General features: G+C 38.2%; 1 protein-coding gene across 1 annotated transcript; it reads right to left on the reverse strand.

The window, feature by feature from the left end:
• Positions 1 to 1,971: 1,971 nt before the first annotated feature.
• Positions 1,972 to 104,556, reverse strand: LOC141402675 (uncharacterized). The gene is made up of 2 exons (XM_073984390.1): positions 103,518 to 104,556; positions 1,972 to 2,975 (listed from the first exon to the last, which is right to left on the reverse strand). The coding sequence occupies exons 1-2, from the start codon at positions 104,193 to 104,195 to the stop codon at positions 2,949 to 2,951; spliced, it is 705 nt and encodes a 234-aa protein (XP_073840491.1). The 5' UTR covers positions 104,196 to 104,556; the 3' UTR covers positions 1,972 to 2,948.
• Positions 104,557 to 144,179: the final 39,623 nt, after the last annotated feature.

The raw sequence follows: 144,179 nt of genomic DNA on the forward strand, positions 1-144,179 counted from the left end.
ATATAAGAGATGTATATGCTGCTATTAAACAGCTGAGCGGCAAACAATCACGTACCACAGACATACTCAAAGATGGAAATGGCAATGATCTCACCAACACAAAGGAGCAACTGCTACGCTGGCGTGATTTCTTCTCCGCACCGAGCTCTGTCGCAGTCTCCACCGATGCGCAGGGTTACGTCTGGAATGAAAATAGGCGCATGCCTAGAAGAGAAATCTCCACTGCCACACCTAATTTTGCAGAAGTAATTCAAACATTATCCAAACTGAAGAACTCTAAAGCGCCGAGCCTAGATGGTATACCTGCAGAATTACTGAAATACGGTGGCGAACCCATCGCAGAAGCTCTAACGCCGATAATAAAAAGTATCTGGGAGCATGAGACTATTCCAAGTTGCTGGAAGGAGGGAGTCGTCGTAACAATGCCAAAAAGGGGAGATCTGAGACTATGCTGTAATTGGAGAGGCATCACCTCATTAAATGCGGTCAATAAAATTCTTGCGTCGATAATTCTACAACGCATTTCCCCTGCCTTGGATAACATACTAAGGAAAGAGTAAGCAGGCTTCAGACCAGGGAGATCTTGTACTGACCACATCAACATAGAACGCATAATCATCGAGCAGTCTATCGAATTTAACAGCAGTTTATACCTTCTTTTTGTGGACTTTGAGCGCGTTTTCGACAGTATCCAGACCAGCACTATGGGATGCACTGAGCTCCAAGGGAATGCCAGATAAAATTATAAGCCTCATTCGCGAATTATAGACAGATGCGAAATCCAGAGTACGTTTTAAAGGCGAAGAAAGCCTGTCCTTCGAACTACACTCAGGGGTGAAGCAAGGATGTGTCCTTTCGCCCACACTGTTTCTCCTAGTACTGGATTGTGTACTCCAACAAACCAACATCGAGGCTCCACTGGGAATACGTTGGTCCGTAAACGACTTTCTCCATGACGTCGACTACGCTGACGACATCTGCCTTTTTGCACATCGCTTCTCCGATATCGAACAAAAGTTAGAGCGACTGTCAGCTATTGCAAATTATGTTGGCCTGAAGATAAATGCGAAGAAACCCAAACTAATGCGAATCGGTCCTAATAACACAGCTCAGTTATCGTTCCATGGGCAGCTCATTACCTAGGAAGCACAATCTGCAAAGACGGAGGTTCAAATGCCGATATTACCGACAGAATCAACAAAGCCCCGACAGCTTTCCACTCTCTACACAAAATGTGGAGAGCAAACAACATATCAACAAAAACAAAGCTCAACATTTTCAATAGCTGTGTAAAATCTGTCCTTTTGTATGGTTGCAGTACCTGGAGTTCATCACAGCTCTCTCTTAGGAAGATTCAAGCCTTTTACAATAGATCCCTGAAACAAATCCTACGAATTTTTTGGCCCAACTGGGTAACTAATGAGCAACTTTACGTGATGGCGAACTGCAATCCAATAGAACATGAAATCCGCATACGTAAATGGACATGGATTGGGCACAATTTGAGGAAACCTCCTAGTGAAATCTCAAGACAAGCTCTAGATTGGAACCCACAACGCCATCGAAATCTTGGCAGGCCTCGATCCGTGGATCCGTGTTGTGAAGAAGGAATGTCTCTCTTGCAATCTTCCCTGGAACCAAGCAAAAATTCTAGCTAATGTTCGACAAAGATGGAGAGAATTTGTAGACGCCCTATGTTCCTCGTGAACTTTTATATAATTTACAAGTTTATTTTAAAATCTCTAACTTTTTATAAATAAAGGAAATATGTATACAAACATTTTAGGAGGATGCCGCATAAAAAATCCGACATCGATTTTTTAACACCACTCTAATATACATACGTTTTTTCATTACAACATTTTTGTATAAGTGCCTCACATAGTCGACCACTCCAACTTTTTATAATCTCCATTTACTTGCCTTATTTAACAATTTTCTTCATTTGTATTTTCCTCTTTCTATGTGGGATTTTTTCTTTTTTTTTGGTTATGCAAGTTTGACTTTTGACATTGACATGTTAAGTCAATGTTTGTTAAATATCATAGGAAAAGTATGGATTTGTGTTGTTTCCTCTACTTGTCTTGTACAAACAACCCACACGCCCTTCCATACCTTTCTTTCTAGCCAACAAGTAAGTGAAGCCAACTAATCATTCAATTCAATCACCATCATCACACATCTTTTTTGTTTCTTGGGATGACTTGTTTAGATGATGATCACTTAATTCTATGGAAACCCTTCAGATGTTCATTGACATTGTTTTCCTATTTATATTTGTTCGCTTGCATTTTGCCTCTTCTACGAACTTGAATCAAACTGTCAAAAATCTCGCTTATTTAAATTTATTTAAGAATGGATTTCTATGAAGATTTTTCTTATCTCATTAATAAAATTTTTACCTAAACCATTTCCGTTTTGTACCCAAACAAATCACAACAAAAAACTGCCACCTACGTTCCTGAAAATCATTGACATCGTCACAATTGTGATGCCTTGTTAAATCTCGAATGAAAAGAAATTCATAAAACCATATTTAGATTGAAAATATTTGTCGCCATTTTTACAACAAAATTTATGGCTTTGATTATTGGGTTGGATGTATTTTAATTGACAAAAGCAGACAACAGAACGGCAGATGACAAAACGCCCTTTGTAAAAATTTAAGAGCTATCAAAATTGACACTTGTATTGCTTTGACTAACTAATTTAACGCCAAACGTTTAAGGAAAATCAACTTTTTGCTTTTTATATTGCAAATGGAAGAGGTAGGCGTTTATAACCGAAAAATCGATCGGTAGCTAAAGTAATATTTATTAACAACCTATTTGGAATTCATTCATAAAGTTATACTGGACAAGTTTTTTATTGTAGTTAACAATATTTAGCGTTTACCAACATTTGAATTTTATAAGATTTTTTAAATACCATCCTTTCCGTATGACACTTTATTCGCTATATATTTGAAAGCTTACCTGAAAAGAATAAAAAAAGGATTTATTAGCAAACAATCAACAACAAAATATATTCGGTACTATTCAAAAAATAATTAAGAAAGAATCAGCCGCATTTGCCGACAGCTACCCAGCAAAATAAGTTGGAAGTATTGCAATGTAGACTAATGATTTTCAGGCATAATTTGCGCTGCGAACACTTTCGCGGTTACTCACGTGAAGAAAATTTCCTAACGGATTGCTGTTGGAGTCCATGTCGAAATCTGAATCTCTAGCAGATGAAGTCAGTTCGGCATGGATTAAATGGAAAGCGGAGGAAGCAAACTCAATTGCTATTAAATTTATTAGAGAATTTTTGTTAATATAAACAATTCTTAATATTCTTGTTTTAAAAATAATAAATTAATTTTATTTATTCTGGGATATGTTGAAAATAACACATTCCGAAGTAAGTATTAAAGTTCTGTTCAATGCACACAGGAAAAATACGTGCTGTGGAAGCAAATTTGACTCCATCCTATCCTAAATGTTTCGTGAAAATGCAAGGGCTATGGAACTGTGGGACTCCACTGACATATACAATCAACACAGTCTACCCACAGGGCTTTGGAACAATCGGGCCATTATCGAGAGGACTATGGAGAACAAAAATGATAACAACAAAGACCACAAAGACTTCTAAGAATTTTATTGAAAGAAATCTATGAAGGACTGAAAAGTTTCGCCCCTTTTGGGTGGTAAATTTACAAGGGAACTATCACTTAAGTTGGAGCTATCATGATAATTTTTGGTAAGATGATTTATTGTCCTTCGAAACTTCTAAATGTCAAAATACAGCACATTAGGTCGGAAAATGTAATGGAAAATGGCAAAATACTTCAATTTATAGGGGGGTTATACCAAAACATGGACTGATCGCATCCATTTTTTTATATAGTCATTGTTACGCCCATATGGTGTTACGACCAAACTTTCAAATTGATATATGCACTGGAAGTATTTTTGGCCGCTGTTTCCATACAGCATCGTCCTGCACCTAAAGTAGTGGACCGATTAGATGTAGCCCATCATCGAATTATTTATACAAAATCTACGACTTGGCAAGTATGAAACAAATCGCTTGATCCGTTCCAGGATTATGGTGCGCACCAAAAATTCAAAACTTTTTGCTATAATGGTATGCACGAAAACTCTCGAAGTCAGCAACCGATTTGTTCCATACTTTGTATATCGTAAAATTTCTACCAGACATAGAAGAGGAAAAGTGAAGTTAAAGAGCTGTTCTCGAATCCCTTTGGCCCTATTATGTCGGTATATGTTTTTTCAGGGGCAAGTCCATACTTCTTGAGAAAATGGGCCGAAAGCTGTAAAAATCCCCATGCTACCATATACAGTGACTGGCCAAAATGTGGTCTTTGTAATATTTTGTCCAAACTTAGTTTAAGTTCGAAGACGGCAATATTGGTTCACACATCCGGTACGTCCCAAAAAAAGTTAAAAAAATTCACATATGTTGAACGGAGCACTAGTCTTCCACTTATTTACTCCATCGAAGCCTTGGCCTTCCAGTTCTGCGCCTTTTTAGTGGGCTCATCATCGCTCATTCTTATGACTTGGCCTAGCCAACGCAATCGCTGTATCTCGATACGTTTAACTATACTGATGTTGTATAGCACATACAGCTCAGGGTTCATTTGACGTGGATATTCACCGTCAACGCATATTGAGAGGATGCTCAGATTCCAATCGTCGTTCCAATCCTGCCAAATAGTGCTACTAACTAACTGATGCATACACCTTATGAGCGTTTCGCAGCCGGTTTTCAAGTACTCGGCTGGTAAACCATCGGCTCCGGTTGCCTTATTATTCTTCAGTCAGTTTATTGCTGTCTTTACCTCATCTTGGATGGGCGGTACACATTCTTCTTCTGGTATTGGATCTGTAATATCTTTGTTATCTTCGCTACTATTTCATACCAGTTTGTCATACAGTTTTAAAAAATGTTATTTCCACGTCTTGAGAACACAATCTTTATCAATTACCAAATTACCTAGCTGGTCTCTACAGGAGGATGTGCCTGTTCCTGTACCAAAATCAACGATTTATTTCACACTCCTGCTTTTCCATTTCTCTCATTATCCTGCGGAAAATACGTTTCTTCCGTCTCCTTTTCTTACGATACCTCTTTTGTGTGCTACACGTTGATATTGATTGCAGATTTGCCCTGCATGCCACATTCTTCTCGTTGATATCAGCACGACACACCAGGTCATAACATGGGTTCTTTGGAGGAGGTCTCTGGTATCCAAGTATGGTTTTGCGGCTGTTTTCATGGAGTGGACAATATTTTGCCATTGTGCTGATATGTTATCGGAACGGAAGTGCTTTCATTTAGCAATTGGGCAGTTGAGTGGAATCTGTTGTGATTGCAGCTTAACGATGTACAACGTTCGTGTGGTGTCTGTTCGTACTGTATTTGCTACGTTTAATCGTACGTAGCCGATTAATCATCATGATGCAATAAAGTGGTGATCCGAGTCGATGTTTACTCCTCGAAACGATCGTTCATCGAGCATGAGCGAAAATTAAACTGAATTTTAAAAATTTAGTTTTTATCCGAATTGTAACAAGTCTTTCATTCACCAGGGTGAAGTTGGAGACCAGATTTTCGAACCTCCAGATGTTCGAACCTATGACGCCTTTTCCAGTCCATCATATTTCCTCTATGGTAGTAATATCAGCCTTGTACTTTGCAAGTACATATACCAGTGCGTAAACTTTGCATAAAGTGTCCAAACATTCCAGGTGCAGATTGACAGATCATGGTCCTAAAAACGTTTGCGGGGGTCGCAAACATTAGAGGAGTTTGTTTTTTGTTTTCCTTGTTTTTATACGCTCCATCATAGTAGGGCGGGTATATTAAGTTTGTTTATTTGTTTGTAACGCACTGAATAAAGTATATATGTTCTTGATCAGGATAAAATTCGATTCAGTCATGAGTTAGGATAAAATGTTGAGCCTTGTCCGTCTGTTGTAATCACAATAGCGTTAGCAAAAATTAAGCTAGAGCGCTATATATTTGCACCCGAGTATCGGGTACCCTGAATTTGACATTTGAGGTTCCCTGCAGTCACGAAACTTCTCCACCAACAATTTTCGACATAGGTCCATGTTTCGGTATAGCACCCATATAACAATCCCTGCCGATTTGAGGTAATTTCAATATTTGAGCTACATTTGTTGGCCTAACTAGTAGAGTTGGGTAATCTAGTTCCTAGTTCCTTGTACTAGTTCCAAAACGTATGAGTAACATCATGAAATATAACGTGTGATAGTAAGTATACGCAGTTCGTTCAAAGAAAAAATGTGGGCCATTGGAACTGCGAAGTGAACTAGATAGTTCCATATAGTTCCTTTGGCACAACTTTACTAACTAGCTTTACCAACAACATTTGTCAACATAGGTCACGTTTTGGTATGGCCCTATAAAACGGTATCACTGTTTTAAAGTTGTTAGGTTTTATCGACATGTCCTTTGGTATACATATATGGTTTCCAGTGAGTAACAATTTGTCTATCAAAAATTTTGAATATTGGCGCATGTTGTAATATAGCCCCCATTGTGTAACACTAAGTTATACTACCTGCTTAAACAATGCAACTTGGAGTTTTTATACCCTCCGCATTTATGCTAAAGAGGGTATATACACTTTCATACTCATCGAAATAATGGTTTTAGACCCCATGTATGTTTGGACGAAATCCATTTCAGACAATTTAGAGTTGATTTAGCCATGTCCGTCCGTCTGTCTGTCTGCCTGTCTGGCTTGAGCGCACGATAAATCTCGAACGGATCAACCGATCCGGTCCAAACTTTGGAAAACTTAGTTTAAGTTCGAATATGGGTTATATCGGTCCACTCCTTCCGGTACCTCCCCTACAAAAGTGCGAAAATGTTCGGAAAATTTGTGCGCACGATAACCCTTGAAGGGAGTAACCGATTGATCCATACTTTGCACATCGTGAAATTTCCACCAAACTTAAATGAGGTTCTAATATGGACTCAATCGGTCCACTCCTTCGGGTACATCCCACACAAAATTTCGGAAAAGTTCAGTTTAGGAGCTGCTCTCGAATCGCTTTGATTTTTGTTGTAGCAACTAGTATTCACTCCCCTCCATACGACGGTACAAGCTTCATCAGGGGCAAATCCACACTTCCTGAGAAAATATCCTGAAAGATGCAAAAAAAAACCCTTATGACAACGTGTAGTGAGTGGTTGGAGCGTATGATAATTCTTGAACGGATCTGCCGATTTGCTCCCAAATTTGGCCTTCGTAATATTTTGTTTAAACTTAGTTTAAGTTCAAAGATAAGCCATATCGGCCCCCTCCTTCAGGTACCTCCCGTAGAAAAGTTCAGAAATGTTCGGAAAAATTATTCGCAGAATAAATCTTGAAGGGAGTAACCGATTCATACTTTATACATCCTAATATATCTACCAGATATAGATCAGGTTCGAATATGAACTATGTTTGTCCACTCCTTCGGGTAGCTATCACACAAAATTACGGATAAGTTCACTTTACGACCTGCTCTCGAATCACTTTAATTATACCCTCAGCCTTTAGGCTAAGGAGGGTATATACACTTTGATACGATGAAAATGTGCATCATCGAAATAATGGTTTTAGACCCCAAGTATGTTTGGACGAAATGTGTTTTAGACAATTTGAAGTCGATCTAGCCATGTCCGTCCGTCTGTCTGTCTGTCTGTCTGTCCTGCTGGCTGGAGCGCACGATAACTCTCGAACCGATGAACCGATTCGGTTCAAATTTTGGCTTTCGTAATATTTTGCCCAAACTTAGTTTAAGTTCGAAGATGGGCTATATCAGTCCACTCCTTCCGGTACCTCCCCCACAAAAGTTCGAAAAAGTTCGGAAAATTTATGCGCACGATAACTCTTTAAGGGGGTAACCGATTTGGTCCATACATTGCCCATGGTGAAATGTGTACCAGACTTAGATAAAGTTTCAATATGGACTCAATCGGTCTACTTCTTCGGGTACCTCCCACACAAAATTTCGGAAAAGTTCAGTTTAGGGCCATCTCTCGAATCGCTTTGATTTTTGTTTTATCAACTTGTATTCACTGCCCTCCATACGACGGTACAAGTTTCATCAGGGGCAAGTCCATACTTCCTGAGAAAATAGCCTGAAAGTTGCAAAAAACTCCTATGACACCGTGTGAGGTGGTTGGAGCGCAAGATAACTCTAGAACGGATCTGCCGATTCGGTCCAAATTTTGGCCTTAGTAATATTTTGTCCAAACATAGTTTAAGTTTGAAGATAAGCCATATCGGTCCACTCCTTCAGGTACCTCCCCCACAAAAGTTCCAAAATTTTCGGAAAAATTTTTCGTAAGGTAACTCTTGAAGGGAGTGGCCGAGTTGGTCTATACTTTACACATCCTAATATATCTATCAGATATAGATCAGGTTCAAATATGGACTATATTTGTCCACTCCATCCGGTACTTCCCACATAAAATTTCGGATAAGTTCACTTTAAGATCTGATATCGGATCACTTTGATTTTTGTTGAAGCAACTTGCATTCGCTGCCTCAATTACGATGGGAAAAGTTTTTTCAGGGGCAAGTCCATACTTCATGTGCAAACAGCCCGAAGAGTGTAAAAACCCCTTATGGCACCATGTGTTGTGGCTGGAGATCCACTTTCATAACGGTCAATGTCGATCCATTCCTTTAAGTATTTCCTCTGCAAAACGTTTGCTCTTTTATCCTAATCAACATTTTTGTCGGTTCAAACGACCAAAATTTTTACGTAAATACATACGTTTTTTGGGAACAAATTGTTTCAATATACACAGGCTGAGGGTATATCTCTGTCGGCAAAGCCGACTGATACATTTTCACTTATTTTCTTTAGCGTAAGCAAAGCCTTTTTGCGTTCTTGCCTATTTGGTGTTATCATATCTTTTTCTATGGATATGTTTGACCCCGATAATTTTTGTATGTTTCGAAAAACATCTTGTATTGCCTGCTCGATTTCTAGCTCCACTATTACCGCCATTTTGCCTTTACGGTAGGGTTTTGGGTTTTCCCGGTTTTTATCATTCCCGGGAAACGGGCATCACAAAATCGTCATTCCCGGGAATCCGGGATTTCCCGGGAAATTTTAAAATACGAGGATGGATCAATGTTTCCATGATTATTCTATCTTCCTATAGTTACATACATATGTATATGAAATACAATACCGGTTCCATTTCTTAAGAGTCCCAGAGCATATTTTCAGAGAGTTCCGTTCCTAAAATTGCTGACAAGTTTTCGTTACACCGAGTAAAAACGAAAAAATATGGAACAATTCATGGATTGGATTACGAATTTGCGCCTCTGCCACCATGTTCACTGAACATTTCCATTTTTTAAGCTACGAAAATCGCTCAATGGAAAGAGATTTGTCTCAAACAATCAAGTTATTTAACAGAAATGCCTATTTTATGGACCTCGGAAATCTTATGTTTTCAAAAATATGTTCTTTATGCTTAATATTGTTTAAAAAAATCTGACTTTAAAATATGAAATATTCTTTCGCACTTATTTGGACAAAAATGTGCTGTTATAGTCCAAGTTCGTGAGGCTCTTAAAGCCTGGGTACTAACTTTTTCCCTGAAAAACAAACTTTTGTGTATTACAGTTATTTCCAAATCTTTTGTCATTTCCAGATTCAGTCAAATCTTATCGAACTCTGATTTTATGTTATAAAAGTTTATAGTTTATTCATTCATTCCATTCATTCCGGGGAAATATGATTTTGTCTCCCGGGAAAATCCAGTAGCAAAAAAACCGAGAATTTCCGGGAACTCCTGGTGCGGGATTTCCCTACCCAAAACCCTACTTTACGGTCAAATATTATATGAGCGTTTTTTTATGATAACCGTAATCAATAGCTTGTCTTTAAACAGCTTCTGCACTTTCTCCATTATGTTTTTGTTGCTTTAATTTGACTTTGAAGCCAATTAATGTCTTTTTTGAATTGTGCGTTTTCCTTCTGGACTTTGGTCAATTCTTCTATATAGTAATTTTTTATTTTGGTGCACTTTCTTGTAATTGCAAAAATCAACTCTAGCCATCTCCACACAGCGTTTTTTGTCCCATTTTTCGTTCAGCAAAACTCTCAAGTACGCACAGGGCTAAATCGACTCCAAATTGTCTAAAATACTAGTATGGTGGCGAAAACCATTTATTGTTATTTTGGTGCATATTTAAAATAACATTTCCCTTTGAAATCATTGTTATTTCATTAGTCCCGGAATATGCATGTTGTGATGTCAAACAGATGGCAATACCAACAGATTCGCACACATTTCATTACTGTGATTTATTAATTCAATCCACAAGAAGCAATTTTCAAATTTGTACAAAATACTAATGATGGTTTTGATTTTCTTGCAATAACGTGATTTGAAAAAAAAAACAGTGAAGTCATTCGCAATACTCCTCTCACTTGTATTCCATTCAAAGTGTGCAGGGTGCAAATTAGAAAACTGGTGGCCATGTGCGGCGGTGATGCCAGGCGGCGCCAACACACCGTCCTTATAAACAAATAATCACAGAATTTGAACAAAAAAGTTCTGCAACATTGTATCTCCCCCATCTTCTTTAATGAAATAAAACATCAAATATTTCTATTTGGAGTTCAAAGTTGGTTGGTTGGTGGGTGAATTGTTGTTGTTGGTGTTTTTTTCTCTATTGTTGATTTCGTCTTCTTCTTCTGTTAGCAAGAAACTGATGCTGGTCACGTGACTTTGCAAAATTTTGAATAAAAACTGCCGCTGTTTACCAGTTTTAATGGTTGATGGGTGGGTGTTGTTATTTTTATTCCTTCATTTTATTGTTGCTGTTGCTTTGTTCTTGGTGAAGTAAGGAGGAACAATACTTTGTGCCACTGGATGTCATGTTGGCAATGTTCTGGATGGTAATGATGATTATGTTGATGGTGGTGTCAGAATACTGACTACTCTGGGGTTCATTTCACATGAGGGTGGTGGTGATACATCCTAGCAGCAGCAGCATGCTTTATTAACCAACCCAAGGGGGGGGCAAACTTATTAGGAAATGACATCTGTATTTGAACGCACGAAAAAAAAAATTAATGGTAATTGGGATTTTAATGTGTGTGCGTAAAGGAGCGTGTGTATTAAAAAAACAATAACAAATCAAGCGGGAAAAACTAATTTACATAAAAATTCAATTATTTGAATTTGGACGATTAACACAAAGACGAATTAAACAACAACCATCGTGTTGGAAATAAATTTGTAATAAAGTCACATTATGAAAATAGAAAAGAGGCAGTCCTGGCGTATGTTCTTTGATTTCAATGCAATTTATGGATATAATAAAGATGGGGTTATACCATAAAGGCCAATGGGCAAACCTTTTATGACCGAAGTGATCTCCAATATTTTTTAATATAATGCCATTCGAAAAAATAAATAAAATTGTTAAAATTGATGAACAACGAAAAAATGCAGGCATTCTATAACCAATCCCCGCCTTTTTCTGCATTTCCTAATTATTGCACATTTCCATTTCCAAATTCCATTGATATTTCGTAAAAACCATTGCATTTTTTCTCTTATTTACTTTAACGAATCAATAATTCTGAGCCAACAAACAAACAAATTTGTATAACAATATTATATGCATTTCAGTTTATTTTTTGTTTAAACAAAAAAGGTGAAAAAGCTGAAATATTCACACGCACTTAACTTTATGTTTCAGCTTGCCAGGCAGACAGGCTAACTGATTAAAAGTGTTAAAATGTGAAATGTTATCGATGCGGGGCGGCATGCCCATTTCGTTTTAAACAACAAGACAACAAAAAACTGAAACTTGTAGCATTTTCACACATAAATTTCAAAGGTGGTACCACCACACCACCACCTTGTTGATATGACATGCCTTTTCTATGGGGGTACCATCAACCAGCCAACCAACCATCCCATCAACCATGATGGGCCGGAACATGACATGACAACATGATATCAATGTTTTGGGGAATTAAATGTTGTTGTTTTAATTTGAACAACATCATCAAATTATATACGAATATTATTTTTAAACTAAAAGTTGCATGAGTGCTTTTGTTAAATTATGAGGGAAATAAAGGCAGCGAGACAAAGACAATCAATATTCAATGGTAATTTGAACTTTAATGGAAATCGTCAATTTATGTATTTCCTTTATAATTCAATTGTCCATGGTGTCACAGTGTGAGGTATGCCACAATATGAGTGAGTTCTGGATATAATATACTTATAAAATTCTAACAGTTCTAGGTAATAGATATTCTATTAGAGTAGATCTTTTTGTGTATAATGATCGCATATAAAGTTCAAAGGAGGATTATGGAGTCATTGAAATAAGATACCACCTCTTCATCAAAAGACAAAATTAAGCACTAATTGAGCCACATGCGAATCGATACGATTCATTATCTTCATCTGAAATTAAATATCAACAAGTAAGAACGGCGTTAACTTCGGCCGAGCCCAAAATTTGTATACCTTACACCACCACTGTATTAAAATATATATGATCAATTAGTAACTACTTAGCTTTTTCTCTACTATAAGTATACTTCCTTGGAGCAGAATAATATTTTAATTGATGATAATCAGTTTATAGCAGCGCCGACCTTAGGAATAAAAACAAAACAAATGCATGTGTGAATGCATGAGTGAAAAAAGCAACAATCAAACGATATTTATACCCTACACCACTATGTGGTAAGGGGTATTATGTGTTAGTGCATTTGTATGTAACATACAAAAGGAAGCGAGATAGACCCATAGTTCCTTCTAGGGATATAAATAGAATCACTTTCTGAGTCGATTTATGCATGTCCGTCCGTTCGTCCGTCCGTCCGTTCGCAACATACAGGTCGCATTTGTTGACCGATTTCGCTGAAAATTGGGGAATACCATTTTTTTAGCCTTCGGAAGATCAACTTCAAAGATGGGCTATATCGGTCCAAGTTTTGGTATAGCCCCCATATATATTTTCGGCCGATTTCACGTATTTTCTGTAACACACACGCTATATATGTCCGATTTCGATGAAATTTGGAATGTGTGACTGAATTTGGTCTAGAAATAAATGTGCCAAATTATATCGAAATCGGTTCAGATTTGGATATAGCACCCATATATATTTTCGGCCGATTTCGCGTATTTGCTGCTCCAAACACGCTATATAAGTCGGATTTCAATGATATTTAGAATGTGTGACTGAATTCGGTCTGGAAATAAATGTGCCAAATTATATCGAAATCGGTTCAGATTTGGATATAGCACCCATATATATTTTCGGCCGATTTCACGTATTTTCTGTACCAAACACGCTATATATTTCCGATTTCGATGAAATTTGGAATGTGTGACTGAATTCAGTCTAGAAATAAATGTGCCAAATTATATCGAAATCGGTTCAGATTTGGATATAGCACCCATATATATTTTCGGCCGATTTCGCGTATTTGCTGCTCCAAACACGCTATATAAGTCGGATTTCAATGATATTTGGAATGTGTGACTGAATTCGGTCTGGAAATAAATGTGCCAAATTATATCGAAATCGGTTCAGATTTGGATATAGCTCCCATATATATGTTCGCCCGATTTCACGTATGCGATGTACCAATCACGCTATATACGTCCGATTTTAATGAAATTTGGAATGTTTGACTGAATTTGGTATAGAAATAAGTGTGCCAAATTATATAGAAATCGGTTCAGATTTGGATATAGCACCCATATATATTTTCGGCCGATTTCACGTATTTTCTGTACCAAACACGCTATATATTTCCGATTTCGATGAAATTTGGAATGTGTGACTGAATTCAGTCTAGAAATAAATGTGCCAAATTATATCGAAATCGGTTCAGATTTGAATATAGCACCCATATATATTTTCGGCCGATTTCGCGTATTTGTTGCTCCAAACCCGCTATATAAGTCGGATTTCAATGATATTTGGAATGTGTGACTGAATTCGGTCTGGAAATAAATGTGCCAAATTATATCAAAATCGGTTTAGATCTGGATATAGCTCCGATTTATATTTTACATATTCACAGTGGTGTAGGGTATCATATAGTCGGCCCCGCCCGACTTTGATCCTTTCCTTACTGGTTTTTGTTTGTTTTTGTTCACGCATAGTGTACGTGGGGGAGAAAAAACAAATGCAAAGACAACTCAGTGGGATCGCTGAGATATACCCTCAGCCCGTTCAAGAGATATGGTGCATAGCATTTTAGTGACATTTTTTCAAATATTGGGAGGAAGTACCGGAAGTTGTGAACCGATATTGCCTATCTCCGAACTGAAACTAAGTTTGGACAAAATATGACGAAGGTCAAAATTTGGACCAAATCGGTTGATCAGTTCGTGCTCTCCACCCATAGGGTTTTTTACACCTTTCGGGCTGTTTTCCCAAGAAGCATGTCCCTAAAAAAATTTTACTGTCGTAATGGGGGGTGGCGAATACAAGTTGCTGCAACAGAAATCGAAGTGATTCGAGAGCAGGTCTTAAAGTGAACTTATCCGAAGTTTTGTGTGGGAGGTACCCGAAGGAGTGTACAAATATAGTCCCTATTCGAACCTGATCTATATCTGGTAGATATATTAGACGTGTAAAGTATGGACCTAATCGGTTAGTTATCGTGCGCACAATGTTTCCGGACATTTTTGAACTTTTGTGGGGGAGGTACCTGAAGGAGTGGACCGATATGGCTTATCTCCGAACTTAATCTAAGTTTGGACAAAATATTACAAAGGCCAAATTTTGGACCGAATCGACAGATCCGTTCGAGAGTTATCTTGCGCTCCAACCACTACTCACGGTGTCATAGGGGATTTTTTACCTTTCAGGCTATTTTCGCAGGAAGTATGGACTTGCCCCTGATGAAACTTGTACCGTCGTACAGGGGGCAGTGAATACAAAAATCTAAGCAATTCGATAGCAGGTCCTTAACTGAACTTTTCCGAAATTTTGTGTGGGAGGTACCCGAAGGCGTGGACCGATTGAGTCCATATTGGAACCTCATCTAAGTTTAGTAGAAATTTCACGATGTGCAAACTTTGGACCAAATCGGTTATTTCCTTCAAGAGTTATCGTGCGCACAAACTTTTCGAACATTTTCGAACTTTTGTGGGAGAGCTACCGGAAGGAGTGGAACACAAAATTCTAATAAACAACCAATTCGGTAGAAAAATGTGACTAAAATCTAAAAAAAAATATCGGGTGGTACACTTACATGGGGTGAATTTGAATTTTTGCAAGGGATGCCTTGTACCGGTTATAATGTTTTGCACCCCTGTCAAAAACTTTCATAATATCGAAAATACCGATTTAGGGGGGCTATATTATATGCCGACCTATGCCGACCAATTTCTGGTGAAAAGTTTTATACTCCAAACGAAGTCTAAGAACGAACTTTCAGCCATTTCGGTCAAACCCTTCATAATACCGAAAATCGGTGCCGTTCTGTAGAGGCTATATGAAGACGTGGACCTATTTCGACAAATTTCAGGTGGAAAGTTTTATACCCCCAACGAAGACTAAATACAAAATTTCAGTCATTTCTGTGGAATATTGAGGCCACAATCTTCAAACTAACGAAAATATGGATGTACCGTTGTGTGGGGACTTTATGAAGACGTGGACCTATTCCGACAAATTTCAGGTGGAAAGTTTCATACCCCCAACGAAGACTAAATACAAAATTTCAGTCATTTCTGTGGAATATTGAGGCCACAATCTTCAAAGTAACGAAAATACGGATGTACCGTTGTGTGGGGGCTTTATGAAGACGTGGACCTATTCCGACAAATTTCAGGTGGAAAGTTTTATACCTCCAACAAAGCCTAAGAACCAAATTTCAGCAATGTCGGTGTAATATTGAGGGTAAAACGTTCCAAATACCAAAAATCAGTAATTACCGTTCTATGGGAGCTATATCAAATATCAAATTTCAGACATTTCGGTAAGATAGTGTGACTGAAACCTTTAAGATATCGAAAGTCGGGAGGTACCGTTCTATGGGCGCTATATCAAAACGTGGGCCGATATAACCTATTTTCAATACCAAATATTCTGGGAGTAATAGAACCTTGTATCTTGATTTCAATAGCCGGGCGAACGGACGGACGTGGATATATAGACATAGGATTTGGTGCTGATCAAGACTATTTTCATGTGATGCAAAAGGAATGACCAAGTTAATTATGCCCTTCATACGAGTATTACGTTGGAGGGTATAAAAAGCATCAGTTCAATTTGCGGCCAGAGCCGAAAGAGGTCAGCCTGTGCAATAAATCTTTCATCAATGGCCAGATCGAATACCAGCTGTATAACCGAAGTTCTTTCCCCCCAAAATTATGTTTCTAGGGGGTTTTCATAATTTTTTGTGTTTTTTTTTTTTGGCGCATGAACTTGGTAACGATAATGTACAAACTTTTGCGGTATTTAACGTGACGACTGTTGGTGTTCCGGATAAAAGCGGACATTTTGCTGATAAATTGATTTGGATTAAATCTCAAAAGTACTCAGGAGGAGATATCTGAAGAATAGACCGACATAGTACATCTTAAAAGTAGATCTAATTTTGAGAACTATTCCTTTCGATAGCTATCGTTCCAACGAACTTTGGAAGAAGCTGATTGGCAAGGATTCAGAGAATTTGCGGTTCAGTGAGGTGTCCAGTCCCTTAAATCCTTGGTTAGCTAAGATTATTTTCCTTGACAACATCATGGCTGCAGTCTCTAGCTACATACCTCCTGGCCAAACACGCGAAATTAGGCCAAATTTTCCATCTTAGGCGAAGGGACTAGCAAATGAGCGTGATAAGAATCCAGAGGCCCAAGAAATAGGGAACGTACTCTTAGAGTCAAGAGACTAGCAGGCGAGCATAGGCGAAATAGTGGCTAGACCACCAGAAGTAATGTTGCATTCGTAAGTTGTAGCCAACTGTTAAATCAGTTCTCAAATCCGGAAAGGAAGGACATCAACGACATACATATCCAAAGAATTTCGCGTGTTATTTTAACTAGCAGTTTATAGAGCACCCTCAGAGGAGTATGCTATGCAGTAAAAGAGCCACGATTTACCATTAACAATGTTGTAGATTTATGATGAGCGATGTTGCAGGTGTCTTCAGAAACGTGAAATCGTCCAAAGCGTTGGGCCCAAATGAAATTTCAATGGTAATGCCTCAGCAACTGGATGAATCTGGAGTTGAGTCATTGACAAGTGACCTGAAGTCAGCCATGAATGACCGCGGAGGCGAATCTTACAGGCCGATTTCCCTCCTGTCACCAGTAGCAAAAATTCTAGGGCCACTACTCCTCCCCATGATGAGAACCTATTACCCAGTTACTCAACATCAACAGTCATGGTGGCTAAAAGGCCTTCGATACCGTCAACCATGCCAAGCTGTTTGAGGACATAGAAAAGACGTTCCTCCAGAAGTTTTTGAAAGGAATTCAGAAACTAGAAGCTGAATAGCCATACAATGAATCAGAGAGTTCCGTAAGGCGAGGTGATATCTCCGGAACTGTTTAACCTCTTCCTTTCTCAAATTCCACACTCTCCAGATTGCACGATGTTGACGCCAGGTACTATTGTCGATGACATATGGACTATAAGGTGGTTTTAACTCAAAGGGGAAAAATCGATGTCGGATTTTTTAGGCGGCAACCCCCTAAAGTGTTTAGTTTTGTTATACCCTCCACCATATGGAGGGTATAATTAAATTTGTCATTCCGTTTGTAACACATCGAAATATTCGTCGGAGACCCTATAAAGTATATATATTATTGATCAGCATAAAATTCTATGTCGATTTGACCATGTCCGTCTGTCCGTCCGTCCGTCAGTCCGTCCGTCTGTCTGTCTGTTGAAATCAAGATACAGCTCGCAATTTTAAAGATAGAGAGTCAAAATTTGGTACAGAAGTTTTTATTACTTGCAGGATGGTTGGTATTGAAAATGGGATATATCGGTCCACGTTTTGATATAGCCCCCATAGAACGGTACCTCCCGATTTTCGGTATTTTTAAGGTTTTAGCTTCATTATCCTGCCAAAATGGCTAAAATTTGGTACGTAGTCTTCTTTAGGGGTATAAAACTTTCCCCCAGAATTTTGTCGGTATCGGTCTACACCTTCATATAGCCCCCATAGAACGGTACCTCCCGATTTTCGGTATTTTTAAGGTTTTAGCTTCATTATCCTACCAAAATGTATGAAATTTGGTACGTAGTCTTCTTTAGGGGTATAAAACTTTCCCCCAGAATTTTGTCGGTATCGGTCCACACCTTTATATAGCCCCCATAGAACGGTACCTCCCGATTTTCGGTATTTTTAAGGTTTTAGCTTCATTATCCTACCAAAATGGCTGAAATTTGGTACGTAGTCTTCTTTAGGGGTATAAAACTTTCCCCCAGAATTTTGTCGGTATCGGTCCACACCTTTATATAGCCCCCATAGAACGGTACCTCCCGATTTTCGGTATTTTTAAGGTTTTAGCTTCATTATCCTACCAAAATGGCTGAAATTTGGTACGTAGTCTTCTTTAGGGGTATAAAACTTTCCCCCAGAATTTTGTTGGTTTGGTTCCACACCTTTATATAGCCCCCATAGAACGGTACCTCACGATTTTCGGTATTTTCAAGGTTTTAGCTTCATTATCACACCGAAATGACTGAAATTTAGTACTTAGTATACGTTGGTGGTATAAAACTTCCCCCTTAAATTTGTCGGTATAGGTCCACGCCTTCATATAGCCCCCATAGAACGGTACCTCCCGATTTTTGTAATACTGAAGATTGTGACGTCAATATCCAACCGAAATGGCTGAAATTCGTTATTTCGTCTTCCAAGAGTTATAAAATATTCCAGAAGAGTATTATCAGTATAGGTCCACATCTTCCTATATTCCCATAGAAGCGTACTTCTTGACTTTTGGTATTTTTTAAGTTTTAGTCACATTCTCTTACCGAAATATAGGAAATTTGGTATTTAGTCTTCTTTGAGCCTAAAAACTTTCCGTCAGAAATTTGTCGGTATAGATCGATATTTTGAAATAGCCCCCGTAGAATGGTGCCTCACATTGTTTTACCAAAATTGCTGAAATTTAGTATTAAGTCTTCTTCATACACGAAAGGAAACTAATTATTCCATTTTAATTCAATACAACTTGTGGTGGAGGGTATAACAAGTTCGGCCCGGCCGAACTTAACGCCGTTCTTACTTGTTAGATTTTAAGATTGTTAAAGTTTGAGTACAATCGGAATATATTAACACGTGCCATGAGGCCTCGAAGTTCCTCACGACCTTCCTTTTTTTGACAGGTGTCGGCCACGATTCAATTCATTAAACCAGTTTTTCCATTTTTTGTTTTTTGCAAAGTGATTTTTTCAATTCACTGTAAACAGCACAATACATGATCGTATGTCAAACTGTCCAGAGTACGCTTAGGCTAAAAACTGCCAAGCTTTGCAAAAAAATGTCAAATGACGCCTGGCGACACTGCGTGTTACCTAGGCCGCAAACTTTTCTAGTGTCCCTCGTACAGACAACATTTATTGTCCAATCGATGAAAACATTTCACCAGTTTTTTGTTGTGGCTAAAAAACAAATCCTACAAAAATGTTTGAAAATCGGTTCGGATTTTAATATTATCCGTATATAGGGTCCATGGAAAGTTTGAGGCCCCAGGAGAACGTCTTAATATACTCCGATTGTGCTTAAACTTTGGTAATCTTAAAATCGCACAAAACTAAACATCTAAGGGGCCGCCGCCAAAAAAAAACAAATTTCTTTTAAAACCACTCTAATGAACTAGCTCAAATATCCACATTGCTGACTTAGTATAAGAATATTCAAATTTGGCAGAAATCGCCTCCAGTTCAAGGAACCAATAGGCAAGCTTGGAAGAATTCACACTGATCCGGTTTCACCGGCAGTTTGAAGAGGTAGTATAAAGGTTGTCCTTGACGCCCATATATGTTATATTTTTATATTTTTCGGGCACAACTCCATACTTCCCGAGATAATTGTCCATAAGATCGAAAAACCATACCGGCTCCAACTCAAATGGCTGATGATCCACCGTAAGGGTCTTCTATAGAATAGAAAACCACAGTAGGGGTCTTCTATAGAATAGAAGACCACCGTAGGGGTCTTCTATAGAATAAAAGACCACCGTAGGTGTCTTCTATAGAATAAAAGACCACCGTAGGTGTCTTCTATAGAATAGAAGATCACCGTAGGGGTATTCAATAGAATAGAAGACCACCGTAGGGGTCTTCTATAGAATTAAATACCACCGTAGGGGTCTTATATAGAATAGAAGGCCACCATAGGGGTCTTCTATAGTATAGAAGGCCACCGTTGGGGTCTTCTATAAATTAGAAGGCCACCTTTGGGGTCTTCTGTAGAATAAAATACCACCGTAGGTGTCTTCTATAGAATAGAAGACCACCGTAAGGGTCTTTTATATAATACTAGACCACCGTAGGGGTCTTCTATAGAATAGAAGACCACCGTAGGGGTCTTCTATAGAATAGAAAACCACAGTAGGGGTATCCTATAGAATAAAAAAACTACGTAGGGGCCTTCTATGGAATAGAAGTCCACCGTAGTGGCCTTCTATAGAATAAAAGACCACCGTAGGGGTTTTCTATAGAATAGAAGTCCACCGTAGTGGGCTTCTATAGAATAAAAGACAACCGTAGGGGTCTTCTATAGAATAGAAGGCCACCTTGGGTGTCTTTTATAGAATAGTAGACCACATTAGGGGTCTTCTATAGAATAGAAAACTACAGTAGGGGTCTCCTATAGAATAAAAAACAACGTAGGGGTCTTCTATAGAATAGAAGACCACCGTAGGGTTATTCTATAGAATAGGGGTCTTCTAAAGAATAAAAAAAACAACGTAGGGGTCTTCTGTAGAAAGAAGACCACGGTAGGGGTATCCTATAGAATAAAAAAACAAGGTAGGGTTCTTCTATAGAATAGAAAACCATAGTTGGGGTATCCTATAGAATAAACAAGTAAAAAAGTATCAGTCGGCTTTGCCGACAGAGATATACCCTCAGCCTGTGTATATTCAAGCAAATTTTTCCCAAAATACTTATTTTTGGCGTTTGAACCGACAAAACTGTTGATCAGGATTAAAGATCAAAAGTTTTGAGGAGGAGATACTAAAAGGAATGGTCTGCCATTGACCGTTATGGAAGTGGATCTCCAGCCACAACATATGGTGCCATAGGGGGTTTTTACACTCTTCGGGCTGTTTGCTCAAGAAGTATGGACTTGCCCCTAAAACAACTTTCACCATCGTAATTGAGGCAGCAAATGCAAGTTGCTTCAACAAAAATTAAAGTGATTCGATATCAGGTCTGAAGTGAACTTATCCGAAATTTTGTGTGGTAGGTACCGGATGGAGTGGACAAATATAGTCCATATTTGAACCTGATCTATATCTGGTAGATATATTAGGATGTGTAAAGATAGACCAACTCGGCCACTCCCCTCAAGAGTTACCGTACGAACATTTTTGAACTTTTTTGGGAGGTACCTGAAGGAGTGGACCGATATGGTTTATCTTCAAACCTAAACTATATTTGGACAAATATTATTAAGGCCAAATTTTGGACCGAATCGGCAGTTCCGTTCGAGAGTTATCTTGCGCTCCAACCACCTCACACGGTGTCATAGGGGTTTTTTGCAACTTTCAGGCTATTTTCTCAGGAAGTATGGACTTGCCCCTGATGAAACTTGTACCGTCGTATGGAGGGCAGTGAATACAAGTTGCTTAATCAAAAATCAAAGCGATTCGAGAAATGACCCTAAACTGAACTTTTCCGAAATTTTTTGTGGGAGGTACCCAAAGGAGTGGACCGATTGAGTCCATATGGAAACCTTATTTAAATCTGGTACACGTTTCACGATGGGCAAAATATGGACCAAATCGGTTACTCCCTTCAAGAGTTATCGTGCGCACAAATTTTCCGAACATTTTCGAACTTTTGTGGGGGAGGTACCGGAAGGAGTGGACCGATATAGCCCATGTTCGAACTTAAACTAAGTTTGGGTAAAATATTACGAAAGCCAAAATTTGAACCGAATCGGTTTATCCGTTCGAGAGTTATCGTGCGTTCCAGCCAGACAGACAAACAGACGGACGGACATTGCTCAATCGACTCCAAATTGTCTGAAACACATTTCGTCCAAACATACTTGGGGTCTAAAACTATTATTTCGATGAGGCACATTTTGCCCGTATGAAAGTGTTATACCCTCGTTAGCATAAATGCTGAGGGTATAAAAAACAATGTAGGGGTCTTCTATAGAATAGAAGGCCACCGTAGGTGTCTTCTATAGAATAGAAGACCACCGTAGGTGTATTCTATAGAATAGAAGACCACCGTAGGTGTCTTCTATAGAATAGAAGACCACCGTAGGTGTCTTCTATAGAATAGAAGACCACCGTAGGTGTCTTCTATAGAATAGAAGACCACCGTAGGTGTCTTATATAGAAGACCACCGTAGGTGTCTTATATAGAAGACCACCGTAAGTGTCTTCTATAGAAAAGAATGCCACCGCTGGGGTCTTCTATAGAATAGAAGGCCACCTTTGTGGTCTTCTATAGAATAGAAGACCATCGTAGGGGTCTTCCATACATTAGAAGACACCGTAGGAGTCTTCTATAGAATAGGACACCATCGTAGGGATCTTCTATAGAATAGAAGACCACCGTAGGAGTCTCTTATAGAATTGAAGACCACCGTAGGGGCCTTCTTTAAAATGGAATACCACCGTAGGGGCCTTCTATAAAATGGAAGACCACCGTAGGGGCCTTCTATAAAATGGAAGACCACCGTAGGAGTCTTCTATAGAATGCAGAACCAATTTGGGGGTCTTCTATAGAACTAAAATGACTACCAAACTTTTCACATCGTCATATTTTTCTCCGACTTGAATTAAGTTCGGAAGTGTATTATCGCTTAGGCACTATTTAATTACTGTTCGAGTATTGGGTTTTAGATTTTTACGAAGGTAGTCCCTGAGATTCTGACATTATGAAAGAAATGACTCCCAAAATCAATATTAAGGAACACTCCTTCAAACATTCTCCATACTTCTCTCGTTAATGGCGCGGTACAAGGTAATTCTTGTTTTGTTACCTAGGAAAATCCAATCTATCTTTTACATTAGGGATTTGTTCGGAGTACATGCAGGCAAATCCCACTGATTCTCTTATACATATATGCTTATTCCCAGTGTCTTCAAAGACACTTCCACTTAAAACCAGACCACTTAAAGTCTTTCAGAAAATAATTGATTATATCAAAATTGTGTAGAAATTTGATTTTATTGCCATTGAGAAGAGATATTTTATTATGTGCGAAGTAACTAAATTTGTATCCATTTAGAATATTCATGACCATCACTAAGCACACAAATACATACATATGTACATACAAATGCGTGTGTCTATTATATATTCTGTAACTAATTGCAAACATTATTACAATTTTTATAACATTTATATGATGCCTCAAACTATGAACAAAGCAAATGGATTATTTTTGTTCAGAGTACAGAGAGGACCATTAAGGATTAGGAATTTTTGTTAGATAGTTCGTTATTTGAGTAAGGAAAAACTAAATAAAAACACATTGCTACAAATCAATAAATACTACCCACAACATACAGACAGCCTTAGGCGAACATATTGAAGGGATTAAATACATATGTATGTACATTACACACTAATGTTTTTATTTGTAGCCCAACAAGTAGGATGTCGTACCCCCCTCAAAGGCATTCAAATTTCTGAGAAAATATTGTTTATGTCCTCACAAAGCCCTCTTGGCATTCAAAGAAACCGCCCTGACAAGCCCTACTTTGTAAACAAAGAAATGCCTTATTCTGCTTCTTTGTGCCTTTAATGAGAGGTGGTTTGGTGGTGATGGTGCTTGCAGTGTTCGAATCAATGTGCGAATAGATTTAAACGAATTCATCAATGAATGGTAAATGGAGTAGCTCAGCCATGTTTAGAATAGAATAGTGAATGGTATTTATGTCTATTTTAGTTGTTGTTGCTGCATTGAAGGGCACAAAGAAAATTAGTAATGCATGTGCACCTTTAAGTGGTATAAGGATCAGCATACTTGTTACATTTCTCAAGTTGAGGCATAACAGGGCTGGAGAAGATTTTCTTCATTGATGAATGAACAGCAGTTTGAATACCAAGTGTCATTGTTCTATACGCATAGAACAACAACAACACAAACTATAATCACTGCAAACCACCACAAAGAATTGAATTGCTTCATTAACATCCAGCCAAGCCTTCGAAAACAAAAATTTAAGAAAAAGTCACGCTTTTGCCACATCTCAGTAATTTCTTGGCACTGAATCCCCCCAACAAAAAGGCAAACAGATGGATTTCCATGCAATGCCAGAGTAAAAGTAGTGGAAAATTCCCCTCCAACACATAGCAGCGGACGAAGTGTTTACTTTAGAGAAAGTGGTGGGCAAACAAATAACAATCTCCACTTTGTTCGACACATCGTTGCCACTAATTGACGATGGAAATTCATTAAAGATTAAAGAAGACGAAGAATCCAATAACCACCACACATGGTCACATTCATTACTTGAAGGAAAAGAGCAAACGAACATCAAGGGAGGGGGGTGGAGTACTCACTACCATATATTGAACGATTGATTGTTGATATTTTCACAGGGCATACTTAAGATTCAAATGAGCTATGGTTTCTTCCTCTTTTCCAAACAAAAACCCGCACTCACTCAAGGGAGGTTCAATACAAACATTGAAACAACAATGCCTAGAATATCAAATTATGGATATCAATTTCTTGGAAATTCAACTTCAAATATGAACTCTCATAACCCTTTAGGAAATATTTATACACAAATTTTGAAATAAAGTATCTTGGGAATTGTTACTTTTCACTTTTGAGAACAACGACAAGAAGAAAAAATCTTAAATTACACATAGCGCCGTCTTGTATTATTTGTAGGAGAAGGGAGGGGGTATTCTTTGGGAAATTCTTAATGTTAATGATAATCGTTAAGATTTCCATATTTCTTACAAGAAACATTTTCATTTATTCAAATTAATAACAATGATTTCTTTATTTGTTGGGACATGGGAATATTGAAAGAAATCTTTGATGGAATTATTATAATTCGAAACGGAAATAACAAATCTGATATTTTTTTCTTCATAAATCAGAATTTAATTAATATATAGAATTTGTATAATTGAGAATTTTATGTTTCATTTAATCTGATACCACTACTAAAGCCGCTTATTTTAATGGATTCTTGTTTCCATTTCCCAGCTAAAATAGTGTAGCCAGATCACAGAGTAATTGTGCAGAGGAGTAAATTCCTAAAGGAAATGTTTAAAAATAATCACTCCTCAGAACAGTGCATCATTTGTCGTTATAGCCTGAACCTTATGGTTAAATTTAGCCATGTCTGCCGGTTCGTCTATCTGATCAAACAGATCAACTGATTTGATCCAAAATGTAGTCCTCGTATTAATATTTGCAAATCTCGGGTGTCTAAAATTTTATTTAAATTATCCCCGCCTCCTTAAATGGATTCTGAAAAAATATTTTTGAAATTGTCCCAACCTCGTCAAATCGATTCTGAAAAAAATTCTTTGGAGTTTTAAATTTTTTGAAATTATCTTCGCCCCTTCAAATGAACTCGGAAAATTTTCTCAGAGATTGATTTTTTTTCTGAAATTATCCACGTCTCCTTAAATGCACTCTGAAAAAATCTCGGGTGTCTGAAATTTGTTTGAAATTAAATGGACTCTAAAAAATTTTTTCGATGTCTGAAATATTTTTGAAATTGTCCACACCTTGTGAAATGGTCTCTGGAAAAAGTACTCGGTGTTTGAAATTCCACGCCTCTTTAAATGGGCTCTGAAAAAATTCTTGGGGCCTGACTTTTTTTTTAAATTGTACTCTCTTCCTAAGACTCTGAAAAAATCTCGGATGTCTGATTTTTTTTAAATTATCCACGCCTCCTTAAATGAACTTTGAAATAATTGTTGTCTGAAATGATTTTGAATTTTCTCCGCCTCGTCATATGTAAAAAAATTCTCGGGTATTTGCAATTTTTTGAAATTATCCAAGCCTCCTTAAATGTCAGAGCCCAAAAAATCTTGGGAAACAGATTTTTTTAGAAATTGTACTCCCCGCCTTAGGCTCTGAAAAAATTCTGGGGTTTCTGAAATTATCCACGCCTCTTTAAATGGACTGTATCTAAAATTTTTTGAAATTATACACTTCGTTAAATGGATTCGGAAAAATTTTTTGGGTGTCTGAATTTTGCTGCAATTATTCACGCTTCCTTAAACGGACCCTAAAAAAATTCTTTGGTGTCTGAAATGTTTTAAGGAAGTGACCGATTTGGTCCATACTTTGCACATCGTGGCATGTCTACCAGACTTAAATGAGGTTCCAATATGGACTCATTCGGTCCACTCCTTCGGGTACCTCCCACACAAATTTTCGGATAAGTTCACTTTAGGACCTGCTCTCGAATCGCTTTGATTTTTGTTAAAGCAACTTTTATTCACTGCCCTCCATAAGTTTCTTCAGGGGCAAGTCCATACTTCCTAAGTAAATAACCTGAAAGTTGCAAAAAACCCTTATGGTGCCGTGCGTAGTGGTTGGAGAGCAAAATAACTTTCCAACGGATCTGCCGATTCGGTCTAATATTTGGTCTTCGTACTATTTTGTCCAAACTTAGTTTAAGTTCGAAGATAATCCACATCCACATCGGTCCACTCCTTCAGGTACCTCCTCCACAAAAGTTCAAATATGTTCGGAAAAATTATGCTCACTATAACTCTTGAAGGGAGTGACCGATTTGGTCCATACTTTACACATTCTAATATATCTACCAGATACAGGATAGGTTCGAATATGGACTATATTTGTCCTCTCCTGCTTGTACCACCCACATAAAATTTCGGATAAGTTCACTTTAAGGCCTGTAGTGCGATTCTCTAACTCATTTTTTATAATTTCGGTAATTAACGAAATTTTTCGGTAAGTTAACAACCAAACCAAAGCTGTTGATAAATCCTACCGATAGCAACAGGGTTGTCAGCTTTTATTGATACTTTTTATTTATAATTTTGCGTTTTAATTTTACCGACATTTGTCGGTAACTCAAAAAAATGAGTTAGAGAATCGCACTTTGGTTTTTGTTGAAGCAACTTGCATTCGCTGCCTAAATTGCGACGGTAAAAGTTTTTTCAGGGGCAAGTCCATACTTGTTGACAAAACAACCCGAAAGGTTTAAAAAACCCCTATGGCACCATATGTAGTGGCTGGAGAGCACGATAACTCCCGAACTGATCAACCGATTTGGTCCAAATTTGAGCTTCGTCATACTATGTCCAAACTTAGTTTCAGTTCGAAGATGGGCATCACTGGTCCACAACTTAAGGTACATTTGCCACTAAAATGGTATGCACAATATCATTTGAACGGGGCAATCAATTTGGTCCAAATATTTCTCTTAATATTTTGTCCAAAGTTAGTTTAACTGCTAAAATGGCCCATATCGGTCCTCTCCTTAGAGTACCACCCCCCAAATGTTCAACATTAGTGTCTAAGTGCAGTTTAGGGTCTGCTCGAAGATCCTTTAGAAATGTATACCGATGCTGTTCGTTGTGGTCCTGCTTACAGCAATATTATGTTTTCCGTGGCCAAGTCCATGCTTCGTGGCATATTGGTCCAAAAGTTATACGATGGCCCATTGAAATGACTAGTGGGCACGATACATATCGAAAAGATATGACTCCCAAAATATGGTCCACTTACATAATGGACTATGTCGGTCCATTACTTTAAGTACTTCCTCCGCAACACTTTTGAACTTTAATCGTAATCCACATTTGTGTCGGCAAGTTCAAATGTCCAAAAATGGCTACGAAATTCCGAAAAGATCCTTAATACACTCGATCTGTCCGTAGATGAAAACTTCAATTCACATAGGCTGAGGGTATATCTCTGTCGGCAAAGCCGACAAAAAAATTCTAAATGGACTCTGAAAAATCTTGGGTGTCTGAAATTTAAATTGTTCGATGTGTAAAATGTTTTTGAAATTGCCCTCACCTCGTCAAATGGGCTCTGAAAAAAATTCTCGGGTGTCTGAAATTTTGAAATTATCCACGCCTCCTTAAATGAACTCTGAAAAAAATATTGGGTGTGCATTTTTTTAATTGTACTCCCCTCCTCAGAATCTGAAAAAGTTCTCGGGTGTTAGCAAATGGATTCTGAAAAAAATTGTGGGAAGTCGGATTTCTATTAAAATAACCCACGTCTCGTCAAATGGACTCTGCACAAATTCTTGGGTGCCTGATTTTTTTTCCTTTAAAACGTGAATATTTGGATTCTAGGGTTTCTGGGGTGTATACTCTGAAAAAATTCTCGGGTGTCTGAATTTTGTTTTAAATTATCCACGACTCCTTAATGGACAATGAAACAATTATTGAGTGTCTGAAATGTTTTTGAAAACGCCCACGCCTCATCAAATGGACTCTGAAAAAAATTCTAGGATGTCTAATTTTTTTTTTTGAAATTATCCACGCCTTGTCTAATTGACTCTGAACAAATTCTTGGGTGTCTGGAATTTTTTATTTTTTTTCCTGGCTGTATGATTTTTCTAAATTATTCATACCTCCTTAGATTCTGAAAAACTCTCGGTTGTCTGAAATTTTAATTCTCTCCTCTTTAGACTTTGAAAAAATGTCGGGAGTCTGAAATTGCTTGAAATAATCTACGCCTCGACAAATGGACTCTGACAATTTTCTTACGTGCCTGATTTTTTTTTTTTTTTGAAATTATTAATCCTACTTAAATTCTCGAGTGTTTGAACATTTTTGAAATTATCTACGCCTCGTCAAATGGACTCTGAAAAAATTCTCGGCATCTGATTTTTTGTACCCTGGGGAGGGTATTATAAGTTCGTTTTGGCCAAAAAGTTCGAAATAATGGTCGTAGACCCATACTTATATATACCAAAATGAATGTCGCCACGAACTGAGTCGATCTGGCTATGTGTGTCCGTCCGTCCGTCTGTCCATCTAAATTTTGGGGGTTGATGGGGGTCCCGGAGGGGAAGAAGCGTATTGATTTTGGTGATGGTCGGATAATATTTAGGGCTCGGAATGGGCAAAAAACGTATGTGGATAAAAATACAACGTTTTTTTCCAAAGCGAATATCTCAGCTTCTGTATGGGGTATACCAAAACCAAAACCTAACGATAAAAGTAGAAAATATAACCTTTCTAATGATGTAAAATAGTTTCTCGTAGGTGATCAAACAACGAAGATATCACAATAGTCGCAAATAAAACCCAACTTTTCATTTTTTCGATTTTAATTTAATGACGAATATCACAGCTTTGGTTGGGGACTTTCCAAAAGCAATGCCTGACTATAAAAGTAGAAGATCCCATCTTTACAATGATGCAAACTAAGTCGGCGTATGTGAACAACTAACGGAGATATCGCAATAGTCGGTAATACATCCCATTTTTTCATTTTTTTTTTTTTGGAAATCACGCTACAGGTCGCAATTTTGATCGGATCGTCACGAAATTTCGAGGGTTAATGGAGGTCTCACAGAGGAAGAAGCCTATTGATTTTGGTGACGGTCGGATAATATTTAGAAGTCGGAATGAGCAAACGGTCGGATAATATTTAGAAGTCGGAATGAGCAAAAAATTTATTTGGAGAAAAAGTCAACATTTTATTCCAAAGCAAATATCTCAGCGTCTATAAGGGGTATGTAAAAAGCAAAACATGGCAATGAAAGTAGAAAATATCACCTTTACAACGATGTAACGTAGGTGGTCAAACAACGAAGATAACTTTTAATTTTTGCGATTTTAATAATAATGACGAATATCACACCTTTGGTTAGGGACCATCTAAAAGCAAAGCCTGTCTAAGAAAGTAGAAAATCCCATCTTTAAAATTGTGCAAAGTAGGTTGGCGTAGGTGGTCTCCTTAAATGGACTATGAAAAAATTCTTGGATATCTGAAATGTTTTTGAAATTATCCACGCCTCGTCAAACGGGCTCTAAAAAAAATTCTCGGTGTCTGATTTTTTTTTTTTAAATTATTTACCCTCCTTAAATGGACACTGAAAAATTGGCAGTAGTCTGAAAATTTGTTGTCACTATTCACCCCTCGTTAGATTCTGAAAAAATTTCGGGTTTCTGCATTTTTATTTTGAGATTATTTTCACCTCTTCAAATTATCACCCCTCCTTAAGTGGACTATGAAAAAAATCTAGGGTATCTGATGTTTTTTAATTGTCCACGCTTCCTTAAGTGGACTCTTAAAAAAATCTTGGGTGTCAGATTTTTTTTGAAATAGTCCACTCCTCCTTACATGTACTCTTAAAATTCTTGAAATTCTAAAAAAAAATCTAAAAATCCTAGAATATTAATAAAACAAGTAAAAAAGTATTAGTCGGCTTTGCCGACTGAGATTTACCCTCAGCCTATGTGAATTAATACTTTTATCTACGGACAGATCGACACAATTGTTGAACTTTTGTGGGGGAGTTACATAAAGAGAAGATCGATATCGGCCATTTTAGAAATTAAGCTAAATTTGGACAAACTATTAGGAGATCCAACGTTTGGATAAAATTAGTTACCCCGTTTAAGGGATATCGTGCATACCATTTTAGTGACATTTTTTAAATATTGGAGGGAAGGACAGGAAGTTGTTGCCAATCTTCGAATTGAAACTAAGTTTGGACACCTTTTGTGTGGAAGGTACCCAAATGAGTGGACAATTATAGTCTACATTCAAACCTGATATACATATGGCAGATGTATTAGGATGTATAAAGAAGTATGGACCAAATCGGTCACTCCCTTCAAGAGTTATCGTGCGCACAATTTTTCCGAACATTTTTGAATCTTTGTGGGGGAAGGTGTGGAACGATATGACTTATCTTCGAACTTATACAAATTTTGGACAAAATATTACGAAGGCTGTTCAAGAGTTATCTTGCGCTCCAACCTCTAAACACGGTGTCATAGGGGGTTTTTTTAGCACTTTTCAGGCTACTTGCTCAGGAAGTATGGACTTGCCCCAGATGTAACTTGTACCGTCCTAGGGGAGCCGTGAATACAAGTTGTTACAACAAAAATCAAACCGATTCGAGAGCAGGTCCTAAACTGAACTTGTACGATTTTTTGTGTGGGAGGTACCCGAAGAAGTGAACCGATTGAGCCCATATTGGAACCTCATCAAATTGTCTGAAACGGATTTCGTCCAAACATATTATTTCCATGAGGCACATTTTGCTCGTATGAAAGTGTATATACCCTCGTGAGCATAATTTCTGAGGGTATAAAAACAATTTGAAATAATCCACGACTCCCTTAAGAAACACCGAGCATCTACTATGCCATTGTCCAATGTTAAACAACGCTATTTGCAGACTGACAGCCACTTATAGACTCTTTGGTGTTTATGACTTTCTCGTCCTTTCAGTCATGAACCCCGCAAGAAGTCTTAGATGTCTATGAGGAAAGTGCTCTAAACTTCTTCAAGTTTTTAACTAAAATGCAACCAATTGACGACTTCCTCTTTGAAGTCCTATATATTCATTCTAGCTCTTCCTTTCTTTCTTTTATCATCTATTTACTGTATTTATTAAACTCGCGCTTCCTTAAAGTTTAAGGCAAAACCTAACTAAACTTGCTGGTGGATATGATAACTACCAATAAGAGCGACTGACATTGCTGGCGACATGCTCTTGTTAAAATAATGGTTTAGCAAGTAGATTTGATATCGCAAATATGCCACATCGAAATAATTTCGTAGACAATTTGAAATCAATTTAACCATTTCTGTCTGTCTGGCTGGTACGCAATAAAACTCTCGAACCCAGAGACCGACTTGGTCCAAATTGTGTACAGCCTGATAAATTTTCTTACTTAGATCCCTCTGGTACTTCTCAAATTCAATTTAAGTCGCCTTTCGAACGTAAATTATTTGAAATATATTTTCTAAACTCATTGTGATAATTCAGTATAATTTCTATAGCTTTCTTTATTATCTCAATTGATTATGCTGATCTCTCATCGCGTATTTACCTGGCAGTTAGCAAGTAATATATTAAATTGGAATTATTGTCATGTAAATTTTGTAAAAGTACTTTTTTAACTATTTAAGTCACCTCGAGAAGAAGGAAAAAAAAAACAAGAGAAAAAGTCAATTTCACCAGGAAAAGAAATTGAACAGTGAGCGACCTGAAAAAATGACAATGTGTAAACTTTTACACGAACTAATTTTAACCGCAAATATGTTTGGGAACGTTTTCTTCTTTGGCATAAACAAATCCATGAATGAATCGATCGATGATGGTAGTGATGATGTTGATGATGAAATACCCAACGAAAGTCAATGGGAAGTGTAAAATTGTAAAATTCACTTATGCACTTCTACCCGTACCACATTACAGCAATAATAGCAACAACCAAAGAAGAAGAGGCAACAACCACAACATTATCTCCATTGCATATCACTTCACAACAAAAGGTGAAGAAAAATAATATTACAACAACAGAAAACAACTACCATGTACGTACATATTTGCCAAGATGAAGAAAGATGCAGCAACAGGCAACAGGGCTACACACCATTTGTTGATCAGGTAATTTGAGCATGTGGCCAAAACCTGAGGCAAGCAAAACAGTAGCTGCGGTAGCTTACATTTGCCTCCGTAACACCACTCAGCAGCCAACACTGATTCATCCCATCATTTTGGGTCCCGACAAGAACAATGTAACATAACGAAAACCAAAAAACATGGGGATAAAATCCACAATGCAACGTGTAAAAATGTATAATTTTTGCATCCGGCATAAATGTTGATGTTTTAAGTTTATTTTCTTTCTTTTTTGGTTCGATTTGCCTTTAGCATACAGATGAAGAAGAATAAGTTGGGCATTTTGCTGTTCTTTAATTATCACAGAATGGGTATTCTGGCGACATAAGACAGTGGTAATAATTTATGAAAAATGACTAGATCCGAAAATCGAAATAATAATGTTTCTAGTTGGAAAAACTACTGGTCGTCCTTTTCAGAATATATAAAATATGTACATACAGTGAGTCAATTAAGTATTTTGCCTCTTTAGAAAATTTAAAAAATTTCAATTAATTCGTTTGAAACCATCAAATTAGTGGTCAAAAAGTCGAATATTTGTATGTAGTATGTTTGTGGATAGTTTAGTATCCAATATCTGCAAGAACCGCTGCGAAAGGCTTAATGGTCTTCTAGATATTGACAAAAATCTATAACAACACAAAATATTTTACCTCAAAAAAGTATTTTGCCTTTCACATATTTTTTGAGAAAAAGACATTTTTGTTACACGCTAAAGATTTTTATACAGTGCCCGAAATAAACATAGGTTCACTTGACTATTACTGTTTATTTCATTATTCAGCAAACTTTCATACTAGTTATTTGGTTAGTGGTGTGCAGTAGTGGACGCTCTATTTTACAGTTACAAATTTGTTATTACTTTGCATGCAAATACAAAAACAAAACATCGTTGTTTGTTTTTGCTCTAATAACGGTGCGAAAAAAATATAGGTTCAAAACAATTTTGAGTAAAATATGTACACGTGTTAGTCTGATAAAAGCATTGGATAAAAAGTGATCCTCTTCAATCGGGAAGTGAATAAGATCGTTTTAAGAAATAGGGGGTTATCATGAACGGCAATTCCCCGTGAATTTTTTCACTTTCTCCCTTAAGTTGCAACGGCGGAAAGACGAAACTCGCGGGGAAATTTCATTCATGATAACCCCCATAATTTGTGGTACAAAACTCTTTACCGCCCTGCTTTAATCGACAATTTTAACAATGGCCCGGGGAAAGCCCTTAACAATGGAAGAGCAGGGAAAAATTTTGGCTTTCAAGGACCAAAAGCTGTCAAACCGAGCAATAGCAGCTAAACTTGGCAGATCAGTTAATGTAGTCAACAATTTTCTAAAATTGCGCAAAGATTATGGCACCAAAAGAAGCCCTGGCCGGCCTCCAAAGCTATCATCACGTCTAAAATCGGCTGTTTTTCGGGCTGCATCTCGTGGAAACGTTTTTGCCTCACAGATTAAAAGTCAATTTGATCTCCCAATAACCACCAGACGTGTGCAGCAACTTTTACACAGCTCCGAGTACTTTAAATTTACAAAAAGAATTAGCTGCCCAGCACTTACCCCCTTCCACAAAGAAAAACGCTTAAATTGGGCAAAACAGTACATGGATTATGGGGAAAAATGGCAAAATGTGATTTTCAGTGATGAAAAAAAATTCAATTTAGACGGCCCAGATGGATGTCAGTATTATTGGCGAGATTTAAGGAAGGACAAGGAAATCAGAATGAGTAGAAATTTTGGAGGTGGAAATGTTATGATTTGGGGAGCTTTTTCCTTCAAAGGTACACTTCCTCTGGCATGGATTACCACTAAGATGAATTCCGAAAAGTACGTAGAGATGTTGGAAATATCTCTAATAGAACATGGAGAAACTTTAATGGGTCCTGACTTCGTCTTCCAACAGGACAACGCTGCAATTCACAGTTCTCGGTCTACAAAACGCTGGTTTGAGTCGAAAAATATAGAAGTTTTAGATTGGCCTGGGCGTAGTCCGGATCTCAACCCAATAGAAAACCTATGGGGTATCATAGTACGTACAGTATATGCAAATGGAAAACAGTACAACAATATTTTGGACCTTAAAAACGCCATACGAGCTGCATGGTCAGAAATTCGTCCTAACACTTTGGAGAACTTAGTGAATTCTATGAAAACCCGTGTGTTCGAAATCATAAAATATCAAGGAGGACGTATTAATTACTAATTTTTATATAAGTGTAAAAAATAGTGTTACTTTTTTAAGTTTTTTGAAGTGAACTTATATTTTTTTCGTACCCTTAAAATAATATTTAAAATAAATATTTTTTTTACGTGAAAGAAATAAATTAATTTTATGTTAAAATCATTCAAGTATCAAAACGCTACAATAAAATAAAAAATAAAAAGTATTCATTAACAACTACGTGTTTTTTATTTAAAAATGTGGGTGAACCTATGTTTATTTCGGGCACTGTAGTAACCGTTGGAAATTATCACATTATACAACTGTTTCGGCACATTATACAAATGTTTTCGCGGTTATTTTCTCCAATTTTTCTACATTAATTTCTTTGACAATATGTTTTATTAGTTTTGGTCATTACCGACATTAATCTTTAAGAAAAGCTGTGAAAAATGATTCGCCGCTACCTTCAAATCCTAACAAAAGCGTAAAAAATAAATAAAAAGCTAAGATGCATCGCAAATAGTGAAAGAAATTACAGTTTGGAACTATGAAAATCAATAACAGAGGCAAAAAATTATTTAAAAAATCGCGAAGATCCTTCCTGACCGCTTCCAAAAATTAATCGTGTCTTCAATATTAACCTCGGAACCTATGTCTTGGATGAAGTGTCCACAAGGTTCCAAAATCCAGAGATATTGATGGTCATGTAGCAAATAAAACATTAGAAAATAATTGGAAAATATAGGGAAACAATCATCCCATGCCAAGACCTCTAAAGTTATAAAATTGGATTTTAAAAATGGTGGTGGTTTAGTGGCGAATGTATTTAAATATATTTGCATCGAATGAACCTCACATGTTGCGGGAAAATATCAATAAAGAGTGATCTATTTTGTCTTATTTATTAAAAAATAATATGTTTTTTTCTTGCCATAATACCGTCAATATCTCTGGATTTTGGAACCTTGTAAACACTTCATCCAAGACATTGCTTCCGAGGTTAATATTGATGACACGATTAATTTTTGGAAGCGGTCAGGAAGGATCTTCGCGATTTTTTAAATAATTTTTTGCCTCCGTTCTTGATTTTCATAGTTCCAAACTGTAATTTCTTTCACTATTTGCGATGCATCTTAGCTTTTTATTTATTTTTTACGCTTTTGTTAGGATTTGAAGATAGCGGCGAATCATTTTTCACAGCTTTTCTTAGAGATTAATGTCGGTAATGACCAAAACTAATAAAACATATTGTCAAAGAAATTAATGTAGAAAAATTGGAGAAAATAACCGCGAAAACATGTCGCAAGTTGGTGCAACTGGTGCCGAAACAGTTGTATAATGTGATAATCTTCTACGGTTACTATAAAAATCTTTAGCGAGTAACAAAAATGTCTTTTTCTCAAAAAATATGTAAAAGGCAAAATACTTTTTTGAGGTAAAATATTTTGTGTTGTTATAGATTTTTGTCAATATCTAGAAGACCATTAAGCTTTTCGCAGCGGTTCTTGCAGATATTGGATACTAAACTATCCACAAACATACTACATACAAATATTCGACTTTTTGACCACTAATTTGATGGTTTCAAACGAATTTATTGAAATTTTTTAAATTTTCTAAAGAGGCAAAATACTTAATTGACTCACTGTACATATTTTGAAAACGTTTCAAGTTTTTCGACAAAACAAATTTTAGGTATTTCGGCACAGATGTTTTTAATGCCATATTCGTGGTTTCCTTGTACCGATTAAAACGCACAGTTATAAACTGTTGAAATCGGTAGGACTTAGCGACAACTTTATATTGGTTGCTAACTTACCAACAAACTTCGTTAATTACCGAAATTTGTCGGTAACCAAAAATGAGTACGAGAATCCACTACTGTAGTGCGATTATGTTACTCCTTAACGACAAAATTAACGACAAATGTCGGTAGTTAACGATAATTTTCGGTAAGTGCTATTCTGTTCTATTGCCTACAAGATCGTGTCAGGGATATTGTGCGAACGACTAAAGCCAATGGTCAACGAGATTATTGGACCATACCAATGCGGCTTTAGACCTGGCAAGTCCACCATTGACCAGATATTTACCCTGCGGCAAATCCTGGAGAAGACCCAAGAGATGCAGATCGACACCTACCACCTTTTTGTCGATTATAAAGCAGCCTTCGACAGTCCGCTGCGCTCAAAGGTATTCCAAGCCATGTCTGAATTTGGTATTCCCGCAAAGCTCATCCGGCTTTGTAAAATGACTTTAACTGACACGAGGTCCTCAGTTAAAATAGGAAAGAACCTCTCCGAAGAGTTTGGTACCAAAAGAGGTTTCAGACAAGGAGACAGCCTTTCGTGTGACCTCTTCAACATCCTGCTAGAAAAGGTTATACGAGAGGCAAACGTCAAAAGAAGTGGCACAATCTACACCAATAGTCACATGTTACTTGCTTATGCTGATGATATAGACATCATGGGTCGATCAGTAAAAGAAGTAACTGATACCTTTATAAAGGTCGAAGGAGAATCTGCTAAAGTGGGTCTGGCGGTAAACGGTGAGAAGACCAAGTTGATGGTGTCGACGCGCAATGCGTCCATTGAGCTCGGACCGACTGTGGAAGTTGGTTCCTATAATATTGAGGTAGTAAAAGACTTCGTCTACCTCGGCACCTCCGTCAACACAACAAACGACATCAGTTGTGAAATAAAAAGAAGAATTGTATTGGCCAACAGATGCTACTTGGGATTAAGTAAGCAGTTTAAAAACAAAGCCACATCTCGTCAAACAAAAATAACGCTCTACAAAACACTGATACTACCCGTGCTGATGTATGGCTCCGAAGCCTGGGTACTTGCGCAAGCAGACATGGCAGTGCTTGGTGTGTTTGAGAGAAAAATTCTTCGAAAGATCTACGGACCAATCTGCGTTGACGGTGAATATCGACGTCGCATGAACCACGAGCTGTATCTGCTATACAACGACATCAATATTGTTAAACGTATCGAGATGCAGCGATTGCGTTGGCTAGGCCATATCATAAGAATGAGCGATGATGAACCCGCTAAAAAGGCGTATGAATACATGCCACATGGCGGTGCACGCAGAATTGGCAGGCCAAGGAATAGATGGCGCAAACAAGTGGATGATGAGATGAAAAGGCGCGGTATTCCAGAGTGCAAAGCAACAAATAGAGAGGAATGGAGATCTCTTCTTAGTTCGGCCTATAGAACAAATGTTCTGTAATGGGCCAGCTAAGTAAGTAAGTAAGAAATTTTGTCGTTAATTACCGAAAATTATTGTTAAGTTAACAACCAAAAAAAAGTTGTTGTTAAGTCTTAACGACAGTACATTATTGCAATATTTTGCTGATTTCTTTTAGAAACGGCGTTTTTATATGAGCATATGTTATGTTAATGAGGAGTGTATATATATATGTCCTTTATTTATTTATGTGTAATTTTTGCTAATACAATTGTTATATACACAAACAAAACGTTCACGAAGAACATAGGGCATTAACAAAATCTCTCCATCTCTCTCTATCTCTTGCTAGCATCTTGACTTGGTTCCATGAAAGTTGAGCTGCTTCATATTCTTGTTTCACACATCGTATCCATGTATTACGTGGGCGCCCTTGGCTGCGGTGCCCTTGAGGATTCCATTCAAATGATGATCTTGATATTTCTGATGGTGGTCGTCTAAGCGTGTGACCAATCCATGTCCACTTTCTCTTCCTTATTTCAACGGGTAATGGACTGCAGTTTGCCATTTGCCATAAAGCTTCGTTTGAGATCCAGTTGGGCCAATAAATGCGTAATATTTGCCTCAGACATCGGTTCACAAATGATTGTAATTTCTGTTGCGTTGCTTTTGTAAAGCTCCATGTTGTACATCCATATAGCAAAACAGACTTGACGCTGCTGTTGAATATTTTAAGTTTAGTTTTCTTGGATATGGTGTTGGATCTCCATATTTTATATAATTTCATAAATGCAGATCGCGCTTTATTGATACGATCATTTATGTCTTTCGCTGAACCGCCATCTCTAGATATTGTACATCCTAGGTAATTGAATGAAGACACATCTTCAATAGTTGTACCATTGATTGTCATTGGGGTTGAGTTTTCGGAACATATACGCATTAGTTTGGTTTTGGTGAAGTTTATCCGTAATCCGACCTTATTCGCGTTTTCGGATAATTTCTTAAGTTTTGCTTCCATAACCGAGTGTTTATGAGTCATCAGACAGATGTCGTCTGCGTAGTCAATATCACCAAGAAAACTGTTTAAATTCCATCTTATACCCTCAGGAACTTGTGAATTTGTTTCCTCCATTACCCAGTCCAAAAGTATGAGGAATAATGTGGGGAATAGTACACATCCTTGCCTCACTCCAGCTGAGGTACTAAAAGGGTTGCTCTCCTTACCATTAAAACGTACTTTATATTCTGCTCCGTTGTATAGTTCTTGTATTAGAGCAACTATTTTTTTTGGTATACCCTTATTTAACAGTGTTAACCAGATAGCATCACGGGAAACGGTGTCGAATGCACGTTCAAAATCAATAAAAAGCAGGTAAAGGGGGGAGTTGTACTCTATCGATTGTTCGATTATAATACGCAAGGTGTTAACATGATCTACACATGATCGCCCCGGCCTAAACCCTGCTTGCTCTTTACGCAACGTCTCATCAATTACAGGTTGAATTCTTTGTAGAATTAGTGTAGCTATAATTTTGCCGATCGAGTTCAGCAATGTTATACCTCTCCAGTTTTTGCAGAGAGTTAAATCACCTTTTTTGGGAATAGTAATAACAGTACCCTCTTTCCAGTCATTTGGAATGTTGTTGTTGATCCAAGCATTGTGAATAAGAGGAGTTAAGTATTCCGCTATCGTATTGGACCCATACTTCAAAAGCTCTGCCGCAAAGGAGTGTACACAAGGTAAATTCTGCCTTATTGAGAAAAATCTTTTTAAAGCGTTTACATAAGGGTTAACTATGTATGATAACATGGGTCAGCTTCGCCACTGTTGTGCTTTCGCCAGCGCAGATTTTATTGAAGCAGTATAAAGACCACCAAAGAGAAAGTTGTAGAACTTCGATTAACTCATAACTTTCCCTTGGAGGCTGCTCTAACCTTTGTCTTACTTATTAAAGAGAAAGAACTCAAGTGTGGTAGTGTTATGTAAGGCTTATACCAATTCCCTTAACACTATCTTTCTAAGAGGCGTTCGTTGGCTTTTATGCCGTATTGAAGCCAAAATGCTATAAGTTCGGATTTTCGAACTATAGGTCATGAGAAATTGTATTTAATATGGGCGTGAAATTAATAAATGACTCAAATGGCGGTAACGTGGATCCACGAACGTCACCGAAGGACTTAATTATGTGAAACTTCAAAGTTCAATTTTTACATAGCTCTTCTTTTTATTGCGCTGTTCAGCACAAAGCGCCACAACCCAAAATATGACCCTTCCTTTGCAGTTAGAAAAAATAAAACAGCGCTTCACATACAAATAGGAAGGATTTTACCAAATTTATAATATTTGAATCATGCATTTATAAAATACAATTCGCTACAATAGGAAGTGACCTTTTGACCAATGATCCTTACATACATATATTTTATGCCAGTAATACGTTAAAAATATGAATCTGTTGTAAACATAAATAATGCAGCTTCTGTTGATTCACATAAGACGGTGTAGATGCACACATACATATTTATTTGTCTAGACAAGTTCTTGTTCACTTAAAAACCATAAATTGATAAATTGGGGATATTCTATATTTTGTTTCGCCGAGCTATTACGGTGGGGGCTAATGATATATTTCTTCATATCCTGGAATAAAACCACCAAAATATATGAAAATCGTGTATTGTTCTTTTACCTCCTAGAAGTACTCACATACACACTTGACGTTTTTGAAGTTGTAGTTACTCCTGGGTTTCGCATGGCAAGTATCCCAACTTGCAGACACTAATTGTAGGCACCTTCCTTCCAAGAGAAGATATTTGTACTCCTTTGCGCTTTTTATATTCGTAATTGCGAAGAAATAATATTTTTAACTTAAAAATACATTAATAAATACTAAAATATATTATTTGACAATTTGTCTTCCCATCGATATTCGTCGGTATGTGCTAACGATTTCTACAATCGGTAACATAAAGTTACAGAATAGCACATTCGTTAACTCAACCGAATATTTTCGTTAACTACTGATGTCGGTTCGTTATTAAAAAAAGTTACAGAATCGCACTACTGGTTTCGAATTTCTACCGCATGTAGTCTTTTGGGTCTCGATTACGGTGCACTATAGGCAAATTACCCTGTTTCTGAGGCAAAAACTAATAACGGCGGATTTAAACTATTTTTTAACTTTTTAAATGATTTATATGAAAAATTGAGATAAAACAAAGATTTCTACAGATAAATCCGGATATATCGAACAACGGTTATAAGCAACTACGTATGTATATTACGAACAAAGCAATTCCATCCAATGGCATTTTCATTAGTTTTCCTATACACACCAAACTGCTGAAAACGATAACGGTAGTAAGTAGCAAAAATGTTGACCCCGCGAAATATGTTAATAAAGACGATTTTCTTACTCGTTTAATCCGTATCAATGATTGATATGTAAAAGGGAGATAAAATAAAGCTTTCTAGTGCCGAACCGTTTATAGCAAACCTCGGATATAACGAACAATTTGTTACAATTACTTATTTTACATGCAATGATATTGTAAACATCATCATTTTCATATTTATTATTTATTTCCTCAAACCAAACTTCCACAATTTTATGATTTTTTCTTGAGAAGTAACATAAAAAACGGGTAAAATCGGGTAACAAAACCTAGTAATATCAATGCGGAATACTTTCAGTAATGTGTTTTAGGTGGCAAAAGCACGGCCAAAATTTAGTAAAAGTCTACATGATGTGAGTTTGAGAAAAAAAATATTTTTTTTTTTTGACATTTTGTGTTTTTTTGGTCGCTACACAATATGTTTAAGGTGTTATATATATTTATATATATCAAATAAATTCCACTCGCGATGACCAATCTATTCCATTTTACATATATTTATATTTAATTTATATTTCCACGGTCTTAAACATATTTAAATATGCCTTAAAATTTATTTTTTGTAGTTTTTCTACGAAATTCTCACTTTAACTGCAATTTAAACCGCGATAATAGCGTTACTTTGAAAAAAAAAAAATCATTTATATTCATAAATTTTGGTATGTTCTTATTACTTATTAATAGTTGCAAAATCGACTTTTTGCCTCAAAAACTGGGCAAATTACCTATAGTGCGGATGTGTAATTGTTCTTGTGGAGACGCTCTTCTCATTCTCCTATTTATTATTTTTTGCCGAAAAATACATATACACTTTTTGGAATATTTTGGCGCTTAATCTTGACGTTCCGAATAAATATAGACATTTGCCAATAAATTTGATAGGAATATTCCTTGTCAATTGATAACTCGATATGCCCGATGGCAGTTTCGTTTCACAAAATATAAAGAGCATGATTTACATGCGCAAGCGCGACTTTACATATGTGCAAATTGACTGTTCGAAATTTCGAACCTTGGTTCTTTTCCTTTATGTCGGTTAGCCACCGAAATCAATCAATATCAATATCAAAACGTGGAAATGTACAGACAAATTAGGAGGAAAAGTTATTATAGCCCCATAGAAGACTAAGTACTGAATTTCAAACATTTCTGTAGGATAGTACGGCTAAAATCGTGAAAAAAAGCTAAAATCGGGCGGTATCGTTCCACTGAGGCTATAAAAAACATAAACCAGTGCTGACAAATTTCTGGAGGAAAGTTTCTGTAGGATAATGCAGCTAAATTAATGAAAAAACCCGAAAATCAAGCGGTGCCGTTCTATGGGGGTAATCCAAAACGTGGACCAGTACTGACACATTTCCGGGGAAGAGCTTTGTAGGCCAGAGAAGACTCAATACCAATCATTTACTATTTTTTCAATAAAAAAAAAATGATAAAATAAATCAATAAAATAACAAATAAATCAATTTTTTTACTTCTACACATGTAGGATAAGCGGCAGTGTTCGAAATGTCGAACAATACTTTCCGGGAAAACGAAAAATCGGAAATATTTTGAGTAGATTTTTGACATCAGTAGGTCCTAATTACCCTAATTTTTGTTTCTTAAAAAATAAACAAGTAAGAAAAGCGTTAAGTTCGGCCGGGCCGAACTCTTCATACCCTCCCCCGCGAACTGTATTGAAGTGAATAGGAACAATTAGTTTAATTTCGTTTGTGAAACTACTAAATTCTTCCTTTTATTGCAGGAGAAGTACATATATCTCAACTGATAATACTCCCTTTAAAACAGCTCATATGGGGTGACATTTTTCTTCTTCTTTCCAAAACATGGACCAATATTTAGAATTTTTCGCATTGAGCGAAATACATAAAATTGGGCAATACCGACTAGACCTAAACCTGGATATTCTGCATTTGAATAGTTAACAACATCGGGAGCACCGTACTATGGATGCGGTATAAATCGTTTTCCTGTACCGATGAATTTATGGAAGAAAGTTTCGTAACTCCAGCGAAGACTAAATACCAAACTTCAGTTATTCCCGCTGAATTATGTGGCTAAAACTTTCAAAATACCGAAAATTGGGAGGGACCTTTCTATGGGGGCTATATAAAAACATGGAACAGTACCGGAAAGTAGAAAGTTTTATACCACCAACGGAAACTAAATATTAAATTTCATCCGTTTCGATAGGATATTGATGACACAACCTTCAAATCAAGAAGTACGCTTCTATGGGGGTTATTTGAAGAAAAGGGCTTATACTGAGAATTCTCTTCTACAATATTTTATATACCCATGACAGTTTAAATATTAAATTTCAGTCATATCGGTGGTATATTGAGGCCACAACTTTCAAAATACCGTAAATCGGGAGTACGGTTCTATGGGGGCTATTTGAGGACGTCGACCTATACCGGCACATTTCGGGTGGAATGTTTCATACCTCTATCAACAACTTAATATCAGCTATTTCGGTGGGGAACGAAGACTAAGTACCAAACGTCTGTCATTTCGATGGTATATTGAACAGCAACATTCAACATACCTAAAATCACACAAATTTCCGTGGGAGATTGAGGAAACGACCTTCAAAATACCGAAAATTGGAAGATATCGTCCTATGGTGCTATATGAGGGCGAGAACCTATACGTTTAATACGTTTAATACCCCAAATGAAAACCAAATACCAAATTTCAGCCATTTCGGTGGATTAATGTGGCCACAACCTTCAAAATTCCGAAAATCGGGAGGAACCGCTCTATGGGGCTATATGAAGGCGTGGACATATAACTACAAATTTCTGGAGGAAAGTTTTATTCCCCCAGCGAAGACTAAATACCAAATTTCATACATTTCGGTGTGATAATGAGGCTAAAACCTTCAAAATACCAAAATACCGAGATATCGTCCTATGTGGGCTATATCAAAACGTGGACCTATATAAACATTTTATGGTAGAAATGGTTCCTAGCCTCTGGAAACACAAGATGCAAAGTTACAACCGATTCTGTAGCCAAATGGGACTAATACCTTCAAAATATCTTAAAGTGACGCGTACTTTATGTAGGGCGTTATATGGATGCTATACCAAAACAAGGAATTATATAAGCAAACTTTGGTAGAAATGTTTTTTAGCCTCTGGAGACAAAAAACGCCAAATTACAACCTTTTCGATGGTAAAGTAGGACGAATATCTTAAAAATTCTTTAAAACGAAGACGCGTCAGTTTGTATGGGGGCCTTACGAAAACAGGAACCTACATAGCCCACTTTCAATACTAAAAGTTCTACGTACATATTAAAGATTTTACCACAATTTCATCCATCTACTTCAATCCGGTCGGACGCTAGAGTGATTTCCACAGACGGACAGACAGACGGACGGACATGGCTATATCGATATAGAATTGCACGCTGATCAAGAATATATGTTATTTCGAGTAGTTACAAACGGAATGACAAAGTTAATATCTTATGGTGGAGGGTATACAAAATATTTTGAAATGAAGAAAAAAATTCTCAAAAATTATTTCTTGTTGCACGAATGAATAAACTTAATCCGACTAATAAATCCATTCAAATATTGAGAAAGGTCATGCACAAAAGACTTTAGATTTTTTTTTGTTAAAATGTTATATCTTTGAAAAAACGTTTACGATATTCTTATGATTCTCAGAATTAAAGAAAATTAGTGAGAAACAAATGTTATGTTAGTTTGGTTATCTCATGTGGCTCTAAAGTTTATTTTCAATTATATATCTGCATGCAGTGACTACAAAAATATGCCCATAATTCAGATAAATCTAAATTTTAAAATCATTTTGTGCGTGAGGTTTTTTACCGAATCACCTTATAATCAAGATTTTATGTAATTCTATGCAGAAACTCATCACGCTATGATACAGGGATATGAGGTTGTAAAAAAGTTATAACCCTAATGTATATAGGGTATAGCCGTAATTATCTCAGGGAGTATGGATTTGCTATACAATACCGACGGTCCTGATCGGCTTTAACATGGCAAAGCCCAGGACTTATCATGGTCCCTCTCTCATCTCATGTGGACATTGACCTCCCCGTGGAGTGGATCTGCCTTTTACACCCGTTAAAGGTAGTGAGCTAACATGTATCGCGCTTTCAACGATAAAAAAAACTTGGGTTTGGGGGTCGGGTTAGTAATGAGGTAATGAACAAGTAAAAAAGTGTCACTCGGCTTTGCCGACAGATATATACCCTCAGCCAATGTGAAGTGAAACTTTCACATACGGACAGATCGAATGTATTTAAGGTCTCTTTAGAATTTTTTGGCATTTTTTTGACATTTGAACTTGCCAACAAAAATGTGGATTAGAATTTAAATGCACTAAGACACAAATGTTGAATTTTTGTGGAGAGGTACCCTTAGGGAGGACCGATATGGGCCATTTTAGAAGTTAAACTAAATTTTGACAAACTATTAGGAGATCCAAAGCTTGGACCAAATTGGTTGCCCCATTCAAGTGATATCGTCCTAGCATTTTAGTGACATTTTTTTAAATATTGGGGAGAAGTACCGGAAGTTGTGGACCGGAATTGCCCCATGAAACTATCTTTGGATATGACGAAGACCAAATGTTGGCCCAAATCGGTTGAACAGTTCGAGAGTTATCGTGCTTTCCGACCGCCACATATGGTGACATAGGGTCTGGTCTTGCCCCTAAAAAAACCTTTACCGTCATAATGGAGGTAGCGAATGCAAATCGCTTTAACAAAAATCAAAGTGATGCGAGAGCAGGTCTTAAAGGGAACTTTTTCGAAATTTTGTGTGAGAGGTACCAGAAGGAGTAGACAAATATAGTACATATTCGAACCTATCCTATATCTGGTAGGATGTGCAAAGTATGGATTACATAGGAATCTTTTAATTTAAACCATGTTTGGACAAAATATTACGAAGGCCAAATTTTGGACCGAATCGGAAGATCCGTTCGAGAGTTATCTTGCCCTCCAACCACTACACATGGTGTCATAGGGGCTTTTTGCATCTCTCAGGCTATTTTCTCAGGAGTGGACCGGTATAGCCCATCTTCGAACTTAAACTAAGTTTGGGCAAAATATTACGAAAGCCAAATTTTGGACCGAATCGGTTTATCCATTCGAGAGTTAACGTGCGCTCCAGCCAACCAGACAGACGGACGGACATTGCTAAATCAACACCAAATTTTCTGAAACACATTTGTTCCAAACATACTTGGGGTCTAAAACCATTATTTCGATGAGACTCATTTTGCCCGTATGGAAGTGTATATACATACCCTCGTTAGCATAAATGCTGAGGGTATAAAAACAGTTTAAAAAAGCAAGCAAAAGTATGTATGGATTGAATGAGGACCCTCTAGCATATTTCTGCGAGTGCAAACCCGAGTCTAAGGCAGTTAAAAGTTCACTAAAGATGGAATTTCTTTTAACACCTCATCAAAACAAACAAATATCTGGTCTCGTGTTAACACTATGGTGACTTATAGTTTCCGAGAAATATATATTTCCTTCTCCAGAAATTTGCAAAAAATTACGGATATTCCCAAGTAGGAAAAACTAGTCGACTCTATAGGCATATCTCTCCAACAACTTCCAACATTTTGACTATGTGCCTAATTACGACATTCAATTCGATCGAGTATTTGCTCGTGAATGAAAAAATCGAACTATGAAAACCTATGTGTTCTTCATAGAACATAAAGAAGGTAGATTGTAAAAAATGCGCTTATTTTAGTATAATATTTAAATAAAAAATAATTAAAAAATTAAGTTACGGTGTTTTATTTATAAAAACACTTAAAACTAGAAAAAATTTGGCGGTTAGTTGTCAATGAAAGCCGTACCTACAATTTTCTGAGCGATATTTTTGCAGAACATTTCGAAGCTGAAAAACGTCATCTTGTGGTACTTTTATAGCGGCTCTTAAAATAAAGGACGAAAAGGACATTGAAGAAAGCGAGTTAGAAGGTCAAAGTGCTCTACGAAAATAATCCTCATTCGATTTGACTGAAGACATGCCATCTCAAAAACAACAGTGAACAAATATATAACGCTAATTCCTAATGCCTTACAGGGTCTCTAGCAAAAACTTAATCACGCCATAAATCGAAAGTTCGACTTACGGCGAACCTCTCCTTTGGGATTCTTAATATACTAGAAAAATGTACGAAATTATTAATTTTTGTAAAACTTTTTGACATTGTTGTAACAGTTTGCTAATGTACTCGTATCTACCTTAGTAAATGTACAGTTGGTGGCGCGAATAGGTTTTTTATAGTTCGATTTTGTCATTCACGAGCAAATACTCGATCGAATCGAATGTCGTAATTAGGCCCTTTTTTTTTGGTTTCAATTGTTTCTATATGTTTACTACGACGCATGGTGCGCCTGAACTAACATAAAACTACAGAATTTTGACCACCTATTTTTTTTACTTTATTTATTTTTTTGAAAATATCGTCAAAACTATCAAAGCAAATTTGGACCATTCGACAACAACAATTCTGTAGATCCCTATTAAAAGCTATAGTTTGTTATTCATTGAATATTCACCAATAATCATAAAAACCAATGTGACCCTCTTACAAAACAAACATCCGCCTGATACATCAAACCACTGTTCGTTACCCCCCTTCAATATCGAAAGCGGATGAGCAAGTTATCGATCCATTCATAAAATCAAACGTTCGTTCATAATACATACATACATATTTACATGTTGTCACGAATTGTGGCCAATAAACAAATATCGTCTTGGTCAGAAGCTGGCTGGCATTATGTGGAAACAGCGACTCTTTTGCCCTCCCTCTGTGACTGAGATTCTGACCGAAAAAAAAGTAATTTGTTATTTGATATTTTCTTGTTAAGATTTTGCTTATTTTTCTGATGAGATTTGTCACCAACAAAACGAAACGAACGGTAGCCGAAAGAAATTTTTGGCATTTGCTAAGGTTTCAAGTGTTCAAATGAGTGGTGCTGTGGTGTCATTATAGCCTGAAGGAGATATGTATAAGCTGTCACAGTTTGTGTCATTTGGCTAAATGTCATTCACCTTTATGAGATGATCTAACCTGTTACCTGTTTATGACGTTCGAAATTGATGGAATTTTTTTGTGTAATTGTTGGTAGTGTATGTACGGAGTTCTAAATCTGTTTTGGTGATAGGTAAGGGAGGAATTTGTTTTCAATTGAAAGATAGTAAACAATGCAAAAAACATGGTATTACAAATTGCAAAGGTAAAACAAAAAATAGGGAGGAATGGACATCTTGTTTAGTTCGCAAATTGTCTATAGAGGGCCAAGTAAGAAGAAAGTAAATAAAGATAAAGCCTGGTAGCTAAGTGGACCCAGGAGTATAGGTATATCTTCTTGTTGTAACATATGAATGCATGTATGTATGTAAGTCGTTCATTCTTCTTGCAAAACTTCAACCCTTCAAACAATTTACACCAACAACAGACAGCCATACCTCAGCTTCACTTAACTAAAAACATTTCAAAATCGATTAATTGACAGTTTCGCTAAGTGGTATTGACACAAAAACCGCAGTTTTGTTGTCGATCTTATTTTTGGGTTACGAAACACAATACTATAATTAAACGTTTCAAAATGTTGTCACACCGTAAACAATGTATGATTAAAGCGTTGCAATGTTTTCTATTTTTTTTTTTTTATTTTTGGAAATTTGATCATTTTTGCATTGCATTGGGTTTTTGCACACGAATCATAGGCTGCATTCAAACAAATTATTGATGTTAGAGTTAAACATCATTTATGGCCGAATCAAAAGAATAAACCACCCATTCATCGCAACCACCACCACCCCGTTTTTCATTCACCCAAAAACCATAAACATTATGTCAAGAGAATTGGTTTCACATTTATTATGCTTTTGTGTGCGTTCGCGTTCCTATGTATGTCTGTCTGTGTTAAATGGATACAATTTCACAAAAACCACATGGTAGGATGTCAAACATTTCAAAATGAAAACATAATCAATATTATTATCATCATCATGGTTATGGTTATTTTATTTTCCTCCCGAGCATCATTTTCGCATTATGTTGTTGTCAGCATTGTCATTGTTAGCTGCCAACAGTCGCATCATTGTTGTAATGAGCTTTTTCACTTTACGAGTATTGCAAATTAATGGCATAGGAAATTTCGAACCCAAATTTTGTGGTGTGTGTTTTCTCGATGCGCCGCTGATGAATGACACGACTTTTAGAAATAAAGTTGGTGGCAGGCATCAAATATGGAACACTTTTGATGGTGTTTGAAATACTACAAAAATAAAACCAAATCGTTTCAATTTCATTTGTTGCATCATTACCCATCATCATCGTCATGATCTAACCATTGTAAAGAAATAAATCTATTTTTGGCCTATACACTCAAGAAAATTGGTGAAGATAGATAGTAAAGAACGAAACGGATGAAAGATACCAATTATCGCTTTTGATCGACTTTAAAAACGGGATCATATTTCCTCCTCTGTTACCACGACAACGTAATATAATTTATTTAATAGCTATTCGTACAAGACTAATGCACCAAATAGATGTATGAAAATCATAGTTCTATGGTAAACATAGTTCTATTCGACACCTGTAAAGTTTGCGGAGGGTGAAAAGTTCTGAAAATGCTCAGAAAATGTTCGTTGCTCCGAACACTAAAGCTGTTCAAAGTGTAGAACCTTATAACTGCTTTACATTTGAATTTTTTGCCGGGTTAACCTCCTTCATGTAGATTTATTTGAAGTATGTACAATGGAATTGACGCCTGAAAATAGCCAAATCTGGAACTCTGCATTTAGTTTCCAGATTAAGCCCGGTGGATGAAAGCTTATCAACACTTCGGATAAAATAATAGTTCTTCAGCTTTTCAATGTATATTTAATAATCTCCTAAAAACAGCATATGTTTCACCCAAATGTTGGAAAAATTAGTTTGGCGGACCTCGCATCGTCAATAGACATGGTAGGAAGCAGCACCAGATTCCCCAGATATCTCCACCAAGGAACTCATCGTATGACCAACGAAGAGAAATTGCAAATCCTTAAATAAAATCTTTGTCCCAAACTTAAAAAAAAAAAAAAACAAGTAAGAAGGGCGTTAAGTTCAGCCAGGCCGAACTTGCTATACCCTCCATCACGAGTTGTATTGAAGTAAAATGGAACAATTAGTTTCCTTTCGTTTATGAAGAAGACAAAATAGCAAATTTTCACAATTTCGGTAAAACAATGTGCCTAACCTTCAAAATTCCGAAACTCGGGAAGTAGCGTTACATGGGGGCTATATCAAAACGTCGATCTATACCTACAAATTTTTGGCGGAAAGTTTTTAGACTCAATGAAGGCTAAATTCTAAATTTCCGATATTTCGGTAAAACCTTCAAAATACCGAAAATCAAGGGTACGTGTCTATGGGGGATATAGGAAACCGCGGACCTATACTAATAAGTCTCTTCTGGAATATGTTATAACCCCATGGAAGACTAAATGTCAGTCTTTCGGTGGGATATTGACGTCACAACCTTCGGAATTATGAAACTCGGGAGGTACCGTATGGGGGGCTACATCGAAACGTGGACCTATCCCGACGAATTTCAGTCAGAAAGGTATTTACTTCCAACAAAGACTATACACCAGATTTCAGCCATTTTGGTGTGTTGCTGTGGCCACAACCTTCAAAATACGGAAAGTCGGGAGGTACAATTCTATGGGGACTATATGAAGGCGTGGACCTATACCGACAAATTTCATATGGAACGTTTAATACCACAAATGAATACCAATTTTCAGCCCTTTCTGTGGCTTATTGTTGCCACAACCTTAAAAATACAGAAAATCGGGAGGTACCGCCCTATGGGGGTTATACAAAGGCGTGGACCTGCAGCGACAATTTTCTGAGGGAAAGTTTTATACCCCTAACGACGACTAAATACAAAATTTCATTTGGAACGTGTAATACCCCATATGAAGACCAAGTACCAAATTTCAGCCATTTCGGTGGATTATTGTGGCCACAACCTTAAAAATACCGAACATCGGGAGGTACCGCTCTATGGGGGCTATATGAAGGCGTGGACCTGTATCGAAAAATTCCTTGGGAAAAGTTTTATACCCCCAACGAAGACTAAGTACCAAATTTCTGCCATTTCGGTGTGATAATGAGGCTATAACCGTCAAAATGCCGAAAATCGGGTGTTACCTTTGTATGGGTATATCAAAACGTGGACCGTGGAAAATGGGCTATTGCAATATCAAACATCTTAGGAGCAATAGAAACTTCTAAATCAAATTAGAAAGATCTATCTTAAAAATTGCGAGCTCTATATTGATTTCAACAGACGGACGTGACGGTCATGGTTATATCGACTTATAATTTTACCCTGATCAATAATATATACTTTATAGGGTCTCTGATGAATATTTCGATGTGTTACAAACGGAGTGTGAAAATTATACCCTCCATATTATGGTGGAGGGTATAACAACGTACGTCCGAAATATTATAAAAATCAATAACAATACTCATGGTAGGAACTTATCATAATCTAGATTGAAAAATATTGTCAGTCCAAAAAAACCTATTACTGAAATGTTTGATTTGATTGTATATAATTCTCATATACTCATATCTTAGGTATAACTGTCACGCATAATCCCAGTAGGAAATTGAATCTGCGATGACCATTTCATCAACGAGAAATTTCAAAATTGTCTTTAAACAAGAAGGTGTCACCAAATTTGTCACTCTTCCATGTGCTATGTGTGACATTCTGAACGAAAATGTCTTGCAATGTGCCTTGGTACAAGTTAATGTTCATTCTATCGTCCATGAAGACAAATTTGCTTACCTTGTCGCTCAACTTATCGTGCACGAGTTTTGCGACATTTGTGTGAAAATGTCGTCGATGATCGCAAAGTGCCGTCGTCGAGCCGTCTTAAATGGATTGGAGACAACTTTGAAGACACATAGCAGAGAACTTCCAACTGGGATATATTACGAGTATTGATGAACACAATACATGGTCAAGTTTTGCCCCACCACAACAAAAGGAATAATTAAAAGACATAACAAACATGAAAAGAAAACACAAATTACGACCAGGCAGGTTTTCTTCCATAAACACTTATCACATTGTGCCGGTATAACTCAACCATATAAAACCAAAGAATAATGAGAAAGTTGAAACACAAAAAAACAAACAAAAAACTGACCACAGCATCGAATACAGCGAGAAAAGAATAAAATTGTCGAAGAAAAGAGAATAATATCGTCCTGTTGACAAAAACAATTGTTGAGATTGACAAAAACAATTGTTGGAGTCACAATTAGACATACTGAATCTAACAATATTTTTATAATACATATTTTGCTCTTCGAATACTGTTGGATCTATCATATTTTTTCTTTCTTTTCTAAGTGAGGGGTTTGTGTTTCTTTTCCTTTGGTTTTCCATAGTAGGATGCTTTTTTCTAGGGGTGGATCACTAACCCGACCCCCAAACCGTTGTTATGGGTGAAAGCGCGATACATGTTAGCTCACTACCTTTTACGGGTGTTAAAGGCAGCTCCATAGGTGACACCATGGGGAGGTCAATGTCCACTTGAGATGAGAAAGGGACCATGATAAATCCTCGGCTTTGCCATGTTAAAGCCGATCAGAACCGTCGGTATTGCATAGCAAATCCATACTCCCTGAGATAATTACTGCTATACCCTGTATACATTAGGGTTATAACTTTTTATAACCTCATGATGATTTTCTACATAGAATTGCACAAAATCTTCATTATAAGGTGATTCGGTGAAAAAACCTCACACGTAAAATGATTTTAAAATTTTAATATATCAGAATTATGGACAATTTTTTCTAGTCACTGCATGCAGATATATAATTAAAAAAATAAACTTTAGAACCACATGAGATAACCAAACTAACATAACATTTGTTTCTCACTAATTTTCTTTAATTCTGAGAATCATAAAAATATTGTAAGAACTTTAACTAAGGATTCAAAATACAATGTAAAAGATGCCGTGGAATTGAAAGCAAGAATCAAGAACCAGCACATTGGTGACGATGAAATATTGATATGCTTTGATGTGGTATCTTTATTTCCAAGTATACCGGTAAATTTAGCTATAAATATAATTAAAGATAAATGGACGCACATCAAAGAACACTGCAACATTCCTATGAACATATTCATTGAAATGTTGACGATTTGTATCAAAGATTCAAGATACTTTGTACACAACGACAAAGTGTATGAACAACAAAAAGGGATGCCAATGGGGTCACCTATTTCACCAATTGTAGCAGACATTGTTATGGAACACCTCCTCGACGAAACAATGAAAACTTTAAACGTAGTAACAAGAATATTAACCAAATATGTGGATGATATTTTCTGTGTTATAAAGAGAGATGAAGTGGAAAACACACTTTTGGCACCAAATAAATTCAACAAACAAATTAAATTCACAATGGAATGTGAATCGCATAACAAATTATCATATCTAGATGCAGAAATACACAGACATGGTAATCGTCTACTTTTAGATTGGTACCAAAAACCTACGTCTTCTGGTAGAATAATCAATTTTCATTCGAAGCATCCAAGAAAAATCAAAATAAACACGGCAACCAACTTTATAAACCGAGTTTTAAACATTAGTGACCAAAAATTCCACGCAAAAAATAAAGAGAAGATTCGGAAAATCCTTAAAATGAATGATTTTCCAAAACACACAATTAATGATTTATTAAAACAAATAAAAACGAAAAACACAGAACAGAGAGAAAGAGTCGATAAAACGTATAAAAGATCCACATATGTTCCTTGGTTTTCAGAACGATTTTCCGGCGCAAACTTTTACAATAAAGATCTGTATCAAATCGCACTAAAGAGTACAAATACTAACAATAAGTTTTTCAGTCGTACAAAATCAAAAATTTGTAACGATGATAAATCCAATCTAGTCTATCAAATACAATGCAGTGGCAATGAGTCCAACACATGCGAAAAGCTATATGTGGGTACCACAAAAACCAGGCTAAAAACTAGAGTTAGTGCACATAAATCTGACCAAAATGCCAAACATAAACCGCTGGAATAAAAGACAGCCCTCGCGCCACATTGTTCTACAACAGGTCATAGTCCGAATTTGAAAGAGGTTAAAATACTAGCTCAAGAGAATAACTACAAACGGCGATATATGTTAGAAATGTTGCACATAATAAATGTCCCCACAGAAAAAAGAATGAATTATAAACAAGATACAGAACACTGTGCACAAATATATCGAAATGTCATACAAAAACATCAAAAAATTAAGAAAAGCTTCAGTGGAACAGCGACAGTGATGGAGAACTGACACCTGCTACCTGTTAAAATAATACCAAAAGTATGTTATTATTAAGTATTTTTGTTAAAACATTTATGTGATCAATGTTTTATGTTTGTTTTTTCAAAAAAGATCCCTGATGATGACCGTCGAAGACGGCCGAAATATTGGAAATAAATAATTAAAAATAAAACAAAATTTCGTTGTTTTATTAAAGATCAAAGGTCAACAATAAACAAAAAAACAGAATATTGTAAATTTTTTTTCAAAGATATAACATTTTAACAAAAGGCACGCGCAAAAGGGATTTTTTTAATTCCAACAACATACTCACAGGTAACTGTGTTGATGTTACTTCAACAGACAGAATTCGATGATTTCTTAGTTGAATCGTGTTGTCAGCTTGCAAATATTTTGTTCTGGTGTTTTTTTGGGAAAGCATCATTCCCATTAACATGAGAATACTCGATGTTTAAAGAGTTCAGGTTTTCACTAGAAAAATCATCATTTCAAAAACCGAAAAGCCAAATAATAATTCACGTCGCCGGGACGAAATCATGATATTGTTGGCGATCAGTAAATTTTGCAGGCTGTCAGTGCGTTTTGTAAGCATTTCTCCCTGTATAGAAAGGTTATGATGAAGTTAAGCCAATGAGGGAATTTTTTTAACAAAAAAAATCAAATTTTTTCAATGTGTTTTGTTTATGACCTTTTTCAATATTTGAATGGAATAAACGTTATTTTATTTATTAATAGGATTAACTTTTTTCATTTCATATATTTTTTCAAAAATATATTTTACATCTTTGTGTTTATTTCAGCTTTAGTCCATATTTTGTTGTATTCAAGTATTTGAATAACAACAAAATGTTTTACAGTGGATATTGTCACCAAACAACTTCATCAGTTCCCTTTTCCGCCGACTCTGTATCGATAAACAGGTCAATAAGCCCATCCAGCAAAATTAACAAAATGAGAAATTTGCTATATGGCCCCAAAACTGATTACCCTACAATTTGAGTCGAACTAAAGAATTTCATATCCACCACTGTTTTTATGTCGTCTTTGCTTTGCAAAGAATACGAACATAGGAGTGTTGCTTCAATAAGCGGGGGTAAAACAACGAGAAAGTTGTTGTTTTTGCATTACGCATTGATCAACAAGGCCGTGCTGATGCCTATTATTGTTGTTGGCGTTTTTTATTGTTGGACTGCAGAATTTTACATCTTTGTGTTTATTTCAGCTTTAGTCCATATTTTGTTGTATTCAAGTATTTGAATAACAACAAAATGTTTTACAGTGGATATGAAATTGATTAGTTGCGGGCGGAGGGTAGGGAATACTATAGTTTCAGTTGTCACCAAACAACTTCATCAGTTCCCTTTTCCGCCGACTCTGTATCGATAAACTGGTCAATAAGCCCATCCAGCAAAATTAAGCAACACTAAGCTTATTGAAGCAACACTCCTATGTTCGTATTCTTTGCAAAGCAAAGACGACATAAAAACAGTGGTGGATATGAAATTCTTTAGTTCGACTCAAATTGTAGGGTAATCAGTTTTGGGGCCATATAGCAAATTTCTCATTTTGTTAATTTTGCTGGATGGGCTTATTGACCTGTTTATCGATACAGAGTCGGCGGAAAAGGGAACTGATGAAGTTGTTTGGTGACAACTGAAACTATAGTATTCCCTACCCTCCGCCCGCAACTAATCAATTTCATATCCACTGTAAAACATTTTGTTGTTATTCAAATACTTGAATACAACAAAATATGGACTAAAGCTGAAATAAACACAAAGATGTAAAATTCTGCAGTCCAACAATAAAAAAAAAACGCCAACAAAAATATATTTTTTTAAAATCGATTTGTGCGTGAATTTGTATACCCTCCACCATAATATGGAGGTATAATTAAATTTGTCATTCCGTTTGTAACACATCGAAATATTCATCGGAGACCCTATAAAGTATATATATTCTTGATCAGAGCAAAATTCAAAGTCGATATAACCATGTCCGTCTGTTGAAATCAAGATACAGCTCGCAATTTTTATGATAGAGCTTTGTAATTTGGTATAGAAGTTTCTATTACTCCTACGATGTTTCGTATTGCAAATGGACTATATCGTTGCACATTTTGATATAGCCCCCACCTACACCTCCTGATTTTCGGTATTTTAAAGGTTTTAGCCTCATTATCACACCGAAATGGCTGCAATTTGGTACTTAGTCTTCGTTGGGGGTACAAAACTTTCCCCCAGAAATTTGTGGCATAGGTCCACGCCTTTATATAGCCTCCATAGAACAGTACCTCCCGACTTTCGGTATTTTGAAGATTGTGGCCACAATAATCCACCAAAATGTATGAAATTTGATATTTGGTCTTCTTTGAGGCTACAAAACATACCATCAGAAACTTGTTGGTACAGGTCCACACCTTAGTATAGCCCCCTTAGAACGGTACGTCGCTATGTCCAGTATTTTGAAGGTTGTGGCCTTACTATTCCACCGAAATAGCTAAAATTTGGTATTTTGTCTTAATTTGGGGTATTAAACGTTCCATATGAAATTTGTCGGTATAGGTCCACATCTTACTATAGCCCCCATAGAAGGACGGTACCCTGTGAAGGGTATTCGGTATTTTCAAGGTTTTAGCCTAATTATCACACCGAAATGGCTGAAATTTGGTACTTGGTCTTCGCTGGAGGAACAAAACTTTCCCCCAGAAATTTGTCGGTATAGACACACGGCTTCATATAGCCCCCATAGAGCGGTAACTCCCGATTTTCGGTATTTTGACGGCTGTTGCTACAGCAACCCACCGAAAAGCTGAAATTTGGTAGTCTTTCTTAGAGGTTAAAGCATTTCTGACTGAAATTCGTCGGTATAGGTCCACATTTCAACGTAGCCCCCATAGCACGGTATTTGCACATAACCCCTGTGACGCCATGTAAGGTGGTTGGAGCGCAAGATAACTCTCGAACGGATATGGCGATTGGGTCCAAAATTTGGCTTAAGTAATATTTTGTTCAAATATAGTTTAATTTCGAAGATAAGCCATATCGGTCCACTCCTTCAGGTACCTCCCCCACAAAAGTTCAAAAATGTTCGGAAAAATTGTTCGTACGTTAACTCTTGAAGGGAGTAGCCGAATTGGTCCATACTTTACACATCCTAATATATCTACCAGATACAGATCAGGTTCAAATATGGACTATATTTGTCCACTCCATCCGGTACCTACCACACAAAATTTCGGATAAGTTCAATTTAAGACCTACCGAATCACTTAGATTTTTGTTGAAGCAACATGTATTCACTGCCTCAATTACGATGGTAAAAGTTTTTTCAGGGGCAAGTCCACACTTCATGAGCAAACAGCCCGAAGGTTGTAAAAATCCCTAATGGCACCATATGTAGTGGCTGGAGATCCACTTCCGTAATGGTCAATGTCGATCCATTCCTTTAAGTATCTCCTCCGCAAGATTGTTGCTCTTTAATCCTAATCAACATGTTTGTGTGTTTATACGCCGAACATTTTAAAAACCCCCTATATACATACGTGTTTTGGGAAAAAAATTTTTCAATACACACAGGCTGAGGGTATATCTCTGTCGCCCAAGCCGACTGATACTTTTTTACTTGTTGTTAACAATATATATGATATAAAACGATGATAAAATTAGTGAGAACAAACGGTTATGTAATTTTGGTTATGTCGTGTGCCCCCATACATTGTTTTCAGTGAAATATCTGCTTATAGTGACTTCATCAAAATATCATACAGGGATACGAGATTGTAAAAAAGGCATAATCCTATTGGATATATTCTCGGCATAGTAGATGCCCATTTTGTAAATTTCAAAATTTTTTGTATACATATGTATATATATTTAAGTTTTGCTGTATTTTCCAAGATTTGGTTTTCAGTGAGTTCAAAATCTGTTGAAAAAAGTCCTTGTTTTACATCGTCTTTTCTCTGAGTGAACCCGCGGTCCCATAACATAGAACCCCTAAAATATATACGCGTGTGTGACTACAATGCCTGCTGTTATTGATGATAGCAATAATAGCGATGCCTATTCCTCCGCCGATGATGATGCTGATGATGATGACAATGATGTTAACGCGATATTGCCATGTATTCGCTGGGCTGATTTACTGCATCATCGTTTTCAGGCAATTGTGTAAAATCAGGCACGAACTTTTAATGCCATTGATAAAAAGGCAAAAAAAAGAGAAAATGTACATCAAGAATAATGTTATTTTTATGATTATGAAAATCGTTTAAATTGATTGCAACAATATTCCATGTACGAGTAACGAGTATCGGAGTACAAGCGGCATTCGGGTGATAACGATAAGAATTGCTTGCAGCATGGTTGTGCTATGTTGGCATGGGTTCTATCAACGTCATAACTGAACACCAGCAACACAACAATAACAACAGTCAGTATCAGCAACAGCAACAACACCAACAAAAACATTTCTATGTGCATGTCAGAACCATTTGTAAGGTGTCAATTTGTTGTATCTTCTTTTATGATGCAATAATTAAGTGAAGAATATCTAAGGAATGTCTCGCACATTTCTAACAACTCAATTAAGAGATTTTTTTCTGAATAATAAAGAATTCATAATTTGAAAAGAACATTGCATTACAACATAATTCATAACAGCAACAACAGGGTGATGGGGTTGGAGAGTAAAATATTTCTTTTAGTTTTGTTACAAATTTGTATGAGAAAAAATTAGATTATAAGTTTAGAAAATTGAAATGTAGTGAATGAACTGTTAATTAGCAATAAAATTAATGTGTGTTGATAGGGAGATATAAACAATGGGGGCATATGACTACATTGTTGTGAATAAAAGAAATGTCTGGTGAACTCTGTTAGGAGGTTGATGTCAATGTACCCAACATTTAACTTATGATGTGATGGGACCGCAATGATTTTGACTTCTCTTATGCTTCTTTGGAAGGCGACGGAGAGATTTCTGTATGTCCCTCTTTTGACGCAAGTAGACGCTGACATCCCAGAGCTGTATCTGGGGAGACTTTTCACTGTAGAAAATGTATTCTCAAAGAAGGAGGAATTCGTTTCATAGAAAAACAGTTTTTTTTCTATAGTAAATATATAAAAAGTGTCTTCGGAGAACCTGAGGTTTTTTTCTTTAGATAACTAGCCTTCAGAGAATCTATGAAGTTTCTTTTTGGAATGGAATGTTTTTTCTATAAAAAAATTGTATTCAGACAACCTAAGGATTATTCTATAGAAATATAGTTAATCGACGAACCTCAGGGATTTTCCTACAGAAAATAGTCAGAGAACTTGAGGAATTTTTGCCCACTAGGAAAATAAACCTCAAAGTATATGAGGATTTTGTTTATAGGGCAAATACATAATCGTCCGAACCACTTTCCTATCCACAATTTTAGGTGAAGATATTTTATCACCTCGAATACACCAAATCCGGAAATTAGGCCATACAAATTATTTAAAAATGTGTTCAATAGGGCGGCATCTTCATATGGGGTGTATATAAAAATGTGGATCTATGTTGACACTTATTTGTGGAGAAGTTTTGTGACCATTGGGAACCTACAATGTCAACTTGCAACAACAAATGTAGCTAAACCCATGAAAACAAATAAAATCGGGTGTACCGTACCTTTTCTCAATGAAAGGTTGGTTCTGTAGACCCTTTCTCAATGAAACGTGCTTCTATAGACCCTTTCCAAAAAAGGTTGCTTTTTGCAGCCTTTTTCAAAGATAGGGTGCTTCTGTAAACTCTTTCTCAAAGAAAGAGCGCTTTTATAGACCCTTTCTCAAGAAAGGACGCTTTTATAGACCCTTTCTTAATGAAAGGGTGCTTCTGCTGACCCTGTCTAAAAGAACGGGTACTTCTATAGACCTTTTCCCAAAGAAAGACGCTTCTATAGACTCTTCTCCAAAGAAAGGACGCTTCTATAGGGAGCTTCTATAGATCCTTTCTCAATGAAAGGATGCTTCTGTAGACCCTTTTTGTCACAGAAAAGGCGTTTCTATAGACCCTTCATCAAAGAAAGATCGCTCCTACACACCCTCACTCAATAAAAGGGTGCTTCTATAGACCCTTTCTCAATGAAAGGTTGCTTCGGTAGACCATTTCTTTGTCAAAGAAAAGGCGCTTCTAAAGACCTTTCCTAAATGAAAGGACGCTTCTAGAGACCTCTCTCTCAATGAAAGGGTGCTTCTATAGACCCTTGCTAAATGAAGGGGTACTTATATAGATCCTTTCTCAAAGAAAGGGCGCTTTTATAGACCCTTTCTTAAAAATAGGACGCTTCTATAGACCCTTGCTCAATGAAAGTGTGCTTCGAAAGACCTTTCTCAAAGAAAGTGTGCTTCGAAAGACCTTTCTCAAAGAGAGGGTGCTTCTATATACCCTTTATTCAAAGAAAAGGCGCTTCTATAGGCCCTTCCTCAATGAAAGGGTGCTTCTATAGACCCTTTCTCAATGAAAGTGTGCTTCTATAGACCCTTTCACAAAGAAAAGGCCCTTCTATACCCCCTTCTTCAAAGAAAGGACGCTTCTATAGGGTGCTTCTATACACCCTTTCTCAAACAAAGGATTCTTCTGTAGACCATTTCTCAAATAAAGGACGCTTTCTCAAAGAAAGGGTGCTTCTAAAGACCCTTTCTCAATGAAAGGGTGCTTCTATAGACCCTTTCTAAATAAAGGGGTGCTCCTATAGACCCTTTCTTAAAGAAAGGGCGCTTTTATAGACCCCTTTTCAAAGGAAGGGCGCTTTTATAGACCCTTTCTTAAAGAAAGGACGCCTCTATAGACCCTTTCTCAATGAAAGGGTGCTTCGATAGACCCCTTCCAAAAGAAAGGGTGTTCGATAGACCCTTTCCAAAAGAAAGGGTGCTTCGATAGACCCTTTCCAAAAGAAAGGGTGCTCCGATAGACCCTTTCCAAAAGAAAGGGTGCTTCGATAGACCCTTTCCAAAAGAAAGGGTGCTTCGATAGACCCTTTCCAAAAGAAAGGGTGCTTCGATAGACCCTTTCCAAAAGAAAGGGTGCTTCGATAGACCCTTTCCAAAAGAAAGGGTGCTTCGATAGACCCTTTCCAAAAGAAAGGGTGCTTCGATAGACCCTTTCCAAAAGAAAGGGTGCTTCGATAGACCCTTTCCAAAAGAAAGGGTGCTTCGATAGACCCTTTCCAAAAGAAAGGGTGCTTCGATAGACCCTTTCCAAAAGAAAGGTTGCTTCGATAGACCCTTTCCAAAAGAAAGGTTGCTTCGATAGACCCTTTCCAAAACAGAGGATGGTTCGATAGACCCTTTCCAAAAGAAAGGGTGCTTCGATAGACCCTTTCCAAAGGAAAGCGTGCTTCGATAGACCCTTTCCAAAAAAAAGGGTGCGTCGATAGACCCTTTCCAAAACAAAGGAAAGCGTCCTTTGATAGACCCTTTCCAAAAGAAAGGGTGCTTCGATAGACCCTTTCCAAAACAAAGGATGGTTCGATAGACCCTTTCCAAAAAAAAGGGTGCTTCGATAGACCCTTTCCAAAACAGAGGATGGTTCGATAGACCCTTTCCAAAACAAAGGGTGCTTCGATAGACCCTTTCCAAAAGAAAGGGTGCTTCGACAGACCCTTTCCAAAAAAAGGGATCTTCGATAGACCCTTTCCAAAAGAAAGGGTGCTTCGATAGACCCTTTCCAAAAGAAAGGGTGCTTCGATAGACCCTTTCCCAAACAAAGGGTGCTTCGATAGACCCTTTCCAAAAGAAAGGGTTCTTCGATAGACCCTTTCCAAAAGAAAGGGTGCTTCGATAGACCCTTTCCAAAAGAAAGGGTGCTTCGATAGACCCTTTCCCAAACAAAGGGTGCTTCGATAGACCCTTTCCAAAAGAAAGGGTGCTTCGATAGACCCTTTCCAAAAGAAAGGGTGCTTCGATAGACCCTTTCCAAAAGAAAGGGTGCTTCGATAGACCCTTTCCAAAAAAGGATGCTTCGATAGACCCTTTCCAAAAAAAGGATGCTTCGATAGACCCTTTCCAAAAAAAGGGTGCTTCGATAGACCCTTTCCAAAAGAAAGGGTGCTTCGATAGACCCTTTCCAAATGAAAGGGTGCCTCGATAGACCCTTTCCAAAATAAAGGGTGCTTCGATAGACCCTTTCCAAATGAAAGGTTGCTTCGATAGACCCTTTCCAAAAGAAAGGGTGCTTCGATAGACCCTCTCCAAAAGAAAGGGTGCTTCGAAAGACCCTTTCCAAAAGAAAGGGTGCTTCGATAGACCCTTTCCAAAAGAAAGGGTGCTTCGATAGACCCTTTCCAAAAGAAAGGGTGCTTCGATAGACCCTTTCCAAATGAAAGGGTTCTTCGATAGACCCTTTCCAAAAGAAAGGGTGCTTCGATAGACCTTTTCCAAAAGAAAGGGTGCTTCGATAGACCATTTCCAAAAGAAAGGGTGCTTCGATAGACCCTTTCCAAATGAAAGGGTTCTTCGATAGACCCTTTCCAAAAGAAAGGGTGCTTCGATAGACCCTTTCCAAAAGAAAGGGTGCTTCGATAGACCCTTTCCAAAAGAAAGGGTGCTTCGATAGACCCTTTCCAAAAGAAAGGGTGCTTCGATAGACCCTTTCCAAAAGAAAGGGTGCTTCGATAGACCCTTTCCAAAAGAAAGGGTGTTTCGATAGACCCTTTCCAAAAGAAAGGGTGCTTCGATAGACCCTTTCCAGAAGAAAGGGTGCTTCGATAGACCCTTTCCAAAAGAAAGGGTGTCTCGATATACCCTTTCCAAAAGAAAGGGTGGTTCGATAGACCCATTCCAAAAGAAAAGGGGCTTCGATAGACCCTTTCCAAAAGAAATGGTGCTTCGATAGACCCTTTCCAAAAGAAAGGGTGCTTCGATAGACCCTTTCCAAAAGAAAGGGTGCTTCGATAGACCCTTTCCAAAAGAAAGGGTGTTTCGATAGACTCTTTCCAAAAGAAAGGGTGCTTCGATAGACCCTTTCCAAAAGAAAGGGTGCTTCGATAGACCCTTTCCAAAAGAAAGGGTGTTTCGATAGACTCTTTCCAAAAGAAAGGGTGCTTCGATAGACCCTTTCCAAAAGAAAGGGTGCTTCGATAGACCCTTTCCAAAAGAAAGGGTGCTTCGATAGACCCTTTCCAAAAGAAAGGGTGGTTCGATAGACCCATTCCAAAAGAAAGGGGGCTTCAATAGACCCTTTCCAAAAGAAAGGGTGCTTCGATATACCCTTTCCAAAAGAAAGGGTGGTTCGATAGACCCATTCCAAAAGAAAGGGGGCTTCAATAGACCCTTTCCAAAAGAAAGGGTGCTTCGATAGACCCTTTCCAAAAGAAAGGGTGCTTCGATAGACCCTTTCCAAAAGAAAGGGTGCTTCGATAGACCCTTTCCAAAAGAAATGGTGCTTCGATAGACCCTTTCCAAAAGAAAGGATGCTTCGATAGACCCTTTCCAAAAGGAAGGGTGCTTCGATAGACCCTTTCCAAAAGAAAGGGTGCTTCGATAGACTCTTTCCAAAAGAAGGGGTGCTTCTTTATACCCTTTTTTCAAAGAAAACTCTCTTCTATAGACCCTTCTTCAAAGAAACGACGCTTCTATAGACCCTTTCTCAAAGAAAGGATTCTTCTGTAGACCCTTTCTCAAAGAAAGGGCGCTTCTATAGACCCCTTCTCAATGAAAGGCTGCTTCTATAGACCCTCTCTCAATGAAAGGGTGCTTCTATAGACCCTTTCTCTATGAAATGGGCCTTCTGTAGAACCTTTCTCAATGAAAGGGTGCTTCAATAGACCCTTTTTAAAAAAAGGATGCTTCCATAGACTCTTTTTAAAAGCAAGGGTGCTTCTAAAGACCATTTCTCAAAAAAAAGCGTTCCTTCCTTCTTCAATAAAATGACGTTTCTGCAGATCCTCTCTCAATGAAAGGGTGCTTCTACAGACCCTCTCACATAGGTTGCCTCTTTAGACCCTTTCTTCTGTATACCCTTGCTCAATGAAAGGTCCTTCTATAGACCCTTTCTCAAAGGAAAGGCGCCTCTATAGGCCCTTCCTCAAAGAACGGACGCTTCTATAGACCCTTTCTAAAAGAAAGGGTGCTTCCATAGACTCTTTTTAAAAGCAATTGTGCTTCTGTAGACCATTTCTCAAAAAGGCGGTCCTATAGACCCTTCCTCAAAGAAAAGACGTTTCTACAGACCCTTTCTCAATGAAAGGGTGCTTCTATAGACTCTTTCTCCAAGAAAGGGCGCTGTTACTGACCCCTTAATCTCTACCTTTCCAGTATTCCAATCCCTCCATATGACGATACGTCGTTCTGTGCTAAGCTATTAAGCGCCAGTGTGGTCGTGACAGGACGCCAACCTGAAAACTGTCATAGGGTGTCTGCTCATGTCACTTTACAATTTTATCGAACAAAATGGCCTGTTGTTGAAAATAACTACCTAAGTAACTTTCCATTGTCTAAACTAAAGTGTCGTTCAACCAACTTGGAGGGCTATTGACAAACACAATCACCTGGAATACCTTCAATAAATAAAATCAAATATTAGTTTTGTTTTCCTGTAATTCTCCCTTTATTGAGTTTGTTTTTCGTTTAGTTTTATTTTTGCAAAACAATATTTTTATTATCGCAAAGATAACAACAACCAACCAACACCACCTCTACCCGAACTACAACATTACAAAATATCACACATCCGATTCGTGTCTGTTGACTTTCTGAGAATTTTGTTGCAAGCGATAAGATTAGATAAAATACTTCAGATGCTTTTAATGGCAAATGGTGTGTGGAGTGAATTGAAGTGCCCCGACAAGCTGTTGCTCGTCTCTGATGGAACAGCAAACTGTGTGGTGGAGTGAAATTGGCAACAACTTTTAGAATAGCTTTTGTGTTAAATGGGTTGTAGCCCACTCCAGCTGATGATTTAGGGTGCTCAACATTGCAAAAGACTCCAGGTTTTCTCGAGTGTAAAATTAAAGTGAAGTAAACAACAATTTTCGTCATAATGGTGGTGGAACAGCAATTTCACAGAAAACACTGAAATGTTTCACCAACAAAAAAGAAAACAAATAAATATAAAATAACAACGTATGGAATGTAAGAGAAATAGTGATAAAAAGCACTTATTTTTGTAGTATTTTGTTCTGTTTGTTGATAAGATATCGTAATAATCTGCTGTCGTTGTTGTTGCAGATGATTTAGATGAATTTCGTGGTATTTTATTGTCGAATGTCGAAATAAATACGCAGTTTGCATGCGATTTTGTTCTGTTTGTTTTGGCAAATAGACGTAATGGCTGGCAGCTAAACAAAACTCCTATCTACATACATACTCGTACCTACTTACCTACCAATCAAATATTATTAATGGAAATAAATCATTGTTTTATAAATAGAATGATAACAAATACCGATGTTGTATATTCACAATATTCGAGGGGAACCTTTGGTGTCGAGTTATTCTTTCAGGATTAACGTAATATATTGTCTGTATGGGTTTGTTTAAGTATGTAATAAAATTCATAGGTACAAACATATTTATGATGGAAAATACGCAAATTATTTTTCTGCGAGGTGAACACATAAATTACTATATAATGTCATGTTATGTACGCATGAATAGGGTTATAAATAGAACGAAGTAAACATTAGTAATGTAAAAAATATATGATTATGCCTTGATATATTTAGAAGATCATTCAATCGACTCAAGCACATAACTATGGTGAACTAGGCCAATATGTCAACACCGTAGGAAATGATAATATCACGACCTAAAAATACAACATGAATCTCCATTCTGAATTAGAAGCCAATGAAAAAACTTGAACTTGTTCGTGAAAAATATACACTAATGTCTAACAACAAGTAAACAAAATCAATCAGGGTCTAGCGCCCTTTCATTCAGAAAGGGTCTATAGATGCACCCTTTCATTCAGAAAGGGTCTAAAGAAGCGCCCTTTCATTCAGAAAGGGTCTATTGATGCACCCTTTCATTCAGAAAGGGTTATAGATGCACCCTTTCTTTCTTTCAGAAAGGGTCTATAGATACACCCTCTCTTTCAGAAAGGGTCTATAGAAACACCCTTTCCTTCAGAAAGTGTCTATAGAAGCAACCTGTCTTTCAGAAGTGGTCTACAAAAGCACACTTTCTTTCAGAAAGGATCAGTAGAAGCGCCCTTTCATTCAGAAAGGATCTATAGATGCACCCTTTCTTTCAGAAAGGGTCTATAAAACCATCCTTTCTTTCAGAAAGAATCTATAAAAGCACCCCTTCTTTCAGAAAGGGTCTATAAGAGCACACCTTCTTTCAGAAAGGGTCTATAGAAACACACTTTCTTTCAGAAAGGGTCTATAGATGCACCCTCTCTTTCACAAAGGGTCTATAAAAGCACCCCTTCTTTCAGAAAGGGTCTATAGAAACACCCTTTCCTTCAGAAAGTGTCTATAGAAGCAACTTTTCTTTCATAGAATGTCAATAGATGCACCCTTTCTTTCATAGAGTGTCAATAGATGCACCCTTTTTTTCATAGAGTGTCAATAGATGCACCCTTTTTTTCATAGAGTGTCAATAGATGCACCCTTTCTTTCATAGAGTGTCAATAGATGCACCCTTTCTTTCATAGAGTGTCAATAGATGCACCCTTTCTTTCATAGAGTGTCAATAGATGCACCCTTTCTTTCAAAAAGGGTCTATAGAAGCACCATTTCTTTCAAAAAGGGTCTATAGAAGCACCCTTTCTTTCAAAAAGGGTCTATAGAAGCACCCTTTCCTTCAGAAAATGTCTATAGAAGCAACCTTTCTTTCATAGAGTGTCAATAGATGCACCCTTTCTTTCATAGAGTGTCAATAGATACACCCTTTCCTTCAGAAAATGTAGATGCACCCTTTCTTTCATAGAGTGTCAATAGATGCATCCTTTCTTTCATAGAGTGTCAATAGATGCACCCTTTCTTTCAAAAAGGGTCTATAGAAGCACCCCTTCTTTCAGAAAGGGTCTATAAGAGAGGGTGCATCTATAGACCCTTTCTGAAAGAAAGTGTGTTTCTATAGACCCTTTCTCTTCTTTCAGAAAGGGTCTATAGATGCACCCCTTCTTTCAGAAAGGGTCTATAGATGCACACCTTCTTTCAGAAAGGGTCTATAGATGCACCCCTTCTTTCAGAAAGGGTCTATAGAAGCACCCCTTCTTTCAGAAAGGGTCTATAGAAGCACCCTCTCTTTTAGAAAGGGTTTATAGATGCACCCTCTCTTTCAGAAAGGGTCTATAAAAGCACCCTTTCTTTCAGAAAGGGTCTATAAAAGCAACCCTTCTTTCAGAAGTGGTCTATTGAAATACCCTTGCCTTCAGAAAGTGTCTATAGAAGCAACCTTTCTTTCAGAAGTGGTCTACAAAATCACCCTTTCTTTCATAGAGTGTCAATAGATGCACCCTTTCTTTCATAGAATGTCAATAGATGCACCCTTTCTTTCATAGAGTGTCAATAGATGCACCCTTTCTTTCATAGAGTGTCCATAGATGCACCTTCTCTTTCATAGAGTGTCAATAGATGCACCCTTTCTTTCAAAAAGGGTCTATAGAAACACCCTTTCTTTCAGATAGGATCTATATAAGCACTCTTTTAGAAAGGGTCTATAGGGTCTTTTAGAAAGGGTCTATAGGGAAGCACCATTTCATTCAAAAAGGGTCTATAGAAGCACCCTTTCTTTCAGAAAGGGTCTATAGAAGCACCCTTTCTTTCAGAAAGTGTCTATAGAAGCACCCTTTCTTTCAGAAAGGGTCTATAGAAGCACCCTTTCTTTCAGAAAGGGTCTATAGAAGCACCCTTTCTTTCAGAAAGTGTCTATAGAAGCACCCTTTCTTTCAGAAAGTGTCTATAGAAGCACCCTTTCTTTCAAAAAGGGTCTATAGAAGCACTCTTTTTTCAAAAAGGGTCTACAGAAGCACCCTTTCTTTCATAAAGGGTCTATAGAAACACTCTTTGCTTTAACAAGTAAAAAAGTGTCAGACGGCCTTGCCGACAGATGTATACCCTCAGCCAATGTGAAGTGAAACTTTCACATACGGACAGATCGAATGTATTTAAGGTCTCTTCAGAATTCTCTGGCCCTTTTTGGACATTTGAACTTGCCGACAAAAATGTGGATTAAGAAGTAACTGCACTAAGACACAAATGTTGAACTGTTGTGGGTGAGGTACCCTTAGGGAGGACCGACAAAATATTAGGAGATCCAAATTTTGGAGCAATTTGGTTGCCCTATTCAAGTAATATCGTCCTAGCATTTTAGTGACATATTTTAAATATTGGGGAAAATTGCCGGAATTTGTGGACCGGTATTGCCCCATGAAACTTACTTTGGATATAATATGACGAAGACCAAATGTTGGACCAAATCGGTTGAACAGTTTGAGAGTTATCGTGCTCCCCGACCGCCACATATGGTGACATAGGTTTTTTTACACATTTCGGGCTGGTTTCCCAAGTCTTAATGGAGGTAACGGATGCAAATCGCTTCAACAAAAATTAAAGTGATTCGAGAGCAGGTTTTAAAGTGAACTTATTCGAAATTTTGTGTGAGAGGTACCAAAAGGAGTAGACAAATAAAGTCCATATTCGAACCTGATCTATATCTGGTATTACATCAGTTATCGTGCGCACAAATTTTCCGAACATTTTTGAACTTTTGTGGGGGAGGTACCTAAAGGAGTGGACTGATATGGCTTATCTTCGAATTTAAAAAATTTTGGACCGAATCGGCAGATCCGTTCTAGAGTTATCTTGCCGTCCAACCACTACACACGGTATCATAGGGGCCTTTTGCATCGTTCAGGCTATTTTCTCAGAAAGTATAAACTGATGAAACTCGTACCGTGTTGGGGGCAGTAAATACAAGTTGTTGCAACAAAAATCAATGCGATTCGTGAGCAGCTTCTAATCTGAACTTATCCGAAATTTTGTGTGGGAGGTACTAATAGGGTGGACCGATTGAGTTCATATTGGAACCTCATCTAAATCTGGTAGAATTTTCACGATGTGCAATGTATGGATCAAATCGGTTACTTCCTTCAAGAGTTATTGTGCGCACACACTTTCCGAACATTTTCGAACTTTTGTAGGGGAGGTACCGGAAGGAGTGGACCGATATAGCCCATCTTCGAACATAAACTAAGTTTGGGCAAAATATTACGAAAGCCAAATTTTGGACCGAATCGGTTCATTCATTCGAGAGTTATCGTGCGCTCCAGCCAGACAGACGGACGGACATTGCTAAATCAACTGCAAATTGTCTGAAACGGATTTCGTCCAAACATACTTGGGGTCTAAAACCATTATTTCGATGAGACACATTTTGCCCGTATGAAAGTGTATATAAACTCGTTAGCATGAATGCTGAGTAGAGTTGGGTAATCTAGTTCCTAGTTCCTTGTACTAGTTCCAAAACGTATGAGCAACCTCATGAAATATAACGTGTGATAGCAAGTATACGCAGTTTGTTCAAAGAAAAAATGTGGGCCATTGGAACTGCGAAGTGAACTAGATAGTTCCATATAGTTCCTTTGGCACAACTCTAATGCTGAGGGTAAAAAAGTGTCTATAGAAGCATCCTTTCTATAAAAGCACCCTTGAAGCTGTTTTTCTTTCAGAAAGTGTCTATAGAAGCACCCTTTCCTTCCTTTCATTCAGAAACACATTTTCTCTCAAAAAGTGTCTAGAGTAGCACCATTTCAGTGGATGGGAATAAAAGGTTGATTACATATACTTAAATGTACTGTACACTCTGTTAATGTTTCTAGATTTCATTTAATAACACTGTACAACAAAATTGGATTTTTTTAAAATTACAAGAAACCCCGCACAGATTATGAAAGAGGACCGAAAAAAAGAAGACACGTGTATCGGCGTTTTGAAAGTTTACGTCGAGAAGTAACCTAAATAGGCGTGGCAATTTCCGCCCATTTCTACATGTTTAGAAATATTCGACATCAGATTCCTTGGAGTCCTTGCATTTAATATATAAGGTGTCTTTAGCAATATTACATACAACAATGCGAGGTATCTTTTTATGAAAAAATTAACCCTCATGCGAGTCACTAAAGGGGTATTTTCGGTCCATTTTTTCAAAAACGTTTAAAAACTCCTTTAAAATGAGATCGTATCAGATCAAAATATTCTACAAAATTATTTGTCATACAATTTTACTAGGTCCCCGAATACACCAAAACTCTAAATCGTACCTAAACGCCAGGAATCTGCCAAAAGTAAAATCACGTTTTAGGGTTAATGTTGTACTTTATCTGAGTTTATTAAGTTTTGTATTTTAGGACTATAAACTAAAATAGGTTCCTGATATTGTATGTGAAAATTCAATGATAGTCTACGACTATTGTACAGTGAATATATATCTGATATACGAGTCATATCATCCGTGGTTTTGGCATGGTCCTAAATACTCTAATGATGGCAGCTACTTCTGCTCTGACAAAATTTACTGAATCACCAAGGAATCTGATGTCGAATATTTCAAAACCTGTAGAAATGGGCGGAACTTTCCACGCCTACTTAGGTTACTTCTCGACGTAAACTTTCAAAACGCCGATACACGTGTCTTCTTTTTTTCGGTCCTCTTTCATAATCTGGCCGAATTATCTTGTAATTATTTTTTGTGTTGTACAGTGTAATAAATACCATGGAATGTTTCATTTGTTTTTCAAAATTTGGATTTGAAAAGCCTTAGTGTAATAGCATAGCAGTATATGGTTAATAGCCTTATAAATATTGCCAATAGCAAATTCCTCACGGGCATCAATCAAACTTCCTTATCTCCTTACCTCCCTTACCTTAATTAGACTAATGAATAAACCATCTGGTAAAATTTTTCAACTTAATTCACAAACATAAATTCAAGTCAGGTCCCCTTCACATGCCTAAATCACTTCAACTTCTTCAATGAAAAGGAAAAAAATAAAAATCCCAAAAACTTTGTCCGCTGATTAAATTGTCATTAAATTTCACAGGCAACTTTCTGTAAAACATATTTTTGGCGAAAACAAAAAGTGTTTTTTTCTGGTGTGATAATAAAATGGTTTTGTATCCATTCAAAAGCTTCAAATGAAGCGCCAAGTCACAAAAATGCCACAGCAAACTAATCTCATATTGATGATATCCCAATTATGGGTTTTGCAAAGAAAGGAACATTAAATGGTTGCCATTGTTTGGTAACGAATAAAAGCGGCTGTTGGTAAAGTCACTTAGGCACTAGTCCATTTAGTAGATGGTGGAACAAAAAAAACACAATCGAAGGCATTGGCTGTTTTAATCGAAGCAATTGCCAATAACACCATTGAAGCACAAAAACCATCAAACACACCAACCATCATCATTACCACTATAACCACCACCAGCACCACCATCATCACCAGCAACATCTGAAAACACAATGGGGGTTTTGATAAGATAAGAAAACCCAAACCGTCTGTCCACATTTAAAAACGTATCCCAGCCCCATCTACCAATCGACCCACAACATGATGGCAAATACAAATTAAATGGAATACATTCCTCAACCCCACACCGGACGAAAAAGCTAAAAATATAAGAGATGACATTTTTGGCAAAAAAAAAAAAAAAAACAAGCGACAAATATTGACAGTGACATTATGGCGCACAGTGGTTTATTGTGATTAGAAATGCAACAATTGTGATTCTTTTTACACAAATGTGTTTTGATATGATGTGGGTCCTATGAGAAATTCCATAAAACGGCAACTTGGTCTTTTCCATTCGTGAATACCTCATTTTCCATTAAAAATTCCAACTATTCTTATATTTTTCTGTAATAAAACATTATAAAACATCGTTCCAAAACATCCCATACAGGATGAGCGCACCCCGATTAATATTTAGATCAATGATATATGACCTACTATTTATCGGCGGGTCCAATGGTGGTCCATGATGGTGATAGACTTTACAGCTGCAAAAAACATGGTAGTTAGCAGTGCCAGATTTAATCATCTCGATATTTATAAGGGCACCTGGCTGTCTCCAGATCAAAGAACAAGTATTCAAATTGGTCATGTTGTGATAGATGGAAGACATTCATCGAGCGTCTTGGATGTACGATCGTTCCGAGGCGCAAACATTAATTCGGAGCACTACCCTGTTGCAGCAAAGGTACGTACCCGTCTAAACGTAGCAAATAAAGCACGAACAAACACAACGCGGAAGTTGGACAACGATAGGCTGCAAACACAACAGATAGCCACAGCATATTCCACTCAACTAGCCCAATTGCTTAATGCGAGCACTCCTTGTCCCGATAACATAACAACACAATGGCAAAATATTGCCCACTCCATGCAAACAGCCGCAAAATCCATACATGGTTTCCAGAGACCTTCACAAAGGAATTCATGGTATGACCAGGAGTGTCGTGCTGCTACCGAAGAGAAACATGCGACATATAATCAGTAGAAACGCGTAGCGCACGAGAGAGATATCGGGAGAAAAGGAGAGAAGAGAAACGTCTTTTTCGCAAGAAAAAGAGAGAAATGGAAAAGCGGGAGTGTGAAAAAATCGAGATGTACAGGAGCCAGAATGAAGTCCGAAAATTCTACCAAAGAGTGAAACATCAAACAGATGGCTTTGGTACAGGCACATCCTCCTGTAGAGACCAGCAAGGTAATCTGATAACAGATGCAGATAGCGTGCTCAGGATATGGAAGGAACATTTCTCCAATCTGCTGGTATCCAATAGTAGCGAAGACGATGATACCACAGATCCAATCCCAGAAGATGGTATAGAATGTTTACCGCCCGGCCAAGATGAGGTAAAAACAGCAAAACCGGCTGAAGAATAATAATGCAACAGGAGCCGATGGCTTACTAGCCGAGCTGTTTAAAACCGGAGGCGACGCGCTGATAAGGTGTATGCATCAGCTAATTAGCACCATCTGGCAGAAAGAACGCGTACCCGACGATTGGAACCTGAAGAGCCTATGTCCCGTCCACATGAAAGGAGATAAGACTGTATGCTCCAACTATAGGGGCATAAGTCTTCTCCCTATTGCTTATAAGATAGTGTCAGGGATATTGTGCGAACGACTAAAGCCAATGGTCAACGAAATAATTGGACCATACCAATGTGGCTTTAGACCTGGCAAGTCCACCGTTGACCAGATATTTACCCTACGGCAAATCCTAGAAAAGACCCATGAGAAGCAGATCGACACATATCACTTTTTTGTCAATTATAAAGCAGCATTCGACAGTCCCCGCCGATCAAAGGTATGCCATGCAATGTCTGAATTTGGTATCCCCGCAAAGCTCATTCATCTTTGTAAGATGAGTTTAACTGATACAAGGTCCTCATTTAAAATTGGAAAGAACCTCTCCGAAGAATTTTGTACCAAAAGAGGTTTCAGACAAGGAGACAGCCTTTCGTGTGACCTATTCAACATTTTGCTGGGAAAAGTAATACGAGATGCAAATGTCAAAAGAAATGGCACAATTTACACCAATAGCCACATGTTACTTGCCTATTCTGATGACATAGACATCATGGGACGATCAGTAAAGGAAGTAACTGATACCTTTAGGAAGGTCGAAGCAGAATCTGCGAAAGTGGGTCTGGCGGTAAACGGCGAAAAGGCCAAATTGATGGTGTCGACGCGCAAAGCGTCCAAGAGCTCGGACCAACTGTGGAAGTTGGTACCTACAATTTTGAGGTAGTTAAGGACTTTGTCTACCTCGGCACTGCCATAAACACAACAAACAACATCAGTTGTGAAATAAGAAGAAGAATTGTATTGGCCAACAGATGCTACTATGGTTTAAGTAAGCAATTTAAAAACAAGCCACATCTCGTCAAACAAAAATAACACTATACAAAACGCTGATACTACCCGTGCTAATGTATGGCTCAGAAGCATGGGTACTTGCGCAAGCAGACATGGCAGTGCTTGGTGTGTTTGAGAGGAAAATTCTTCGAAAGATCTACGGGCCGATTTGCGTTGACGGTGTATATCGACGTCGTATGAACCACGAGCTATATCAGCTATACAAAGACATAAAATATAGTTAAACGTATCGAGATGCAACGACTGCGTTGGATAGGCCATATCATAAGAATGAGCGATGATGAACCCGCTAAAAAGGCGTATGAATACATGCCACATGGCGGTGCACGCAGAATCGGCAGGCCTAAGCTTCGATGGAGCATACTAGTGGATGAAGAAATGAAAAGGCGCGGTATTCCAAAAAGCGAATCGAAAAACAGAGAGGAATGGAGATCTTTTCTTAGTTCGGTCTATGGAACAAATGTTTTGTAATGGGCCAGCTAAGTAAGTAAGTTTTGAAAAATAATGTATTGAAAAGAGTGGGTGTGGTCATCAGTTTTTAAGATATAACAAATTTAAAAAAGTGCGGTATTTTGGCTCCAGATATGTACCTAGGGTACACTGAAACTGATATAATCATAAGTTGGCCTTTACATATAGCGTTTAAAAAATGGGCGAAATTCATAAAATACACATAACAACGGCAAACCTTGAGTTGTTGCTGCAAATTTCATGGAAATCGGTTCAGTAGCATTGGAGATATAACATATTTAAAACAAGCAGGCGAGGTCGGGTCTTTAGGCCCCAAAGAAATTCCAAGATTGTAGAATAATTCGTACATTTTTAAACCAATACATTCGTAGTTTTTGCAAATATCGCATAGGTGAGGTACCCCGTACCCCCTCTGGAATTTAATAAAATATGTAGCCTGTTTTCGGGGGCCTTCCCTGTACATTCCCTGACAATTTCAGGAAAATAGGTTCTGTTGTTTTTGAAGAAATATTTTTAATTGAAAATTGAAGAAAGTGGGCGTGGTAAAATTTTCTTTCCATAACAGCATTTGATATGGCGTGTTTTTTAAGTATGGCAAAGGGAAATACCCCGCTCCTTCGAAAGTCAAGAAAATATGCATCCTATTTTCACAACGGGTGCCATCCCCGTACATTCCCTGAAAATTTCAGGAAAATTGGTTCAGTAGTTTTGTAGATGTAACATGTTTTAAAATGTGGGCGTGATCAAGTCTTTTGGTCCCAAATCAGTAGGTATGATCCGAGACACAACCACAATTGTCTCCCAAATTAATTTCCAAACCGCTACATTCGTTATTATTGTAAATATATAATTTTTAAAGAAACAGGGTATAGGGGAAGTACCCCGCCCCTTCCGAAATTCAACAAAGTATGTAGCCTATGTATTATCAACGGGAGCCATCCCTGGACATTCCATGACAATTTCACGAAAATCAATTCAGTAGTTTTTGTAGAAAAGATTAAAATTGCATAAAAACCTAAGTTGGTTTATGATGAACATTTCAAAAAAATAACTATAGAAATAGGTCCCGTGGTTCTCAACTGATGCCATCACCAACGAACGACATTTGATTTTTATTTATATAGATATAGCATTTTTAAAGAGATAGGGTATATCCCAGCAAAATGTTCGATGCCAAAGATGTCATTCAATCATGGGTGCAAGTGATCTGGCATGTCATCTTTTTAGCATCTTCATCGATGAATTTTATATGAGCGTGGACCCCAAAAGATGCTATTCATGTTTGGATCCAAAGCATGTCATTTACACCAATGCTTTGCCATGTCATTTCCAAATAAAAACACAAAATTCATCGATGGAATGGGTTCAAATTCTGATGAAAAGATCGGATCTTTCACGACTTCCTTTGCATGGGTTCAAATGCTGATGAAAAGATCCGATCTTTCACGACTTCCTTTGCAATGGTTCAAATGCTGATGAAAAGATCGGATATTTCACGACTTCGTTTGAACCAATGCAAAAGATGCCATGAAATCACGTCATCGCATGGAACCCCTTCCTTCAAATTTTACCGGGTATGGGATGTACCCCGCCCCAGCATGAACATTCCCTGACAATTTCAGAAAAATCGGTTCAGTGGTTTTTGTAGAAAAGATAAAAAATGAAGATTGAAAAAGTGGGCGTAAAAGTGGGCATTGTCAAAATGTCTAAGTCAGGTTATGGCGAACATTTCACAAAAAGAATTATCCAATTCGGTCCAGCCGTTCTCAACTGATGTCATGACCAACGAGCGACATTTGATTTGTATTTATAAAGATATCTTAATATTTCCCGTGAAACTACAAACAGTACTATCATCAAATAATGCAAACAGCTACTGGTGTTTAAATGTCTTCTCCCCCGTAAATAGATCAACCTAATATCCAGAGACATATTTCAAAACACTGTTATAAACAATTCTTATCATTTACGAGACGTCTTTACACGTTTGGTTATTGCAATTAACAATGCGGCTTTTTATGATACACACAAAAACTTCTTACTTCATGCCATGTAAATATTTCCACCCCACCAGTAAATTTAACTGAAATTCTTCCTATTAAATATTGCAGCTTTTTAATTTTTTGTTGGCCATATGTCGTCGACTGATTGCGTTGTTGTTACAGTTGCCTCCGTTTTGTTTACATTTTGTGTACAATCTTTATTGTGTGTCTATTTTGATTATCAAATAGGTATTTTTACAAAAACAAGAAAACACCAACGAAGAAACATCATAATTTCCCCAAAGGAAACGAAAAAAACAACAATCTCATCATGGATTATAATGATGAAAATTTATCATATTTTCTTCTGACGTTCTGAAACAAAAAAAAATGTCTCTGGTGAAACATTATTACGACTCATAATTAAAATGAAACAAAATTTTACACGCTGTGTATTTAAATGTAAATCTTCGTTTCAGCACAGCGAAACACACACGGAAGAACATGACAAAGAACAGCAGCAAAAAGAATTACAAATTTTAAGGGATTTGCTTCAAAAATGTTGTTGTTGCTGTTCTGCTTCTAGAATCTAGATGATGACAATTAAATATCACGCCTACGCACAAGCTTTCAGCGTAAATTTTATGGGGAATAATACATTTTAATATCTTGCTCGCAAATGAGGTTGACAGTGGTTTATGCCGGTATTACCTATGCCTCCCAATAACAAACAACTTTTACTTGGAATCTCACAATGTTTGTGCGTAAATTGTTGTCAAGTCCCAGATCTGTCATACAAACCAAACGATCGACCCTATGACGTCTGATTATACTATCTATGACTAGGGCATTCCGCTGTATGTAGTTTCATAAATAATAACAACAGATTGCACGACTTTTGAGATATAATCTAGGGAATTTGTACTTGTCTTATGTTGTCACAAATATATTTTGGATTTTGTGACAAGTTGTGTTTTGGTCAGTTTTGAGGAGCATACGAAATTAAATTCAATTGTTTGTGTTATTTAAAAATGCTTGTTGGTTCGGCATTGTCAATCACAAATATGTTAGATGTGCGGATAAAGATAAAGATTACAAGCTCAATATGTACACCAATTTCACATATAATTCGAAAATTTTCAGTTGTACTTTGATATTTTCATTTGAAATTCGAAACAATTCACGTCTTCTAAAGACGGAATAGTTATGAAAGGTGTATTCTATAGATAGACGACTTATAAAAGGGGTCTAATATAGATAAAAGACCTATCAGAGGGGACTTTTATAGATAGAAGAAGACCCATCAAAAGGGTCTTCTAAAGATATAAGACCTATCGAAGGGGTTAGAATACCTATCAAAGGGGACTTATATGATAGAAGATCCATCAAAGGGGTCTTCTATAGATAAGGTCTTCTATCAAAAGACCTATCAAGATAGAAGACATATTAAAGGGGTCTTCTTTAAATACAACACCAATTAAAGGATAAAAGACCTATCAAAGGGATCTTCTATAGATAGAAGACCTCTCGAAGGGGTCTTAAATAGTTAGAAGATCCATCAAAGGGATCTTCTATAGTTAGAAGACCTATCAAGGGGGTCTTCTATAGATAGAAAACCTGTCGAAGTGGTCTTATATGGTTCGAAGACCTATCAGAGGGGACTTACATAGATAGGAGACCATTTAAAAAATGATCTATAGATAGAAGACCTATCAAAGGGGTCTTCTTTAGATAGAATACCTATCAAAGGGTCTTATATAGACAGAAGACCTATCAAAAGGTACTTATATAGAGAGAAGACCTATTAAAGGGGACTTCTATAGATAGAAGACCCCACAACGGAGCCTTATATAGACAGAAGACCGATTAAAGGGGACTTATATAGATAAAAGACCTATCAGATGGGACTTTTATAGATAGAAGAAGACCCATCAAAAGGGTCTTCTATACATATAAGACCTGTCGAAGGGGTTTTATATGGTTAGAATACCTATCAAAGGGGACTTATATGATAGAAGATCCATCAAAGGGGTCTGCTATAGAAAGAAGACCTATCAAGATAGAAGCCATATTAAAGGGGTCTTCTTTAAATAAAACACCAATTAAAGGATAGAAGACCTATCAAAGGGATCTTCTATAGATAGAGGACCTATCGAAGGGGTCTTAAATAGTTAGAAGATCCATCAAAGGGATCTTCTATAGTTAGAAGACCTATCAAGGTGGTCTTCTATAGATAGAAAACCTGTCGAAGTGGTCTTATATGGTTCGAAGACATATCAGAGGGGACTTACATAGATAGAAGACCATTAACAAATGATCTATAGATAGAAGACCTATCAAAGGGGTCTTCTTTAGATAGAATACCTATCAAAGGGTCTTATATAGACAGAAGACCTATCAAAAGGTACTTATATAGAGAGAATACCTATTAAAGGGGACTTCTATAGATAGAAGACCCCACAACGGAGCCTTATATAGACAGACGACCGATCAAAGGGGACTTATATAGATAAAAGACCCATCAAAGGGATATTCTATAGATAGAAGCACTGTCGAAGTATTGTATAGTTAGAAGGCCTATCAAAGTGGTCTTATATAGGCAGAAAATCTCTCCAGGGTTCTTCTATAGGTAGAAGGCCTGTCGAAGGGGTCTTATATAGTTGGAAGACCTATCAAAGGGTCTTCTATAGACATAAGACCTATTATAGGGGTCTTCATTAGATAGAATGCCTATCAAAGGGTCTTATATAGAAGCGATATAAATGTCAATTTCTACAAATAGTTCTGCCATCGATTGACAAAAGATATTAGAATGGTTTTAACAAGACAGGACAGGTCCTGGACTTAATTTCTATACCCTCCACCATAGTATGGAGGGTATATTAAGTTTGTCATTCCGTTTGTAACACATCGAACTTATCATTTGCGACCATATAATGTATATATATTTTTGATCAGGATAAAATTCTAAGACGATCTAGCCATGTCCGTCTGTCCGTCTGTTGTAATCACTCTAGCGTCCGCAATAATTCAAATACAGTGCTGAAATTTTGCACCCGAGGGTCTTTTTTCCATAGGCAAGTCAAGTTCGAAGATGGGCTATATCGGTCCACTCTTTGGTTTAGCCCCCATACAACGGTACCTCCGGATTTGAGGTATTTTGACGTTCTTCGCCACATTTGCAGACCGAATTAGCTATAATTTGGCACTTGGGGTTCCTAGTGATCAACAAACTTATATCCTAAAGGATGTGGGCATAGGTTCATGTTTTGGTATAGTCCCCATATAACGGTACCTCCCGATTTTCGGTATTTTGAGAATTTTAGCCACAATTTTAACCGAACTATCTTCAATTTGACATTTGAGGTTCTCAGTGGTCATGAAACATCTCCACGAAACATCGTCAACATAGGTTCATGTTTTGGTATAGCCCCCATATAACGCTACCTCCCGCTTTTCGGTGTTTTGAGAATTTTAGCCACAATTTTTAACCGAACTATCTGTAATTTGACAATTGAGGTTCTCAGTGGTCATGAAACATATCCACGAAACATCGTCAACATAGGTGCATGTTTTGGTATAGCCCCCATATAACGGTACCTCCCGATTTTCGGTATTTTGAGAATTTTAGCTTCAATTTTCATCCGGACTAGCTGTAATTTGCCATTTGAGGTTCTCAGTGGTCATGAAATATCTCCACCAAACATCGTCAACATAGGTCCATGTTTTGGTATATCCCCCATATAAGGGTAACTCCCGATTTTCGGTATTTTGAGAATTTTAGCCACAATTTTTAACCGAACTATCTGCAATTTGACATTTGAGGTTCTCAGTGGTCGTGAAACATATCCACGAAACATCGTCAACATAGGTTCATGTTTTGGTATAGCCCCGATATAACGGTACCTCCCGATTTTCGGTATTTTGAGAATTTTAGCCACAATTTTTAACCGAACTATCTGCAATTTGACATTTGAGGTCCTCAGTGGTCATGAAACATATCCACGAAACATCGTCAACATAGGTCCATGTTTTGGTATAGCCCCCATATAACGGTACCTCCCGATTTTCGGTATTTTGAGAATTTTAGCTTCAATTTTCATCCGGACTAGCTGTAATTTGCCATTTGAGGTTCTCAGTGGTCATGAAATATCTCCACCAAACATCGTCAACATAGGTCCATGTTTTGGTATAGCCCCCATATAAGGGTACCTCCCGATTTTCGGTATTTTGAGAATTTTAGCTTCAATTTTCATCCGGACTAGCTGAATTTTGCCATTTGAGGTTCTCAGTGGTCATGAAATATCTCCACCAAACATCGTCAACATAGGTCCATGTTTTGGTTTGGCCCCTTATAACCGTACCTCCCGATTTTCGGTATTTTCAGAATTATAGCTACAATTTTCAACTGAACTAGCTGTAATTTGCCATTTGAGGTTCTCAGTGGCATGAAACATCTCCACCAAACATCGTCCAGATAGGTCCATGTTTTGGTACAGCCCCCATTTAACGGTACCTCCCGATTTTCGGTATTTTGAGAATTTTAGCTACAGTTTTTAACCGAAATAGCTGTAATTTGACATTTGAAGTTCTCAGTGGTCAAAAAACATCTCGAACGAAACATCGTCAACATAGGTCCATATTTTGATATAGCCCCCGTATAACGGTATCTCCCGATTTTCGGTATTTTGAGAATTTTAGCTGCAATTTTTAACCGAACTACCTGTAATGATCGGTATTTTGAGAATTTTAGCTACAATTTTGTCTATTCAAAAATAATCGTCAAAATAGGTCCATGTTTTGGTATATCCCCCCATATAACTGTACCTCCCGATTTTCGGGAATTTTCAGTGGTCACGAAATTTCTTCACTAAAATTCGTCAACATGGGTCCATTTTTGAGGGTCTACATTGTTTTGATGAAACTACCCTCAATTTGACTCTTGAAGTTCCCTGCAGCTATAAAACTTTTCCGGCAAAAAATTTAAAGATAGGTTGACTCTTTGATATAGCCCCGTAGTGGGACCTTTCAACTAGCTGAACACACTTTTTTAGAGTAGATTAGATAACACTGTGCAACAAAATGGGTGTGAAAGTCTGGGCAACGGAAAATTCCTCTTGGGGAAGAAAGGCCTTGATGACAGATCCGCCGTGAGTCAGATCCGCTCTGAGTCGAAATTCCGCGTTATGGCTTGATGAAATTTTTGTTAGAGACCCTGTGGGCCATCATGAATTAGCGTTATATCTTTGTCCACTGTTGCTTAAGTGTTCTACAAAAACAACAAACAAAGATAAAATGCTAATTCATGATGGCTTACAGGGTCTCTTGCAAAAACTTCATCACGCCATAACGCGGAAGTTCGACTCACTGCGCATCTGTCCTTCGGTGTTTTTAATATACACACGCCAAGGGCCTTCATCTCCAAAAGGAATTATCTCTGCCCCAACATTTGTGTTCACAGTGTAATTTAAGCAATAGTGGGAGGTAGTAGTAGTCTATCCATTGTCGAAAAGTTGTTCCACCTAAAATTGTGAAAGGACCCTAATTATTCCATTTTAATTAAGACTATTTTATGGTGGAGGGTATAAAAAGTTCGGCCCGGCTAAACTTAACGACTTTTTACTTGTCTTTTTTAATGTTTTGATATCACATTATTTTCAAAATTCTACAAAACATTTTTATACCAACATTTCATTTACAAAAAAAAAACTCTTCCAAATAGTCAAACATCTCCTATAAGGTCAACAATAATGTATCATCGTTTTTGGATTAGATTTTGATGTAGAACAAGATAATCAAATTAAAATTAGAACAAACGCCGAAAGAAACATGACAAATTTGGTGGTGGGTGTCATCCATCCGACCGACAGGTCGGACAAACAAACGACAGCCTATGGTGGAAATTCATTTGGACATTTCGTAAAGATGGCAATGATCGAATGTGCGAACAATGGATGGCATCGCTACTAAATTATCTTTGATGTGTGTTTCCTCCGACCACACATTTTACAAGAATTAAAAAAAGAACCGACCGACATAAACAAATAAAAGGCAATGCCATTTGTCATTTTCTCCATCGGGACCTGTATATTTGGAAACGGATGCACCACCACGGTTCGTTGTTGATCACCTTTGATCTTATTATTTTATTTGTTTATGGTGACAGCTATGTAAAAATATGTATGGGAAATCTGTCACTATAGCTGTCATTATAATTTGGTGAGACTTTATAAAAGATTTGATATCAATTTCAAGGTATGTCTGATAACACCCGGATTAACTAAATGTTTCTCTATATCACGCGAATATGGAAAGGCAAAGGAGGGCAGTCATATACTTTTCAAATCGAATAACAACAACACATAGACCGGCAGATCACTTTAGGTAAATAGTTCTATCTTGTCGAAATATAAAGATCGGTACCGCAAAATGTGTGCCTAGAAGAAATATTTGGAGGTGTAACAATTTCAGGGCTGAAACTTTAGATTCGTTGTTTTTTCCATAAATTAAAATCGCAGTCAATATTAGCTGCTAAAATTCTTAGCTTTTCGAGCTTCCCACAACGTGGGAAGTCAACGGTGCGTGTTATCTACAACTGCGGCGAATGAACTGATCACATCAAAACAGCGTCTGAACTCCAGGAGGAGCGGCTGAATACAGAAAAGGAAAATTCTAAACCCTTCAGAAGGCAACGGGAAACCACTGAAGTACTATCCCTAGAAAACCATACAATCATGAATACAAACAAAAACAAACGGCCCTTAGTCTCCGGCATCACAAGGGTGCTAAGAATCCCCGGAGGTAAAACAAAATCAAAACTTAACATCGGTACATGGAATGTACGCAGTCTTTACGAAGCTGGAAAACTAGCTAATACTCTAAACGAAATGAATAGACTTCACATTGATATACTTGGTATAAGCGAAACGTGGTGGCCAGATTGCGGAGAATTTATATCGCAAAACTCGAAAATGTTTTACTCAGGCAATCTCAACAAAACGCATAGGAATGGGGTTGGAATAATTGTAACAGACCGCATAGCTAAAAATGTTGTAGGATTTGTACCAAAATCCGATAGAACAATGATGATAAAAATTGAAGCGAAACCTCTCAACATCAATGTTATTCAAGTTTATGCTCCAACGTCGGACAAAAGCAATGAAGAAATAGAGGCGTTCTACAGTGAAATCGAAGAATTGCTACACCTGACAAAACAACATGAAATAACCATCATCCAAGGCGACTTTAACGCTAAAGTAGGAAAAGAGGCAGTAACAGGAGTTACTGGACAATATGGATTGGGAGAAAGAAATGAGAAAGGTGACAGACTCATACAGTTCTGCCAAGAATACCAGATGAAGATAACAAACACGATGTTCTGTCTACCAGCTAGAAGACTCTACACCTGGAAATCCCCCCAGGATAGCATTGGAAACGTAATAAGAAACCAAATCGATTTCATTCTGGTTAACAAACGTTACTCCACTTCTGTATCGAAAGTATCTACATATCCAGGAGCAGACGTACCATCTGACCACAATCTCCTTATGGCCAATATATACATCAAAATTAGGGCTCCGCTGAAGAAAAAACAACATCGAAAACTTGACCTTGGCAAACTTGGCGATCCAGCCACTAAAGTACATGTAAAAAGTCTTATTAATTCGGAACTAAGTGACATCCATAGGGAAAATGTGGAAAATATATGGGATAAAATCAAAAATACTATACATAACATCGGAAAAAATACGCTGGGAAATTTCGTAAGACCAAAAACAAAAGAATGGATGACAACTGAAATTCAGGAACTATTAAACGAAAGACGGCAATATAAAAACTCGAACTATGAAAAGTATTGGGAATTGAACCGAGAAATTCAAATACAGATTCGAGCTGCAAAAAATAAACATTTAAATAACAAATGCCAGGAAATAGAAAAATTGCAAAGCATGCACGACGATTTTAATTTGCACAAAAAACTGAAAGAGACAGCAGGAATATATCGCAGAACAATTTCGCCAATTCTTTACAACAACAAAAATGAAGCAGTGTTTGAAGAATCAGAGAAGAAAGTAATTTGGAAGAAGTATATCCAACATCTATTTACTGATAATAACAGAACATGTTTTAATGACCAAACACCAGAACCGTTGACTGGATCAAGTATTACGAAGATGGAGGTTGAAAGTGCTATAACATCACTGAAAAATAGGAAAGCAACGGGACCAGACGAAATTCCCGCTGAATTGCTAAAAATGATTGACGAAAATAACATTGATCTCTTGACAAGTTTGATGAACCACATATACAATACAGGCTTTTACCCACAAGACTGGCTAAAATCAACGTTTATAGCGATTCCTAAAAAAAGTCACGCTAAACAGTGTAGCGACTACCGCCTAATCAGTTTAATGAGCCACTCCCTGAAAATATTTCTACGAATTATTCACAAAAGAATATATCAAAAATGCGAACAAGCTATGGGATCAAATCAATTTGGCTTTCAGGAAGGGATGGGGACGAGAGAAGCTCTACTTTGTGTCCAGGTCCTAATACAAAAATGCCGAGATGTTCACAAGGACATTTTCTTGTGCTTCATAGATTATGAGAAAGCGTTTGACACAGTGCAACACGATAAGTTAATGGAAATACTTGTGTCTATCGGAATTGATGATAAAGAAATCCGGTGCATTAGAAACTTATACTGGCAGCAAACTGCACAGATAAATGTCAATGGAAGTCTGACAGATGAGATATCAATATCGAGAGGAGTCAGACAAGGATGTATTTTATCTCCACTCCTATTTAATATATACTCAGAGAGAATTTTCCAAGAATCCACTACAAATATCCGGGAAGGAATACAAATAAACGGCACCTTTATAAACAACATTAGATATGCAGATGATACTACTATAATCGCTGATAGTATATCAGGACTCCAAAAATTAGTAACCCAACTCACCTTATGTAGCGAATCATATGGACTAAAAATTAATACTAACAAAACAAAGCTAATGATTGTTAGTAAGAAAAATCAACATAATGAAGCTAAATTAAAAATAAATAATGCATATGTCGAGAGAGTACATACCTTCAAATACCTGGGTGTACTTATTAATGACCAATGGGATTGCTCGAAGGAAATACGATGTCGGATAGAGATGGCAAGAGATGCATTTTTTAAATATAAGAAAATCCTTGTCAATCATGATATAAACATCGAAACAAAAGCAAGGTTTATAAAATGCTACATCTGGTCAGTTCTACTGTATGCCGTGGAGACGTGGACTATTAAAGCTGCTGATATACGACGATTGGAAGCCTTCGAAATGTGGGTCTACCGCAGAGTTTTAAAAATACCATGGACTGCGCACGTGACAAATGCCGAAGTATTGACAAGAATGAATCAAAGAAGAGAACTCATAGCTACAATCAAAAAACGAAAAACCTCATATCTGGGACACATCATGAGAAATGTAAAATATAGATTATTACAAAAAATCCTGAAAGCAACAGTTGAAGGTCGGCGTACCAGAGGCCGAAAAGAGATGACCTGGCTAAAGAACATAGAAGAATGGACAAAATATAATAATTCGGCAAACCTTCTAAATGCGGCAAGAAATAGAAACACTTTTGAGATAATTGTTAATAATTTATAAATATATAGTACTAAATAATATCAAATTTAATATGTATATAAATAAGTAAATGAAATGTACCTCGATATGTATTGTATTGTATGGTCGCTTACATTCGAAAATCGAATTAGCAAATAAAGAAGAAGAATCTGAAAGCATCAATAATTCGCGGTTGGGGTTCTTAATACCTGCTTTTGTCCAAAACCAAAAGTAACAAATAAAAATCGTTAAGTCCGCCCGGGCCTATTTTTTAAAAACCTCTATCATTTAATATTCTGAACTAAATGGAATAATTATTTTTTCGGCCACGGATACCCCATTCGGACAAATGATAATTTTTGTCGAGAACTTTTGTGACCATTGGGAACTTAAAATGTCACACTACCGCTATTTCGGTCAAATAATTTTGATGAAATTCTCAAACTACCGAAAATCGAGAGGAACCGTTAAATGGGGGCTATACGAGTCCTGAACGATAACTATATAGCCTAACAATGAAAACGCAAATGTTTACCATCAACAACGGTTTTATTGTTTTCTTAAGTAGTCCCCAGCATGATTTATACATTTTTTTCGTGCGCCCAAACCTATTGGTTTTTTAACGCTTTTACAGCATTTTCAGGCAACAAAAATCGTTGGTCACGCATTTTTTCTTGATGTGCTGGAATCAAATGAAGTCATTGGATCCTTAGGCAGGGCTGTACGGCAGATAGCCCATCAATTCCACAGGCGCTGGTTTCAATTGATGTGTGAGAGCCCACATTGTCATGATGCAGAATGATTTGTCTTCTCTTGTTCATTTTTCGAATTTCTCAGGAGACCTCAGGCAAACTAATTATAGTGTACAACTCAGAATTAACTCTCCTATATTTCTCAAGCCGTATAGTCGCCACACGGTCAGGCAACGTTTTGCTTCGAAATGCTTCTTACATGAACAACTTTAGTTTGATTTGGCTCGCTTTCGAAGACCCAAACGGCCGATTCCTGCTTTGTTTCAGGCTCCTAAGCATGGATCCTAGATTCGTCTTCTGTGACGATCTTATAAACGTCGTTTGAAGCACCGCGATCGATTTTATGCACAATTTCTTTGAACCAATTAACAGGAGCCTTTTTGTGAGCGGTTGTCCAATTTTACTGGATCTAACGAGAAAAATCCATTTTTGCGGCTAGGTTTTTATGCAATATCAAATGTTAGTTGGTGAAAGAAGTGCCCAAGGATGCCTCTATCTCAAGGTATTTAACATGGCGATCTCTCATTATCCGTTCATGCACGGCATATTTTTTCTGGCACAACGACCTATTTTGGGCGACCCTAACGGCCTTCGTTTTTTGGCGAGTGCCGACCACGGTTGAATTCATTATGCCACCTTTTTCATAGTCCTTTAGGATAGTGCTTTATCGACTTATAAAGATCGATACAATTTTGCGGTGTTTTGTAAAGTGATTTTTTTCAAGCCAATGTAAACAACATGTACGACAAACTGTCCTGAGTAAGTCTAGGCCAAAAACTGTCAAACTTTCCAAAAAAAAAATCGATTAGTTGTCAATGAGAGCCGTACCTAAAATTTTCTGAGCGACGTTTTTGCAGAACATTTCGAAGCTGAAAAACGTCATCTTGTGGTACTTTTATAGCGGCTCTTAAAATACGAAAAGGACATTGAAGGAAGCGAGTTAGAAGGTCGAAGAGCTCTACGAAAATAATCCTCATTCGATTCGACTGCAGACATGTCATCTCAAAAGTAAGCTAAAGCAACAGTGAACAAAGATATAACGCTAACTACTGACGGCTTACAGGGTCTCTAGCAAAAATTTCAATACGCCATAACGCGGAAGTTCCAATCACGGGGGATCTGTCCTTCGAGGTTCTTAATATACTCACCAAGGCCTTTCTTCCCCAAGAGGAATTTTCCGTGCCCCAGATTTTCACCTCCATTTTGTGCCACAGTGTTAGTGGTCGAAATTCTGCTGTCATCGAACTTGACATTCTGTTCATTGCCCATATCCGCAGATCTTGTGGTGAAAAGACTGGCCGTAGATATAGTGGTTGATATTTGCATATTTCTCACGTGGAAAAATGTTACATGATCGGTCAAATAGGGTTTCAGAATTTCAAAAACGACATGGTTCAATCAGCCACATACTTAATGATCTCAATGCCATGTGAAGATGGTGGACTACAGGAGGGGTAGAGGTTAAACCGTTTTGCAGATATCACCACACCGTGGTGAACTCCGGTTTATTCTAACGAGGGTATATACACTTTCATACGGGCAAAATGCGCCTCATCGAAATAATGGTTTTAGACCCCAAGTATATTTGGACGAAATCAGTTTCAGACAACTTGGAGTTGATTAAGCACTGTCCGTCCGTCTGTTTGGCTGGAGCGCACGATAACTCTCGAATGGATCAACCGATTCTGTTCAAAATTTGGCCTTCGTAATATTTTGCCCAAACTTAGCTTAAGTTCGAAGACGGGTTATATCGGTGCACTCCTTCCGGTACCTCCCCCACAAAAGTTCGAAAATGTTTGGGAAATTTGTGCGCACGATAACTCTTAAAGGGAGTAACCGATTTTGTCCATACTTTGCACATCCTGAAATTTCTTCCAGACTTAGATGAGGTTCTAATATGGACTCAATCGATGCACTCCTTCGGGTACCTTCCACACAAAATTTCGGAAAAGTTCAGTTTAGGACCTTCTCTCGAATCGCTTTGATTTTTGTTATAGCAACATGTTTACTACCCCCCATACGAAACTTAAAGTTTCATCATACTTCCTGAGAAAATAGCCTGAAAGTTACAGAAAACCCCTATGACACCGTATATAATGGTTGGAGAGAAAGATAACCCTCGAATGGATCTGCTGATTCAGTGAAACATGTGGCCTTCGTAATATTTTGTGCAAACATAGTTTAAGTTCGAAGATACGCCATATCGGTCCACCCCTTCAGGTACCTCCCCCACAAAAGCTCAAAAATGTTCGGATAGATTGTGCGCACAATAACTCTTGATGGGAGTGACCGATTTGGTCCATACTTTACACGTGCTAATATATCTATCATATATATTAATATTTGTACCAGACATAGATCAAGTTCGAATATGGACTATATCGGTCCGCTACTTCGGGTACCTCCACACAAAATTTCGGAAAAGTGCAGTTTAAGATCTCCACTCAAATCGTTTTGATTTTTATTGTAACAACTTGTATTCGCTGACCCCCTAACGACGGTACAGTTTTTTTCAGGCGCATGTCCATACTTCTTGAGAAAATATGGACTACATTTGTCGACTCCTTCGTGCTGAAGCAACTTCCATTCGCTGCCTCAATTACGGCAGTAAAAGTTTTTTCAGGGGCAAGTATATACTTCTTGAGAAAACATCCCGAAAGTTGTAAAAAAACCCTATGGCACCATATGTAGTGGCTGGAGAGCTCGAACCGAATACTGCGTTCGTCCACACTTCGAATATTATAATATTTTTTTCGAATACTAGATGAAATTCGAAGGTGGTGCTTATAAGTCCACTCATTCCGGTACCACCCCCCCCCCCCCACAAAAGTTCGAAAATATTCGCTAAAATGGTACACGCGATTTCTCATAGACGTATCAACCGATTTGGTCCAAACTTTGGATCTGTAAATATTGTCGAAACTTAGTTTATGTTCAAACTTGGACCCTATCTGTCCAATCCTTGTGGTACCACCCACACAAATGTTCAACATTTTTGTGTGGTTAAGGGTCTGTTCGAGGATCCTTTGGACATTTTTATACCCTCATCATTTATGCTAACGAGGGTATATATACTTTCATACGGGCAAAATGTGCCTCATCGAAATAATGGTTTTAGACCCCAAGTATGTTTGGGCGAAATGTGTTTCACACAATTTGAAGTTGATTTAGCCATGTCCGTCCGTCGGTCTGTCTGGCTGGCTGGTGCGCACGATAACTCTCGAAGACCTGCGCACGAATCACTTTGATTTTTGTTGAAGCAACTTGCATTCGCTGCCTCAATTACAACGATAAAAGTTTTTTCAGGGGCAATTCCATAGTTCTTGAGAAAAAAGCCCGAAAGTTGTAAAAGACCCCTATGGCACCATATTAGTGGCAGGCGAGCACGATAACTCTCGAACTGATCAACCGATTTGTTCCCAAATTTGACCTTCGTCATATTTTGTACAAACTTAGTTTCAGTTTGAAGATGGTTAATACCGGTCCAAAACTTCCGGTACTTCCCGGTACTGCACGATATCTCTGGAACGGAGCAACGAATTTGGATATCCCAATATTTAGTATAAATTTTTTTCTTAGGGATATTATGTTTTCCGTGGACAAGTCCATGCTTCCTGGAATAGTGGTGCAAAAGTTATACGATGACCAACTGAAATGAATAGTGGGCCCAATATCGATCGAAAATATATGACTTCCAAAAGAAGAACCACTTCCATAACGGACTAAGTCGGTCCATTCCTTTAAGTACCTCGTCCGCAATCCTTTCGAACTTTAATCCTAATCCACATTTTTGTGCGTATGGAGTATTTTTTTTGGAATGAAGTGTTCCAAATTAAACTGGCTGAGGGTACATCGCTGTCGGCTAAGCCGACTGATACTTTTTTACATGTTACCGAAGGTTTTCCTAGTGGCCCTAGCGATATTATGTTTTTCGTAGCTTAGTTTGATAAAAAAAGCCCTGTCTATCGATATCCCCGGTTCTATTCGATATCGGTTCATACGCCCAAAATTTTGAAAACCACCCTAAATACATAAGTCTTTTTTTTTTGGAAAAACTATTTTAATCCACACAGGCTGAGGGTATATCTCTGTCGGCAAAGCCGACTGATACTTTTTTATTTGTTTACTTGCTTTTTAACTGTTGGTATTATATCGGTCCGCGTTTTGATGTGGTACAACGCGATTTTCAGTACTTTGAAGGTTTTAGCCTCATGGTCACACCGAAATCTTGGTTGGCAATACAAAACTCTCCTTCAGAAATGTGTTGCATACGTCCACTTTTTTATATAGCCCCATAGAACACCAGGTTTCAAGGTTTTAGCCTCATCACCATACCGAAATGGCTTAAATTTTGCATTTAGTCTTCGTTGGAAGCTCTGAACATTCCCCCAGAATTTTTTTGCTACAGTCCAGGGTTTGATATAGCAACCATAGAATGGTGCCTCCCGATTTTCGGTATTTTCGCATGTAACAGTACCGTCCGATTTTCCCAAGTTTTTTCAATGAAGCTCGTGGTGGAGTGTACAAAAAGTTCGGTCCGGTCGGACTTTATGTTTTAAAAATTTGTCTTTCCCCAACAACGTCCTTGCATTAAAACTTACATCACAATCCCCAATGAATGACTCCTTACTCCATTAAAGCAACTCAATATTCCCTGTGTCCATAAGACTGGTATAATGGCTTACAGAAGATGCTGCCCTTAATCCGCATAATTGTTAACTTCTTTTGTATTACTTATTTTAAAAAATAAGTTTTAAATAATTTATATACCATTTAACACACAATACATCTAAAACAATAGTACATTGTTGCTGTTGTTTTCAAAAGCCCTCCACACAAAAATGTGGCAATTTAATGCTTAAAGAACCCCATAAGGCGTTCAAAGCGATTACGTTTAAGCTAATTTCTTTTAATTAAATTCATGCAGGCGAGTAGTAATGAAATGCTGCCAGCCGTATGCTTTAAAGCGTTGAAAGTTTATTGAAACCAACTTAAATAGATAGCAGCTATACCACATCTACATACATTGCAGCCAGCTGGTTTATACAGAGTTATTCCATGGCCTTAAGGCTAACAAGTAAACAGTTGGAAACGGGCAGGAAAAACCCACAATACTAACATAAGAAAAAAACGTCATCCCCCTTTTTGGGTGGAAGATGATAGCAGCAGTACACCAAACTACACAGCAGAGCGAACATCGTTTATTCCTTGAGTCTGTGTGTGTATATGGTGAAGTCCTTAACACAAGTTCAATTGAGGGCAAACATTGCGCCTTGCAATATTTGCCTTATAAACCAAGCAAATAGAAGAACATTTGCTACATCCCAAGTACGGACAAGAAGAAGAATGGAATGGAACTAAATGATTCCTCAACAACAACAAAAAACGGCAGCAATTCAAATGCAGCAAACACAGAAACAATTCTAAATATACAAAAAAACTTTAACATTTCAAGGATATCCGCAACAAATCAAGACAGAAAATTTCTTGGGAAACCACCACCACCACCCCCAAAGGACTTAGGCAACAAAGACACACCACCCCAAGTAATTCTCCAAGGGTAGTGGTAGTAAGTAAATCTGCACCCTTTTCAAATCCCTTAAGATTTGCTGTTTTTTTCGAAAAGGTCCTTTCTTACTGCCTGCCAGACACCCATGAGGAGAGCAAACACAAGTACTGACAATAGCTTCACAGAGTTTTTTTGGGGTATCCCAAAAAACGACAATGGAGTAAATCTCCCAGCTGCAATAAAAAACGGCTTAAACAAATATTGAAAAAAGAAGTCAAACAATTGTGTACTGCCTCTGCTGCTGCTGCTGTTGTTACCACCGGCCGTCCGTTCGTTGTCCTTACTACCACAAAGTTAATGTACCACGAATTTACTGACGACGCTTTACAAGGATATGCACAAGGATGAAAGCGATAACATTTTAAATACATTTAGATACGCATTCAAGCCCAAAACAATCCAATGACTTCTTGGGCTTAAGGCAACAACGACGGCACAATACGACGGATAGAGGAACAACAAGAATCTCAACGAGCTAGCAGTACCCCATCTTCCAACTATTATGCTTCGCTGAGTTTGTTGGACTCGGTACAAAACCATGCTGTTTTCTATGTTTTGTTTGCACTTCTTCGTCTCCTCACTTGTTTTGGTTTTTGGTATCGTAATGGCGTCAACAAATCAATTCCACATCAGAGCACCCTGATGAATGAACCTAACAGAACGGACAGACAGATAGGCATTACGCGAGTCAAAACTTTTTGGAGGATGTTTCCATTTTTTTCTTATTCTTCCTCTTGTTTTGGTTGTTAAGTATGTGCGCTCTGTTTCTTTCGTCCTGCTGTGGTGCTTTTTGTTAGCTGAAGTTTTTTCCTCACCACGGCCGAATGCCTATGAAGTAGCGGCAAAACAAATAGCAAATGAGTTTTTATTTTTTTTTTCTTTTTTGCATAACACAAATTGCAGAGAAGGAAAGGATGTGTTAACCTCATTTTCGGGAAGGAGTTTTGTAAGGATAGGGTGAGAGTATGTTTTAAATTAAATTTAATACAATTTTGCAGCACGAAACAAACATCCTTTATGTCCTATACAACAACGTGTGCAGGATATTATAAAAGTGGATTTTCCTAGAACGTTTTAGCACAAACGACATAGTGGGAGGGTCATTCAACATGATACTTTCTTAAAGATAGAAACATAGAAGCACCCTTTCTTTCAAAAAGGCTCTAGAGAGGCAACCTTTCTTTCAGAAAGTCTCTAGAGAGGCAACCTTTCTACAAAAAGGGTTTATAGAAGCACCCTTACTTTCAAAAAGGCTCTAGAGAGGTAACCCTTCTACAGGAAGGGTCTATAGAGACAACCTTTCTTTAAAAAAGGCTCTAGAGAGGCAACCTTTCTTTCAGAAAGGCTCTAGAGAGGTAACCTTTCTTTTAGAAAGGCGCTAGAGATACAACCTTTATTTCATAAAGGCTCTAGAGAGACAACCTTTATTTCATAAAGGCTCTTGAGAGGCAACTTTTCTTGCAGAAAGGCTCTAGAGAGGCAACCTTTCTTTTAGAAAGGCGCTAGAGATACAACCTTTATTTCATAAAGGCTCTAGAGAGACAACCTTTATTTCATAAAGGCTCTAGAGAGGCAACCTTTCTTTCAAAAAGGCTCAAGAGAGGCAACCTTTCTTTCAGAAAGGCTCTAGAGAGGCAACCTTTCTTTTAGAAAGGCTCTAGAGAGGCAAGTTCTCTTTCTGAGAGGCTCTAGAGAGGCAACTTTTCTTTTAGAAAGGCTCTGGAGAGGCAACCTTTCTTTCAAAAAGGCTCTAGAGAGGCAACCATTCTTTCAGAAAGGCTCTATAGAGGCAACTTTTCTTTCAGAAAGGCTCTAGAGAGGCAACCTTTCTTTTAGAAAGGCTTTGGAGAGACAACCTTTCTTTCAAAAAGGCTCCAGAGAGGCAACCTTTCTTTCAGAAAGGCTCTAGAGAGGCAACTTTTCTTTCAGAAAGGCTATAGAGAGGCAACCTTTCTTTTAGAAAGGCTCTAGAGAGACTACCTTTATTTCATAAAGACTCTGGAGAGACAACCTTTATTTCATAAAGGCTCTAGAGAGGCAACCTTTCTTTCAAAAAGGCTCTGGAGAGACAACCTTTATTTCATAAAGGCTCTAGAGAGGCAACCTTTCTTTCAAAAAGGCTCTAGAGAGGCAACCTTTCTTTCAAAAAGGCTCTAGGGAGGCAACCTTTCTTTCAGAAAGGCTCTAGAGAGGCAACCTTTCTTTCAGAAAGGCTCCAGAGAGCCAACCTTTCTTTCAGAAAGGCTCCAGAGAGGCAACCTTTCTTTCAAAAAGGCTCCAGAGAGTCAACCTTTCTTTCAAAAAGGCTCTAGAGAGGCAATCTTTCTTTCAGAAACGCCCTAAAGAGGCAACCATTCTTTCAAAAAGACTCTAGAGTGGCAACTTTTCTTTCAGAAAGACTCTAGAGAGCCAACCTTTCTTTCAGAAAGGCTCTAGAGAGGCAACCTATTTTTCAGAAAAGGTCTAGAGAGACAATCTTTCTTTCAGAAAGGCTCTATAGAGACAACCTTTCTTTCAGAAAAGCTCTAGAGAGGCAACCTAGACAGGCACCCTTTCTCCCAGAAAGGCTCTAGAGAGGCAACCTTACTTAAGCAATGGTCTATAGAAGCACCTTTTCTTTCAGAAAGGGCTCTATAGAAGCACCCTTTCTTTCAGAAAGGCTCTATAGAAGGTCTATGGAAGCACCCTTTCTTTCAAAAAGAGGCTATAGAAGCACCTCTTCTTTCAAAAGGAGTCTACAGAAGCACCCTTTCTTTGAGAATGGGGTATATATAACACCCTTTATTCCAGAGATCCATTTAACCACGGGCTAGGTGAAACTCGAACCCTGGAAAGAAAGAAGATAGAACCTCTATCACGCTTGTTGGCGTTACGTTGATTTATCCGAAGATTGCGCAAGTTATTTCAATTTGTCGAGAACCCAGGTACTGGCAGGGCGAAGAGAAGGGTACCACATCGCTTTAGGTCTCGTTGCAAATGACATTAGAACGAGAAATCATCCAAGCGTTAGGTCCTTATTGAGTATATCATGGAAGTTCTTAACTTGTCCCTAGCCGCTTAAATCGTGCCTGAAATCTGGCAAGGATTCCAGCAATGGTAAATCCTACAGAAAGATTTCGCTGCACGCCATCTCCACACATATTGCTCAAAGACTCAACCAGAATAAAACGTGCTATATGACAGTGTTGGCGGGGCTCGACTTATCAAAAACCTTTGATACTGTCAAACACTCCACGCTGTTTGAAGACATCGATCTGACTACCCTCTGGCCAAGTTTGAAAAGTCGGATAATCAATAATATGTGTGGGTGCCACGCGCTCTTGGATTTCAGGAACAAGAAACCCCGTAAAGTGAAATAGGGAGTTCCCCAAGGTGGGGAGATATGTTCGGTATTCATGTAGTCTGGCAGTGAGATCATTACGTATGTGAATGTTTGTACGACCTCCATGTCGATGTCATTTGTCACTTTTTCTGCGCTAGGAATATGTCATTCGCGCATGCATCAGCTATCTGTGATAAGCCGAGGTATGAGAAAGGACCTGAATTCCTTGCCCGACGATACGTGTGTAACTTGTTTACATGTATAACTCGAAAGGTCGGTCTGTGATAAGATATGCGGTGCCAGTGTGGCCCGTGAACATAAGTGCAACGCGATGGAACAATATTAATCCTGTCAGAACGCCGTCTACGAACTGTGACAGTGGACCCTCTTTATAAGGAGACGAAGATTCTTCCTGTACGACAACACAATGACATGCTTTCGTTGCAGTACTTGCTCACGACACATATTGTGGACACGACTCCCACACCCAGGCATGTCAGGAGAATCTTCATGATCTAGAGAGAGATTCAACCATATAAAAGATATCTTCTAGACCCGCAAACCTGGTATAGACCCGCACAATACACCTTAATATTCGTAAGTATGGCACATTTCAACGAATTTCAATTTAAGCAGCAACCCATATCAACAGTTCTAAAAATATAACTTTTTCGGCTTATTTTCCGACTTTTATTAGCCATAGTATAACTACTTATTTGGTACCCCTCTGCATCACAAATCATATATCTCAGCATAAATGGCAACTTAAATTTGTCTAATGCCTAAAACTCCCATACACAAAAATATATCCCACAAAAATCATGTGCTAATGGTCCATTACAAATTGCTGTCTCTTTGCAGCACTCAAATTATAATGTCAACGTGGTCAATATTTCATTTGCACCATTCATTCATTCGTCCATCTAAATTTCAATTTTCAATGGCTAATAACTCATCATCCTCATCTATTCCCAACCCTGAATTCTATTCATTGACGACTGACTTGACTGTAAGTAGTAGTACGAGTACTAACTATTGACTTGACGTTGAACTTGTAAACGGAATGGTTTTGAAAAGAATTTATGTTGCAAAGTCAAGGGAAAAATACCATAAAAATCATGCAGCCCAACGACGGCCAGAGACTTTAAATAACACAAGAACAATTACTACGTCGGTCACAGTCATCATCGTCATCATCATCACCATGGCTTTTAGTTAGTTGGTCTTTCCTCTTCCTGTGTGGCATGCGTTGTGCAGAATTGCAGACAATCGACATTTTACAGAGTACGTAGTAGAGTTTCTGTAAAAACAACACAACAAAAACACCGAAATACAAACAGAGGCAATTTAAAGACGAACCATACGACCATGCGGCAGACCGGCCGGCCGGTATTTGCAGAATTTCCATTTGCTACAATTATCATCATTCTTGGGGCTGTTTGGAGGGCTTTTTAAAAATTGTTATTTTATTCAAGAGTGTGCGTTGGTGTGTGTGTGTGTGTGTGTGTGTGGGTTGTGTAAACATCAGAGGGCAGACAGGACAAGTTGGGCCCGAAGGACCGAGAATAAAATTGCGAGATGTTGTAAAAGAAAAAAATGTTAGAAATTCGTTTAAGTTGTTGGCACAATAAAACTTGTGATATTAAAGCTCGCCTCATAGAGAGGATAAAGACTTGCATAGCTGGAAACAGAAACTTCACTCTTTGTTGATAGCAAAAATATCACTTCGCAGTAAAAATTTGGGAACCGAATGTGCCATTACCAGGTGGTTGAAAAGTAATGGTTTATTCCTATAAAATTTTACGAGGTAAAACCATGCTTTACTCATTCCTAAGTGGGTGACGTAGGGGATGAAAGATACCAAGGAACGGTCCTGACCGGTTTTAACATGGCAAAGCCCAGGATTTATCTTGATCCCTCTTTCATCTCAAGTGGACACTGACCTCCCCGTGGTGTCAGCTGGGGAACTGCCTTTAACACCCGTTAAAGGTAGTGAGTTAACATGTGCCGCGCGTTCACCCATAAGAACGTTAAAAACTTTTGTTTGGGAGTCGGGTTAGTAACCCTCCCCAAGAAAAAAAAAACAGCCTACTATGAAAAAACGAAAGAAAAGAAAAACAAACGTTTTAAGGACCATCATCTGCGAATCTGCACCTGGAATGTTCGCACTCTTTATAGAGAAGGTGCAGTCTTCGCATTGGCAGACGTACATGAAAACTACAAGGCCGACATTACTGCCATACAAGGAATACGATGGAACGGGAAAAGCGTCACAACAACACCTAAAGGTGACGCACTTTATTATAGCTGCCATGACACAAAGCATGAGTTTGGTTGCGGATTTGTAGTTGGTCGGAGGTTAAAACATCTGGTCTCCAGTTTCACCCCAGTGAATGAAAGACTCGCTGCAATTCGATTAAAAGCTAAATTCTTCAACATCAGATTTATTTGCGCTCATACTCCCACTGAGGACAAGGACGAACAGACCAAAGATATATTTTACGAGCGCTTAGAAGAAACATATGACCGTTGCCCTGCCCATGACATTAAAATCATTCTAGGCGATTTTAATGCCAAAATTGGAAAGGAGAATATCTTTGGCCCAACAGTCGGGAAATTCAGTCTTGATAGTGCAACATCTGACAATGGTATGAGGCTGATAGACTTTGCAGCTGCAAGAAACATGGTAGTTAGCAGTACCAGATTTAAGCATCTCGATATTCATAAGGGCACCTGGCTGTCGCCAGATCAAAGAACAAGTAATAAAATGGATCATGTTGTGATAGATGGAAGACGTTCATCGAGCGTGTTGGATTTACGATCGTTCCGAGGCTCAAACATTAATTCGGACCACTACCTTGTTGCAGCAAAGGTATGTACCTGTCTAAACGTTGCAAATAAAGCGCGAACAGACACAACGCGGTAGTTGGACATCGATAGGCTGCAAACACAACAGATAGCCACAGCATATTCCACTCAACTAGCCTAATTGCTTAATGAGAGCACTCCTTGTCCCGATAACATAACAACACAATGGCAAAATATTGCCCACTCCATGCAAATAGCCGCAAAATCCATACTTGGATAACAGAGACCAGGAGTGTCGTGCTGCTACCGAAGAGAAAAATTCGGCATATAGGGCTACTCTAAAATCAAATCCGTAGCAACGCGTAGCGCACGAGAGAGATATCGGGAGAAAAGAAGAGAAGAGGATCGCCTCTTCCGCGGGAAAAACAGGGAAATGGAAAAGCAGAAGTGTGAAAAAATCGAGATGTACAGGAGCCAGAATGAAGTCCGAAAATTCTACCAAAGAGTGAAACATCAAACAGATGGCTTTGGCTTTGGTACAGGCACATCCTCCTGTAGAGACCAGCAAGGTAGTCTGGTAACAGATACAGATAGCGTGCTCAGGATATGGAAGGAACATTTCTCCAATCTGCTGGTATCCAACAGTAGCGAAGTCGACGAAGATACCACAGATCCAATCCCAGAAGATTGTATTGAATGTATACCACCCGGCCAAGATGAGGTAAAGACAGCAATAAACCGGCTGAAGAATAATAAGGCAGCAGGAGCTGATGGCCTACCAGCCGAGCTGTTTAAAACCGGAGGCGACACGCTGATAAGGTGTATGCATCAGCTAGTTAGCTCCACCTGGCAGGAAGAACGCGTACCCGACGATTGGAACCTGAGCATCCTGTGTCCCGTCCATAAGAAAGGAGATAAGACTTTATGCTTCAACTATAGGGGCATAAGTCTTCTCCCTATCGCCTACCAGATAGTGTCAGGGATATTGTGCGAACGACTAAAGCCCATGGTCAACGAGATAATTGGACCATACCAATGCGGCTTTAGACCTGGCAAGTCCACCATTGACCAGATATTTACCTTGCGGCAAATCCTGGAGAAGACTCAAGACATGCAGATCGACACATAACACCTTTTTGTCGATTATAAAGCAGTATTCGACAGTCCCCTTCGATCAAAGGTATTCCAAGCCATGTTTGAATTTGGTATCCCCGCAAAGCTCATTCGGCTTTGTAAGATGACTCTAACTGACACAAGATCTTCAGTTAAAATAGGAAAGAATATCTGCGAAGAGTTTTGTACCAAAACAGGTTTCAGGCAAAGAGACAGCCTTTCGTATGATCTTTTCAACTTCCTGCTAGAAAAGGTTATACGAGAGGCAAACGTCAAAAGAAGTGGCACAATCTACACCAATAGTCACATGTTACTTGCTTATGCTGATGATATAGACATCATGGGCCGATCAGTAAAAGAAGTAACTGATACCTTTATGAAGGTCGAAGGAGAATCTGCTAAAGTGGGTCTGACGGTAAACGGCGAGAAGACCAAGCTGATGGTGTCAACGCGCAATGCGTCCATTGAGATCGGACCAACTGTTGAAGTTGGTTCCTATAATTTTGAGGTAGTAAAAGACTTCGTATACCTCGGCACCGCCGTAAACACAACAAACGACTTCAGTTGTGAAATAAAAAGAAAAATTGTATTGGCCAACAGATGCTACTATCGTTTAAGTAAGCAATTTAAAAACAAAGCCACATCTCGTCAAACAAAAATAACACTATACAAAACGCTGATACTACCCGTGCTAATGTATGGCTCCGAAGCATGGGTACTTGCGCAAGCAGATAAGGTAGTGCTTGGTGTGTTTGAGAGGAAAATTCTTCGAAAGATCTACGGGCCGATTTGCGTTGACTTGGTGAATATCGACGTCGTAGGAACCACGAGCTATATCAGCTATACAAAGACATGAATGTAGTTAGACGTATCGAGATCCAACGATTGCGTTGGCTAGGCCATATCATAAGAATGAGCGATGATGAACCCGCCAAAAAGTCGTATGAATACATGCCACATGGCGGTGAACGCAGAATTGGTAGGCCAAAGAATAGATGGCGCAAACAAGTGGATATTGAGATGAAAAGGCGCGGTATTCCAGAGTGCAAAGCAACAAATAGAGAGGAATGGAGATCTCTTCTTAGTTCGGCCTATAGAACAAATGTTCTGTAATGGGCCAGCTAAGTAAGTAAGTAAGAACTTGCCGACAAAAATGTGGATTAGGATTAAAGTTCAAAAGTTTTGCCGAGAAAGGAATGGACCGATATAGTGCATAACGAAAGTGGATCTTATTTTGAGAGTCATATCTTTTCGATAGATATCGCGCCCACTAGTCATTTCAGTGGGTTATCGTACACCTGTTGGACCAGTATGCCAGGAAGCATGGACTTGTCCCCGAAAAACATATATAGCTGTAAACAGGACCACAAAAAAATCATCGTTATAAATTTGCAAAGGATCTCCGAACAGACCCTAAACTGCACTTGGACGCAAATGTTGAACTTTTGTGTGGGAGGTATCCTAAGGGAGGACCGATATGGGCCATTTTAGAAGTTAAACTAAGTTTGAACAAAATATGACGAAGGCCAAATTTTGGACCAAATCGGTTTATCAGTTCGAGAGTTACAACTACTACATATGGTGCCATAGGGGGTTTTTACAACTTTCGGACTGCTTTCCCAAGAAGTATGGACTTGCCACTGAAAACATTTTTACCGTTGTAATTGAGACAGCGATTGCAAGTTGCTTCAACAGAAATCAAAGTTAGTCAAGAGCAGTTCTTAAAGTGAACTTATCCAAAATTTTGTGTGGGAGGTACCCGAAGGAATGGGCAAATATAGTCCATATTCAAACATCTTCTATATCTGGTAGGTATATTAGGATGCGTAAAGTATGGACCAAATCGGTCCTTCCCTTAAAGAGTTATCGGGCGCACAATTTTTCCGAACATTTTTGAACTTTTGTGGGGGAGGTACCTGAACGACTGAACCAATGTGGCTTATCTTCGAACTTAAACTAAGTTTGGACAAAATATTATCAAGACCAAATTTTGGATCGAATCGGCAGATCCGTTTGAGAGTTATCTTGCACTCTAACAACTACACACGGTGTCATAGGGGTTTTTAAACCTTTCAGGCTATTTTCTAAGAAAGTATTGTTTTGCCCTTGATAAAACTTGAACCGCCATATGGAGGGCCGTGAATACAAGTTGTTACAACAAAAATCAAAACGATTCGAGACCAGGTCCTAAACTGAACTTTTCCGAAATTTTGTGTGGGAGGTAGGTACCCGAAGGCGTGGACCGATTGAGTGCATATTGGAACCTCATCTAAGTGTGGTAGAAATTTAACGATGTGCAAAGTATGGACCAAATCGGTCCTTCCCTTAAAGAGTTATCGGGCGTAAAATTTTTTCCGAACATTTTTTAAATTTTGTGGGGGAGGTACCGGAAGGAGTGGACCGATATAACCCATCTTCGAACGTAAAATAAGTTTGGAAAAAATCGGTTCATCCGTTCGAGAGTTATCGTGCGCACCAGCCAGACAGACAGAAGACGGACATTGCTAAATCGACTCCAAATTGTTTGAAATACATTTCGTCCAAACATACTAGGGGCCTAAAACCATTATTTCGATGAGGCACATTTTGCCAGTATGAAAGTTAGCATAAATGCTGAGGGTATAAAAAGCTAGTTCGTTCCTACGCCCCTGTTAAAATAATGGGTTTAGTAAGTAGTTACGATTGCTAATAATTGGTTAAATAATCCATTATTTGGTAAGATTTTTGGTTTTACTTGGAACCCATAAAGTAAATCGCATTGATGATATTGTTTCATTCTCTAACTAACCTCTTTTTTAGATCCGAACTACATATGGTAAGCTTCACGTACCCAAGGATTTAAAGTTAAGACTTTAACACCCATTAAAATGCTCCCCACTAATTCACCCGTATTTTGGTAACTTTTTCTGTTTGTACCAAAACAAAGAAGTTTAATGCTCCCTCTTTGTGGTTGCTGCTCTTGAAATACTTCAACGTGTAATAAAACAAAGAGCCTGGTTAAAGCTTGTTAGGAGTTTCTCCTTTGTTAAACTCTAAAAGGGATACGTACCTGCGCAGTATTGCCACGATAGAATGGTGCGGCAGCAACATTTGTCGTTGTTGTCGTTGATGGGTAGGAGCTGGACGAATTTAATGTAACACCACCAGCACCGGCAACAACACCGGCTGTATGATTTCCCACATTTGTGTTGTTGTTGGACGTTGTTTGAAGATTTGATGTTTGGCTTTTATTGATGTTTATTGGCATTGTAGGCAAAAATTGATGTTTTGTTGCCGCTGATGATGATGCCAATGGTTGCTGCTGCTGTTGTTGTTCTTTTGATGTTTGATGCTGCTGTTGTTGTGGCTGTAATTCTTGTTTCTGAGGTTCCATCCTCAACTCTTCATGTTGAGGTTGGCTGGTCGTCGTCGTTTCGTCAGTTGATTGCTGTTGTTCACAGACCATGTTGGACAATGAGCTGCACTTCAGCAGCCCCTCTTGTTCGGGGGCTGTTTGTTTGGTTGTTGATGGGGTTAATATGTCTGTGGTCGATAACGATGTGTCCGTCATTGTTTGTTCTGTTGGTGTTGTCGGCGGTTGACCACCAACAACCATAATTGCATTTTCTTGCTGTGGAGTCTGATGTGGCTGCAGTGGCGGCGGTGACTGCTGCTCTTGTTGTGTTTCATGCACTTGAGGTGTTGCCGGCAATTGTGTCGGTGATTTATTTATTTCTAAATTGGACATTGATATGACTCTAAAATTCACTTCACTGGCAATTTAACAAACTATTAATTTTGTTTTCAAGATATTTGTGGTGATATGTGAAAAATTGCTGTTGATTTTTTTTAATTTTTATTGAAAATTGCAAAATTTATTGCAAACACTTTAGATTTGAGAACAATTTAAACATGGATTTTATTTTTAATTTTCACAAAATATCTCACATTTTTCATTTATATTATATTTTTTAAACAAACGAACTCGTTTTATTTTTACCGGTTAAAACACTTACTCACACACACAAAAACAAGCAAACTTTATCCCACTCATCGAATGACACTTTCAAAATCTTCGTTGTAATCTGCTCTGTACCGGATTTCATACTAACTTCCCAACAACAAATGCCAATTCTTCTTCCTTGGAACGAAAAATGGCCTAGCTGAACCACGCGCAAAAGAAACGACCACAATTGGCAAAAAAAAAAGAAATCAAAACAACCTAACTAACGGTGGCAGCAATTTCTGTAACTGCGCACTTTATTCCTGAGAGTTCGCCCCCTGGATTTTATGTTCGTACGAATTAACGTAGTCGTTACTCTCTCATCCCCCAATTTATCCCATGCCCAGGCATCATTATCAACATTGCTCTATTAAAACACACACGCACTTCGAACGACCGACGTTAAGGAAAACATCAGCCTACCGTCGTTGTACGTCGACCGACCGACAGACAGACAAACGAAAAAAGCTGAGCTGAAAATAATTGCAAAACATATAAAAATAATTTCACAGAGTATTGTTTGATTGAAACCCCTTAACGTGTTAACCATGAGGGTTGTGATAAGAAGAGGATATCTTTAGTCTGTCCATAAAGTTAAACCATTATTGCACAGTGTTTGGAGAGTGTAATTCGGATGAAAATCTACTTAAATTTTAATCAAGTGTGCTTCAAGTAAAAAAAAAATAGTTACAGAGTTTTGGGCGTTATGAATCCCTGTCAAAAGGGAGAGGATAATTTTGAACCTGGAAAACCTGGCCGAAGGGCGGCATTTAAAAAATACAATAGGTGATAATAATGCAAAACGGATTCCACCACTGACCACTGGGAACCTCAAATGTCGACTTACAAATAGTTCGGTCGAAAATTGTAGCTAAAATATTCAAAATACCGAAAATCGGGAAGTACCGTTATATGGGGACTACAGCAAAACATGAACCTATATTGACACTTTTTCGGTGGAGATGTTTTGTGACCACTGGAAACCTCAAATGTTAAATTACAAGTAGTTCAGTTAAAAATTGTAGCTAAAATCTGCAATCTACCGAAAATCGGGAGGTCTACATATATATGGGCCTATATCAAAACATGGTCCTATGTTGACAGTTTTTATTGTCAAATTACAGGTAGTTCGGTCAAAGATTGTAGCTAAAATCCTCAAAATACCGAAAATCGGGAGGTACCGTTATATGGGGGCTATACCAAAACATGGACCTATGTTGACAGTTTTTATTGGATATGTTTTGTGATCCCAAGGAACCTCAACTGTCAAATTAAGGGTGGTAAGGTCAAAAATTTTAGCTAAAATCCTCAAAATACCGAAAATCGAGAGGAACCGCTATATGGGGGCTATACCAAAACATGGACCTATGTTGACGATTTTTAGTGGAGATATTTTGTGACCAATGGGAACCCCAAACGTAAAATTACAGGGAGTTCGGTCAAAAAATTCAGCTAAAATCCCCAAAATACCGAAAATCGGTATGTACCGTTATATGGGGGCTATACCAAAAAGTGGTCCGATATAGCCCATCTTCGTACTTGAGCTGCCTATGGAAAAATATATAGTGCTCTATCTCAACTATTGCGAACGCTAGAGTGATTACAACAGACGGACAGACGGACCTGGGTAGATCGTCTTAGAATTTTATCCTGATCAAGAATATATATATTTTATATGGTCGCAAATGTGCCACAAACAGGAAAACAAACTTAATATACCCTCCTTACTATGGTGGAGGGTATAAAAAGAAAAATGGGCAACCTAGTTGAAATATATTCTTTGATGTTTATTATGTCAGAAATGAAGGAAGGCAAGAAAGCCAGGCAACGAGGTTGCTTATGTACCCAGGCCTTAAGTTCCCCGGTTCAAGTTTACAAGTTGACAACTTTTTAATACTTGAGACGTGTCGACATCCACTTTCTTCGATTTCGCTTCATTTACATACATCAGCCGTTACTTCAGTGTACACAACATTAAAATCATTTCCAAATACAATCGTTTGGCTTCGATTGTCAAACATCCCGCGTGATGATACATTTTTTGAAGGATCGAATCCTTAATAGGTGTCTCAAGGATCACTACTGTAACTAGTCCTGTATCCTATTGGCGTTGCGAGGACGTTTTGGGAGCACAGTGAAAATTTTAATGCCTTTGTGGATGCACTTCACTTCCGGAGGCACATACCAACCACAAAAATTGATAAAGAAAGAATATGATCTTCCAGCAGGGTGAAATATCTTCGCATTATCACACACGACCGGTTCGACTTCTTCTGGCACCTATACTATGTGCTGTCGAAGACTAAAAACCGGTGTAAAACTGCTGATCTACCAGTATGTAAACTGGACGAGCATCGCCTACTTTTCCGGCTTGGCAGACAAATCGTCGATCCAAATGGAAAAGATTAGGATCTGAGAAAGTAGGATATTGGCAAAATGAGGCCAACAATTGATATAAATGGAGTATACAGACATCCGCCCAAAAGAGACAACTACAACGCTATAAAATCAGAAGGATGCCTGCACCTGAGATTAAATCTTCTTGGTCTGATGAGGTTGAGCTAAATTACGGCGGTCTACCACCACCTACTGAAGTGATAGAGAATGGCTTCAAATACCTCACAGAGTATAAATACAACAAATATGACAAGCAAGTCGTAAACAGCGGACAAGAGACGTACGTGGTCGAAATTTGGCGAACCAAAGTACGACAAAGGAACACGTACAACTTTCGGAAGAGGAGCCAAGATGTGAATAACAGGACGGTGGAATTATTTCTTGAGCTGTTAAATGACGATCGCCTGATGCACTACCATCAAAGTTACCACCGTTTTTATGACGCCTGTGTACAGCATAGTTCGGGGAAGACGTTTGTCGGCGCGAGGTTGTTTGACTCTTGATATTGTTTGGAATATCTCTGGGCGTATAGGACTGCCGAAGGGTGCTTTATAAATGACAAAAAATGAAAAGTTGCAATATGCATCTCTTGGCTATTTTTCAGAATTTGCCTCAAGATAAATATCTGGTCAATGGTGGTCTAATGTCGCATTGATCTGACCCAATTATTTCAAAGCCACAAGCTTTAGTCATTCGTACAATATCGCAGACCCTACCTCCCATGCAATAGGGAACTGACATATGTTCCTATAGCTTGATCTCACAGTCATATCTCCTTCCTTATGGACGAGACTTTGGCTGCTCACGGTCCAATCATGGGGTACGCCTTCCTCTTGCCAGATGGTGCTAACCAGCTAATGCATGAATGTCGCCTTCGGTCTTGAACAATTCGGTTGGTAAGCAATTGGCACCTGCTGCCTTATTATTCTTCGGTCAATTTTCATACCATCTTAACGTGCCAATATGATCACGTACATGACACAACAACCCATAATAAGGGCTACCAACTAACACACTGCAGTCACACTAAACTGTCCTTTGACAACACTCCACCACACATTTATTCTACCTGACACTAGTGAAGCTAAGATCACCCATATACCTTTACGTGACTGCAACAACAACATATGTTCTTTTTATCCCCAATCTTTCGTGGTTTAACAAAGGAAAGACTCGCTCAGAGAGACTAATGTACAAAATATTTTGAGCACTACCGCACTAGTGGTATAACAGGCCACACAATGTTAAATTTCACGAATAATTCGGATCCCTCAAGAATTTCAGGAATAGATGCTGAAGACGAGCTGGCTACTGAAGGGAGTTAGCTACACGTGTTGGAACTTAAGGCTGTTCTAAATCCGCCAACGTACAACTTGGTGTTACAGAGTTGGAAATACTTTTTGAGAGCTACCCATTAAGTTGTGGTGGCCGATATATTCGGCCGTGGTCCTTTGGGGGTTTCCGGGGTACAGCCGTTCCACTGTTTGGGTAATGGTAGTACCTTGTAAAAACTAGACCGTAGCCCTAGACTAACACCGATACCCGATTGTCGAAACCATTGGTACCCCGAACATCATCAGCCGAAAGCCGAATCCAACGTATTCCCGAACATAAACAGCCAAACGCTAAATCCATCAGGCTCCGCAAGCATCATTTGCCGAACGTCGAATCCAACGTATTCCCAAACATCAACGGCCGAACGCCAAACCCATCGTCCTCCCGATCATCTGCAGTCGAACACCGAATACTTGTCTTCCCGTTCATCTGCAGCGGAACACCGAATACATCGTCTTCACGATCATCCACAGCCAGACACGGAATCCATCGTGTTTCCGATCACCTACAACCGAACATCGAATACGTCTTGTTCCCGATCTTCTATACACGTACGCCGAGTACATCGTGTTCCTGATTATTTACACCTGAACACCGAATAGATTCCCGATTACCTACAAAACGCCAACGAATCGTCTAGAGCAGAATTCGCCGGCTCACCACGAACTCCCCAGCTGCCAAACCCCAGCTGTCCGAAATATCTTTACACCAACGATCAATCATTAACTATACCGATTGAATATATTTTTATCGCATTTAAACACAAGTAGATTGTGAACTAGTATTTAATCAATAAAGAACCCAATTTTAGAGAATACAAGAAGACAAATTTCGTAAGGTTTAGTGAGTCCTTATGGAGACCCTGGACGCGACTGAGCTTACCACATATAACGAGAAAACCACGCTACAATTGATTCTGTAGTATCATCGTCGTCTTCGCTACTATTGGATACAAACAGTTTTGGAAATATTCACATTCCATAAACTGATTACTTTGCTCGTCTCATTCCGGTTCCTGTACATCTCGATATTCTTCACACTTCTGATTTTGCATTTCTATCTTTATACCCTCAGCCTTTAGGCTAAAGAGGGTATTTACACTTTGATACGGCCAAAAATGTGCCTCATCGAAATAATGGTTTTAGACCCCAAGTATGTTTGTACAATATCCGTTTCAGACAATTTTGAGTCGATCTAGCAATGTCCGTCCGTCTGTCTGTCTGTCTGTCCGTCTGTCTGGCTGGTGCACACGATAACTCTCGAACGGATCAATCGGTTCAAATTTTGGGTATCGAAATATTTTGTCCAGATTTGATTTAAGGTCGAAGATGGGCCATATCGGGCCACTCCTTCAGGTACCTCCCCACAAAAGTTCAAAAATGTTTGGAAAAATTATCCGCACGATAATTCTTGAAGGGAGTAACCGAATTAGTCCATACTTTGCACATCGTGACGTTTCTACTAGACATAGATGAGGTTCCAATATGGACCCTATTGGTTCACTCTTTCGGGTACCTCCCACACAAAATTTTGCTTAAGTGCAGTTTAAGGCCTGCTCTCGAATGGCTTTTTCTTTTTGTTGCAGCCACTTGTATTCACTACCCCAATACGACGATATAATTTTTTTCAGGAGCAAGTCCATATATCCTCAGAAATCAGCACGAAAACTGCAAACAACCCATATAATACCATTTGTCATAGTTGGAGTGCACGATAACTCTCGAACGGATGAACATATTTAGGTAAAATTTTGGGTCATTCAATATTTTGGCCAAACTTAGTTTAAATTCGAAGATAGACCATATCGGTCCACTCCTTCCGGTACCTCCCCCACAAAGGTTCAAAATTTTTCGCTAAGATTGTGGTCATGATAACTCTAGGAGGGAATAACCGAATTGACCCAAACTTTGCTATTGGTAATATTACTTTCAGGCATAGATCGAGTTCTAATATGGACTATATCGGTCCACTCATTTGAGTACCTCCCACACAAAATTTGGAAAAAGTATAGTTTAACAACTCATCTCTGATCTTATTAATTTGTGACGCAGCAGGTTGCACTTGCGGCCCCCGTTACGACGTTGTAATTTTTTTTCGTGGAAAAGTCCATACTTCCTGAGATAATGACCCAAAAAGGTCCAGAAAATCCTACCGGCACCACCCAAATTGGCTAATGTGTAAAAGTAAAATTGTAATATATTTAAATTCAGAAAATTAAGTACAACATATTATATATAGACTAATAAAGAAAAAAAATATTTCCTACAGATTTGTATTAGGTCCGAATATGTACTACATCGGATCACTCCTATGGGTACACCCTACCCAAAGTTTTGAAAAAATGCACTCGTCTTGGATCACTCTGAATTTTGTTGCAACATGTAGTTTTTTGCGGCCCTTTCCATCCTGGAAAATTTTCCCAACAGCTAAAACACCTACAGAAGTATTGTGTTAACTTTTTTTCTCCGGGTACGTGGCAGAGGGTATATCTCTGTCGGCTCAGCTGACTGATACTTTCTTACTTGTTTTCGTACGGAAAGACTTTCCGCTTCTCTGCTTTTCTCTCGATATCTCTCTCGTGCCTATATCCCAAATTCTTCTCTTCGGTAGCAGAGCGACACTCCTTGGCGGAGGATCCAAATGTGGATTCTGCGTCTTTTTGCATGGAGTGGGAATACTTTGCAACTTTACTGATATGTTATTGGAACTAGGAGTGCTTTCATTAAACAATTCGATTAGTTGAGTGCAATTTGATGTGCCTAACTGTTTCAATTGCAGCTTACCGTTGTCCAACTTTCGTGTAGTGTATCTTCGAACTTAATTTGCTACGTTTAGTCGTTGCTGCAACAAAGTGGTGATTCGAGTCGATGTTTGTTTTTTGATCTGGTGACAGCCAGGTGGCCCAATGAATGTGGATATGCTTAAATCTAGTACTACTAACATCCACGTTTTTCCGATGCGAAGTCTATCATAGGGATGGGCGCGTGTAGTGCCGTGATTATTGCGTGTTCGTGCCTTCTCGAAAGTACGAAAGTCGTCCAAAACTTCCGAATTTTATGAGACTTTGTTCCAAAAGTCTGCAAAAACTTCCGATTTTCATCCGAATTTCGGTCAGAGAACACGTCAACCACGCCATATGACTTTCGATCATAGTTCGGACCGAATTCGCATCCGAACTCGGATGTTTCTTCCTACTTTGGTTTGCTGGGAAGACACGTGTCCCGGCATTTTTCCCCATCAAAATTCTTCCACATTCGAGGTATTGGCCCCAAAGGTTTTAGGCCTTTTCGTCAAAAAGCATAATTTTGCCAGGCTCATATTTTCTAAACCGCTAAGAATTTTCATTTGTTCTTGGAGGCAAAGTTGTAGCTCTTGTCTTAAAGAACTAATTCTGAACACAAAAAATCCACCAATCCTCACTTTCAGGACAAAATCGTCAAAATCAGATTTCTTTTATATTTTTTCTAGGGGTTGGTCTACAGATATAAAACTGATCAAAATCGAAGCAAACAACCAACTACAAAAATCCCTAGATTTCAATAAACATATTCCTAGATAATACGAACTCTGTAGAGACGGGTTTTCTCTTTTTCTGGTTCTGGTCATTAGATACTAAACCGCTCAAAGGTCAATAAAACAATCAACAACAGTAACGTAGCAAGGATATCAGTCAACAACTTTCTGGAATATACGAACTGTCTATGAACGGTCCTTAAACCAAAACCCTAGAAAAAATTGTAAAGGAAATTCGACCTTGACGATTTTGAGCATGAAGATGAGGTTTTGTGGATCTTGTATGTATGTTCAGAATTAGTTCTTCAAAATAAGAGCTACAGCTTTGCCTCCGAGAGCAAATTAAAATTCTTAGAGTTTTAACAAATGTGAGTCTGACAAAATGATCCCATTTGTTTTCTTATTTTTAGTCTTCTATCATGCTGCGGTGTCAGAATATGGTCGCACTATAATATAAAATATTTTTTTTTTTTTGAGATTTTCATGTAAATATTTATTAAAAAATTTATATTTAAAAAAAATTGCAGGATGTTTTCAAAGGGTTTTTTAGTATTTAATTTTTCAATGATATTTTTATAACCAAATTCCACTGTATAATTCTTCTGTTTTAGCTTAAATTTGCATATAAATCATTAAAAATGCCTAAAAAGTCCATAAGTCCACCGCTATTAATTTTTGCCTCAAAAACTGGTCAAATTATTTATAGTGCACTGTTATTTAAGTACTGCATCGTATTGTATATACCCTTACCCTGTTTGTAATGATTTTACCGAAACTTTTGAAAACATCAAAGGAACAAAACCATGTCATCTGTACACTGTGTACTTAAACATTACCCTCAAACTCGCCTATATCGCCATCGACATCTATGTCAAGTGGGGGTGTTTTTTGTTGGTTTTGGTTTTATTTCTTCGGCTTTTATTTTTGTAAAATCTCTGCAAAAGTTCCCGCGCATTTTTATCGTCATCATCATCTGTAGTCAATTCAATGTTTTTGTCATTATTGTCACTCTTCTACTTTGGATGGATGTGGATGGTTGGCTTTGTGTGTTTGGGGTTTTCTGAATCAATGACAGCCATTCATTGAACAGGAACAGGTTAAAACTACAAATAGGTCGTTCATTTAGACTTTGTCAATTTATTTCCTTTGCCTCCCCCTCTACACTTATGACAACATTCCATATGGTGTTGGTTGATAGATTCACACTTTGTAAGTGGGTGTATATGTGTGTGTGCGTTATCATTCCAAAACTTCAAATTATTAACTACTACATACTTTTTAATGATTCCTCGGGGTATTGATAAATTGCAATCCTCATGGATGTTTTCCGCCGAATTGTGACAGTTTATCGAAATCCTCTATTTTATTACTTTTGTTGAAATTACTTTCAAATTTAAAGGGTGGGGTGTTAGCCAATTGCCGTGCTGTTCATAAGTTTTATCAAAAGTTAATACCAATGGTGAATTTTCACGACATCCTTGTTCAAATCACGCACATACTATATCCTCAATCGATTTGAAAAATTTAGTTGTTCACAGCTGAGAACGATTCATACGGTAATTTGTAGTTGTTGTTGTAACAACGCAAATTTTTTTTCATATATTTTGTTAAGTAAATATCTGTATTCAGATTCAAAAATTCTTCAACCTGGACTGGCTGCGCCCATAAACAATCAGAACACAGGTGAATGGGGTGAGCTGGGCAGCACCTAAAAAATGCACCGTGTCGTGCGTCCCAATCTACACGCAATTCTTCTACTGCGATGGATGGGGGATTTTCTCCGAGTACGACATTCAATATCTTGGGGTAGTTAGTGTTCGGTATCGGGGCAACATCAATCAATAAGTTCAGGTGGAGCCTCATGGATTTAATGGCGGATATTTTCATATTCCTCAGACGGAGGAACTGCACTGAATAAGGTAGAGATTTAACATATCACAAATGTCATCGACGATAGGACCCGACGCCAAGATCGTACAATCATGGGCATACATTATGATCTTTATGCCGTCTGGAAGGTGGGGAATTTCAGAAAATTAGAGGCAAAACAGATTAAACCCCGACATTGGGATCTCCCTGTTTATCTTTCAGCGTATTTGACTCCTCATTTCCGATTTCAGTCGTAAACACATATAGTGGGGAAGGGGGGTTGGGGGAATCTTCTCTAAATCCTCGAACAGCGGGCATGGTTGACGGTATCAAAATCCTTCGATAGGTCAAGAGCCACCATAACTGTTCGGTCTCACCAGGAACGAACACAGAAATTCCCCTCTTGTGTACGTCCCTGGATCTCACGACCTGGCCTGGTTCAGTCTTCGACTTATGTATATGTGTGGATATGACGTGTAATGCTGTTGTGCTGTTATCCATTTTTCGGAAACCATGCTGATGTTGGGCAACTAAGATACTGCTTTTCATCATGTGAAGGAGTAGTTCCTCTAGAATATTTGCTACTGCCAACAAGAGGGAGATCGGCCTGTACGATTCAACTCTGCTGGCTTAAATAGCGGGACCACCCTGCAAACTTTCCAGGCTTCTGGTATAATATGATTGAGGACATTTGTTATATACTTAATCCGGCATTCATTCAGTTGCTTAAGCTTTACCCTTGAGATTCCGTGTAGGCCCAACGCTTTGTATGATTTTGCGTTGCGGATGAAGTCTGCAACATCGCTCATCGTAAATTGTGTGGTACGTCCTCGGTTGGGTGGGGTCTTATACGGTGTAGCATGCTCCTCTTCGTCTTATCAATCTCGGCGTGCTCTATTTACTGCCGATTTAAATAACTCGCGCATCTCGCATCACTTCAGATCTGTCACTATTACACCGTTGAAAGTAACAGCCGTTCTATTGTCCTTCTTTCCCGGAATCGAGAGTGAATAAACCGTTGCCCAGAATTAATAAATCCTATATAAATGTTGCATTCCTTCAGGTGGCCTAGGCACTTTTTTCGTCCAACTAGCCTCTTGAATTCAAGAGTAAGTGGGTGCTTGCTTCTGATAAAATAATAAAAAAGAAAAGGGCAACACAGTTCGAAATTTGCCTGGCCTTCTTTATTCTTTTATTTTTATTATGTCAGAAATAAAGCAGGAAAGCAAGGCAATCAGGCAAGGCAGCTTATGTACGCAGGCCTTAAGTTCTCTAACTCTTGGGTCTTCGGGGTTCGTACGATGAAGCTCATCAGGCTCATTTGCTAACCCCTTCGCAACTGCTGGGGAATTTGGTCTGGTTTCGAGGTGTTCAACCAGCAGGTATTTAGCTAGCGTCAATGATAATGTGCCGGAACGTTTTATCTGAGGGTATAGGCAGCTCTCTGAAGAAGTGATTGGTAAATTCTCTGAACCCTTGCCAATCAGATTTTTCATGGTACAGAAAATTACGGCGGTCAGAGGTTAAGAAGTCGGGTGGTCTGTTAAAGGAGACGATGATCAGAAGAGGGACTGAGAAAAGGGAAGTAACGCATTGCCATGAAACGTCATCAGACCGATTGTCACAGTGGAGATGTCTTCCAAGCTGTGGGAATTTTCTTTTATCTTCGATGGAGCGGCTTCATTCGCCTTGCTTTCAATTTTCTAGGCCAGCGCTGTAGACCTCTGGTCATTGCCTAGGACGGAATGTCAATGCTCGTGATGAGCCTCGAAGTCCCCTAACACTCAATCGAACTAATGAAAAGAACATGTATTCATCGGCGGTATGTAAACATTAAGCGTAGAGTTGCTCGGAGGTTCCACACTTTACTGCTACCCCCATAGAGTCAAGGGTCATTCTTTTCGATAGTTGTCAGGGCATTATGCCTGGAAGCATGGGCTTCACATAAAAAATATGTAATTTTTATCAGGACCACTTTTACGTGGTTTTCTCATCGGCTGGGGTAAGTCCAGTGGCGTCAACGGTCTCCATAAGTATCCACTAAATCTTACAAATTAAAAGAGTTGCTTCTTCTTTTTTGGAATTAAGTCTGCTGTGTATTGACCATACTCCGAAATGTCTCGAATTCGAGATATTTTTAATCTCTACTCGAATTCGATGGGCGACGTAGGGGATGGAAGATACCAAGGAACAGTTCTGACCGGTTTTAACATGGCAAAGCCCAGGATTTATCTTGGTCCCTCTTTCATCTCAAGTGGACACTGACCTCCCCTTGGTGTCACCTGGGGAATTACATTTAACACCCGCTTTGGTTCCGAATTCGTAGTTAGTTGGAGGCTAAAACATCTGGTATCAAGCTTCACCCCAGCGAATGAAACACTTGCTGCAATTCGAATAAACGCTAAATTCTTTAACATCAGCTTTATTTGCGCTCATGCTCCCACTGAAGAAAAGGACGAACAGACCAAAGATATATTTTACGAGCGCTTAGAAGAAACATATGACCGTTGCCCTGCCCATGACATTAAAATCATTCTAGGCGATTTTAATGCCAAAATTGGAAAGCAGAATATCTTTGGCCCGACAGTCTGGAAATTCAGTCTCCACAGTGAAACATCTGACAATGATATGAGGCTGATAGACTTTGCAGCTGCAAAAAACATGGTAGTTAGCAGTACCAGATTTAATCATATTAATCGATATTCATAAGGGCACCTGGCTGTCTCCAGATCAAAGAACAAGTAATCAAATTGATCACGTTGTGATAAATGGAAGACATTCATGCAGCGTGTTGGATGTACGATCGTTCCGAAGCGCAAATATTGATTCGGACCACTACCTTGTTGCAGCAAAGGTACGATGTACCCGTCTAAAAGTTGCAAATAAAGCTTGAACAGACACAACGCGGAAGTTGGACATCGATAGGCTGTAAACAGAACAGATAGCCACAGCATATTCCACTCAACTAGCCCAATTGCTTAACACGAGCACTCCTTATCCCGATAACATAACAACACAATGGCAAAATATTGCCCACTCCATGCAAACAGCCGCAAAATCCATACTTGGATTCCAGAGACCTCCACAAAGGAATGACCAAGAGAGTCGTGCTGCTACCGAAGAGAAAAATGCGGCATATAGAGCTACTTTGCAATCAGTAGCAACGCGTAGCGCACGAGAGAGATATAGGGAGAAAAGGAGAGAAGAGAAACGTCTTTTCCGCAAGAAAAAGAGAGAAATGGAAAAGCGGGAGTGTGAAAAAATCGAGATGTACAGGAGCCAGAAAGAAGTATGAAAATTCTACCAAAGAGTGAAACATCAAACAGATGGCTTTGGTACAGGCACATCCTCCTGTAGAGACCAGCAAGGTAATCTGGTAACAGATACAGATAGCGTGCTCAGGATATGGAAGGAACATTTCTGTAATCTGCTGGTATCCAATAGTAGCGAAGACGATGATACCACAGATCCAATCCCAGAAGATGGTATAGAATGTATACCACCCGGCCAAGATGAACAATCAACCGGCTGAAGAATAATAAAGCAGCAGGAGCCGATGGCTTACCAGCCGAGCTGTTTAAAACCGGAGGCGACGCGCTGATAAGGTGTATGCATCAGCTAGTTAGCACCATCTGGCAGGAAGAACGCGTACCCGACGATTGGAACCTGAGCATCCTATGTCCCATCCACAAAAAAAGGAGATAAGACTGTATGCTCCAACTATAGGGGCATAAGTCTTCTCCCTGTTGCCTATAAGATAGTGTCAGGGATATTGTGCGAACGACTAAAGCCAATGGTCAACGAAATAATTGGACCATACCAATGTGGCCTTAGACCTGGCAAGTCCACCATTGACCAGATATTTACACTGCGGCAAATCCTAGAGAAGACCCAAGAGATGCAGATCGACACATTTCACCTTTTTGTCGATTATAAAGCAGCATTCGACAGTCCTCTCCGATCAAAGGTATTCCATGCAATGAATTTGGTATCCCCGCAAAGCTCATTCGGCTTTGTAAAATGACTTTAACTGACACTAGGTCCTCAGTTAAAATTGGAAAGAACCTCTCCGAAGAATTTTGTACCAAAAGAGGTTTCAGACAAGGAGACAGCCTTTCGTGTGACCTATTCAACTTCCTGCTGGAAAAGGTTATTCGAGAGGCAAACGTCAAAAGAAATGGCACAATTTACACCAATAGCCACATGTTACTTGCTTATGCTGATGACATAGACATCATGGGAGATCAGTAAAGGAAGTAACTGATACCTTTAGGAAGGTCGAAGGAGAATCTGCTAAAGTGGGTCTGGCGGTAAACGGCGGGAAGACTAAGTTGATGGTGTCGACGCGCAATGCGCCCATAGAGATCGGGCCAACTGTTGAAGTTGGTTCTTATAATTTTGAGGTAGAAAAAGACTTCGTCTACCTCGGCACCGCCTTAAACACAACTAACGACATCAGTTGTGAAATAAAAATAAGAATTGTATTGGCTAACAGATGCTACTTTGGCTTAAGTAAGCAATTTAAAAACAAAGCCACATCTCGTCAAACAAAAATAACGCTTTACAAAACACTGATACTATCCGTGCTGATGTATGGTTCCGAAGCCTGGGTACTTGCGCAAGCAGATAAGGCAGTGCTTGGCGTGATGGAGAGAAAAATTCTTCGAAAGATCTACTGACCGATCTGCGTTGACGGTGAATATCGACGTCGTATGAACCACGAGCTGTATCTGCTATACAACGACATCAATATAGTTAAACGTATCGAGATGCAGCGATTGCGTTGCTAGGCCATATAATAAGAATGAGCGATGATGAACCCGCATAAATTATAAATTCGGGCCACATGGCGGTGCACGCAGAATTGGCAGGCCAAAGAATAGATGGCGCAAGCAAGTGGATGAAGAAATGGCGCAAGCAAGGCGCGGTATTCCAGAAAACAAGCAATAGACAGAGAGAAATGGAGATCTTTTCTTAGTTCGGTCTATGGCACAAATGTTCTGTAATGTGCCAGCAAAGTAAGTAGGTATGTATGATGTATATACACATAGTTAAATCGTAAGTTATCTTAGTCATCAGACATATAGTTGGTGCCGGCAGGGGGTTTCAATGCTTTTGGGTCATTATTTCAGGAAAAATTTTCACATGAAAATGTTATTTCACTGTAATCAGGACCAAAAGGACTTCCTTCAGTAGATATTCCAAAACGATTCTCGAACAGCCCTTCCACTACACGTAAACGGTTGAATGTTTATGGGGGGGTTACTCGATCTATTTTTGGAAGAAATATTACGACTTAAGAGTTTATACCAAGTTATTTACTCTCTTCGAGAAGACTATAAAACCCAATTTGGCCAACTACCCATACATAGGGATGGTTAGTTAGATCGGCTTCAAATTCTTTTGAAACGGCTATGTTCTAAACCAGTAATACAGAGGCAGAAATAAATGAATATGCCTGTGGTCCCAACATATTTTTATAAAGATTTAGAATTTGTTTCTAATATTCATCTTGAGCCTTAATATTCATGATACATACTTTTCCAAATGTTGTAAGATTCTGAACTAAACTTGACCAATTCAGTATAAGGCTACACGCAACAGAAATCACCTAAAATATTGAAAATAATAAAAATACCTTTTAGGTTAGAAATAACATTTCCGGCAATTCGTAGCCAAACTAATTTAAGATTCTAATAAATCTGAACTAACATGAAACAAACTAACTAACTCCACCAAATACGATATTTTACGATGATGTTGAGACCATTTTCGTTTGATGACTGTCGCATGCCCCCCACACACATATAAATTAATTTGTGTTTCAACTCCAAAAGAAATTTAATGCTCATTTGACCATTCATTAGACGCAATCAAGTGTCATGTTCAACAGAGGCCTTTGTTCTGCTAATAGCATGCATCTGTGGTGTGGTTGTTGTAATTGAAAAAAGGTGCTGGTAATAGCTGTGATGACATCAAAAATGGTATCATTTTTCCGCTCTATTTTGTAGAAAAAATGTCACCTACGCTAAAGAGTTTTTTTATTGTCGGTCGGTCGACCTCAGAAGCAATGGCCATAACATGAAAAACAACGAGAACCAGCGACAAAAGAATAGGGCAGACATTCTTTCAAAGACATGAACACCAACAATGAAAGAACATTTAGTTCAACTTCTTTTGTTGTTGTACTCGCTTAGTTTGGTTGGTCGAATGCGTTGCGTACAACAAATACATTCATTATTATGCAAATATTACCGACCGAGTGGCATTAACATTTCAGTTACTGCTCTTTGTGGCTATTGTTGTTGTTGTTCAATGTTATGGTTTGATATTCAACACCAGATCAGATGAATGTGTTATGTACACATCAAACATAAAACCATTTACTCCAATCCAAATTAATTCACAGCGTTTAACGAAGTTCGCCGCATCAGAAAGGGCACAGTGGGTGGATTAACATAGAAGACCTTTTAAAGTTCTGCCTAATATAGAGGAATTTTAAAATGTCTTCTTAACATAGAAAGCCTTCTAAAGACCTTCTAAACAAAGAAGATCTTTTAAATATTAACATAGAAGACCTTGTAATGGACCTTTATGCATGCCTTCTTAACATAGAAGACCTTCTGAAGTTCTTCATAACAAAAACGACCATCTAACGGCCTTCTTAACAAAGAAGACTTTCTATATGTCTTCGCAAAATATAAGGTCACTGTAACATGGACGACTATCTAGAGGTTTTCTTAACAAAGCAGAACTTCTAGAAGTTGGGAATCTTCTATGTTGCAGTAAAAAAACTTTTTAACATGTGTAGAAGAGCTTTTAAATGACTTCCTCAATAAGAGAACCTTCTAAAGGTCTTCTTAACACAGAAGACCCTTTAAAGGTCTTCCTGAAATAGAATACCATCTACAGTCTTTCCTTATATAGACAACTTTCTGGAGGTCTTCATAATATAGAAGACTTTTTACGGGTCTACTTAACATTGAAGATCTTCAAAAATTGTTCTTAAAATAGAAGACGATTTAAAGGTCTTCTTAACATAGAAGACCTTCAAATGTCTATAGAAGACCGGGCGGTATATAGAAGACCTTCTACACGTCTTCCGAACATAGAAGACCTCATACAGGTCTTCATAACATGTAAGAACTTCTCCAGGACTTTTCAACATAGAAAACTTTCTAAACGTCTTCCCATGATAGAAGAAATTAAAAATGCGCTCTTAACATAGAAGACTTTACAAATGTCTTCCCAACATAGAACTGGTTTTAAAAGTCTTCTTAAGATAAAATGCCTTATAAAGTCCTTCTTAACAAAAAACCCTGCTAAATGTCTTCCCAACATAGAAGATATTCTAAAACTCTTCTTAACATTAAATACCTTCTAAACTTCTTCTTTACATGGAAGACCCTCTAAAGGTCTTCTTAACATTCTAGAGGTCTTCTTAAGGTCTTCATAAGATGACAGATCTTCTAAAGAACTTCATTACATAGAAGACCTTTTAAGGTCTTCATTACATAGAAGATCTTCCAAAAATCTTCTTAACATAGAAGACCTTCTGAAGTTCATATTTAGAAAGAAGGCATTCTAGAGGTCTTATATTCATAGAAGACCTTCTAAAGCTCTTACTTACATAGAAGAGCTTCTAGAGGTCTTCTTAAAATAGACGACTTTCTAAAGGTCTTATTAATATAGAATACCTTCTACAGGTCTTCTTAACATAGAAGACTTTCTACTTTATAACATAGAAGACCTCCTAAGGTTTTTAATAAGATAGAAGACCTTCTTAATATGGAGATGCTTCTAAAGGTCTTCATAACATAGAGGACCTTCTAGAAGCATTCTTAATATAGACAGATTTTCTTAACATACAATACCTTCTACAAGTCTTCAATAACATAGAAGTGATTCTAAAGGTATTCTTAACATAGAAGACTTTCTACTTTCTACCTCCAAAGGTTCTTTATAAGATAGAAGACCTACCTTTTGCAGGTCTTCTTAACATAGAAGACCTTCTAGAGGAAGGGTGCTTCTATAGACCATTTCTGAAAGAAAGGGTGCTTCTATAGACCATTTCTGAAAGAAAGGGTGCTTCTATAGACCATTTCTGAAAGAAAGGGTGCTTCTATAGACCATTTCTGAAAGAAAGGGTGCTTCTATAGACCATTTCTGAAAGAAAGGGTGCTTCTATAGACCATTTCTGAAAGAAAGGGTGCTTCTATAGACCATTTCTGAAAGAAAGGGTGCTTCTATAGACCATTTCTGAAAGAAAGGGTGCTTCTATAGACCATTTCTGAAAGAAAGGGTGCTTCTATAGACCATTTCTGAAAGAAAGGGTGCTTCTATAGACCATTTCTGAAAGAAAGGGTGCTTCTATAGACCATTTCTGAAAGAAAGGGTGCTTCTATAGACCATTTCTGAAAGAAAGGGTGCTTCTATAGACCATTTCTGAAAGAAAGGGTGCTTCTATAGACCATTTCTGAAAGAAAGGGTGCTTCTATAGACCATTTCTGAAAGAAAGGGTGCTTCTATAGACCATTTCTGAAAGAAAGGGTGCTTCTATAGACCATTTCTGAAAGAAAGGGTGCTTCTATAGACCATTTCTGAAAGAAAGGGTGCTTCTATAGACCATTTCTGAAAGAAAGGGTGCTTCTATAGACCATTTCTGAAAGAAAGGGTGCTTCTATAGACCATTTCTGAAAGAAAGAGTGCTTCTATAGACCATTTCTGAAAGAAAGGGTGCTTCTATAGACCATTTCTGAAAGAAAGGGTGCTTCTATAGACCATTTCTGAAAGAAAGGGTGCTTCTATAGACCATTTCTGAAAGAAAGGGTGCTTCTATAGACCATTTCTGAAAGAAAGGGTGCTTCTATAGACCATTTCTGAAAGAAAGGGTGCTCTATAGACCATTTCTGAAAGAAAGGGTGCTTCTATAGACCATTTCTGAAAGAAAGGGTGCTTCTATAGACCATTTCTGAATGAAAGGGTGCTTCTATAGACCATTTCTGAAAGAAAGGGTGCTTCTATAGACCATTTCTGAAAGGAAGGGTGCTTCTATACCCCATTTCTGAAAGAAAGGTTGCTTCTATACCCCATTTCTGAAAGAAAGGGTGCTTCTATACCCCATTTCTGAAAGAAAGGGTGCTTCTATAGACCATTTCTGAAAGAAAGGGTGCTTCTATACCCCATTTCTGAAAGAAGGGGTGCTTCTATACCCCATTTCTGAAAGAAAGGGTGCTTCTATATACCCTTTCTGAAAGACAGGGTGCTTCTATACCCCATTTCTGAAAGAAAGGGTGCTTCTATATACCCTTTCTGAAAGACAGGGTGCTTCTATACCCCATTTCTGAAAGAAAGGGTGCTTCTATATACCCTTTCTGAAAGACAGGGTGCTTCTATACCCCATTTCTGAAAGAAAGGGTGCTTCTATATACCCTTTCTGAAAGACAGGGTGCTTCTATACCCCATTTCTGAAAGAAAAGGGTGCTTCTATACCCCATTTCTGAAAGAAATGATGCTTCTATAGACCATTTCTGAAAGAAAGGGTGCTTCTATAGACCATTTCTGAAAGAAATGATGCTTCTATAGACCATTTCTGAAAGAAAGGGTGCTTCTATAGACCATTTCTGAAAGAAAGGGTGCTTCAATAGACTCTTTCTAAAAGAAAGGGTGCTTCAATAGACTCTTTCTAAAAGAAAGGGTGCTTCAATAGACTCTTTCTAAAAGAAAGGGTGCTTCAATAGACTCTTTCTAAAAGAAAGGGTGCTTCAATAGACTCTTTCTAAAAGAAAGGGTGCTTCAATAGACTCTTTCTAAAAGAAAGGGTGCTTCAATAGACTCTTTCTAAAAGAAAGGGTGCTTCAATAGACTCTTTCTAAAAGATAGGGTGCTTCAATAGACTCTCTCTAAAAGAAAGGGTGCTTCAATAGACTCTTTCTAAAAGAAAGGGTGCTTCAGTAGACTCTTTCTAAAAGAAAGGGTGCTTCAATAGACTCTTTCTAAAAGAAAGGGTGCTTCAATTGACCCTTTTTGAAGGAAGGGCTGCTTCTATAGCCCATTTCTGAAAGAAAGGGTGCTTATATAGACACTTTTTAAAAGAAAGGGTACTTGTATAGTCTCTTTCTGAAAGAAAAGGCCCTTCTTTAGACCCTTTCTGAAAGAAAAGGTCCTTCTTTAGACTCTTTCTGAAAGAAAAGGTTCTTCTTTAGACTCTTTCTGAAAGAAAAGGTCCTTCTTTATACTCTTTCTGAAAGAGAGTCTAAAGGTCCTTCTTTAGACTCTTTCTGAAAGAAGAGGCCCTTCTATAGCCCATTTCTGAAAGAAAGGGTGCTTATATAGACACTTTTTTAAAGAAAGGGTGCTTTATAGAGCCTTTCCGAAAGAAGGGGTGCTTCTATAGACCCTTTCTGAAAGAAGGGGTGCTTCTTTAGACCCTTTCTGAAAGAAGGGGTGCTTCTATAGAACCTTTCTGTAAGAATGGGTGCCCTATAGACCTCTTCTGTAAGAATGGGTGCTTCTATAGCCCTTTTCTGTAATAAAACGAGCTTCTATAGACCTCTTCTATAAGAAAACGCGCTTCTATATACACTTTCTTATAGAACGGGTGTTTCTATTGAACGTTTCTGAAGGAAAGGGTGCTCCAATAAACCCTTCCTGAAAGAGCGGGTGCTTCTATAGACCCTTTCTAAAAGAAAGGGTGCTTCAATAGACCCTTCAGTTGTTATGTTACAAAAATATATTTCCCACTGTGCCATAAAATTATTGCCGAACATAATAGAGCTCCAACTACACCATCATCCGCGATTGTTGGCGGTTATGGCCATTTTGTTAACAACAAACGATGACAATGACGGCGACAACTAACTGAGCTAAGCTTAACAGAGCTAAGGTAAATGACTGATTGACCACCAGCGGAGTTTTGTGACATTTTTTTGGCTCGTTGGAGGTAGAATACCAGAATGTTTTGTGTGCTGTTAGCTTTGCACAAAAGAAAAACCTACGACAAAATAAAAAAATAACCTCAAATATGGAGTTCTGCTGTAACGTTCAAATCCCATATGAATTGTACGAAACGTATGTGAACAAGATCTTATCGCTTAAGAAAATGTGATAAAACTAAGCCAAACTATGTTAAGCTGAATGAATGAACATTGTTAAGTGCAAGCGCGTATTGAGTTACCACCGATGTTTACATGGTTTTATGAGTCGTCCGTCCGTCCATCAGGCGCAACAACATGCATAAATTGCATTTTAATGATATTTGGATATGATTCTTGTTGTTGCTTTTTAACATTTGAAAATACATACTCATTGATTTATTTGTTGAACATTTAAAAACCGAAACTGTCATCATTGACATATTGAAAATATGTAGCCCTCCATTAGCATTAGAAACCTGCTACACCGGCAGCGAATCCCGAAATGTCAGAATCATAGAAAAGAAACTCACTTGAAGATAATTTATTTAGATTTACATTTGAGTACATCGTATTCACATTCTTTCTTGTGTGGAATGTTTACAAAGGTTACCATGAACCATTCTTGAGTTTGTGGATTAATGCCTATGAAATGTTTCCCTTAAGTGAGATTTTCCTGATATGCAATGTACTTGCACATCATATTCTTACTTGGGAACGAAGATTAATTACACCCATGTTCTTATCAATCATTTTGATAAATTAAATTGAAATATTTCAATTTTTTGAAACATAAAGTAGTCATTTTGGAAACGCAACTTGCATATGCACACTAGGGTTATGACTTTTTGACATTTTTTTCTCAAAAATGATTTTCTGTATTGAGAATGAATGAATGGACTTTTGCTTTATTATAAAGCAAGTAAAAAACTATTAGCCGGCTTTGTCGACACAGATATACCCTCAGCCTGTGTGGAGAGAAAATTTTTTTTACAAAAAAAAATATCAATTTATTTTGCTTTCCAAAATTTTGGGCGATGAACCGACAAAAGTATGGATTGGATAACAGCTCAAAAATTGGCGGGGATATCTATAGATAGGGCTTTTGTACCATACTTGCCTACGAAAAACACAATATCGCTGTAAACAGGCCCACTAAGAAGACCTTAGGTAAAAAATTCCAAAGGATCCACGAACAGACCCTTAAACACACGAAAATGTTGAACATTTGTGTGTGTGGTAGCCCAAGGATTGGATCCTGAAAGAACTTTTACTGTATTAATAAAGGCATCGAATGCAGGTTGCTTTAACAACAACAAAAAATCGTAAATGAATAAGATTGTTAGTGTTGGCAATGCCATCTACCTCAAAAAAATCCGTCGTATTGAGTTCCTAATTGCAATTTCGCAATAACTTCAGTATATATAGAACGAACAATTTGTGGTAGAGACATAGTCAGATTGCCGCACAAGATACGCCTGATGAGCACTTTTCACCAAAGTGCGAAACATGTAGTGTAGTGGTTTGTAAAGACAATTTCTTTGACATTCTTTTTCATTTACAAACCTTCCGATGAATCAGCTCACCTCGAAAGAAAAAAGTCATAACCCTAATGAACACACACATATGTTTGGATATACAATAATTGTTAATCTTTACGCAGATGACTAATTCGAGGTCAGGAAATGAATGGGCTACAACAATGGGTTGTTTGGCGGGCAGTTGAAAAGTCGTGGGGGGCCTATACCGCAGATGTATCACTGTGTTATCAGTCTTACGTCATAGGAATTGAGGTGGCTGCACCATCCCGAAAATAGTTGAGCGAAAATTACTGTGGTTTGTTGTGGCGACTTGTCGTCTCCTCATGCGGATGTTCCACTAATGACATGAGGAGCCACTCTGCTGCAGATCTCAAGTCGGTGTTTTAACTGGTTTGGATAATATTCCATCGCGTAGCACTTATATTAGCTGACCTCACTTGCGCCGCATAGCTTACCACGCCATGTTGTATTTATAACTTTCTCAACAAGGCTTCGTTATCTGCACCCCAGGTGTTGCCGACTAGGGCCTTGGAGATCTTATTTCTGCATCTGTAATTGTTGTTGTAACATGAAAACGTTTCATTGAAAAGTCCAGTGTGTCGTACGGGTCTGTGTCCCATGCTGATATTTTGTATCATATCATCGATCCTTGCTCTATAGGAGATAGATGGGAGTGTTCTTCTATCGTGTGAATGGTTGTTTGTGGCATCTGGCGATTTCATCTGTGTGAATGCTATTTGTGGCTTGCTATGATTGGCTTGTTGATGTGGGGGTTCACTCTTGTAACGTTGGACATCTCTTTCTAACTCTCCTGGGTGGGCGGGGGTCTGTCCTATCCACCACATGGTGATTAGTTTGACACTCATGGTAACTCATAGGTTCCCTGTTGCAGTTCTCAGGTCGACGTTATGACGGGTTTGAATATTTTTCCATCGCGTTGTACATATATTCGATCAAACTGGAACTGCATAGCTTACTCCAAACCGACAAGGTTTCTTTATGAGCACCCCAAGTGCTGCCGGCTAGGGGCTTGATGACCTTGTTTCTACATCTCAGCTTGTTGCAGACAACTGCGGCCTGGGCGGAACATGTTGTCGAATGTTACCCCTAAAATTTTGAGGTAGTTAGAATTCTGCTACCATCGACCATGTGGTGAACAAAGTGGTCGTAAATTTAGTGGCGGATATTCGCACATTACTCGTTTGGAAAAATGTGGTAAGATCCGTTAAATAGGAGCTCAGCCTTTCACTAATGTCATCAGGGACGATACCTGACGCTAAGATCGTACAATCAGCCGCATACGTTAATATCTCAATGCCGTTTGGAGAGGGTGAAATTCAGGAGAGCTTGAACAGTTCCGAAGATTTCATCCCACTTTGTGCCATTCCCTTGTTCCTGAATTCCACATACAACTGGCGTGCACACATATAATTGATTATCCAACGTTTCAATGTCCTCAAACGTGTCGAGTGCTTGACCGTATCAAAGGATTTTGATAGTCGAGCGCCGCCAACACTGTCCAATCGCAAGGCTTCTTTTGGTGGAGACCCTCGACTGAAATGTGGTGAGATTGCGAAAACCAAGCTAATGGTAGGCAACTAGATACTAAGGAGGAGTATTAAGTTTTGCTGGCAACATTGCTTGCCTTCAGTAGGGGGATCACCCTGTCAATTTTTCAGATTTCGGTAGGTTGAAAACTTTGGTGAAATACTCAACTTCTGGTTCTTCCAACATTACCATGGAAATTCCGTTAGGGCCCAACGTTCTGTAAACGTCATTTCGTCATTTAGGTTTCCCTGGGAAATTTTTTCTATTTGCTCAAAAAATTCTTACGAGTGGCAGTACGAGCCAGAGGTCCGAGGAGGAATGATTACGGGATTTTTGGCGTTTGTATTTCATTCGAGTATTTCGGAGCGTTGATTTTGTTATAGATTGGCCGTGCAAAACGTAGAGCCGTCAATCTGCTCAGCAAACACTTTATCTTGTTGGCCTATAGGCTGGGGTACCGCTTTTTATCGGCTAGATGTATACATTAAACAGTTTTTGTAGCACCCTAAGACTGCATCGTTTATTGAACAGAAAATAGAAAAAAAGAGAGAAAATAAGAAATTAACTGAGGATATTTACGCTTCCACATCCAGTCCAAAAAAGCGAGCTACTTCGACTGAGTGTACATATATTAGGGCGACCCCAAAAAAATTTAATTCCTTCCCGCTAATTTTTTTTCATTGGATCCAAAAGCCTCATATATATAATTTTATGACGATCGGGTAACGTTAACCCGTGCCAAACGAGCGATTTTTTTCCATAGTACTTTTAATGGGGTTGCATTTTCACGAAAATTCTCTAAATTCCACAATTATGGTTCAATCGATGAAAAAACTTTACCAGTTTAGGGTTGTTTAAAAATCGGATCGTATTTTAATATAGCTATATATGGGCCAAAATCGGCCAAACTTGCATACTGTAGCTATATCAAAATCCGATTTTCACGAATTTGTGTAGGATTCGTTTTTTGGCCATTGCTCACTTGACACTGTTTGACGCATCGCCATAAAATTTCATATATAAGGATTCGGAACAAAGGGAAAAAATTAGAGGGGTAGGAACTCCAAAAATTGTTTTTTTTGTCACCCTTGTGCTGCCGTGGTGCAATGGTATACACACCCTCCTTGCACGTAGAAGGTTGTGGGTTCGATTCTCCGGCCAGGCAACATCAAAAAAAATTTCAACGGTGGCAAAATACCCCTCAGCAATGTTGGCGACATATCCTGAGTACTTCAGCCATGTAAAACTTCTCTACTAGTGGTGTCTTAGGACACGCCGTTTGGTCTCGGCAATTGAGCTAATATGAATCGGGGTGCACTCATTGATCTGAGAAAAGTCTCCTTTGTCCGGCCTGGGATTTTTGTGGAACAATTATATATAATTATATATAGTTTATTTATAGCGAATCAGGTATGAGTTTATTTTGATTAGCAGGGTGTGATTTGCAGTGTTTTGCCATATTTTTGATATGCATCTGTTATGTCAGAGTTTAGAAGAGAAAGCTAGCTTTTTAGACACCTGGAGATACAGGATCGGAGTTGTAATAAGATCGATCTGGTTTCGCTGGTAATACTTTATCATCATCGCTAATGGCTGTGGGTCTCCCACCGAGCACAATACGGCTCGCGTTATAGGGTATTGGAGGAATATTGGATAATTGTTATCGAATGTCTGGCATTATGGGCTCATATGGTTCACGTGCTGCCTCGTGAGTTAGACGTAATGCTCCTTCACTGGTAGCATTATGGTTTCGTGGAGTAGGCATTATTATGATGTTTTTGTGGTCAGTGACTATTCTGCAATATATTGGAGTTTCCTACATTGTGTATTGGTAGTTTCCCACATCGCCGCGACCGAGATATTCTTCCGAATCATAAAGTCCACGGCTTCTTCGTTCTTAACGCGGAGTCCATTGCCATGGAGTCCACGCGGAGTCCATTTCATAACTGATGAATTTTCAGGTACGATCGGTGTTTATTGCTTCGTGTGCGGTTGCTGTTGGGGGAACCGTGTCTAGTCTAGTGTTCTGCTGATGAGGACGACTTACTTGGGCTGTCTGAATGCAGCATATTCCCTGTCATAGTCCTTCACATAAACGAGCCTAGACTAACCCCTGAGTTTCATGAGTTTAGCTTCAAAACTAAACTTTCGAAGATGTTGAAGAATACTAGTTACAAGTCGCATAACTACATCGCAAACTTTAGGCAATGTTGGGAATATTTTACATATCGTCGGTGTCATACGTAATATTTGACATTTTGGGATAAAGATGCCTTATTAGAGTTTAAACCAAGCTCTTTCAGATTATTTAATCGGTTTTCTTCTATTTCCTATAGTTTTTGAGATATTCAGATGTCAATATATTCCATATCCGCTGTGTGAAGCAAAAATCTTGTATTTTTGTTCCATAACCTGGCGTTTTAACAAAAACAGGGTAAATGCACAAAAGGACCACGAAAACGCGACAAAATCGATTAGTTGTCAATGAGAGACGTACCAAAAATTTTCTGAGCGACATTTTTGCAGAACATTTCGAGGCTGAAAAACGTCATCTTGTGGTACTTTTATAGCGGCTCTTAAAATAAAGGACGAAAAGGACATTGAATGAAGCGAGTTAGAAGGTCGAAGTGCTCTACGAAAATTATCCTCTTTCGATTTGACTGCAGACATGTGATCTCAAAAATAAGCTAAAGCAACGGTGAACACAGAGCAAAAACTTCATCACGCCATAACGCGGTAGTTCGACTCACGGCGGACCTGTCCTTTAGGATTTTTAATATACTCACCAAGGGCTTTCATCTCCAAAAGGAATTATCTCTGCCCCAAAATTTGTGTTCACAGTGATATCAAACTTCCGATTTATCGGTAAGATAATGTTTCTAAAACCTTCAATATACCGAAAATCAAGAGGTACGCTTCTATGGAGGATATAGGATATAAACCCATGGAAGACTAAATAACAAATTTCAGTCATTACGGTGGGATATTGACGTCACATCACTAAGAATTACGAAAATCGGAAGGTAACATTTTATGCGCTATATAGAAACGTGGACCTACACCGACAAATTTCACTCTGAAAGGTTTTTACCTCCAACGTAGATTAAATACTAAATTTCAGCCATTTTAGTGGCTGAATTTGGGAGGTACCGTTCTATGGTGGCTATATGAAGGCGTGAACCTATACCAGCAAAATTCTGGTGGCAAGTTTTGTACTCCCAACGAAGACTAAATACCAATTTTCAGCCATTTCGGTGTGATAATGAAGCTACCGTTCTATGGGGGCTATATCTAAACGTAGACCGATATAGCCCATTTTCAATACAAAACATCCTAGGGGTAATAAAAACTTCTATAACATATTACAAAGCTCTACATTAAAAATTGCGAGCTGTATCTTGATTTCAACAGACGGACGTGGTTATATCGACTTAGAATTTTACCCTGATCAAGAATATACCGACTTTATTTATAGGGCCTCCGATAAACATTTCGATGTGTTACAAACGGAATGACAAAGGTAATTATACCCTCCATATTATGGTGGAGGGTATAAAAATAGGCCAAAAATATTTTTTCGAAAGTGATAAGTGGATGCAACCCCTTAACTAAATCTTAAAGAAACCTATAATAATGGTCCTTAATGTATTTATTTTCTCATATAAATGTTTCATTTATGGCCCTGAATTTTCAACTCAACAGTAGCACTTCACATAAGGGAGGTGGAGCACAATTGATAAAAAGTGGTTTTGCTGAAATGTGACAAAACGTCACATGGAAACACAAATTGCCAAAAACATGAAAGAAGAGTCCATGGAACAATTCAGCAATTTTGTACAATTATAAAAATTGGCCATAACTTCTAGACTATCCCAGATATCTGACTAAAATAAACTCCATATATATTCTTTGAGTTTAGTTAAGTAGATTTGAGCTCTTAAAGTATTGGATTTTTACACCACTTTTTTCTCGAATCAGGCAAATGGCTTTTGGAACACTTAAGCATGACACCGAAGATAATAGTATCCAAATCAATTGTGATTTTGGTGTATCTGTCAAATAAAGCTGCCACCGGTTTAGCTTGCTTTTATAAAGTGTTCTACATTATATCACAGGAAATTATATATTCTATTCAATTTTTGTATTGACCTTGCCCTATGCGCCAACAATGATCATGCGATATTTAAAGTGCAATAAATCAACAACAAATAGAAACAGTAGCAAAAACGCCAACATAGACAAAATGTATAATTGAAAAAGACATACATTTATATTAATTTATAAGTTTCTTAAATTACACATGTATATATGGTGTGTGTGTCTATTTGTCTGCATGTCCGTCCATTATGTCTGTCTGTGTGGCTGCAAATCAATCTTATAATTTATTTCAATTACATAGTTTTCCATACCATTACCCGTTGATGATGATGACGACAACGATACTCTATGCTTAGTTATGACAAGCTATATTCAGGGGTATTGGCATAACAGACCATTACTTCATCTCCATGGATCCATAAAATTATATGTTATTCTATAACGTACAGCCATTCTTCGAACAACAAATGATGAATAACATTGGCTTATGCCAGCGATACATGAACTAATCTCTACGAATTGTCGACATCAAATAGAGCGCAAATCTAGTGCAAAGAAGAAAAACGCAAAACGAACAAAAGCAGAAAAAAAAATCGGCTGGCCTGAAATAAATTTGCGCACACAAACAAATCCATAGAAAAATTATAGTTCAAATAAATTTGTACTCGTTTATGGTAACAAATACAAGGCCATTAAGCCGGCTCGGCTGGCAGACTTTGTCTGTGGCAGTTTCAGCCGCCGCCAAATCTTTAGCCCACCATGTAGGCAAAATAAAGTATGTGATATCTCAAAGACGGCAATTCTTCACACAATGGACGCGTCTTGCAATTGATTTGGCAACATTAGCTTCATAGCTGCTGTCGTTGTTCATGTCACACCAAACACCAGAAAATCTACTCCGAACTTTGTTTAGCCATTTGCTGTTCTTCCAAGTGTCAACTTGAACTTTTCTTACTTACAAACTTCATCTTCTACTTCTCGGCAACAAACAAATAAACTCCTTGTTAAGTTGCAACAAATCTCTTTGTTTTATGGCTTGGAAATATGTAGTTGTTGCTTTCCTTTAACTTGGTTTATTTGCAGTTGAATGTGAACAATGTCTATTTACTGCTTAAAGCGTGATATTCGTTTCCAAAACACTGATGTCGTGATGCTTGTCGTCGTCATTGTGCCTTTTTTCACCCACACTCTTCTTAGCTGTGGAGTGTAAAAATTGCTTGTTGACGCGGATAAACCTCGAGTGTCGGATTAAAAGCCAAACAGATAATCACACTTGAGTTATTAGAAATGATATTAATGACAATTTCAATTACCTGGCTCAAGAGTTCAATTGAATTGCGCAAACAAATACGAATATGGTGGCAACATGTCACGAAAAGAAAAGGTAGAAGTAGAATATGTGAAGCATTCAGAAGATGTTATAAGCAACAAGTAAAAAAGTATCATTCGGCTTTGCCGACAGAGATATGTATACCCTCAGCCTGTGTGAATTGAAACACTTTTGGTATGGACCAAATCGGTAAGTCCCTTTCGAGAGTTTTCGTGCTCATAATTTTTGTGAAAAATTTTGAACTCTTGGGGGGAGTGGACCGATATGCCCCATCCTCGAACTTAAACTAAGTTTGGATAAAATATTACGAAAGCCAAAATTTGGACCAAATCGGTTAATTCGTTCTTGAGTTATCGTGCACTCCTGACTGCCAGACAGATGGACGGACATTGCTAAATTGATTCCAAATTGTGTGAAACCATTATTTATGTATATATAGGATAAATGCTGAGGGTTAAAAAAGTGAAAAAGAAGCGACACTCAGTGTTCCGGTAGCATTTTATACTTACTTACTTAGCTCGCCCATTACAGAACATTTGTTCGATAGACCGAACTAAGAAAAGATCTCCAATTCTCCCTGTTTCGTGCTTCGCTTTTTGGAATACCGCGCCTTGTAATCTCTTCATCCACTTGTTTGCGCCATCTATTCTTTGGCCTGCCAATTCTGCGTGCACCGCCATGTGGCTCGAATTTATACGCCTTTGTAGCGGGTTCATCATCGCTCATTCTTATTATATGGCCTCGCCAACGCAATCGCTGCATCTCGATACGTTTAACTATTGATGTCGTTGTATAGCAGATACAGCTCGTTGTTCATACAACGTCGATATTCACGGTCAACGCAGATCGGTCCGTAGATCTTTCGAAGAATTTTTCTCTCAAACACGTCAAGCACTGCCTTATCTGCTTGCGCAAGTACCCAGGCTTCGGAACCATACATCAGCACTGGTAGTATCAGTGTTTTGCAAAGCGTTATTTTTGTTTGACGAGTTGTGGCTTTGTTAAAGTGCTTACTTAAGCCAAAGTAGCATCTGTTGGCCAATACAATTCTTCTTTTTATTTCACAACTGGTGTCGTTTGTTGTGTTTACGGCGGTGCCGAGGTAAAAAAGTCTTTTAATAATAGTAATAATTGTTCCACTAACATCCCATACGGGACAAGGGAGACTTCTCTCATATCAATGAGGGCACGCCAATTCATATTGGCTCAATGATATGGGACCTACTTTTTATTGCCGATTCCGAACGGCGTGTCTTACGACACCACTTGTAGAGAAGTTTTTCATGGCTTAAATAATCAGGAAATGTCGCCAGCATTACTGAGGGGGAATTTTGCAACCGTTGAAAATTTGATGTTGCTTGGCCTGGGATTCGAACCGCAGACCTTCTGAGTGCAAGGCGAACGTGCTAACCATTGTACCACGGTGGCCCCTAAAAAAAGTCTTTTACTACCTCAAAATTATAGGAACCAACTTCAACAGTTGGGCCGATCTCAATGGACTCATTGCGCGTCGACACCATCAACTTGGTCTTCTCGCCGTTTACCGCCAGACTCACTTCAGCAGATTCTCCTTCGACCTTTATTAAGGTATCGGTTACTTATTTTACTGATCGCCCATGATGTCTATATCATCAGCATAAGCAAGTAACATGTGACTATTGGTATAGATTGTGCCACTTCTTTTGACGTTTGCCTCTCGTATAACGTTTTCTAGCAGGATGTTGAAAAGATCACACGAAAGGCTGTCTTCTTGCCTGAAACCTCTTTTGGTACAAAACTCTTCGGAGAGGTTCTTTCCTATTTTAACTGAAGATCTTGTGTCAGTTAGAGTAATTTTACAAAGCCGAATGAGCTTTGCGGGGATACCAAATTCTGACATTGCTTGGAATACCTTTGAACGTAGCGGGCCGTCGAAGGCTGCTTTATAATCGACAAAAAGGTGGTAGGTGTCGATCTGCATCTCTTGGGTCTTCTCCAGGATTTGCCGCAGGGTAAATATCTGGTCTATGGTGGACTTGCCAGGTCTAAAGCCGCATTGGTATGGTCCAATTATTTCGTTGACCATGGGCTTTAGTCGTTCGCACAATATCCCTGACACGATCTTGTAGGCAATAGGGAGTAGACTTATGCCCCTATAGTTGGAGCATAAAGTCTTATCTCCTTTCTTATGGACGGGACACAGGATGCTCAGGTTCCAATTGTCGGGTACGCGTTCTTCCTGTCAGATGGAGCTAACTAGCTGATGCATACACCTTATCAGCGTGTCGCCTCCGGTTTTAAACAGCATCTTGGCCGGGTGATTTACATTCAATACCCTCTTCTGGGATTGGATCTGTGGTATCTTCTATTCTATTCTATCTACTATTGGATACCAACAGTTTGGAAAAATTCTCTTTCCACATCCTTAGCACACTATCTGTATCAGTTACCAGATTACCTTGCTGGTCTCTACAGGAGGATGTGCCAATTACAAAGCCATCAGTTTGGTGTTTCACTCTTTGGTAAAATTTTCGGACTTCATTCTGTCTCCTGAACATCCCGATTTGTTCACACTCCCGCTTTTCCATCTCTCTCTTTTTCCTGCGGAAGAGACGTTTCTCCTCACTCCTTTTCTCCCGATACCTCTCTCGTGCGCTACGCGTTGCTACTGATTGCAAAGTAGCCCTATATGCCGCTTTTTTCTCTTCGGTAGCAGCACGACACTCCTGGTCATACCATGGATTCTTTGGTGAGTCTGGTATCCAAGTACTGATTTTGCGGCTGTTTGCATGGAGTGGGCAATGTTTTGCCATTGTCCTGTTATGTTATCGGGACGATGAGTGCTTTGATTAAGCAGTTGGGCCAGTTGAGTGGAATATGCTGTGGTTATCTGTCGTGATTGCAGCTTACCGATGTCCAACTTCCGTGTTGTGTCTGTTCGCACTTTGTTTGCTACGTTTAATCTGGTACGTACCTTTGCTGCATTAATCCAAAGCGTTTGGCCCTGGATCTGGATGTGCCGGAAGTCGAATATTCACTAAAGTTCTCAATCTGTCGCAAGCCAATCACCATATTGTGTATAGGACCTCTCAGCTTACCGATGTCCAACTTCCGTGTTGTGTCTGTTCGCACTTTGTTTGCTACGTTTAATCTGGTACGTACCTTTGCTGCAATAATCCAAAGCGTTTGGCCCTGGATCTGGATGTGCCGGAAGTCGAATATTCACTAAAGTTCTCAATCTGTCGCAAGCCAATCACCATATTGTGTAAAGGACCTCTCACCCAGGCATGTCAGGGGGGATCTTTATGATCTGACAGAGAGAACCCCTAGATCATCAAACCTATCAGCAGGTTTAAATACCATAAATAACTATCGTGTAAATATTAAGCTCGGGTGGAGTCGTCTGAATTCCTATGGGACAAGGATCGATGACACCGTGCTGCAAAACATCTGCCCAGCATGCGGAACAGGCCCGTACGACAAACTGCACCTTTACAACTGCCCTGCCAACCAACTGCACCCTAATATCAGTGACTTTCGCTGATTCTCCCGTCGGGGTCACCTATGTCGATGATGATGTTGATGTAAATGTGTCTTGAAGCTCACTTTTCCTGAGTAGATGGCTGCTTGGCTTTCTGGGCAAGGGTAGCTGCATAAGAGGTCGATTGGTTAACCACCTGAGAAACCATCGTCTTCATGGGCGAAGGTTGGGGGCTTTCGGAAGAATGAACCCGTTTCACAGTTTTTTGCTGAGAAGCTTTATCCGATGGTGTTTTTTCAGTCAGCCCAACCACCTTGGCTTCCTTACAGCCGGTGGATGTTCCTAGATCCCCTCCGCTTTACCTTTGCCTTCCGGGTTTTAATAGGGCATCGAATCAGAATACTTCGTTTGACTTTCTTACAGCCGGTGGAAGTTCCTCCGCTTTACCTTTGCCCTTCGGGTTTTAATCGGGCATAGAAGCAGAACACTTCGCCAATTTATCTCCTTTGCATATGTTGTTTGGTTAAGGGGTAGGTTCATTAGCCTTCTTCATTCCCTTCAGTTTTGGGTTCGGCGTGGGAACCGAGATTGAATCCACCTTTATGCTTGAGACGGTGGGTATCATTTCTAATTTTTGCTTGCTGCCGCAGCTTTTTGAAGTGCTTTGGGTTGAGCAGCTACAGGGTGCGGAAAGAATATGTTGTCCAACCAAAGCACGCGTTGGGGTACATAATGGCAAGTTCTCTCGAATTTTCTCATGTACCTCTGCTTGCTTCTGATGAAGAAGTCCTCCTTCTCGTAGTTCAAATCGAATCTCGTGCCACGAATTTGCGAAGATACATCACAGCATGTTTGTAGTGTTTTGTATGTATATTTAACTTGTCTGCCAAATCTGTCGTTACATCCTGCCTTTGACGTTTATTACCGGCACATGCCGATATAGAACCAGCTGGAACTGGGCTTGCTACCAGTTGAGCATCTTTCTCCTTGCATCTTCCCTAGTAAACTTCTTTGGGATCATGGTGGTGTCCAGTTCGTCGTTGTTAGGGACAGATTAAGTAACATGTCCTCCGGGGATATCCCAGCAAGAAAAAATCTTACTAAATAATGGGTTTTTATAGTACTCTTTGGTAGTCGTCACTACTTACAAACTCCCTACCAACCCATTATTTTCACAAGGACATTTCGCACTGAATTACTAGTCATTCCATGACCAGTAGAAGAACTAGTTATTCGATGGCCGCTGGAAGTTGAAAACTAAGCCATAAGCTAAAAAAAATATTTTCTATTTTTAGAACAGTTGAGGTGGAATTTGTTTCAATTTCAACACACCTCATATTTTTGTTTTCTTTCGATCTTTGCTGGATTTGAACACACGAACTTCTGCTTTGTAGTTGAATACTCTACACACTATGCCACACGTATGAACATTAAGGGTTGTTTAAACGCAGACATGTGCTTACATGTGCACCACCAAATGTTCTTTGTGTTGTTAACAAAAAGTACCAAGCCGACGGTGAACATTGATTTGTAGTCGGAAGCACACGCACTGTGCCACCCTACTCATAACTTAGTAAGGAATAATATAAGTAGTTAATTTTTTTACATTACTTTGTAATGGGTTACATAATGACTATCAGATCCACATTTTTGCTGGGATGTCTTGGTTCTTGGTTCACCGCTCAAAGTTACCTTCAAAAGTCTTTACTGTCCCTTGTGGACGACCTACACGCTCATAAGTTCGGTCCTGTCAGCCGTAGACCGATTGACACCAATCTTGGCAACATTAATATTTAGTGGACTTGTATCAAGTACAGCTGTATCACAAAACAGCCTGATCATAATCGCTTGGTCTCGACTACACATGACTTTTGGTGTCACCAACGCTTGCTGCATGTGTTGGGTTATTTAGGACCTGCACCGTATCTTTATTCCTTTTATTTATAAATTTATAACTTCACAGCTGGCGGTTTCGTTATATGTTGGCTATATCAAAACGTGGACCTATGTTGGAAATTTTTTTCAGGCTCCTTACTCACTAAGATAGCAGCTTGTATATTTTCCGGCAATTTGGTTCACAAATGAGGTCAGAAATCATTAAATGAGCGGTAAAGTTATATCAAAACCTGGACCTCTTTTGGAAAGACTTTTCTCTTTGCTAGCAAGTTTTCTAGCGGCTAATATAAAATGTTTGCGAATTTCTTTTAGGCATTTTGGTCACTAAATTTTGAATTTGGCCGCACTGTGCATGTTAATTTTAGGGGAACTACCCCGATATGATTTTGATCCACGATGATCTGCAGAATGCAGAGGAAAAAGGAGTAAAATATTTTAGAAATTTCTCTCTATTAAAGGTCACTTCTCAAACTCCAGCATACTGAGGGTCCAAATGATCACCAAGATTAAAGAGACGTGTTGAGTCAAGTCTGTCGGGGACTGCTTTCAAGTTATGATTCAACATGTCACAAGAACCCCTTTCCATCCACCACCATTTAATATCATCTTGCAACGTCGTATCAGCTTTGCGGGGATACCAAACTCAGACATGGCTTGAAATATCTTTGAACGTAAAGGACTGTCAAAAGCAACCTTATAGTCGACAAAAACATGGTACGTGTCGATCTGCTCTCTTGAGTTTTCTCCAGAATTTGCCGTAAGGTAAAGGTCTGGAGATTTGCTAGGCCTAAAGAAGCCGTCAGTCTTTGACTCTATACATAGATGAAATATTTTCAAATCGATAATCATTACTATTAACACTATATTTGTTTATGCCTAATGATCACCATATTCTGCACCAAATAACATGTACGGCTCATAAATAATAACATTATTATTTGCCACAATATTGATTTTATGATCAATTGGGGCGTACCATTAACCTGAAACAAATTCTCCAGGAAAATATGAATTTTTCAAATGTGTTCCCAAAAAAAATCGCTACGTCTTATATTTAGTTGGGTGAATTCTTTGACGGATCATAAACATTTCATCGATGCTCTTTTTCGCCAGTACGTATTTTTATTACCTTTTAAAATGTAAATAAACGCATTTAATGTTTATCGTTTTTTTCTGTTATGCTATTCTCATTTGGAACGGTTTTTTGCATTGCTGTTTTGTTCATTGTCCCCAATTGAACGAACGGACCGAACGACGACTGACTGCCAGCAATGGATGTTTCAATGCGTTTTCATTTAATGTATTGGTCTGGGATTTGCCTGGGTTCGAACCATGGCGACTCTAAGCGGTAATTATTAACATCGACAACAACAACAATATAGAATACAAGCGTTGGACACATGTTAACAACATGTGTGCAGTGCATTTGTGATATTTATATTCAATCAGTTTCGAGCTTTTGGTTTTTGAGTTCTGCTTTTTTTTTTGCTATTATTATTTGTGCCCAATTCTGTTTGGAATAAAATATGCAACGCACAGAATGTGTTTTTTTGATGCCCTACACTTGTGAAGTGTTATGTTTAATTTTGTCAATGGTGATATTACTTACCTCTTACAGGAAGTGCGAACGACCAGATAATGCATTACAACAGCATGAAGGTGTCACACTGTTGTATAGACTACACCTTTTTCAGATGTAATTCGAAACATTTTAGTTGTAATTCGTAACATTTCATTTGTAATTCGAGAATTCTAATTGTAATTCGTAACATTTCATTTGTAATTCGTAATATTCCATTTGTAATTCGAATTATTCCATTTGTAATTCGAATTATTTTATTTGAAATTACCAATGAAATCATTCGAATTACAAATGGAATAATTCGAAATACAAATGGAATAATTCGAATTTCAAATAGAATAATTCGAATTACAAATGGAATAATTCGAATTTCAAATGGAATAATTCGAATTACAAATGGAATAATTCGAATTTCAAATGGAATAATTCGAATTACAAGTGGAATAATTCGAATTACAAATTGAATAATTCGAATTACAAGTGGAATAATTCGAATTACAAATGGAATAATTCGAATTACAAATGAAATGTTACGAATTACAAATAGAATTCTCGAATTACAATTAAAATAATTCGAATTACATCTGAAAAAGGTGTAGACGTGGATTTGAATCCACGCCACAAAATTTTGTATCGAGGTCGGGTTTTGAGAAATGGACTAAAAACCTAATTATTATCTTTTCCCCTGATGGTGTCGTACCGTAGTACGAGTATAAGCTGGAGTTGGATTCGGATCGTCACAAAATTTTGCATGGAGGTCGGATTTTGAGAAATGAACCAAAAACCAAATTATTACCTGATTTTGTAGCTGCTCTGTATGTCCGATTGGAGCTTTTTTTGGAGATAAGTAGCCCAGCAAGGCTATTTTGGTGAATTTGGATACATTCTTCCCTTTTTTGGCTTCTTCCCAGTCCTCTTTGAAGACTGTAACATAGCCGCCTTGGTCGAGGATATACCCTTATCTGAACAAGACTTTCCTTCTGTTCATGATGGAAGGGAATTTCAAATAATTTCTGCTTGGAGTTGAGCTGAATGATCGAAAATTTTTTTGCAAATTATGTGACTGGTTTTGCTGTTAATTGGGCAGCTCATCAGACATATCGCTGTGGCACCAAAGAGACCAAAAGGCCTGGATTTTTTAAAGATTTTTGGAGGCACCAAAGAAACCAAAAAGCGTGGATATTTTGAAGATTTTTGGGGACCTCCAAAGATGCCATTAAACGTGGACTTATTAAAGATTTTTATCAGACCCCAAGGAGGCCAATAAACGTTGATTTTTTAAAGATTTTAATGAGGCTCAAAAGAGGCCAATAAACTTGGATTTTTAAAGACTTATGAGGCCCAAAAGAGTCCAATAAACGTGGTTTTTTGTAAAGATTTGTATGAGGCCCCAAGGGGGCCAATAAACGTGGATTTTTTAAGATTTGTTATCAGACCCCAAGGAGCCCAACAAATGTGGGTTTTTTGAAGATTTTTATCAGACCCCAAGGATGCCAATAAACGTGGATTTTTTTAAGATTTTTATCAGACCCCAAGGAGACCAATAAACGTGGATTTTGTAAAGATTTTATGAGGCCCAAAAAAGGCCAATTAACGTGGATGTTTTTAAGATTTTTATGAAGCCCTAAAGAGGACAATAAAAGTGGAGTTTTTAAAGATTTTTAAGAGGCAAATAAACGTGGATTTTTGAAGATTTGTATGAGGCCCCAAAGAGGCCAATAAACGTGGATGCTTTTAAGATTTGTATGAGGCCCTAAAGAGGGCAACTAACGTGGATTTTTTAAAAAATTTTATCAGACCCCAAAGAGGTCAATAAACGTGAATTTTTTAAAGATTTTTATCAGAGCTCAATGAGGCCAACAAACGTGGATTTTTTTAAAGATTTTTATGAGACTCCAAAAATGCCAATAAACGTGGATTTTTTAAAGATTTTTATGAGGCCCCAAAAATGCCAATAAACGTGGATTTTTTAAAGATTTTTATGAGGCCCCAAAGAGGCCAATAATCGTGGATTTTTTAAATATTTTTATGAGGCCCCAAAGAGGCCAATAAACGTGGATTTTTTAAAGATTTTTATGAGGCCCCAAAGAGGTCAATAAACGTGGATTTTTTAAAGATTTTTATGAGGCCCCAAAAATGCCAATAAACGTGGATTTTTTAAAGATTTTTATGAGGCCCCAAAGAGGCCAATAATCGTGGATTTTTTAAATATTTTTATGAGGCCCCAAAGAGGCCAATAAACGTGGATTTTTTAAAGATTTTTATGAGGCCCCAAAGAGGTCAATAAACCTGGATTTTTTAAAGATTTTTATGAGGCCCCAAAGAAGCCAATAAACGTGGATTTTTTAAAGATTTTTATGAGGCCCCAAAGAGGCCAATAAACGTAGATTTTGTAAAGATTTTTATGAGGCCCCAAAGTGGCCAATAAACGTGGATTTTTTAAAGATTTTTATGAGGCCCCAAAGAGACCAATAAACGTTGATTTTTTAAAGATTTTTATGAGGCCCCAAAGAGGCCAATAAACGTGGATTTTTTAAAGATTTTTATGAGGCCCCAAAGAGGCCAATAAACGTGGATTTTTTAAAGATTTTTATGAGGCCCCAAAGAGGCCAATAAACGTGGATTTTTAAAGATTTTTATGAGGCCTCAAAGAGGCCAATAAACGTAGATTTTTTAAAGATTTTTAGTAGACCCCAAAGAGGCCAGTAAACGTGGATTTTTAAAGATTTTTAGTAGACCCCAAAGAGGCCAGTAAACGTGGATTTTTTAAAGATTTTTAGTAGACCCCAAAGAGGCCAGTAAACGTGGATTTTTTAAAGATTTTTAGTAGACCCCAAAGAGGCCAGTAAACGTGCATTTTTTAAAGATTTTTATGAGGCCCCAAAGAGGCCAGTAAACGTGGATTTTTTAAAGATTTTTAGTAGACCCCAAAGAGGCCAGTAAACGTGGATTTTTTAAAGATTTTTAGTAGACCCCAAAGAGGCCAGTAAACGTGGATTTTTTAAAGATTTTTAGTAGACCCCAAAGAGGCCAGTAAACGTGGATTTTTTAAAGATTTTTAGTAGACCCCAAAGAGGCCAGTAAACGTGGATTTTTTAAAGATTTTTAGTAGACCCCAAAGAGGCCAGTAAACGTGGATTTTTTAAAGATTTTTAGTAGACCCCAAAGAGGCCAGTAAACGTGGATTTTTTAAAGATTTTTAGTAGACCCCAAAGAGGCCAGTAAACGTGGATTTTTTAAAGATTTTTAGTAGACCCCAAAGAGGCCAGTAAACGTGGATTTTTTAAAGATTTTTATGAGGCCCCAAAGAGGCCACTAAACGTGGATTTTTTAAAGATTTTTATGAGGCCCCAAAGAGGCCAGTAAACGTGGATTTTTTAAAGATTTTTAGTAGACCCCAAAGAGGCCAGTAAACGTGGATTTTTTAAAGATTTTTATGAGGCCCCAAAGAGGCCAGTAAACGTGGATTTTTTAAAGATTTTTAGTAGACCCCAAAGAGGCCAGTAAACGTGGATTTTTTAAAGATTTTTAGTAGACCCCAAAGAGGCCAGTAAACGTGGATTTTTAAAGATTTTTAGTAGACCCCAAAGAGGCCAGTAAACGTGGATTTTTTAAAGATTTTTAGTAGACCCCAAAGAGGCCAGTAAACGTGGATTTTTTAAAGATTTTTATGAGGCCCCAAAGAGGCCAGTAAACGTGGATTTTTTAAAGATTTTTATGAGGCCCCAAAGAGGCCAGTAAACGTGGATTTTTTAAAGATTTTTAGTAGACCCCAAAGAGGCCAGTAAACGTGGATTTTTTAAAGATTTTTATGAGGCCCCAAAGAGGCCAGTAAACGTGGATTTTTTAAAGATTTTTAGTAGACCCCAAAGAGGCCAGTAAACGTGGATTTTTTAAAGATTTTTAGTAGACCCCAAAGAGGCCAGTAAACGTGGATTTTTAAAGATTTTTAGTAGACCCCAAAGAGGCCAGTAAACGTGGATTTTTTAAAGATTTTTAGTAGACCCCAAAGAGGCCAGTAAACGTGGATTTTTTAAAGATTTTTAGTAGACCCCAAAGAGGCCAGTAAACGTGGATTTTTTAAAGATTTTTATGAGGCCCCAAAGAGGCCAGTAAACGTGGATTTTTTAAAGATTTTTAGTAGACCCCAAAGAGGCCAGTAAATGTGGATTTTTTAAAGATTTTTAGTAGACCCCAAAGAGGCCAGTAAACGTGAATTTTGTAAAGATTTTTAGTAGACCCCAAAG

Source organism: Musca autumnalis, unplaced genomic scaffold (assembly GCF_047663935.1).
Source record: "Musca autumnalis isolate F117 unplaced genomic scaffold, ASM4766393v1 scaffold_4, whole genome shotgun sequence".
NCBI lineage: Eukaryota > Metazoa > Arthropoda > Insecta > Diptera > Muscidae > Musca > Musca autumnalis.

Coding starts and splice junctions, on each gene's coding strand:
- LOC141402675 (XM_073984390.1), bottom strand. CDS start 104,195: ATGTCCAATTTAGAAATAAATAAATCACCGACACAATTGCCGGCAACA. Junction 2,976..103,517: donor ATCGTGGCAATACTGCGCAG/GTACGTATCCCT, acceptor TATTCTTTTCAG/GTAAGCTTTCAAATATATAG.